We start from the raw sequence: 144,179 nt of genomic DNA on the forward strand, positions 1-144,179 counted from the left end.
GACTGTTTGCATAGTGCACATTTTAGACTGCTGGGCCTCACTTTAAGGGCAGGTCACCTCTTTGGACATAGGACTTTGAAAGGCACCAAGAGTGGGGTCCCTGTTGTGGGTTATCCTCTCAACAGGTGAAACAAATGCCACAAACAATTCATGCTGGCAACACCGACCTGAATTGCCAGCCTTGCATTAAGATGTTTTTGTTAATTCATTAGCCAATTGACATTTGTGCCCATTTAAAAATGCTGTGCACATGAGCAATGTGATATCAATGATACCATAAAAACTCACTGATACCATAAAAATAATCAAACATTGACAGTATATCGTACGTACATTATCACAATGTTCATTTTTCTGATTTTGTCGGGTTAGCGATAAAAGAGAAAAGAAGAATCTCTGAAGTGAAATGCTTAAGGTATTCTATATGTAAATGAATTGTTCACTAACCTCTTAAAATCTCATGGAACCTTCCAGACTTTCCTAGAACTACATTTTCCTCAGACCTGCTAGAATGTTCTCAGACAGGTGCTACTGGGTTGCTGTGAAAGAATACTTACTTCATTCTTAACAAATGGAGGGAGGATGCCAAAGATTGTTTTGGGCACCAACCTTATATAGTGATGGAGAATTTGTGGCTATCCAGATTGGACTGCAGCTCCTCTCCGTCCCAGCCAGCATGGCCAATAGTCAGGGATGATGGAGCTGCAGCCCAGAAACATATATAGGGCCACAACTAACCCCTTTACAACTTTTGTGACAAACTGATACATTAAATTATATGTTCAATTATCACAATTTATACGTTAAATGACCACAAATATTAATGATTCAACTGTCAATAAAGCCATATTTTGCATCATTGGTGTTTCAGTCCTCTTGCTTTAGATGGTTATTATTTGGCCATAGCTGTTTCTTAACTGTGGCTTCTGAAAACAATATCTGAAGTCCAAAGAAAACACACTTACAAAAGTGACAGATGTACTGATTTATTTTTGTTGGAGTAATTCTAGTCTGGACCATGTTTTGTCCAATCCCCAAGGAAGAGGCAGCGAGTCCTCCCCTTATTATTAGATTAATGAGAGTGTTATTGCCGGCTCAGAAAGATAAGGATTTGGGTTTATTCATTTAAATATTTGGCAGTAATTTTCGCTGTATTAGTCAGGACTATTGTTTAGCTTGTGAGGCCTCCATTTGTGTCACACTGATGCTCTTGGGAAAAGAATTTCTTAGGTTTCAAAAATAAGTTTAACTTATTTTTTTATAAATTTATAAGTTACTAGATTAAACACCTGCCTTGATAGAAAAACCTCAGTGTCCTGCATTTGCCTAGCTAGTCTTTATGCTACTTTTCCATTTTTTCTAATAAGGAGTTCTGTGTAATCTGAAAGCTGGCAGAAACAAAAGTCATTTCATTGCTTATTTCATGGAAACAGTCTAACATTCACTGCTATGCCAAAGCACTGTGGCAAATATTTGGTAGACACGCACAAATCAGTTATCTGCATTGTTGCCCATTTTTTGCTCCAAGAAAACACACTCGGCTCCCTTATCTTGCAGCTTGGAAACAAATGGATGAAACAAGCATGGAGTTCATAGAGGTCTTCACATTCATCTCTCATCTATGTGGTATGAACCATCAAATTGCCATATCAGACTGGCGTCCTTGTTACATTTCCGTAGACAAAGGTCTGTCTTTATGGCCTCAATGCACTTACCAGAAAGCACATGGACAATCATTCCATTCTGCACATGAACAGAAAACCAAACAATGTTAGGTTTGTCATCAACATTATTTCTCAGTCACCACTTTTACACATGTAATTTTGTCTCAGGATATTTCTATCCAATCCTATGTAAATTGATCTCAGAGCTGGGTGTATATTCATAAAAGAATGGTGAAGAAAATAAAACAGAATAAAATCACAATCAACAATAAAATCAACTGCTAAGCAGCTCCCACTCCAAACTATAATTACCATAACCCAAACAGCAGAGTAAACAGCCAGCTTTTTAACTTGGTGCCAAAAAGAATCCACCACCAGCACCTGCTATGGATATGCCTGAATTTTGCAAAAATTGAATTTGACACCAGATTTCTTATTTATTTACCACTTACCATGAAAACCCTATTCATAGGGTCACCATAAGTCAGAATTGACTTGAAGGCACTCCATTTCCATTTTTTTAATTTTTTTGTCTTTGAAGATCAGGTTTCTTTCTAACAGTTTTCTAAGGCCGAAGTGGATTTTTTTTTAAAAAAAAATCATTTTCAAAATATCAATATTAATATTTATATTTCCCTCAAAATATTGATATTAATACTGATATCTCCCCAAAATAGCAATATTAATATACTGATTAATATTGATATTAAGGAGGGACTTAATACTGGGAACGATCTATCGTCCCCCTGGTCAAAATGCTCAGGGAGACCTTGAGATGAGATATGAAATTGAGGAAGCATCCAAACTAGGAAATGTGGTAGTAATGGGTGACTTCAACTACCCAGACATAGACTGGCTGCATATGTGTTCCAGTCATGACAAAGAAGCAAAGTTTCTAGATATTCTAAATGACTATTCCCTAGACCAGTTGGTCATGGAACCGACCAGAGGGACGGCAACCCTGGACTTAATACTCAGTGGGGACCGGGACCTGGTGCAAGATGTAAGTGTTGTTGAACCGATTGGGAGCAGTGACCGCAGTGCTATTAAATTAAACATACATGTAACTGGCCAATTGCCAAGAAAATCCAACACGGTCACATTTGACTTCAAAAGAGGAAACTTCACAAAAATGAGATTGGTAAAAAGAAAGCTGAAAAACAAAGTCCAGAGGGTCACATCACTCGAAAATGCTTGGAAGTTGTTTAAAAACACTATATTAGAAGCTCAACTGGAGTGCATACTGCAGATCAGAAAAGGTACCGCCAGGGCCAAGAAGATGCCAGCATGGTTAACGAGCAAAGTCAAGGAAGCTCTTAGAGGCAAAAAGTCTTCCTTCAAAAAATGGAAGTCTTGTCCAAATGAAGAAAATAAAAAAGAACACAAACTCTGGCAAAAGAAATGCAAGAAGACAATAAGGGATGCTAAAAAAGAATTTGAGGAGCACATTGCTAAGAACATAAAAACCAACAACAAAAAATTCTATAAATACATTCAAAGCAGGAGACCATCTAGGGAGACAATTGGACCATTGGATGATAAGGGAGTCAAAGGTGTACTAAAGAACGATAAGGAGATTGCAGAGAAGCTAAATGAATTCTTTGCATCTGTCTTCACAGTGGAAGATATAGGGCAGATCCCTGAACCTGAACTAACATTTGCAGGAAGGGATTCTGAGGAACTGAGACAAATAGTGGTAACGAGAGAGGAAGTTCTAAGCTTAATGGACAATATAAAAACTGACAAATCACCGGGCCCGGATGGCATCCACCCGAGAGTTCTCAAAGAACTCAAAGGTGAAATTGCTGATCTGCTAACTAAAATATGTAACTTGTCCCTGAGGTCCTCCTCCGTGCCTGAGGACTGGAAAGTGGGAAATGTAACGCCAATCTTCAAAAAGGGATCCAGAGGGGATCCCGGAAATTACAGGCCAGTTAGCTTAACTTCTGTCCCTGGAAAACTGGTAGAAAGTATTATTAAAGCTAGATTAACTAAGCACATAGAAGAACAAGCCTTGCTGAAGCAGAGCCAGCATGGCTTCTGCAAGGGAAAGTCCTGTCTCAGTAACCTATTAGAATTCTTTGAGAGTGTCAACAAGCATATAGATAGAGGTGATCCAGTGGACATAGTGTACTTAGACTTTCAAAAAGCGTTTGACAAGGTACCTCACCAAAGGCTTCTGAGGAAGCTTAGCAGTCATGGAATAAGAGGAGAGGTCCTCTTGTGGATAAGAAATTGGTTAAGAAGCAGAAAGCAGAGAGTAGGAATCAACGGACAGTTCTCCCAATGGAGGGCTGTAGAAAGTGGAGTCCCTCAAGGATCGGTATTGGGACCTGTACTTTTCAACTTGTTCATTAATGACCTAGAATTAGGAGTGAGCAGTGAAGTGGCCAAGTTTGCTGATGACACTAAATTGTTCAGGGTTGTTAAAACAAAAAGGGATTGCGAAGAGCTCCAAAAAGACCTCTCCAAACTGAGTGAATGGGCAGAAAAATGGCAAATGCAATTCAATATAAACAAGTGTAAAATTATGCATATTGGAGCAAAAAATCTTAATTTCACATATATGCTCATGGGGTCTGAACTGGCGGTGACCGACCAGGAGAGAGACCTCGGGGTTGTAGTGGACAGCACGATGAAAATGTCGACCCAGTGTGCGGCAGCTGTTAAAAAGACAAATTCCATGCTAGCGATAATTAGGAAAGGTATTGAAAATAAAACAGCCAATATCATAATGCCATTGTATAAATCCATGGTGCGGCCGCGTTTGGAATACTGTGTGCAGTTCTGGTCGCCTCATCTCAAAAAGGATATTATAGAGTTGGAAAAGGTTCAGAAGAGGGCAACCAGAATGATCAAGGGGATGGAGCGACTTCCTTACGAGGAAAGGTTGCAGCATTTGGGGCTTTTTAGTTTAGAGAAAAGGCGGGTCAGAGGAGACATGATAGAAGTGTATAAAATTATGCATGGCATTGAGAAAGTGGATAGAGAAAAGTTCTCCCTCTCTCATAATACTAGAACTCGTGGACATTCAAAGAAGCTGAATGTTGGAAGATTCAGGACAGACAAAAGGAAGTACTTCTTTACTCAGCGCATAGTTAAACTATGGAATTTGCTCCCACAAGATGCAGTCATGGCCACCAGCTTGGACGGCTTTAAAAGAAGATTAGACAAATTCATGGAGGACAGGGCTATCAATGGCTACTAGCCATGATGGCTGTGCTCTGCCACCCTAGTCAGAGGCAGCATGCTTCTGAAAACCAGTTGCCGGAAGCCTCAGGAGGGGAGAGTGTTCTTGCACTCGGGTCCTGCTTGCGGGCTTCCCCCAGGCACCTGGTTGGCCACAGTGAGAACAGGATGCTGGACTAGATGGGCCACTGGCCTGATCCAGCAGGCTCTTCTTATGTTCTTATGTTCTTATGATATTTAATTTAAAATATCATTTTTTAAAAAACTATGAAAATTGAAAAAAAATAAAATATAGATATCAATATCAATATTTTTGAAAAACATGAATCAGTATTTATAGCAAATAAGGAACACTGATCCCTGACGAAGCAGTACCAGAAGGAAGTTCAACAGAGCAAAAATTGAACCAGCACCAAAATGCAGATCCCATCCCTAGCACCTGCCAAGCCTCTGAGGAAGAGGGGCTTCCCTAACAGGGGTGCTATGGTAGAAGAAGTCCTTGATTGTACACCTACGTAACATATAGCTCTCAAAGAGGGGATGTGGAAGAGTGTCTACCCCTGGCAGAACTTAATACTTGGGCACAGTGAGGGCAAAGGTACTTCCTGAAGCATTTAGGTCTCAAGTCATTTAGGGTCTTGTAAGTTATTCATCACACCTTGAAACCACACTTCAAAAGTCCTGAGCTTCTCCAACTAAAGACCAAGCAAGGTGTGTGATATTAGCAATGTTAATTGTGTGAATGCAATGGCTGTGTACTTGTTTGGGGTTGGTATTGTGTTGGCCTGACCCAACTGGGTTACCACTTGCCCTGTGGCCCCCAACTCTCCCCTAAACAGGAGACAGTCACAACCCAGCTGTGTCATTTAATACTTCACTGTTGTTCGTCCTGTCACCCCCTAGCTACTGCTGTCTGAGGCTGCTGTCTGCCTAATGGTAGAGCCAGTTCTGTTGAGGTTACAGAGAATGATTCTTGCTTAGTTTCTCCCTCACATGCTACTTTTCAATGTAATTTTTTTAATATATAAAGATTTTTTAAAATATATATAAAGGAGCATTCACAATGTGAGCCTGTATACGCAGAAACAGGTTTACCACCTCAGTAAGAACTAGGCCACAGATATCCCAAAACAGCCTGTCATAAGATGGTATGCACTGCATATATTATGGTCAGTTTTCTGAAGCTATCTTAGAAGCAGAAATATTAAGATGATTCAGTTCCAGGGCTGGACCTTGAATCTTTCAAAAAGTTTGTTCTGTTTTTAAATTTGTGTGTGTGTGTTTTAATTTGTATGCTTTATTGTGTTTTGAAGTTTTGTGAGCCACCTTGGGAATTTTATGGAATCTCTCCATTAAATAAATGAATTCTCACTTTTCTGTTGTACACCGCCCAGAGAGCTATTGCTAGTCGGGCGGTATAAAAATCTAATAAATAAATAAATAAATAATAAATCACTCCCCAAACTTTTTTTTCTTAGGGCAGCTTCTCTTATTTTTTTTTCATATTCAGAAACAGATACCTAAAGTACACTGCATCATTTCTTAAGTGCCTGCACACAAAATCTATTTTTTGCCACATTTCCTTTAAAATATTGGGAAAGGCTTGGATCTTGAATTTCAACTATTTTAAAGGAAAGAGCAATAAATAACACACGAGTATGCAATTCACACAAGACTTGAGTCACATTTCTTTTTTCTGATATTGCCAGAGTACCAAATATGTGTAAGAAATGGCTCTTAGTGGATTTGCAGCAGCTTGTAGTGGCTCAGACTGTTTCACAGCTGATTGGTTGATGTGGTCAAGCCATACACCCCATCATTCCTCTCACAGGGCATATGCTCATACCTATTCAAACATCAGATAGAAAAAGGCCATCCCAGTCTTGATCTGTTCAGCATATTTTGTCTAGTTTGGGACAGATTGCTTATGAGCAAGGTATGATTAGATTGTGGCATAAAAGCACATGTGTTTGTAAACATCCAGGCGCCTTGACCCATCACCTTTAACTCTTAAGCTATTTTTGCTAGTCTAGCCTTGGGGCACCCTTGCCACATACCTCTCTCATATCCCAGTGTTGTGAGCTGTTTTCCACCTCTTTTGTACAGTCTTGAAGGACAACTTTTTCATGTTCAACATCAAAACAAAGCTGCAGCATGGAACCAAACCAGATTTCCTTCATGCCATTGTATTCAAAGTGCTAAGGAAACAAAAGAACAAACTTAGCTGGAGAAAGCAGGGGGAGAGAGCTAAAGACTTCATTTCCTGCTTGTGCTTGCTAAATAAATACCAGAGGAAAGAAGGAAACAGGGACAGTGCCAGAGGGGGGACAAGCACACCCAAACCAAGGAGCTCACCCCCCACTTGCCTCCCCGTTACAGGACAAATGTCATTGCTTGAAACAAAGCCACTTTTCACATATGCAAGTGCATTCATATATGGTAATCTCTATAGCTCTTCTACAGTTCAGCTGCAGCTTGTGACTGAGCCAACAAAGGCTATGCATTTTGCAGCTGCTGACATACTCTTCAAGATGCCAACAGATCAGTGGCAATCCACTGAGGGGAGACGGAAGCACCTGACTTGCAGGAGAAAGAAGTCACTGAGGAGGTGTGGACAGCTGCATTGCTCGGGGTGCGGCTAGAGCCCCTGTTGTTTTTTTCTCGAGCTTCCCCCCACTCCCATGCCAGGCAGGCTAGGAATTGCTTGCTGCTTTGTTATGCAATGACAGCTCCCACTTCTTTGATCACCTGGCTCCAGGGCCGTGATTATCCATTAGGCTTAGTAGGCTGAAGCCTAGGGGCCTGGAGCTCTTGGAGGCCCACAATCTGCGGAAGCAGGACAGGAGCCGCAGATCGTGGGACAAAAGCTTCCGAACCGCCCGCCGCCACCCTGCTTCACTTACCTTTTTCTCTCCTGTTTTTTGCAGTTTGCCATCAATCAAGATGGCAAACCTGCACGCGCAGTGCGCGCAGCCACAAAGAAAGCAGAAAGGTAGGTGAAGTGGGGGGCATGGGATGGGATGGTGGGCGGCTCAAAATCAGCCTAGGGGCCCTCCTCAGCTTAATCTGGCCCTGCCTGGCTCAGAGAGTGGGATCACTCCTTTAATCCCAATTTCTCAATCTCTGTTGCCTTTATGGTGTAAACCTCCTATGCATATTTATTCTTCAGGGTTAGGAGGAATAGAATTGTAGCCTTAGATACTAGGCTGAATGTTATCTGGAGTGAGACATAGCTAATCCTATATATAAGGAAGAAACATTACATTTTAATGTTGGTTGTATTTGTCTTAGTGGAATGTGGCTTGGCTTGGGAGATGTGAATGTGACAATGGGAGGGAGGTATAAAGAGCCGTTCCTGGGCTTAAAAATTTGCTACATCACAAGGTTAGCCCTATATGCATCTTAAGGAAAGGAGCTTGGAGGTGGCAGAATGAAAAACCTGTGGTGACCCTTGGGGAGCAGACTAGAGGCCAATGGCTTGAAGCATCGCGCTCCTCAGTTGCAGAAAGATCCAGTCTAGACTAGGAGCCCTGCATCTATTCATCTGCACTGCACAACATGTACATACTGAAAGGCATCCTATTAGTAAAAGCAAGGCTTCCATAGTCACCATCTCACACACATGCACGCATGGATGTGTGCACGCACGCACACACACAGTTTTGAGGCCACTAATGTGTCCAAAATTGAGACATAAATGAAATATTGGTGCAAACAGTAATTCTATTGCTTCATTTTTAGAAGATATTAACTAGTCCACACATAAAAATAGCTGCATGAATATCTTCTAAAAACGAAGCAACAGAATTACTTTGTCCCCATATTGAAAGGGCAATATGATGTAATGGTTAGACAAGTGTTGGACTTAGTCCAGGGCTCATGTATGCTCAGTCACAAAGCTTTCAAGGTGACCTTGTCCCAGCCACCGACTCACAGCATAGCCTACCTTGGAGAATTGTTGTTGTGAGGAAGTCTCACTTAAGGAAGGGAGGGATAAAATGAAATGGGGCTCAATACCAGATCCTCTTAGAAGCTAACAACACCGCTGGATATGGGCAGTAGCATGCAGGAGTGAGAAGAGGGAGAAGAGTGCTGAAGAAGCCTCAAGGGGAAGGAGACAGGAGCAACTAACTAAGAAGTTGGAAAAAGCTAAGAGAGCTGCTGGCTTTTGAGAGATGTGGGTATAGAGGACTGCAAGAGACTCACCCAAAAAGGAAAACCTTGAGCTAGGAAAAAAGAGAAGAGGCTGCTAAAGATTGTAGAAGAGCAAAAGGTCACTCAAGGTTGCCCCAGTGAAGAAGTCTTGTCAGATTCATTTTTCCCATGTGGGGGTCCCTCCCTCAGTGTATGTTTGTTGAGACTAAGAAGTTGGTGTGTTGTCATAGGGCCTCTTAATAAAGAGGCCTGTTCAATACCAGAGAGTCTCCAGTGTGCTGCCTGGACAGCAGGATCATGAATGCAACACGAGAAGATTAGGTAACACCTCCTCCCCTACCTTTCACACTGTCAGAGACACTACAGCCGGTTTGGGTGTCCACTTAATAGGACCAGGCTATAGGAATTTGCCGTCTATCAAAGCTCTCCATGCCTCACTTGGAACCTAAGCCTAACCCAGAACCTAAACCTAACCTGGAGCCTATCCCTAACCTGGGACCAAACCCTAATCCTAGCCCAGAACCTAATCCTAAACCTAACCTGGAACCAAGTCTGAGTGTGGAACCAAACCCTAACCTGGAGCCTAACCCTAACTCTAACCTGAAACCAAACCTTAACCCTTGATTACCTGGTTGATAGTGTCACTGCAAGGTGATAACGTAACAGGGCCTCCAGCAGCATCCTGTTGAGACTTGTACTCGACACAAAGTCCAACCCCAGTATTGTACAGCTGTAAATAAATATTGATACTGGAATAAAGCAAAAACTATGAGTTAAAAAGAAATTTAATTCCCTTTTCCTTTTATCTTGTTTTTTTGCTTGTGTATCTCTTTTACAGTCCACATATATATGCACATTATAAATAAGCCTCATTGACTTCAATGCAATGCAATCCAATACATGTCTACTCAGAAGTAAGCTCCAGTGGATTCACAGGGACTTACTCCCAGGTAAGTGTGTATTGGATTGCAGCCTTAGTCTCCAATTTTACTTGGGTACTAACCCAAGAGCACCACTGAATTCAGGGGGCTTACCTTGGAAGAGACATGCATAGAATTAACTGAGCAAATTTTGCTCATTGCCTTCATTTGTTTACCCACTCTTTGATTGAAGGCACTATACCAATTCTTTGCAATACCTGTAATTTAATAATTTCTAGATAAAAGTATACACTAGGAAGGCATAGATCATATGACAACATAAAGAATTGCTCCAACATAGTATGGGAGATGCATAGTTGAGAGGACATGTGGTGGTAGGGGGCAGCAGTAACAGCAGGGCCCTTCATGCTTCTAGTTGCAAGAGGTGGAATGGTGCTCTGGGTGTGAGAGACAGAAATAGTGGGGGGTTTCAGTATATGGACAGAGTGGCTGAAACAGCAACAGTCACAAAAGGAGATGTATTTATTTAAGTATTGATAAACCACACTTTTCATATGACAGTAAACCCAGCAAGACCAACACTGGACAAGTCTCATCACTCAAGCATCAGCGAGATCCTTGTTCTCTCACTCTGTGGCTGCATACATTCCATATATTTAAAGGCCATGGCTTCCCCCCCAAAATCCTGGAGGTTGTGGTTTACCTTTCACAGAGCTACAATTCCAAGCACCCTTAATAACCTACAATTCCCAGGACTCTTGGGGAAAAGTCATGGGCTTTAAGTGTGTGATGTGTACACAGCCTACGAGTGTGAGAGGGCCCAAATGTGTCGTGTCCCCATGTGCATGTGAGTCTCTTGTGTGATATGTATAAAATGTGTTGCTTTTACAGAATATATTACACAATGTAACCTTGCATAGATCTCAGTTAATTGCCAGAAAAGGGTAAAAGAAATATAGCTAAGTAGGGCAAGAAGAGACAAACTAGAATAGATACTAATACCAGGAAACAGGTGCAGCATAGACAGTTTGTGGTTAAGTTCTGCTCTGTCTGTTGATACAGGAGGGGGATACTAGGAGGGAGGGAGATATACCATATATGGGTAATAATAAATATGAGTATGGGGGAGCTAAAATATGAGTAGTGGGAGATGTAAACAGAGGCGGGACCTCCTGTGACATGAATAGGCGGCACGGATAGGCTGTAAACCCTGAAGTACTCGACCAATGAGGAAACAGGGGAGGGAACGAAGCGTCGGGCTATAGGATAAAAGAACTGTACCAATGTCACTTAGGTGTGCCTACCTTGTGGACACCCGCTCTTGCAAGAACGTTTAATAAAGCTTAAGTTACTGCTTCACTGATGGTTTAATTGTGGGTCTCTTAAAGAACCGTTGTTTCTCACAGATGGGGGCTCGTCTGGGATGAAGTCTTTGGAGAGACCGATAGTCCCAGTTACCCTGTAGGAAGGCGCGCCCTGTTGCCTTTGTCAACAGTCTTGTGGGGTGTAAAAGGACGGTCCGGTTCTTCAACTGACAAAAAGTCCCAGGACCCAATTTAATAGATGAGATATTGTGAACCAGAGGAAGGTCCTGGGAGTTAAAGGTCTCTTGGGACGGTAGGCATGCGTGAAATTGACCAGGCAACTCCGTGTACGGACCAAGGTAAGAAAGACACAGGAATTTGTGTGAGTATTAGTTTGGTGGTCGGGATGACCGGGTGGTCGGGATAAATCAAGGTAGGAACGTTTTTGGGGTTGAGGATTCCCCCCAAAATAGGTCTGTATACCTTGGTGGATGAGAGGGGTGAAACTCCCTTCTGGAATCCCAGGGAGTGGCGCACCTGGGGAGATACATATCACTGGGTAATCAAGATAGGAAAAGAATTTACCTATCTTGGTGGATGAAGGGGGTGACCACCCCAGATACGTATGTGCTTGGTGGGAGTTTGTGTGAATTTTGTCAGATCTGAATGAGAGTGATTGAGACGTGTTGTAAACACGAAGCGAGTGTGGAGTCCGGATACACGGTTCCGTTTATTCCACGAGGAATACGGCTGGAGAAGGACGAAGCAAATGAAAAGATTGAGAGGAGGTCTGACTTAAGAATACCCTGACAAAATGGGAAATAAAAATTCAAGGAAATTTGATGTTCAAAATAAAGAAACTACAACAAAGGATATTAATATACTGTCATGCCAGCCTGTTCACCTAACTCGGGCCTACAGATAAAATGGCTATTCCCTTAACCATCTTCCTTGTTAGCCTGACAGTAAATAGTTAAATCTTATATATATATATATATATATATATATATATATATATATATATATATATATATATATATATATATTTTCCCATCCCGGTGACCTGGCAATTTTACAGCCCAGCTGTATCAGCTTCCATCAATTTTGCACCTTCTTATCAGTAGAGGGGCCTTGTTCCGTCAAGGCCGTAAAACTCCTTGTGCTTGTTATGGGAAACTGAGAAGAGGCGCCAGGTGCTGTGGGAACATCATTTTGTCATCTTTTTGATGAAAATGTTAATTGGGTAATTGTCTCCGGCTGGGGGGGGGAATTTTCCCCATAAGAGGAGGCTTCGAACTCTGGGCCGTTGTTCCACTCGTGGGCACCACCTTACTTATGGTGATGCTCTGTTGTGGGTCCATTGTAGATCCTGACTGGCAGTTCCCTGAGGGGAAGAACGCTAACTCCTAGGAGATCCTAAGCTCTTGTAAGTATAGCTAAGGCAGATAGCTTTGTTATTTTGATTTGTGCCAAGAAACCTTCTTTATTTCTTTTTGTTGCATACCTTGCCCTTTGGGTGTATGGTTTCAGGATTTGATTTGCTGCTCAAAATTATTTGTATGTACCTTTTTACTTTTTGTACCCTCTATTCCTTTCCTTATTTTCTTTTTTAATAAACTTTAATTATTTTAAATCAACGTGTGTTTATTCCAGAGAAAGGGGTCAGTTCCTAAATTCAGTCCTTGCCATTTGACCATACTACCGTGTACTAAAGGAACGTTTTCGCCTAAGACCTCAGAAGGGGCCAGGAGGATATCTAGCCTCTGGTCCTGAGAGGCTCAGGTGTTCAGTGGGCTCTGGGGATCCCTTTGCCCCAGAGTAGTTAACCAATAGAAGGGTAGTGGCAGTACTACCGTGCAGGGTTGGTGTTGGCATACACAACCTTAGCAGACCAGGATTGCTAGGATCAATTGCCCAAGGTGGGGGATTGATTCCTGGGACAGTAAAAGCAGGAGGAGTGGAACTCCCTGCTTTCACTACATGTTGGCAGTGTATGGGATCGAAAAAGGACTGAACCTATCGCTGGGTAAACATATTCTTAAAAAGGTACAATTTGGAAAAATTGAAATTGTTTAAGGTTCTGGCACAAAGGTTTATTGTTTTGGAAAGTCAGGATGGCTACAAGATCTAAGCAAAAGAAGGCATTAGATCAGATTACTGCTGAAAGTAGCGATGAGGAACAAACATACGTGTTACCGCAAAGTGATTTTGACGCAGCAGGAGGCAGCGCGGAGGGGCCGCCGGTACAAAAGGTTACTCCGGAGGGAGAGCTAACACCGTCACCCGTACAGAGTCGACGGAGTATGGAGAGTCAAGCCAGCCAGAGTGGGGGTGTGCCACCCATGGATATGTGGGCTGAAATGCATAGCTTCTTCTTGAAACAAATGGCCCTTATGACTACTCTTGTACAACAGCAACAAGCTTATGCCCCACCGATACAGGGACTGAGGTCTGGCAGAGTATGTTTGGGGGGAGCAGATCCAGCAGATTTTCCATTTTATCAAGCGGGAGAGGATATTTCAGAATTCTTTTTAATCTTTGAGCAAGCATGTTTGGACCAGTCATTAGAGAAAAAATACTGGATGAAAATCTTACGTACCCAAGGGAAAGGGGAACTAAGAAGTTTAATGTGCAAACTCCCTCGGGAGTTAGCCGACGATTATGAGAACTTTGTAAAGTTGGCAACTGCGCAATTTGCTCTATCTACTAGGGCGTGTTACCAAAAGTTTGAGACTTTACAAAAAAAGCCAAAGGAGACGTTCTCAGCATTAAGCGCTCGTACTGCTCAAGCCATGGATCTGTGGATTGCAGCTGCAAAAACTAATACTTTCGAGCAGTTAAGGACAGTGTATACTCTGGAGAAATTTTACAAGATGCTGCCGAAAGAGCTTGCAGCTGCTGTTAGAGGAAAAAAACCAAAAAGCCTTCAGGAAGCAGGACATTATGCTGACTGATTCCTTTCAGGACAAAGAGGAATTGCCTAAGGCATATGTTAAAAAGCCGGGCAATTTCAAAGATAACCAACAAGCGGGAGGAGGAAGTGATTGGAAGAAAAAGATGTGGCCGCCTGTAGCCAAGCCCGATGAGAGAGGGGAAAGTTCTGTTCCTACTGCTGCTGTTCCTTTAACAGTGCGTCCAACAGCTTACCTGATGAGTAAAGCAGTTTTGGAGAATTTATGCTTTTTGTGTAAGCAACCGGGGCACAGAAAGGACCAGTGTTCCCAATTAATTAAAAAGCAGCATTTAAGAGCCAACAAGGGAGCTAAAGTAGCTGTGGGACAGAGAGCTCGTGATTATGAAGAACTAGGAGGGCAGTCGTCTCCAGAAATTTCTCGTTGGTCTTCTTCAGATTCCAACCCAGAAAATGACTGGGGATTTTCGGCTCTTAGCGCTGAAAACAGCCCAGTCACCTTGACAAGCAGCGTTTTTGCAGTGTTATTCCATCGGGATTGGGAACAGAGAAGGGAGAAGGAAAGGTGAAGCCATCTTGTGTAGAGCCCCATGGGGAGAAGAGAGAGAAAGGACGACTCCCTGAACACAACCCTAGCTATCCATGTTTGCCTAGTCAAGTTACTTGGACCAACGAAATGTTCAAAGAAACTATTTTTGTGAATTATGTTGGGCTAACTGCATTTAGAGATTCAAGATGTAAAGTTTCCAGTGTATCTTGTCATTTAATTCCGCCTGAATTAATTGTATCGGGGTAAAAGCATCAGTGGATGTGTATGGGGTAACTAACAAACTTTGTGATGTGGCTGATGTCTGGATTTCATATAAAAACTGGTCAGGGAAACATAGAGTGTTAATTCATGATTATTCTGACCAATTTTTTGATTTCCTTCTTGGAAATGATATTGCTTATGCACACTATTTACATAATTTGGAGAATGGGGATATTAATACTAATGTCATAACCGGGAGTGCAGCTAATAAACTGGAACAAGAGCCCAGTATCGAACTAAATGATGCTGAGACGCAAGAAGTCTGTGATCTAGACCAGCCTCTGCCAACCAAGGCTGGGAATATGACTGTTGCTGAACCCCAGGGGGAGGGCCTGGAGGAGCTAAAATTGGATTCTGCTCATTCCAAGGCATTTAAAGAAGCCCTTCTACAAGATAATAGTCTACAAGTATGTAGGGAGGTAGCAGCAAATGCTCCTCCGGAACTATCTAAATCTGTGAAAGTAAGATTCTATTGGAAAAGCGGATTGCTGTACAGAGAACATGTGCCCCAAGGTGCTTCTGTGGATTGGAAGCCTGTCAGACAGCTTGTGGTGCCAGTGGCTCATAGGCTGGAAGTGTTGCAACTGGCGCATGATGCTATTAATGGGGGCCACTTAGGAATAAAGAGAACCTTGGCCCAAGTAACCCGCTGTTTCTATTGGCCTCAGACTGCCAAAAGGGTGCAAAATTTTTGTAAAGACTGTTTAACATGTCAATTAGTGGGTCATGCTCGTGATCACCCTAAAATGTCAATGCAAGTCTCTGGGAGCATAGCAGAACCATTTGCTAGGATCGCGGTGGATGTTTTTGGTCCACTGAATGTGGCCTCAAGTGGGAGAGACATTGCATGTCCTTTGTCCTTATTAAAGGCAGACTGGGAGGGGAAAATGGGATTTTCTTCTGTGCCAGTGACTATAGATCTGCAAAACTTGTGTGAGACTTTAAAAAATGTATTAGAGAAGGCTTTTTTGCCTGACAGTCTGGATTGCGAACAACGCATACAGTTACGTCAGGTTTTGTCAGATTTTCAGTCTTGGCGTTCAAGTAAGCCAGGTAAAATTTATCTGGCCAAACACTTAAGTCCAACAGATGATCACCCACTTATACAATCTCCATCTTACAGAGTAACTGGACCATATACTAAGGTGGTGAAAAGAGAAATTCTAGAGGTGTTAGATCTGGGGGATATTGAACCTTCTGTTAGTCCCTGGTCATTTCCAATTGTGTTAACAGATCAGAAGGTTATGAATGAAATTTGTTTTTGTGAGAATTATGGAAAATTAAATTTATTAACTCAAATAGATCCATATTCTTTGCCCAAGATGGACCATCTGATGGAGAGATTGGGAGTGGCTAAATACATCACCACTTTAGAAAACGGTTGATGCCTTATCTCGTATGTATAACTTAGATAACTGATGTATGGTCCTGATGACTTGTAACTGCTCCTGATTATTTCTATGCCTAAGGTTTTAATATGGTTTGTGCAACTCTGTTTTTATGGTTATTATGATTTATGTTTGTATTTGAATTACGAATTTATTAATGTATAATAAGGTTTAAGAGTTAGAGGCCTAGTTTGGACTATTGTGGGAACCTAAAATATGTTGTTGTTAATTTCTGCTGTGGGTTTTTTTTTGTTTGCTGGCCTTCTTTCCCTTGGTACTATCTAGAGGCGATGAAACCAAACGTGATCAACCTTTGATGTCATCTTCTTCGAAAAGGGGGCGTGTCATGTCAGCCTGTTCACCTAACTTGGGCCTACAGATAAAATGGCTATTCCCAAAGCTTTCTGGGGGATTTTTTCCCTTAACCATCTTCCTTGTTAGCCTGACAGTAAATAGTTAAATCTTTTTTTTAATATATATATTTTCCCATCCCGGTGACCTGGCAATTTTACAGCCCAGCTGTATCAGCTTGCAGTTGCGGTCGATGGGTGAAATAATACGCAGACAACAGCAGCTATGGTTGAAATAAAGGGCCACTTTATTAATTATAAACAAGAACGTTTAAAGCGACCTGCAGAGGTGAAACTTAAGTGTGGGAACTAACTATAGGCAAGCAGCTTGCCCTACAGCTCTCGGGCGACCAGCCCCTACTGGGGCAAATGGCAAGCCCCCTTTTGCTTACCCCTTGCCCCAGCCACACCTTGTAGGTGAGTAGGGAGGCCTTCCCACGTCACCACCCCCCGGGGCCGGAGAACCCTCAGGTGGATGAGGTAAGTTGGCCCCAAAAGCAGTCCATATCCTGCCCTTGGGCCGTATAACCCTGAGAGACAGGCCTCCGGAACCGCCAATCACCTTGAAAGGTACCTAAGGGGGCCACCTAGCTGTCATTACCTATTTCCCCTCCCGCACTTTACTGCCACAAAAGGGGGACAAATCTCTATTTAGTCCCCCTTTCCCCACTGCTTAGAAAAACTTCCAGCAGACTCCTCTGCAGGTCTTGCAAAAATATGTCGTTCCCTGTGTCTGACAGGTGAATGCCATCGGCCCTATATAGTTCAACCCTAGAATGCTGTATGAGCGGATGTGGAATGGGCAACCCACCATCCCCAAGAAGCGCCAACCGAATCTGTCGGTTGACCCTCTTACGTGCCCAGTCTATCCTCCTGGGGTCCCAAACTCCACGCCATACCCTGCGTGGCAGTATGTCTGACCAAAGCAGACAAACTGAAGGCCAACGTTGCCTTATAATGCGCATGTTGCTACATGCCTGAACAGTAAGGGCCCTGCCCTTAAGTAAACCCAGGTCATTACCTCCGAGGTGAATGACCAAAATGTGCGGAACGTCACGCACTAACCCTTGCCGGAACAGGGCGGGTAGGAGCCCATCCCAGCGCATCCCTCGCCGGCCAAGCCATTGCACAGTAGCTCGTTGACTGAGCCCCAGCTGTGAGCCCATTCGAGATGACGCAGCCCTGCGGCCCACCCAGAAAATCATGCTGTGGCCGCAGATTAGGATGCGCATCCGCTCCGTCCCCCTCTGGCAACCTGCCAAAACAAGGCAACACCATTAGGCTTCCATATTACCATGCCCACGCATGGGGCGTACATAACTCCTGTAGGCCCCAGAGGCCCACCTTCCAACCGCTTGCAGCCTGGCCCATGGGAAACCCAGCCCCGCTGCTGTGGAAGCCACTCCAATTCTAAAAGAGTGGGTCCCAAAAACTGATGGGTCTATTCCTAATTCGTGCAGAGCCTTCTTAGTAAGTGCCCAAAATTGATATTTAGTGAGAGGATCACTGTTCCTGTGAACAAATAAATATCCACTCCCTGCTCCTCTAGCTATCATAAAGGTTTGCAGGGCCTGCACTGGGCAAATGTGTGGCAAAGGGGAAGGAGCTAAAATAACAGTCCGTCCTCTGCCCCTCTGGTCAGTCTTAGACCTATGTAACGTGAGGTAAGCGCTGCCTGCTTTCATGTTGATATCTGTAATTAAAAGGGCATGCTGCGACTGGTCCAACTTAGACCCAGCCACCACTTCTCCAATTCGAAATGCCCCCAAAATTAATGTAAGGAACACTGCTTGAAATAGCTGGATTTCGTAGCTGGAAGAGCATACTGCTGACCATCGGCTCATGAGTTTCTCTAAAAGCTCTGGAGATATAGGACGGTGGTGATCGGGGCAGCTGGGCGCTCCCTAGCCCACCCAGCCAACATGCACCGGACCCTAAAATCCATGGAATGATCTCGAAAACCCTGTGCCTTAGCTAGAAGTGGAAAAACTCCAGGATCCTAATCTGCAACAGTTAAAGCATGTCCCTGTGCAGCTTGCAGCCCTGGGCCACAGAGTCAATCTTGATACCCAGAAGGTGAACACTGGCACAGAGCCAATCTTGATACCCAGAAAGGTGAACACTGGGGCAGGATCCTCCATATTCCCAGTTTTCAAGGGAACCCCCAGTTACATATCCGTACTATAAGCTGTGACCTCAGGTGCTAACATGCACCCCAAAATCTGCCCTACCGATGAACAGCCCATCATACAGATAGTGCCCCACTGTCTCTGAGTCCACTTGTCTCCTGACTGCCCCCTACCAGAAGGATCTGAAGCACTCCATGCGAGAATTATAGCAGTCCATAGGCAATGCTCTGCCACCTGTGCGCACCATGTTAAATGAAGCATAGAGCACCGTTCCTAGACTATCAGGTATGAACCCGTTACTGCCTGACCCCTTAAATAAGACTGGTTGTGAATCAGGCATAATTTGCCCACTGCCTTTTAAGGCCCTACCCAACTGGGGTGGCCAGGAAGGGGCCAAGAACTCTGCCCAACTGTACATCTTTACACTCTGTCCCTGGCAATTACCGCCATAACTAAAACAGATTGAAGATTGTAGGCCATGAAGGCCAGCTGGGAGTTGGAGGCCATGATTGCCCCCCCCGAAGGAGCTGAAGCACTCCATGTGAGAAATATAGCAGTCCATAGATAATGCTCTGCCACATAAAAATGCATAAGGCATCTCTATCATAGGCGTGCACCATGTTGAATGAAGTGCAGCCACTATCCCAGACTACCCAGTATAAACCCATCACTGCCTGACCCCTTAAACAGGACTGGTGGTGAATCAGGTGTAATATGCCCTCTGCATCCTAGGGCCATAACTACGACAGATTTAAGACTGTATGCCCTGAAGGCCAGCCAGGAGTTGGAATCTGGGATCAGGAAACCAAAAGAAAAACACCATAACACAGACAAACCTCCCTTTAAACCGGGTAGCCAGTAAGCGAAGTTCGTAGTACCTCAAGTCTAACTGGGGAGGGACACATGTCCCTGAGCAGCTTAAGCTGGGGGCTTCCTCTTACCCCCTTGAAGGCCTCCGGCCTAATATCTCACTGCTGTGCATATCCTTCTGCAAAGAAAGGAAGCAAATCATTTATGAGTAAGTACACTTTACCAACTACTATTCCATGGCTGCTAATCCAGTTCCCCTAAAGCACAGAGACTGAGGATATGCTGCTGTCACCAATATTTGGACCCACTGCAGCTTTCTCCTAGTGGGTTTCCAAACAACCATAATAATAAATGTTCAAATGCAAAATGTGCATGCTACATTGATTTCAAGTAACTGATATCAAAATAGAAGTGCCAATATAAAAGTTGCATGCTATATATGACTGCAGGTAAATGATATCAGAAATCCTAACAAAGAAGGTTTTTTGTTGTTGTTGTTGTTACAAAATCATCAGGAAAGGGTGAAGAGTCTGCCTGGAACTTAAAAGGCAGCCTCTATGTCAACAGGAATCTAAAATCCTGTCAAGGCAGCCCCTTCTTTAGTAAAGTCTAAGATCCTGGAATAAGATAAGAGCCTTATAAGCAGTCTGGCTTTCCTTTTTATTCCTATCCTCCCATCAAGCCACATTATAATCTGCTAGACCTTCAATTCCATGCAGAAGTTTGCATGTCCTTCTTTAATACAACAAATGCCATATGCTTTGTTTTTGATACGAGACTAAATTCAAATAAATGCAACTTCTGTCTCAGAGGTAACAATTAGCGTGGCACTGACACTTGAAAAAGGATCACTGTCAACTAAGTTATGGTGATTTAGACATTTTCTAGCAAAACCTTGTCATCTGTGCACACCACTAGTATCTAAATAGGACAGGCACAAAGTCCCAGAAGGCTCACCCGGCCCCACCAAGGCCACCATATAATGTAATGATAATAGAATTAATTACCTCAACCTAATATATTCCTGGGCCTAGCAAGAAGTTGGAAGCTTAGCCAAGTGCTCCATATCCCCCAACAGCCACCATGTAATAAATTAATAGAATAAAGTACCTGCAACCTAATATAGGCCCAGGTCTAGGGAAAAAAAACTGTAAGCCTAATCAGAGCCCCGCACAATTGCCAATAGAGGCTGCCAGGGCCTCACCCACATCCCTCACTGTGTTGCACCCCCTACCTAGGCTGAACTCACATCCAGCCTTGGCAGTCAAAGGGGGCAATAGGGCCTGTGTTGGCAGGCTCGAAAAGCCTGTGCAGCTGCCTTACTGGCTTGTAAAAAGTGTAAAGAATCTTGTTGTAACACAGCCTCCTCCCATAATTTGCTCTGAGCCTGCAGTAACTGGCCCAAGGTCACCCATTGCGCCTCACAGCAGTTGGGGAGACTCGAATCCTGGTCTCCTGGGTCGCAGTCCAACACCCTAACCACTAGGGTTGCCAGGTCGGAACCATCCAAAAACCTGAGAAAATGGGGGCGGGCCCTAGTGACGTCATGGGGCGGGCCCTAGTGACATCACAGGGCGGGCCCTAGTGACGTCATGGGGCGGGCCCTAGTGACATCACAGGGCGGGCCCTAGTGACATCATTAAACATGATACATTGTATCAACCACAGTTGCTTGGAGCATACCATTCAAAAAAAAATTCTCTGGAGATTAAAATAGAAATCTTACCTAAAATAGGGTGTTCCTAGGTCCATCTGAAGTGACAAGGTCATTCTTTCTCACAAGCTTAGGGTGATGCAATATGGAAATGGACTGCCTTCAAGTTGATCCCAGATAGGGTCTACATGGTAAGCAGTATTCAGACAGAGGTGGTTTACTATTGCCTTCCTCTGAGTCTGAGAGGCAGTGACTGGCCCAAGGTCACCCAATCAGCTTTATGGCTGTGTGGGGATTCGAACCCTGGTCTGCCTGGTCTGCCAGGTCACAGTTCAACAGCTTTAGGGAACATTTAATTAACTTATTTTGTAGATCCCAAACTTTCTTGTAGACCTGTAGGAGTTTCATAGGCACTAATGCAGGGGCCTAGTGGGTAATCCAGCCCTGCATACAAGTATGCCACAATGCTGCTGGAGGAGCCCTGTTGGATCAGAGTAAAGGCCCTTCATATCACAAGCTCTGTGTACCATTTGCTGGGAATCACAAGTGGGGACAGCGCTGCTGCTCTCGAGTCCTGCTTGTGGGCTTCCCACAGGCATCGAGGTGGTCACTGTGCAAACAAGACGCTGGACTAAATGGGCCTTTGGCTGATCCAGCAGGGCTGTCCTTGTGTTCTTCAAACCCAGCATCCAACCCTGGCCAGTCAAACACATCCTGTAAGCTCACAACCAGACAGCAAGGTGATAGACCAGGGATTTGCAAACTCACCACCACCACTACTTGAACATTACTGTGGGTCTTGGCAGACCACTTAATGACTTTTTTGCCTGCTGAAGCAATTGAATGGTTTTTAATTGCATCAAGGTGAAACGTCTTATAAAAGATTATACAAAATAAGAATGATCTTTTATAAAAGATAATAATGCTTGGGAAAATAGCAGGGAGTAGAAAAAGAGGAAGGCCAAACAAGACATGGATTGATTCCATAAAGGAAGCCATATGATTCCATAAAGGCATCCCTACCAAGATCCTGCTGTGCGTGCTTCTTGGATGTTCTGGACCTCGTCCCAGCTATCTACAGCAAGATAAAGGTGGAGGGACAGGCACATCAGCGCTGAGAATTGTTCAGCCCACAGCAGCCCCCCCTCTCTCTGAGGTTATGCAGCCCATTGCTCTCTCTGCCCCCCCCTCTGAGGTTATGCAGCCCTCTCCCTGAGGTCCTTCAGCCCCTCTCTGAGGTTATGCAGCCCTCTCCCTGAGGTTGCAGCCATGTTAAGGACAAGGGAGGGCATTCTAGGCAAAACAGACAAATAATTGGGTGTCAGAACAAATTAAACCAGAACTATCACTAGAAGCTAAAATGATGAAACTGAACTTATCATTCTTCAGACACATCATGAGAAGACATGACAAAGATAAATAAATAAATCACTAGAGAAGACAATAATGCTGGGAAAAACAGAAGGGAGTAGAAAAAGAGGAAGGCCAAACAAGAGATGGATTGATTCCGTGAAGGAATCCACAGACCTGAACTTACAAGATCTGAACAGATCATGACAGATGCTTTTGGAGGTCACTGATTCATAGGGTCGCCATAAGTCGTAATCGACTTGAAGGCACATAACAACAACAATTTCTCAAATGTTTTACATTTTTTTGCCCTTTATGGTCTGCTAATAGTCAACTGCTCCAAATCTATTGTTTGAATTTAATATTTAATTCAAAGGTCATTTTAGATTTACGAATCTCAGCATCTTTGAAAGTGAAAGTGTTTAGTATTACAGCAGACTAGAGCTCCCTACTGCGTAATGCTCATATTACACTTCATTATATTTCGGTTCATGAAGTCTCCACAAGGTGACTTTGCCACAGAAATGTGTGGTGTTTTGGTTTGCAGGCATCTTTGCATGGTGAAACCTGGAAGGTTTTTCTTTGACATGGCAAGGGATCAAACATATTATTCATTCAAATTTACCATTGGCATAGTAAAAATAGCAAAAGGCAACATGAAAATGAGGCCCCAGAGTCAGGGTGTGCCCTTTTTTATTTCACTCCATGTTTTCTCTCTGAGTTTAATAAATAAGCCCCAATGCAGGTAATGGGTAGTGGGCTTGCTGTGGTAGGTCCTGTAGAAATAAAATTGCAAAGGAGATAATTTTATTAAGACCTTCCAGTTCAAGAATCAAAAGCAGAAATCTCAAGCTCAAATCGGGGGTTCCTTTGGAAGTTGTTTGTTTATTTATGCTGCCCTTCCTCCCAAAGGAGGGAGCAAGAGAAAATAGTCATGATGGACTGGACTTTCCCTGAAAGGTCACCTGTTCTCTACAACAGGTCTTCACCTGCAGTGTGCCGCTATGAGGAAAGGCCGGCTGTGATTCTCAGTCTCTCACTCTCTTGATGTGAGGTTCAACAAGCCTGACCGCTCGTAAAATTGCCCGGCATCCTGAGACTTGGTTGGGACATAAGAGCTAAATAGCAGGGGCTGCAGTTTTGTACTTCTTGGTGAGAAAAAGGCTTTAACACTCTCCTTGTAGAGGTGGAGCACCTTTTCTAGCCCAAGGGCCACATTCCCTCACAAGGCAATCTTCCAGGGGGTCAGTTGTGGGCACATCCATAAGCAAAAGTGGGTAAAGCAAACAGATGTACCTCTGACCAGTAAGCTATATGCCAGCCATGCAAAATCCAGAAGTGTCTACACACACACCCCGTTCCCCATCGTCAATCCAGGCAAGTAAAAGTCATTATCCCAGTTCAAGGACACATTCCATCCAGACCAAAACACTCAAGTAGGGTGTGGAACAGGAACAGTGAGCAGAGTGAGCAGGGGACCACTGCCCCTCCAGCCAATATATATTTATAATACCTGTATTGGTGCCTGCTTCTCATTGTCTTTCAGAGAAAAGAGAGAAAGCTACTGAGATTGGGAAAACATACAGGGAAAGCAGAATGGTTTACTCTTTATATTGGTGGAGGGAGAAGGCCAAGAATGAGCCCTATGGAAAATAGTTTTCCTCTAGCTATTTGCTGAAACCCTAAGAACTCTCTCTCTCTCTCTCTCTCTCTCTCTCTGTCGCCCAGAACCAACCACGGGCCTAGCTACCAACAAGCCGCGCCGGCCTCTCACCGCCTCCTCCGACCGACAGGCCTTCTTCCTGCTGCTCGAGGAGGCCTGCAGGAGCGGCAGCAATCACCTCCTGTCTCTCCAGTAGTCCCTCCCTCAATCACAAAGGGCGGGAATGCGGCGGCCAACCACAGCCGTCACACATGCGTGTGTCAATCACGCATGTGTGCCTCAGGGTGACACTGAAAAGCCGGAGATCAGTCCTCTTCAAAGAGACTATGGCCGGAGGCCGGAGACGGCCCCCCTTTCCCTGAGACTCCGGCAGAAAACCAGAGACCTGGCAACCCTACTAACCACTACACTAAACCACCTTTTCTCCCACAATCTGCCCTGGGCTAAGGGTGTGTGTGTGGTTTTAAATGCCCAAAGGCCTAGGCAGCAAGGGGGTGCCAAATACATATATAGCATGTTTATTAACTTGATATGTTTATTGTATTTTACTTTATTTATAAATGTGTTTCTTTCTTTTACCATTATCAGCCCAGACGCTTCCTGCCCGCTAGGCTCTTTTAACGAGGCCTGCTGGCTAGGCACATGCCCCTTTTGGCCCAACTCTCTCCTTCTTAGGAGGCATTGGGCTCATATCTATTTATCATTAATTATTTAATATTTAATGTAAATGTTCAATATATCTAAGTGGTACTCTTATATTACCTTCACCCCCTTCCCTTTTTATGGGGGGGGGAGAAATCAGCAACCCACAGGGATGCGTCTCTCTCTCTCTCTCTCTCTCACTCCATCTATCTATCTATCCCTTTAACTGCCTAAATATACTTGCGTAATATTTAAATGTATGTGGTTGTAATCCTTGTAATCCCCCCTGTATAGGGGGGAGGATGTTTGTGTAATCTTGCTTAACTTGGCCAGGCCTCACCACCAGGCCACCTGCAGACACGCAGCAGCATTAACAGTCGTTGCCCTCATGGCTGCAACCTTAAATGGGCTGATCAGGCCCAAGCATCGACCATGCGGCCAGAAAATGGCCACCGCTCTCTGTCCCTCGCTGTTCAGTAGCTCCGTCTGTCCCACGCCGTCATTCTTCCTCTCTTCGTTGTTGCGAGCCAAGAGGAAGTTGGAGGGGGCCGAGCGGGCTTACATAGCCCCTTAGCTCCGCCCCCTCCGTACGGAACGCCGCACGTCATCCCAGTGTGACGCGTGACATTCCCGTCCTCTACATGGCTACTGCGGCTTAACCCTCGGCCGCAACTGTGCTACCGCTCCCCAGAGCTTCATTCAGGTAAGTGAAGCTGCATCAATTTTGCACCTTCTTATCAGTAGAGGGGCCTTGTTCCGTCAAGGCCGTAAAACTCCTTGTGCTTGTTATGGGAAACTGAGAAGAGGCGCCAGGTGCTGTGGGAACATCATTTCGTCATCTTTTTGATGAAAATGTTAATTGGGTAATTGTCTCCGGCTGGGGGGGGGAATTTTCCCCATAAGAGGAGGCTTCGAACTCTGGGCCGTTGTTCCACTCATGGGCACCACCTTGCTTATGGTGATGCTCTGTTGTGGGTCCATTGTAGATCCTGACTGGCAGTTCCCTGAGGGGAAGAACGCTAACTCCTAGGAGATCCTAAGCTCTTGTAAGTATAGCTAAGGCAGATAGCTTTGTTATTTTGATTTGTGCCAAGAAACCTTCTTTATTTCTTTTTGTTGCATACCTTGCCCTTTGGGTGTATGGTTTCAGGATTTGATTTGCTGCTCAAAATTATTTGTATGTACCTTTTTACTTTTTGTACCCTCTATTCCTTTCCTTATTTTCTTTTTTAATAAACTTTAATTATTTTAAATCAACGTGTGTTTATTCCAGAGAAAGGGGTCAGTTCCTAAATTCAGTCCTTGCCATTTGACCATACTACCGTGTACTAAAGGAACGTTTTCGCCTAAGACCTCAGAAGGGGCCAGGAGGATATCTAGCCTCTGGTCCTGAGAGGCTCAGGTGTTCAGTGGGCTCTGGGGATCCCTTTGCCCCAGAGTAGTTAACCAATAGAAGGGTGGTGGCAGTACTACCGTGCAGGGTTGGTGTTGGCATACACAACCTTAGCAGACCAGGATTGCTAGGATCAATTGCCCAAGGTGGGGGATTGATTCCTGGGACAGTAAAAGCAGGAGGAGTAGAACTTCCTGCTTTCACTACATATACCACCTGAAAGCCCATTAGGAATAATGTTGAGAGTATGGGAAGACTTGCCTTGTACAAAAGACAAAGGACCCAGAAAAATATGAGTGTCCAGTTTGGGACCCTGTAAAATGTTGTTCTAACACCCTAATAGGTGAACTCGGTTTGAACTCAGTACTTATCAAGTTTGCATAGTGACGCAAATGACTTGCCTTGAATGAGGAGTTCATAGACCCCTCTGTGGTCAAACAACCCTGCAAGTCTGATAATTGTTTGTTTGTCCTCCCAGTACTTTTCCTCTGTTTGTTTAAACTGAAATTTGTGCGTGGCCACTAAGGGTGACTCTGGTTAAAGTGGTGCCAGAGGGAAAGCCTTGATGGAGACACACAATATTGATTGAATGACCTCTCTCATAAATCCAGGTTTAAATAATCATTTGGTGCTTTTGGCATATGGAATTAAGGATGTGACCAGAGGTATGGACAATGTTGTGAAGTTAAATCAAGGCCATTAATTTAAGGATCCAATAAGGGTGAGAATTGTGGTCTGGACATTGTACATGTGTCCCCTCGGAGGTTAAAATTTGTCCAGGAGTTAGATCTCTTTAGAGTAGGACTAGGATAAGTTTCCATCGAAGAAATAGGTGTGGGATTCAGCTGGCTTGAATCCCCGGGTAATGTCCACAACCACAGAAAAAGAATTAAATAAGCAAAAAGAAGAAGTAAAATGTGTACAAAGGTGGTCAGTTTTACCCACTTGTCTGTGGGTTTCATATCAGACTTTTGCAGCAGAAAATAAGGAAGTAAATTCTGCAGTGCCTCCGAAAAAGGGCATACCAGCGTCCAAAATGTATAAGAAATATGGCATACTTCCAGTAGAATTCTTGTCTTTGTGGCATGCTCATATAAGAAATTTAGGCAAAAAGCAGCAGTTCCCAGAAGAAAGAATCTTCGATTTAGAATTAAAATCATTAAAATGGCTTTGGAAGGTAGGAGTTGGTTCTCCAGTTTTGACAACTACGCCCCCCTAAAATAAGAGGAGGGTCTATTAAACTTCTGATAAGTTACAGGGTGAGTATAAATTTTATTTGGGTTATTAGTGTAGGGCCAATTGCTTTAAGATTTGGAGCTGCCATATGATTTTGCATGTATATGAGGTGTCTTTGTTTATCCCTTTTGGGGGGGTTACCCTATCCTACCCCTTTGTTGTCTAATGAGTAAGGAGGATTTTGAGCTTTAAGCCAGCAGAAACTGTGAGACATGGGAGGCGAATAGTCCTGAAAAGCCATCAGAGCCCTGCTGTATAATTGAAATTTATGTATAGACATTCAGGTTCTTAGGAAAACTTGGAATGTTTCTCAAGTGTAGTTATGAAGTAGTGCCCGAGTGGGGACGCTCACTCAAGATTAAAAATAATTGGGATAGGCAGCATTTGGTTGCATAAGTAGCTGCTCCCACGAAAGAGGTGAACAAGGGCATGGAAGGAGAAAGGGGGAGTCATGACTATAGTAGTTACATATAAGAAGGAAAATGAGATATATATGTAAATATAAAATGAATTTGCCTGATTTAATTAGGGGGTGGTGTCATGAGTGTTGTTAAATCAACCATGATTTTAAGGCAAATTGTTAGTTGAAAATCACTGATTGAGGAATTCTGTATACAGAATTGGCGCATGTGTATACTTTAATCATTTGATAGGATCATATTAATATTAGTTTATAATAAGTAGGGAGTGATATTTAAGAAACTAAAAGGTATTCCTACTGTTTTATATTAGTTGGTTTGGATTATTGGTGTTGCCACTCCTCTGGTGGAGACTTACTTTATTTCAACACTATAAAATCAGAAGGGCGTTGAGATGGGGGGAATGTCACTTTGTCATCAGCTTTTTATAGTTAATATGGGGAGACTCGTAGTTTGATAAGTTGTTCCACCATAGGCTGAAAAGAGCAACTTTTCGCCAGAAACTGCCCACAAAGGAACTGTTTCTGTGCTAACACAGACGGATTCCTATTTATGGAACGGGAGGAAGTGCTTTCTCTAGTGCCTGTTTCTTTGTGACAACGCTATAAGATAAGGGGCAATATAATCATAAAACCAGTGTGGGTCTTAAGTTTGATAATAATAAGTGTTGAGTATTGGGGTCTTCTGTAGAGGGAAAGTCATTGTGTCTGGCCCGATGGTTGTGGCAGGTGGCCAACTGCCGTGACCAGTGGACCTAGACTGATGTTACCCATTCAATGGATTCTTATGCTTATATTGTTTTGCCAGGAAAAGGGGGGTATATGTGAGGACATGTAAATTTCATGGCAAAACAGTGTCTGGTTATTTATGTGAGAAATTCACTCTAAGGGAATTCTCTGCTTTGCTTAGGGATAAGGTAAAATGGAGTACTTGGATATTGGTTTCTGTCCACGTATAGGCTGCGCAATAAGAATATGTATATTTAAAGGGTATTTTAGGATAATATCAGAAATAATTGTATTAAAATTATTTGTATTTTTATGTTAAGAATAGCACACATTCATTGCCTCAATATATGATAAACAACAGGTATTGGGCAAAAGAACATTTCAGTTTTGTTTTGGGTCATGACAAGGAGGGTGCACATTCACTTCATGGCCCAGTGTTTCAGGGCTTATTGCAGTTTGACCCTCTTTTTGCGTGTTCGTATATTATGGCTATTATACATTTTGTAACTGTTACAATATGTGTAGTGGTTGAGAATTATGGACTACCATATTTGGGGTTGTGGGAAACGCACTAACCTTTGAAACCAAGGATCAGTTTCTGAAGAATTATATACTGGCACTATCTTCTTCTATATCCTCTCTAAGGGAAAAGGGGCCTCTGGCCCAAACCCCGCCGTTGGAGTTTGCTGTTCATAAGACAAAGCCAGGAGACTGGGTGTTCATAAAAAGCTGGAAGGAATCTAAGCTGCAGCCTGACTGGGACAGTCCTACCTTGTGTTATTATAAAGGAAGGATTCCCTCCCGACACATGGACAAGCACGGTGCAGAAATAACTCCCTGGACAAGCACTATGGCTGCTTCTTCGGAAGAGAACCACAGACTTGAATTAGAGGACCAGAATTGGACAGATAAGGAAAGATTTGATAATAAATAATACTCTTTTTGGGATGGGAATCTCATTATCCGGAACAAATCGCGTGGAGTGTTGTTTCAGGATGGTGACGCTCCCATCACCAACCCCAAAAACTGAAAACACAGACTCAAAAATGCCCCAGGTAAAACAATTTAGTCCACCCCAGATTGACCCTCATAGGATAAAAGTCATAGAAGTTCAGGATTTGACACAAACATTTGAAGTAGAAACAGGATATGGAGAAGTAAATGCTTGGGTAGAATGGATTAAATATACAGTGAAAAGCTTGAACAAAAGCAATTGTTATGCTTGTGCGGCCAGAAGGCCAATAGCACAGATAACCCCCCCTTCCCATGGGATGGGATAGTCATCCCACCGAAATGAGTTGCTTTAATGGCATTATATCAAGGTGAGGATGCTTGGAAGAATGAGACATGTCAGAAACTGTCTCTCTTATTTCCAGCTTTAAAGGCTGACATAAAGACACCACCAGCATTTCTCAGAGTTGTAATGAACTACTCTTCTTGTCTCTCAAGGCAGGATGAAGGGTTTACTGGACCTGTAGGAATGCTGAGTACTTGTGTCCAGACTTTGAATGTCACAGGAAATACTTCAGGCAATTACTCCCATTTGACAGTGGCCAGAGCAGACTTGTGGTGGTACTGTGGAGGAAGAACTACCCTCCCAAGAAATTGGAGGGGAGTATGTGCTATTGTACAATTGGCCATACCATTCACCCTTGCATTCGAACAGAAAAAGACTCTAAATAGGAGAACTAAAAGGGATATAATAGGCTCCTCATTTGATGACAGAATTTATATAGATTCTATCGGAGTTCCACGAGGAGTACCTAACGAATTTAAAGCTAGGGATCAGATTGCAGCAGGTTTTGAATCAGCTCTATTCTGGTGGGCAACCATAAATAAAAATGTGGATTGGATTAATTATATATTACAACCAACAGCAGTTCATTAATTATACTAGAGATGCTGTAAAAGGAGTTGCAGAACAATTAGATGTAACAAGTAGAATGGCCTGGGAAAACAGGATGATATTGAATATGATCTTAGCCGAAAAGGGAGGAATATGTGTAATGCTTGGGGGAAGTTGTTGTACATTTATCCCAAATAACACCGCCCCAGATGGAACCATCACCAAGGCATTACAGGGTCTTACTACTTTAGCAGAGGAACTAGCCGAAAACTCGGGAATAGATGACTCACTCACCGGGTGGTTGGATTCCTGGTTTGGGAAATGGAAAGGGATGGTAATATCAATACTCACCTCCCTAATAGTAGTAGCAGGAGTATTAACTGCAGTAGGATGTTGTAAGAGGTTTAACACAGAGATTAATAGAAAAAGCTGTATCCAAACAAATGCTTTTAAAACCACCTCCTTATAATGAAAATATGTTGCTCTTAGGAGAACACGAAGAAGATCACTTATCCCTCCAGGAAATACAATGCGAAACCATGCTATCCAGATTGGAAGAATCACACAGAAATATGAGAACTTCATGAAAAAGCAACAGAAAAGTATAAAATAAAAAGAGGAGAGATTGTGATATGTATAAAATGTGTTGCTTTTACAGAATATATTACACAATGTAACCTTGCATAGATCTCAGTTAATTGCTAGAAAAGGGTAAAAGAAATATAGCTAAGTAGGGCAAGAAGAGACAAACTAGAATAGATACTAATACCAGGAAACAGGTGCAGCATAGACAGTTTGTGGTTAAGTTCTGCTCTGTCTGTTGATACAGGAGGGGGATACTAGGAGGGAGGAAGATATACCATATATGGGTAATAATAAATATGAGTATGGGGGAGCTAAAATATGAGTAGTGGGAGATGTAAACAGAGGCGGGACTTCCTGTGACATGAATAGGCGGCATGGATAGGCTGTAAACCCTGAAGTACTCGACCAATGAGGAAACAGGGGAGGGAATGAAGCGTCGGGCTATAGGATAAAAGAACTGTACCAATGTCACTTGGGTGTGCCTACCTTGTGGACACCCGCTCTTGCAAGAACGTTTAATAAAGTTTAAGTTACTGCTTCACTGATGGTCTCATTGTGGGTCTCTTAAAGAACCGTTGTTTCTCACACTTGTGTGCCCTGTCTCTAAAGTCCTCTTGCCCCTGACTCCTCTGTATATCTCATGCTACCCTCTGCTCCATGCCCTCTCTTGTGAGTTATTTAAATAATAATTATAGAATGGAAGAATTTTAGTTACTACAGAGTTTATTTACACACGATCATGCTTGTGATCATTTATGTAAAGCAGGGCTTGCAAGCCTTTTTGGGCCAGTAGGCATATTTTAGAATTTTGAGAAAGTGCCATGTGCGCTAATCACAAAATGGCTGGCATGGAAGCATGGCATAACACAAAATGGCTGCCGGGGGGGTGTACCAATGCAGAATGGCTACCACATCTAAAAGAGCAGAAAAAGTGTCAGGAGCACAAAATGAGGCAGGCATTCTCCTAATCAGCCCCCTCCAATAAATGAAAAAGGGTATCTGCATCAGCCACTGCCATTGTCAGTCACAGAGAGCTCTTTATACCTCTTCTCTCTTCAGAACAGAAGGGAGGGAGAATGTCCCAACATCTAAAAGGACTTTTTCCGAGGACATGATTGTTCAGTGTAGGAGAAACTGAGCCAGTGCAGACAGGAACTGAGTAGGAAGGGCAATTTTTTTTTCATGCATTCTCGATTTCTGAGGAAATATTTATTGAGACGTTTTGCAGGTGCCCCTTGAGGTGCCATGTTGGCAACCCTGAAAGAAACACTTTCAATGAAAAGTTTCTATAGTATATTTTGTGTTATTATTGTTTGAAAATGGAAAAAAAGATTTTTAAAAAGAAAGAAACACTAGGGCATAGACTAGGGCAAGTCAATGGGAATGCTATTCAAGTTGCTGAAAAGTTAAATTTAACAATGAGTATCAACAAGAGCATATCTTTCACTTGCCTTGCCTGAATATCTTGGTCTGGGTTGCAGTGGGTGTAGCTCAGGATACACATTTGAGAGAAACCACTGAAAACGTTTGCATCCTAGTCTCTTTTGCAGCAGAACACGCTCTGTGCAGTTTAGCTTCTCAGTCTGTGGGAGTACATGAAACAGGTGAGATGTTATTAAACACCTTTACATTTATCTGAATATCTGTATCAGTAATTCATACTTCACTGAAGTCTATTTTTACAATTCAATGAGTATTGCAATTATTACTGTTTTTTCATACAATTGTGAAAACAATTTTTGTTATCAATTTAAACACATGCAAATATTTGCTCTGAAAACAGGGTCTTAATATGAACATTGTGGATAATATGACTGCCACATCAATATAAATATTTTATATTATATATTAATTCTTACGTGCAAAACCTGAAGACATTTGTGTTTGTCCACAGATTTTTATTGGAGCAGTATTATACATTTTAATTATGGGTTTTATTATGGTATTTCATGTTTTACATAACTGATGTTGTTAACCATGCAATGCGCTCAGTTCAAGAAAGGGTGGGATATAAAAAGAATGAATAAATAAAATAAAATAATTTATTTATTAGATTTATATCCCGCCCTTTCCTCCAGCAGGAGCCCAGGGCAGCAAACAAAAGCAATAAAAACACTTTAACGCATAATAAAAGCAGACTGTAAAATATATTAAAACAAAACAACCATTAAAAACATATTAAAATAAACATCTTTAAAAACATTTTTAAAGCTTTAAAACATCTATTTTTTAAAAAATAAAGGTTTAAAAACATATTAAAAAGCAATTCCAACACAGATACAGACTGGGATAAGGGCTCTACTTAAAAGGCTTGTTGAAAGAGGAAGGTCTTCAGTAGGCGCCAAAAAGATAACAGAGATGGTGCCTGTCTAATATTTAAGGGGAGGGAATTCCACAGGGTAGGTGCCACTACACCAAAGGTCCATTTCCTATGTTGTGCAGAACGTACCTCCTGATAAGACGGTATCTGCAGGAGGCCCTCACCTGCAGAGCACAGTGATCGACTTGGTATATTAGGGATAAAATGGGCTTTCAGGTATCCTGGTCCCAAGCCTTGTACACCAAAACTAGAACCTTGACCTTAGCCCAGTAGCTAACAGGTAGCCAGTGCAATTCTTTCAGCAGTGGGGTGACATGTTGGCAATACCCTGCCCCAGTGAGCAGTCTCACCACCGCATTTTGTATTGGGTCACCTGGGCCTCTAGCAACAAAGATGGATCTAGGAGCACCTCCAGACTACAGACTTGCTCTTTCAGAGGGAGTACGACCCATCCAAAGCAGGCAACTGACCAATTATCTGATCTCGGGAATCAGCAACCCACAGCGTCTCTGCCTTGCTAGGATTCAGTTTATTGGCCCTCATCCAGCCCACCACCAAGTCCAGGCAGTGGTCCAGGGTTTGCATGGCTTCTCCCGATTCAGATGTTACAGAGAAATAGAGCTGGGTATCATCAGCGTACTGCTGACATCTCACCCCAAATATCCTGATGACCACTCTCAAGGGCTTCATATAGATGTTAAACAGCACAACTGCCAGGGGGCCGAAATACAATCACCCAATGCTATTCTCTGAAAATGACCTTGAAGATAGGATCAAAACCACTGTAAAACAGTGCCTCCAGTACCCATCTCACCAAGTCCTCCCAGAAGGATATCATGGTCAATGGTATCAAAAGCCGCTGAGAAATCAAGTAAGAATAACAGGGTCACACTCCCTCTGTCCACCTCCTGATAAAGGTCATCCATCAGGTCAACCAAGGATGATTCAGTCCCATAACCAGACCTGAACCCAGACTGGAATGGGTCAAGATAATCTGTTTCATCCAAGAGTACTTGCAATTGGAAAAAATGGTTGGAAAGAGTGTCCACTATCAAAATAAAAGTAGTAGGTTTTTTTAATTAATTTGAAAATATTCTAATTACAAAACTTTTCCAAATGGTTTGTCGTTGTGAATGTTTCAAAAAATGCTACATGAAAAATATAGGGATGGAAAACATTGGTTAGAGTTGCTTTAGCTATCTTACAAAAAACAAAGGTAAAGGGAGATTTTCTGTATCCTAGTATAGCCAGTTGCAATCATCCAGCTAAAGTGAATGACTGCTTGCTGAGGCACTTGGAAAGGAATGGGGCTTAAATTTGTTATGACAAATGTATTTATTTATTCAATTTGCACCCCACCTTTCCTCCCAAAGGAGCCCAAGATGGCAAACATCAAATTGGTAAAACAATACATTTAAAATAAAACAAACCCTATTTAAAACAATTAAAACCATCTAAAATGGTTTAAAACAATTAAAAACATCTAAGAAACCATATAAAAACATTTAAAACATTTAATACATAGAGCGTCCAGGATATCTACCCTGGGTGTAGAATCTCAAAATGTGCTATGAAAACATATCTGTAAAAGAGCAGAAATATCCTGACATGGATAGTGCTGTAACCTTCCTGAAACCATATAGTAAGAGCATTTAGTTATGTTTTGTTTCTTGTTATAAATAAATAAAATATATAAAATATAAATAAAATTGTCATGCCTAATTGATTTTAAATTGATTTTACTGGGACTTAGTCACATATGACTTTGGCTGGATTGGGGAAAGGTATGATTGTCCCATGAGCCTGAAAATGATACATTTATATTTTATACTCAATGAAGGATGCCTATTCTTTTTATTTAAAAGATTCAAACCCATCCTTCATCATATAATTTCTAGCCTGCCTGTCATTTACTAATGGAAACTTACAATAGGTAGTAAAACAGTAAGTACTACAATTAATCCAGTTCAGCAGATAAAAGCAGATAAAAATACCCAGGAAACCACAATTGGGCGTCTCACTTGCAGTAGTGGCAATGTGGTCCAAACAGTCCAAAAATAATTCCTAATAGACCCCCCAAAATAATATTGCAGTGCATAACCGGGAAATGAAGAGGCAAGACAAGTGGGTAAGGGCCATGTTTATTGAATGAAGCCAATTACATGCTTTATTGCACGGTAGAATGATCTGCAGAGCCATTGTGGAACTTATCTCTCCATTGGGCGAGGGCATCCTCCCATGGGAAAAGGGGGGTGAGCCAAGCCCAAGCCCTTCTTCTGGGCCCCATCCCTGCAGGGTGGTTAGGGAGGCCTTCCTGATCCACCCCCCCTCAGGGCCGCACACTGCAAGCATTCTTTGTGATATGTACAGCGCATAGTTTGAATTTGTTACTAGGAGACATGGCCATGAAATTCTTTGGAATAATACAAAGATTATGCATGATATTTTCTGGATCTGTTAAAAGTGGAACATTTTGATGCAACACATTTCAAAATTGACCTTAAAACCACCCTCAGATACATGATGGGAATGCTGACTGAATGCTGTTAAAGCAGTTAGATTTAATATGGATAAGATTTGCGACGCACTGGAGGAGTTAAGCGAAACAGCAGAAGATCCTCAAATAAAGAGTGAATCTTAGTCTTTGGCAGAAAATAAAATTAATTTTGAATTTATTCTCTCCACCATTATTTGGTATGAACTGTTGCTTGCTGTCAATACTGTTAGCAAAATCTTACAAAAAACAGAAACTGATCTAAGTATGACAGTTTCGCTTTTAAAAGGATTACAAAATATTTTTAAAAAGTTTAGAGAAGATGGTTTTTCCATATCGAAAGAAATTGCTCGTGAAATTTGCAACAAAAGTGATACTCCAGTAAAATATAAGGAAGTCAGAATGAGAAAATGTAAAATTTTAAGTCAGGCCCAAATAATCCTGAAACAAATCCTGAAACAAATTATTATTGGGATTATTTTCTGGCCATTATCAACCAAGGGTAGTTTCTATTGAAGAAAGATTTCGACAAATTGACAAACATACTTCTATTTTCGGTTTTCTGTACAATATACCAGCATTGAAAAGTTGTAAAGAAGGAGAACTTAGGAAATACTGTATGGAATTGGATTTTACACTACAAGATGGTGAAAATCGGGATATAAGTGGTAGCGATTTGTATGATGAAATTACAATGTTTTGTAGTATTTTCTGCAATGAGGAAAACTTATCATATGCAACACCATTGCAATGTTTAAACCTGATTTCTAAGGTTCATGATTCATTTCCAAATCTCACTATTGTTTTAAGAATTTTATTAACAATTCCTGTTACCACTGCATCAGCAGAGCGACGTTTCTCTAAACTGAAATCATTGAAAAATTATTTAAGAACTACGATGTCTCAAGAAAGGTTGTCTAATTTGACTTTATTATCAAGTGAAAATCTAGATTTTGACAAGTTGATTAATGATTTTGCAGAAGTGAAAGCAAGGAAAATTATTTTTGAGAATATATAGTTTCTTATATTTGTATTATTTTTATTTTAATCCGAACGTAATTGCCCGTCAACAAAGCAGCCAGACATTTACAGAAATGATTAAATTCTGTCATCCTCGATATTTAAAACAATGGTTCTGCACAAAGTGTTTTCAGTTGTTTAGTTAGGAAGATAAAGATGGGAAAATATGGCTAGAAATAGACTGCCATATCTAGCAGATATCGACAAAGGGAAGACAGATGTCAAGAGACCAGTGGTCAAATGGATATGGAACAGGTTGACTAGAGGCCTATTCCCTGAAGTGAAGGTAATCATTTTTGTATTTAATAGGTTGTTAGACTCATATGTAAATTAAATATTATAATTACATATATTTGTGAATAAAATTTCTCTCTCTCTCTCTCCCTCTCTCTCTCTCTAAATATATATATAATATAGAGAGAGAAAGAATGTGCCCCTCCCAATTATGCTTTTGCCCTGGGCCCTGCATATGCTAAGGGTGGGCCTGTCCTTAAGAAGGGAATATTTCTGACCAGGAGGTAGTTGCCACAAACCAATGGGTCCAGGGTGGGTTTTTTCAGGAGTGGTCAGATCACCGTCTCCTTCAGGGCCAGTGGAACCACTCCCTCTTGCAATGATACATTGACCACACCCTTGATCCATTCTGTCAAACCCCCTCTGCAAGCTTTAATAAGCCAAGGAGGGCAAGGGTCGAGAGGACACGTGAATTGCAGCATCGTCACAAGCATCTTGTCCATGTCATCAGGCTGCATCAACTGAAACTGTTCCCAAAAAGTTGCAGCCAACATTGCACTGGACACCTCAATGGGGACTACAGTAGATGTGGATGAGGCATACAATTGCTACTCTTACGAGTGCTTGGCTAACCCCACTCTGGTTCATGTGGAGTCGAAGGGGTGGCAAGGCCCTGGAGCATTCTGGACTATAATTCCCACCCCACACCCCCTGTTTTCTGACTTGTTGTGCATTCCTGCAGTACTGTGATATGAGGCTAGAAGCAAGGCCGTTCTGTGGGCAACTAAAATAACCAAAAGAAACTGAAATAAATGTTATCTTCTTCCTTGGGAGGCTTCAAGCTCAGCAGAAGAATCTCATGGTTCAAAGAAAGCATTAGAAAGTAGCCTGAGTTTTTCTGAGTGTCAGCAACACACACACACACACACGAGATCACCTCATACCCACACCCCTCTTTTTCACATTGATTTGTAAGAGGGAAAATGTAGTTAAGAGGGGGGCTGGAGACCTAGGGCGATGATGGCAATCTGAGCTCCAACATATGTAACTACGCTCTCAAGGAACACAGCGCAGGACTGCAGGCCACAGATCAGGAAGGGAGTTTGTGTCTTGGTGCAAACCTTGAAGCAAACAGATTCCTTCCTGCTTTTTGGTCAGAGCTCCTTCACATCACTTCCGCTGTATTCCATTGCCCACTCCTGGGCCTAGGATAGGTAATCTCTGCTACCTGTCATTCATTATAGCAATAGGGACCTTTGATCTCTTTAATTTAAAGTTATGAATAGGTTAGGATATTAATGATTAATGCTGCCACACACCCAGTAATTTTGTAATGCTATTCTTCTCTTTTCTCTCAATAAAAGAAAGTTTTGCTTTAGTCTGGTTTGGACCTGCATTTTTGGGGTTATACGCACACTATTTAGGCACACTTCAGGGCAAAATGCTTGTTTTATCCCTAGCAAAAGATCCCCCTCCTCTCATGGAGGTGTGCTTAATGGGACATGTGGGTGGTAGATTCACACGCACTCAGACCCCATAGACATGTGTCGTAACACTACGGAGGTGAGCAACTTTACCCTCAAAGTGCGTTGCAAACAATTCACAGTGGGCCTCCGAAGGGTCTAAAACTCCATTTCCTGGAGCTGATGTCAACAGACCTCTGCCAATATGGAAAAGCTCCACTGGATGGCTACTTGAGGATGCAATGGTGGCAGAGGTGGGCCTTCATCACCACCCTCACTGCCACAGAGTAGGCATGGTTATGATGTTTTATTCATGCCGAATTAGTCTCACAATATGTCTTTCTCCACTTGTGCTCTAGCTGTTGTCCAGCCTGTTTCATTGCCCTTAGCTCATTGGTGTACCAAGGTGCAAAGTGGGCTTCACAATGCCAGAGAGGGCGCTCAGAGGCAATCGTGTCAAAAATAATAAGAGATGAGCCATTGTTAAAAGGGTTGAACCACATCATTCTGGTGCTCTGATCCTGAAGCTATATTGGGACAATGTATCTCTTTTATAGGTCTTTCCAGCCATTTACAAAGTCATCTTACAAAGATAATCCCCATTACCTCTTCCTGGTTTAAACCAATATTTAGCTCAATCAAAGATGATTAGATCTATGAAGATTCCATTGAGTTGTGACAGTGGAAACCACTTTAGGAGCTCCCTTTATGTAAACATTTGATACCTGGGCTATATGGGAGGAGTCCACACCAGTGTTGCTCCTGTTTGTGATAGGGCAAAAGTGCTGGGTTCTCTTCCCACATTCTTTGGATCTTCAAACATTACTGGAATAGCACAAGAAGGGGTGGTTCCCTGAGCCTCAAGGTCAAAAGGGACCTAAGTGCTCATAGGTAATTATGATCTTTGCAGTTTTAAAGAACTGAACCTAATCCCTGCTTATTATCTATACTGAATTACAGTAGTTATTAGGTAGGATTCATTTGAGGAACTACTTTTGTAAAAGTTTGATTGAAGTGAATGGGAAAAGAAAGAAAAAAAGAAAGAAGTTACCAAAATGTAAATGGTGCAATGCTTGCAGAATCTTTAAAACTCTATTTAGTTCTCTCTCAAAGCAACTACTTCTGAGGGATTTACCTTCCTAATTAAGCATGCCATCTTGTTCTGTTGGTAAAAGAATTCTTTAAATGAATCCAGCCAAGTCTCAGCTATTCGTATCTTGTTTCTTTCCACTGCTTCTTCATCAGGAAAGCGGGAGGGTATGCTTGTTCGGTAGACATGTCCCACCCGTGAACATGGAAGGATTTCCACAGCTCCACCACAAAGCCAGGCCTGCAGCAGAAGTGACAGTTTTAATAAATAAATAAATCAAATACCTCTCCTGAGACATGGATATAAATAAGGCTGGGGGAGAAATTTGATTTAGTTCTCATTTAAAGGTGAATCTATCAAATTTGTACTTTCCAAAACAATATGCAAACCAAAACAACGCTCTCCTTCGAAATATACGCATATCCGAATTTTGCTGTGCAGTTCTCTAACCAGTGTTTACAAAAATGCATGTGTTAGGGGAAAGTATGCATAAAAATGAATATATTAGTAAAAATAACACACAAAATGCATTATATTATGGAAAATTGCTAGCAAAAAGTTTTGTATTAATCAAAACTGCATACAAAAATACGTTTATTAGGACACGTGCACTAAAATGCTGATGAGTTTTTTGAGGATTTTTTAAACACACGTACACACACACACACACATTCCTGCATAAATATGGGGAACTATATAAAATGAGAAATTGAGAAAACCAAAATTGACAGTTCCTTCTATCTAGTTCATCCTTAACAATGCCCTTTAGCTTAGTTGAAAGAAGATGGTGACAGGAAGCCAGTGATCCCAGGGAACTTTACCCTCAATTCATTCATTCAGTAAACAGCCATATGTTTCCCTATAGTATTTGATTCAAACCACACACAAGAACTTGCCACTATCTGAAGGGAACGTTTACCAACCAGTAGATTTCTGTGAAAGGGGTGTTCTTGAGACTACAAAGTGTTTAAAAAGCAGATATGGGGATCAACATTAGAGTTGCTGTGGAGGAATACATCTTTGGAATGCACATTGGGAATATTTCCCCAGTGAGTTTTCCACTGACAGCTTATGGGGCTCTAGACCTTCAAAATACGTATAACATTTTAGAAAATCGGCATGAGGTGAGACTGAGGGTGAAGGCGGTGAAATAATAAGACTGATAAGGGAACAACAAGGGCCACAACACTGTATTGATTCAGAAACTGGAAGGTTTGGCTTGGCATAGGGAAGGTCCTTCACATAGCCCGCATACTGACAGATGTATGAGCCTCGCTCCCTGAGCTCTGAGTGCTGGGGTGGGTGGGAATCTGCTTCTCCCCCTTACAGGAAGGAAAAGGGGAGGGGTTGGAGCCTTCTTCATGGTGGACTAGTGTTGGAAGTACCTGACAACTGGGGGGTGCCTCCACCCATTGTGTCCCCTCTCAAGCTAGGGCCCTGAGTATTAAGGTTGCACCTCACATCTCTTAAGGGAATCCACTTAACAGGGAAGCTGGGGACCATGCCTCCCACTTTCCTGGATCAACATCCTGTCTAATGCCAACTTTCTACCAAGGATGTTGTGACAAGTAAAAGTAGAATAAACCAGATCTCTCTCTCTCTCTCTCTCTCTCTCTCTCTCTCTCTCTCTCTCTCTCTCTCCCTCTCTCGCACACACACACACACACAAACAAGGTGCTGTGAGGAAGGCAAAAATCTACAGGAATGGCGGATCACCCTGTGAGCAAAAGGATGGGGTGGGCCTCTTTAAATAATCCACAAGTGGACATGAGGAGAGCTAGTTCTCTCTCAAGTCCACTTGCGTGCCTTGCACTAGCGAGAGCCAAGCAAATAACCAATTAGCTGCTGTGGAGACACCCTGCCCCCTCCTCCCCAGCACTGATGCAGCATTGCCCTTTAGAACGCAACACCATCCTCCTTGCCCCGCATAGGTGCCTGCTGGGCCACAATTCAGGTTCCCTGGAAAGTCGGGAACCATGACTTCCTGCTAGGTCTTTCTTCAGAGCTCTAAATGTCTACAACAGGAGTTGTCAACATGGTGCTGTGGGCACTAGAATGCCCACCGGCACCTCCTTTGGCATGCTTCCTGTGAAAGGTCTCAGTAAATATTCCCTCAAACAACCATAGTATGAGAGTTTGCTCTCCCTGTTCAGTTCCTGTTTGCACTTGCTCATCCTCTCCTACAATAAATATGCTCTCTTAACCTGGCTGTATTTCAATGGATGCCAGGAATGGACCCCTACCCTCCCATCTGTTCTGATCAGAGGAGAGCGCAAAGTGTTTCTCTCTGAGCAAGTGTGGCAGTAGTTGATAGATGTATTTTTCCCTATTGATGAAGCAGCTGATGGGACATGACCACACCATGTTGTGTCCTGTCTCTTGTTCTACTCTTTTAGATGTGGGAGCCATTATCCAAGCCCCCACAGGAGCCATTTTGTGTTATGCCATGACCTCTTTGCAGCCATTTTGTGTTATGTTATGCACTCGTGGCAGTCTTTTTGTAATTGGCACCCACAACACTTTCTCAAAATTCCAAATGTACCCACTGGCCTAAAAAAATTTGGGACCCCTAGCCTAGAAAGCTTTTGTCAAAATAAAAATGAATGATCTTGATTTAAAGATAATTTGCATGGCAAAGACTGTAAACAAACATACCAACATATTTTTGGAAACATAATTTTATCGTAAGTACTGGAAGTGTTATTTTGAAATGTGATTATCAAAAGTGATGAGATGTTACATTTCAAAGTGCTTACCTTTATAGATAACTCCAGATTTTCAGCCCCCCCTAGAGTCATGTCAGAATCATAACCCCCTGTATTTTGGAAATAATGTCGGTCCACTGCTACTATTACTCCGGGTACTGCAGGACTCCTAGAGGATATTTAAATATCTTAATTATTTCATTTTATTGTTGTGAACTGCCTGAAGTATAGGGAGGAAGCATCGAAGAAAGGAAGGAGACACTACAACAGGACTGAGGAACTTGTGACCGCTCAAATGTTGCTGGATTACAACTCCCATTATATCCAATCATTAGCCATGCTGGCTGGGCTGATGGGAGTTGTAGTCCAACAACATCTGGAGGGACACTGGTTCCCCATCCCTGACATTGGGGAGAAACGTTTTCAGACTTTGGTAACATTTTTTGGTCTTTAATGAATGTGAGATATCTGAACTGCTTGGCAGCAGTTGTTGGTATAACTGCTTACAACTCCATTCTGGCCTTCCATTTGTGCATGGAAGTGTGGGGGTTGGACAGGTTCATTACACATAAGTTTCTCAAATGTTGTCCAGCAACATCTAGAGAGCCACAGGTTCCTACACACACACACCCATGAAGCTTTTAGGAAACAAGTCTATCTCTGCCTTATTTCACCATATGTAAAATGGCAATAAGAGTGATGCATCTCTCAATATTATTGGTAAAATCAGCAAGATACAATATTGTTTATAACAAATCTATGCATTCTGTCACATGGCATCCCCTATGGTCTTTAAGGCTTTCTGAGTAACCTTAATATGTGTATTTACGCCTCACAACAATCATGTAAGGTAGGTTAGGTTATGAGATAGTGCCTGGCCCAAAGTCACTAAGTGAACTCCAGGGTGAGTGGAGATTTGACCCTAGATCTCCCCAATCTAAAAATTGCAATGTCAAAAATGAAATGATAGATAATAAAAACTAAATAATTTACTACTGAAAGGTCTTCAGTTCTCTTCAGGTACTTTTCTCAGTCTATGACTTGAATGGGAAAAAATGCTATTGATAGGATGTGAGTCAAGTTGTATCCTTTAGTTGCAACCTATCAAACATTTAAGCCCACACACATGCCAGTTAGTTAAGTTTTTAATCAACAAGTATAACTGTGCTAAGCAATTTGTGGCTGAGATCTGGAAAACATCTAGTGTGCTAGAATGCAGACACTGCTTCAATCCAAATGAAATAGCATTGAAGAATAGATGCCCTGAAAACACCAAGATATTAGCAAAAAGTAGATATATGATCTCATCCACAGCAGCTAAGTGGAAGATTTGCTAGCAGATTCTTAGAGGCAACAAATGAACCATTACCTGATGGGGCTGATGGGAGACTGTCGTACCTTCTTTTCATGTTCTGGCAGTGGCTTCCAGTGGAAATCTAATTTCCAATCAAAAACACCTCTTTGCAGGCCCACAGAATGATAATACTGAAAGGTCTTCCAGTCAATGACATCAATGACAGGAGACACAATCCGTCTTCTGGAAAGAGACAAATGTATTGTTCTTTTTAGAGGTAATTTGTGAAACTTGCTAAAAGTGCACAAGAGGAAGCATCAGCTAGTTCAGGGGAACCTCTAGGTTTCCAGAAGTACTAAATATCTTTTGGGGGGGAGCACAGAAGGAAAAAAACCTAACAAGGACTGAGCATGCTCAGTGATTGTAGAATGCTGACATAACTGTTGGGGAGGGGAGTGGAAAACCTGGTGGAGGGGGAATGAAATGGAGTATCATGGAGGAGAGCATGGATGACTGACTGGGACACTGAAGAGGAGCACTGTACACTGGAGCATTTTATTGCAAGTCTGAATTGTCATCACCATAATTCTGTCCATATTCATATCTATATGAATTCTAACTACTGTATTTCAAGTTGCATGGTTCATACCCAATATGACGCTGACAATTCTCTACAAGGTCTTGCACACTGAAGTGTATTGCTTTAAAATGAGCATGTAAACGTCCAGGTGCTTTAGCCACCCTCCCTAGGACAAGAGACTATTAGTTGGCCCCATCCCTCTCCAGCAGTTACAATATGTGACAAGTGGAGGGAAATGGTACCATTAGGCAATTGCTTCTACTTTCAACTTGATCCTGAATCCCTACATTCAGCTGATGCAGTGTCATGCAAAGTCTCCATAGTGAGATGAAAGCACCCTGCACAAGATAACAACAGGGGTGGGAGTTATGGTCATTATCATTGGATGTGGTGAAGGAAGAGAAGGAGGCACCATGGTGGAGATGCTATGAAATGGTATCTAGACCAGAGCTTGGAAAAGTTACTTTTTTGAACTACAACTCCCATCAGCCCTAGGCAACATGGCCACTGGATTAGGCTGATGGGAGCTGTAGTTCAAAAAAGTAACTTTTCCAAGCTCTGATCTAGACAATGGCCATCAGCAACCTACATGGATGCAAATCAATTATGAATAAGCCTACACTGGTCAATGTTAGCCTTTGCCCAAGCACGATGTGGTACATGCAGATGCGACTCATGTCTACCAGAAAGACGGCACCATCATCAGGGTTAGACAGACCATCGACTTATTAACCAAGAGAACTGCTAGTGCTGGCAATGAAATGACATGTAGGGCAGTGGATTTTAGACTTGAATGGGAGTCAACCAAATTAAACTTACTAGGTGTTTTCAGAGAAGTCGCACACTCTCTCTGATTACCTCACAGGGTCGCTGCAAAAATGCACCTCCAGTGTGATACACGTGCCAAAAATGTCAGATATCCATAAAAAAGATTTGTTTGGATGCCTTGACAGGTCCATGAAGTGCAACATTCCCAGCACAGTTCTGCAGTTCATCAAGTCCACTTGGAAAGGCAATTATATGTTTATTGACAGGTGTATCCAGGCATGGGATGAACACTACAGAATTACTTAGGGTCTGGAAAATGTAATGTGCAAAGCAACCATAAATAGATGTATTCATTCACACAGCAGGAAAAATAGCAGAATGCTGTAGTTCAGGGATAGCCAATGTGGTATTCTCCAGATATTGTTGGACGACAGCTCCCATCAAACCAATGGTTAATGGTCGGGGATGATGGATTTCTAGTAAAACAACATCTAGAGAGCACCTCATTGGCTATCCCTGCTCTAACTTCAATTTGACATCTCTTTCCATTGTCATTTATACTTAATAAAGAGCGTTGAAGTCTATTTTGGCATTGTTGTTATTGTTATGTGCCTTCAAGTCAATTACGATTTATGGCAACCCTATGAATCAGCGATCTCCAACAGCATCTGTCATGAACCACCCTGTTCAGATCTTGTAAGTTCAGGTCTGTGGCTTCCTTTATGGAATCAATCCATCTCTTGTTGGCCTTCCTCTTTTTCTACTCCCTTCTGTTTTTCCCAGCATTATTGTCTTTTCTAGTGAATCATGTCTTCTCATGATGTGTTCAAAGTATGATGACCTCAGTTTCATCATTTTAGCTTCTGGTGGCAGTTCTGGTTTAATTTGTTCTAACACCCAATTATTGGTCTTTTTCACAGTCCATGGTATCTGCAAAGCTCTCCTCCAACACCACATTTCAAATGAGTTGATTTTTCTCTTATCCGCTTTTTTCACTGTCCAACTTTCACATCCATACATAGTGATCGGGAATACCATGGTCTGAATGATCCTGACTTTGGTGTTCAGTGATACATCTTTGCATTTGAGGACCTTTTCTAGTTCTCTCATAGCTGCCCTCCCCAGTCCTAGCCTTCTTCTCATTTCTTGACTATTGTCTCCAGTTGGTTAATAACTGTGCTGAGGTATTGATAATCCTTGATAAGTTCAATGTCCTCATTGTCAACTTTAATATTACATAAATCTTCTGTTGTCATTACTTTAGTCTTCTTGATGTTCAGCTGTAGTCCTGCTTTTGTGCTTTCCTCTTTAACTTTCATCAGCATTCATTTCAAACCATTACTGCTTTCTGCTAAGAGTATGGTATCGTCTGCATATCTTAAATTATTGATATTTCTCCCTTCAATTTTCACTCCTCCTTCATCTTGGTCCAATCCTGCTTTCCATATTATATGTTCTGCGTACAGATTAAAAAAATAGAGTGATAAAATACAGCCCTGTCTCACACCCTTTCCGATGGGGAAACAATTGTTTTCTCCGTATTCTGTCCTTACAGTAGCCTCTTGTCCAGAGTCTAGGTTGCACATCAGGACAATCAGATGCTGTGGCACCCTCATTTCTTTTAAAGTATTCCATAGTTTTTCATGATCTACACAGTCAAAGGCTTTGGTGTAATCTATTTGCAGTTGAAGGGTGAAATAAGACACTGACACTTCAGCTTGGGTTGAACAAGGGCCACTTTATTAAATTATAACACACAAACCCAATTTAAAGTGACCTGCAGAGGGAAAATCTAGGTGCGGGACTATCTCTAAGCAAGTAGCTTGCCATACAGCTCTTGGGCAACCAGTCCCTGCTGAGGCAAGGGCAAGCCAATCTGTTTACCCCTTACCCCTGCCACACCTTGTAGGTGAGTAGGGGGGCCTTCCCACGTCATCCCCACCCGGGGTTGCATAACCCTTGGGTAGATGAGATAAGTTAGCCCCAGAGGCAGCCCATATCCTGTCCTCGAGCCGCAAATCCTTGCTGGACAGGCCTCCGGAACCGCCAATCACCTCCAAAGGTGCCTAAGGAAGCCACCTAGCTGTCCTTAACTATTTCCCTTCCCGCACCTTCCCGCACCAGTGCTATAACGAACGTGCTTCATAGGGCATTAACTTTCAATATAGAAATTGCCAAATCAGCCAAAACAACCTATTAACAACAACACCCCCTAACCCAATTCCCTCCCACTCCTATAGTGTGGAGCAGGCAAAAAACCTGCCCGCCAACAAGGGTGGGCAGGATAAAAATTCCTACTCGGCCCCGAAGCGACCCCTAGGCACACCATAAAAGAGGGAGGGTGGGGTGGGCGTCACAACGAAAAGAGGAAGGTAGGAGGGGCTGCCGGGCTTAAATAAGCTCTCCAGCCTCCACCCCCTCCCCTCACCAAGTCGCGCTCGCGTCACAGGCGCGACGCGCGACTCCGCCCTCTTTCGAGATGGGGGCAACCGCTTCACCCCCATCTGCAACTATGCCCCGCTCGTCAGCTGTGCGACGAGCGGGGCATCATAAAGCACAGGGTGATTGTCTTCTGAAACTCCTTGCTCCGTTCCATTATCCAGTGTATGTTCGTGATATGATCTCTGGTGCGTCTTCCCTTTTTAAATGCAGCTTGGACGTCTGGCATTTCTTGCTCCATATATGGTAAGAGCCTTTGTTGTAGAATCTTGAGCATTACTTTACTTGCATGGGATATTAAGGCAATAGTTCGATAATTACTGGATTCCCTGAGATCCTCTTTCTCTGGAATTGGGGTATATATTGAACGCTTCCAGTCTGCGGGCCATAGTTTAGTTTTCCATGTTTGTTCACAAATGTTTGTCAAAATTTGGACAGATTCAGTCTCAGTAGCTTGTAGCAACTCTATTGGTATGCCATCTGTTCCTGGTGATTTGTTTCTTCCAAGTATTTTAAGAGCAGCTTTCACCTCACATTTTAAAATTTCTGGTTCTTCATCATACAGTTCCTCCATGAATGACTCTGTCATCCTGTCATCTCTTTTATAGAGTACTTCAGTGTATTGCTTCCATCTTCCTTTTGTTTCACCTTGGTCAATTAGTGTGTTCCCCTGTTGATTATTCAAATCCCTACTCATGGTTTAAATTTCCCTTTCATTTCTCTAATCTTTTGGAACATGGCTCTTGTTCTTCCCTTTTTGTTTTCCTCTTCTATTTCTATACAATAACGGTTGTAACAGTTCTCTTTGTCCCTACGTACTAGTCGCTGTATTGTTGCATTTAGGGCTCTGACCGTGTTTCTATCTCCTTTTGGTTTTGCTTTCCTTCTCTCTTTAACCGTTTTAAGAGTTTCTTCAGTCATCCATTGAGGTCTTTCTCTCTTTTTAACTAGAGGTATTGTCTTTTTGCATTCTTCCCTGATAATGTCTCTGACTTTACTCCATAGTTCTTCTGGCTCTCTGTCAACTAAGTTTAAAGCCTCAAATCTGTTCCTTATTTGATCTTTATATTCTTCCGCGATGTTATTTAAATTGTATTTTGGCATTATGGTTGCTTTGTTCTTCTTCTTTAGCTTTACTCTGATTTCTGATATGACCAGTTCATGATCTGTACTGCAGTCTGCTCCTGGTCTTGTTTTTGCAGAAAGTATGGAACTTCTCCATCTTCTGTTACCAATTATATAATCAATTTGATTCCTATATTGACCATTTGGTGTTGTCCACATGTACAGTCTTTTTGGTTGTTCAAAAAATGTATTTGCAAGAAACAAATTATTGGCTTCACAGAATTCAATAAGTCTTTCTCCTGCTTCATTTCTGTCTCCTAAGCCCCATTTCCCCACAATTCCTAGTTCTTCTCTGTTCCCTACTTTCACATTCCAGTCCCCCATGATTATCAGAACATCTTGTTTTGGTGTGTGATCAATTTCCTCCTGTACTTCTGCGTAAAATCTCTCCAATTCTTCTTCTGCATTTGTCGTTGGAGCATAGACTTGGATGATGGTTATGTTAATAGGTTTCCCATTTAATCTCATTGGTATCACTTGCTTAGACCTTGCGTTGTAGCTCCTAATTGCTTTTGCTACATCACTTCTCACTATTAAAGCAACCTCGTTTCTTCTTGATTTCTCATTTCCTGCATAAAATATTTTGTAGTTGCCTGACTGAAAGTGTTCCATTCTCGTCCATTTTAATTCACTCGTGCCAAGTATTGTAATGTTGATACATTCCATTTCTTGCTTGACAATTTCTAAGTTTCCCTGGTTCATGCTTCTCACATTCCATGTTCCTATTGTGTGCGTCATACAACTCCGGACTCTCTGTGTGCATCAGCCTCTGGGCTTCCTTTTGGTTTGACTCAGCTGTGTCATTAGTCACAGGGCTACTCATACTTGTCCTTTGTTCTTCCCCAGTAGCTCTGTGAGTGCCTTCTGACCTGGGGGTCTCATCTTCCAGCACTATCTCGTGTTGCATTTTGGATACTCTGTTCATAGGGTTTTCGTGGTAAGAGGTATTCAGAGGTGGTTTACCATTGCCTTCCTCCGAGTTTGGATGCATCTTAGTCTGGTGTCTCAGCTTTGACCATTCCGCCGTGGGTGCCCCTGCTAGGAGTCTAGCCTCTTGGTCTAGACTCCTGAAGGCATTGCTCTCAGCTTCTTCAGCACTCTCAAACCCCCTCACCACGTTAAGGTGTGCATCCTAAAGGGGCATTTTGGCATTAAACAGTATATATATAAATACATGATGATAATAATAATAATAATAATAATAATAATAATAATAATAATAATAGTGAGAGCATATACTTTTATTTTGTTATCAAAATTGACTCACATTTATTGGAAGCAACAAAAGACAAGGTTAGGAAGGAACATACTTTTTTAGTTAAGGACTAATTACAGTAAGCATGTCTTTGGCAAAAGTGTGGCGAACAGATGTTTTACCAACTTCTGGCCAATGGAAAAGAAAAATATGGAATTTCATGAATAAGATTACTGAATATAAACATTTATGAGAAGGAACAAGCAACACAGCAGAGTTTTCCAAAGAACTGGACTCTTTTTACACAATCCTGAAACATACATAGGCCAAATGACTTGACACTTATAGATACTTTGACAAAGGATGTAATCATATTTGTATAGTTACTTTCTTAAGCCAATGGTTGTGTATAAAATGTAATTATGGTTTATGAATGAAAAAGAAAAAAATGACTAACATGAGTAATTGTGGTAAAAGAAACCAGTAATCTAACTTTATGCTATAACTTAATGATTCACCATTGGGCAAGAATACAAACTGCATTTGAAAAACAATGAAGGTTGTACCAAAGTTAGAGTAGACCCAGTGAAATTAATAAATGCTTAACTTAGATTCATTATTTCCAATGGGTGTACTCTGAGTAGAACTTAGATGTTTACAAGTGGATATCATGCCTTATTTGCTTTAGAATCATTCACCAAGGAAAATGGATTCATTCACTTTTCAAAATAAATTACATATTAAAAATGGTCTTAGGAAGATATTGCTACAAAAATGGCAACAGTGCCAGATCCCCATGGTTTATAGGTAAGGAAGGATTGCAACTTTAAGGATAATTTGTCAAGAAAAGAATGGAAAATGAATGTATTTTAATCTTTTTCTTAGTGTGTCATTTGTCACAGTCTCAAAAAGTCAATGTGATAGTGTAGCTGAAAATATTGAAGAAGACAAAGAAGAAGAGGAGGAGGAGGAGGAGGAGGGATCCAAATCAAATCCTCTGCTGGTTGTAAATCAGCATGGTCCTATAGAAATAAAATCAACAGATAACACATTTACACCACTTAAGATTGAAACTTCAGTCTGCGTGCAAATTGTTATGGATTTTTAAAAGCAAAAACCAAAGAGAGGTGTGTTCGTGTGTGTGTGTGAGAGAGAGAGGGGGGGGGAAGGCAGCGGATGATATTCAAAGTAGCTGTGTTACAAAGCTTTACCTTTCTGTGAGTTTGTACTAAAGTGCTTCTTTGGAAAGTATCTGTTTTTGTCATATTCATGGTAGAATATAATCTTTTCAGAGTGAATTTACTACAAAGTAATAATAATAAAGTTGGAAGGTGCTTCTGTCATTCCTTTCATTTTTAGTTTTAAAACTGGCAGACAATCAACAGATCCTCAGCTGTTTGAAATGGATCATACAGTACTGGCAAATAATGGCTAATGTTACTCTGTGGAATCAGGCAGTGTGAGATCCACAGCCACCCCTAAAAATGCACATCTCAAAATGCCATTGGCAACGCTTGTTCCAGGCAACTGAGGGGGGAGTCTAGATCATCTGGAATCATTTCAAATGTTTGCTTTCAAAGATGTCGGGATGGGAAATGGTCGGGGATGATGGGAGTTGTAGTCCAGGAACATCTGGAGGGCCACAGGGTTCTCCACTCCTGGAATATATGAAAGTAATGGAAGGTCAAGTGTTGTGGGTTTTTTTTTTAAAAAAAGAACCTTTACTTCTTGTTTTTTGGGAGGGAGGAGGGAGCAGACCAATAATAATTGCCGATGAAATGACTTCCCATGTTATTACATAAACATGAAAGTGTGTACTATTCTTAGATATTTTAAATAAATATTGAAGTTAATTAATCCATCTATTTTTAAGCATAAATAGACTTTAAAAACCATTGTTGTTGATTTATATAACAGCCTGGAAGGGACAAGGAACATGCTATGAGAAAACATAGCTGTTGTCATCAAATAGTTTTGCAAAGCAGATCTTTTCACACAGAAATTAGATGGCTTTGGGTTGTAGATTGCCAAATCCAGAGGCAGCTCACATTGCAGACAGACTGACCACATCCTGGAGAAGCACATGAAGCTGGAGTTTCGCAGAATATTTTCACATGGAGACATATTCCAAAGAAATGTCAACCATGTGAAAATAAAAACACAAACAATGGAAGGGCAGCAGTAAAAATTGCCAAAGAAAAGAAAAAAACAAGCAAGGAGAGGTCCTGAACCTCAACAGATGCCAAAAGATATTTTATGAATATTCTTACTCATAAAATGAATTCATAAAGTGAATTCTTAATGATTGCCTGTCTTTAAGTCCTGTGCAGCAGGAGACATGCCTAAGCCTATTTGCAAAGTTTTCATATTTTCCGTTTGCCATTTGGTGAAGGAGTTCCTTAACATCCACTTACACTTATTGTGTATTAGTATTTGCAGAAAATAACTTCTAGGGAGTACTTGATCTCAGACAAACCCACCACAGGAAAGTTCCATCTTGGTTGCTAAGAAAAAAGAAAGGCAAACAAGAAAGAATCCAGGGACTACTAAAAATAAGACAGAAGCAGGAAAAATGGAATACAAGGAAGGTAGAAACAGCAGCTCCTTAGGACTCCAGGGATTCCTATTGCCTGGTATCCAAACAATTCATTTAACAATCACAGCTCTGAGTTTACTCATTGGCCAAAAGCATTGACAGATGGGAGCAGCCAGGTTGGCTCATTTCACAGAAATCACTTAGAAGGGATCTGCAATTTTGACTTCATAACTGTCTTTCTAGGAGGGCTAGAGACTTCTTTTTTTAAAAAAAAGGAATCTGAGAGCCTTTACTTGTGCTATGGTTCCCGTGGGTGCCAGGCTGGTCACCATTGGATAGAGCATGGATTTTCAGGAATGATTATAGTAGCTGTATTTAGATATCTAGTACTTTCTGTTTCCATACCACAGGGTTGGAGAAGCAATAGCCCTCCAGATATTGCTGGACTATAGCTACTGTCAGTCCCAGCCAGCATGGCCAATGGTTAGGCATGACAGGAGTTGTAGTCCAGGAACATCGGGAGGGCCACAGCTTCCCCATCCTTGGTTTATCAGACTGGAAATACAACCTGGCCTTAACACTCCACTAGGAGGTTTTCATCATTCCAGGAAGGTTAGTGGGAAATGGCTAGGCACCCTTCAGCCTCTCTAAAGATAAGAGGCAGCTGGGAGACTTGTGCACTTCCAAACCTAGCAAGCAGTAGGAGGCAGACTGAAAAGGTCAGCTTATGTGACTCTTTGTTAACCTCCCAAGCTCAACACATAAACTAGGACGCATAAAGGCTTCCCAGCTAAGCATCATACTCAGAAATGTAGTGGGTGTCAACAGGATGTCTTCCATCCTTCTTGAGCCTAATCCTCCTCGGAGAGGCTCCTGTATCATCAAGCTGAGCATCAGGCTTGGGCAAAGGGAAAGAGAGGGAGCAATTCAGCTCTTCACCAGTCTGACACTCAGCTGGTAGATGTGTCACCTTCCAAGCTGGACCAAAAAAGACTTAAAAACAGATCAGGCAAAGTAGGTAGTTCATCTGTACATCCTGAACTGTCTGTTGGAGCACTGTAAGGAATTGGCAGCGTGAACAAATTGTGTATAACAATTTTGTCTTTTCTGCTTCAGCAGTAACTCATGTGTGAATCAATGCCTTCTTTCAGAAATTCTGAAGCTTACTTACAAATAATAATAATAATAATAATAATAAATTTAATTTCTTCGTCGCCTATCTGGCTAATGGCCACTCTAGGCGACTTACAAAATTGTTAAAATACAATTGATAAAATACAGTAATACAATATAAAAACAACACATCTGCAGCAACAATATTAAAACTGGGAAGGAGGCATTTCAGTTATAACAATTAACCCTCCCCAGATACCCCGAAGGCCTGCTGAAAGAGCCAGGTCTTTAAGGCTTTCCAAAACACATTTAAAGAAGAGGCGTGCCGGAGATCTTGTGGGAGGGAGTTCCAAAGAGTGGGGGCCGCCACTGAGAATGCCCTCTCTCTTGTACCCGCCAATCTGGCTGTTTTTGTTGGCGGGATTGAGAGAAGGCCCTGTGTGGCCGATCTTGTCGGGCGGCATAATTGCTGGCGTTGAAGGCGCTCCGTGAGATAAACTGGGCCGGAACCGTGTAGGGATTTAAAGGTCAATACCAACACCTTGAATTGGGCTCGGAAAACAACTGGTAGCCAGTGTAGGTCGAACAACACTGGTGTGATGTGATCTCGGCGGCGACTATTCGTAAGTAGTCGAGCCGCCGCATTTTGTATCAGTTGTAATTTCTGGACCGTTTTCAAGGGTATCCCCACGTAGAGCGCATTACAGTAGTCCAAACGAGAGGTGACCAGGGCGTGTACCACTAGTGGGAGCTGGTGAACAGGAAGGTAGGGTTGCAGCCTTCGTATGAGGTGTAGTTGGTACCAGGCTGCCCGGCTCACTGCCGAAATCTGAGCCTCCATGGACAGCCTGGAATCAAGCACAACCCCAAGGCTGCGGACCTGGTCCTTTAGGGGTAGACTCACCCCGTTGAACTTCAGGTCAATGTCGCCCAACCTTCTCTTGTCCCCCACAAGTAGTACCTTGGTCTTATCAGGGTCAACTTCAGCTTGTTCCTTCCCATCCATCCACTCACGGATTCCAGGCACTTGGACAAGGTCTCCACAGCCAACTCTGGTGAAGATTTAAATGAGAGATAGAGCTGAGTGTCATCCGCATATTGATGACACTGCAGCCCAAATCTCCTGATGATTGCCCCCAGCGGCTTCATATAGATGTTAAACAGCATGGGAGAGAGGATAGAGCCCTGTGGCACACCACAATTGAGAGGCCAAGGGTCTGATACCTCCTCCCCCAACGCTACCTGTTGGTACCTATCGGAGAGAAAGGAATGGAACCACTGTAATACAGTGCCTCCAATTCCCAATCCCTCCAGGCGAAGCAGAAGGATACTGTGGTCGACAGTATCAAAAGCCGCTGAGAGATCGAGGAGGACAAGAAAGGTGGATTCTCCCCTATCTAATGCCCTCCTCAAATCATCTACCAGAGCGACCAAGGCTGTTTCAGTTCCGTGACCAGTCCTGAAACCCGATTGGTATGGATCCAAATAATCCGTTTCATCCAAGTGTGCTGACAACTGGTTGGCCACCACTCGCTCAATGACCTTGCCCAGAAATGGCAGATTCGAAATTGGGCGGAAGTTATCGAATACTTGGGGATCCAAGGAGGGCTTCTTTAAGATGGGCTTTACAATTGCCTCCTTGAAGGCTGATGGCATCACACCCTCTTTCAAGGATGCGTTTACCACCGCTTTGATCCCCTCGCCCAATTTCTCTCTGCAGCTCACAAGGAGCCACGAAGGGCAAGGATCAATAAGACAAGTGGTTGGCTTCACAGATGAAAGCACCTTGTCCACTTCCTCAGAAGGGAGAAGCCGAAACCGAAGGGAGAAGCCGAAATGTTTCACAAGCCTCAGAAATATGAGATATAAAGTATGATGATGTAACAAGTCTGCAATTTTGTTTTCCCCAAAATGCTAATGAACCAAAAATCGAAGTTCCTGCTGTATTTATGTTTTGCATTAATGCCATTGCAGACTTGATATCTTCTAGTATCATTGATGATGCTAATTAATTTTATATATGATTTTATTTCCCATTCTATTATGTGCATGGTACAATGTGGAATTATGAATGGAGGTAATATGGGGTTATTTGGGGCTTGTTAAGAAGTACCCCCGTGGCCTTTACAATTTTATCAGTCCTCTGAACACCAAAAGTATTCAAGTGCCTCTCATCTTCAGGCACCATAATTTGAAATGAGTGAACATTTCAAATGAGTGAACATTTCCACAAAATGTTGTAGCATGAAGCACTCCTGTGCAGTGCTCCAGCCAGCCAGCCAGCCATGCCCTCCACCTTCATATTCCATTCCATTTTTTCTTCTAGCTGGTTTTCTGTTTGTCCCCACAACAGTCAGCCAGCATGTCATGGCCAATTAAAATACACTGGGCCTTCATAGGGCTATTATGGGGATTTCCTCTTTTAGGTTTTTTTCCTCCTTAAGATTTTTTGTACTTATTCAAACCTCAGGGCTCACCCTAGTTTGCGGATCTTTGTCTCTTGAGAATGGGTGGTACTGTTTTGGCTCCATAAGCAACACCACTCAGGCCTGAATATCAGAAATAGAGGGAATGATTGTTAGGGAAGAGAATGGAATCTAAGGCATTGATAGAAGCCCCAGTGCAAAGTTATAAAGGAAACATGGGTTTACTAACTCTAGGGTTTCTCTTGTAAGGCTAATGTGGAGCTAAGGACACTTAACCAGGGGAGAATCACTGGTATTTTTTCTCTCAACTGAGTTTTGCCATTGGAAGGAAACCCAGCTAAAGAGAAAACAGCCAGAGAGGCATTTGCAAGAGAGAACCAGCAGGCACAGAAGGGTTTAAGCAAATCTATGTGTCCTCCTCACCCTCGTCCTGTTCCATGGATCATGGAGGCAGTATACCTCTGAATACCAATTGTTGGGAAGTGCAAGTGGGGGGAGTGCTGCATCTGGTTGGCCACTGTGAGAACAGGATGCTGGACTCGATGGGGCTTTGGCCTGATCTAGCAGGGCTTTTCTTATATCCCTATGTTCACATCCCAGGTTTCTGCATTCCTGTTATCTCACCAAAGTTGGTTTGGGAACACATATTCACCAAGAAGCCTAGTTCCGCCCATAGACATAAGGTCAACCACAGTCAATATTGATCTGAGTACTAATCAAGAATTTATGAAAATGTGAGCTTCATGACCAGTATCAGTTATTCAGCCACTGCAGTGCTTTAGGCTAGAGCCATTGTCCTGTAATAATGAACCAACACAATAGGATGAAATAAATAGTTATGTACCTGTTGCTCGCTAGTCTGTCCAAGAGAGGTTCTAGCCAGCCTCTGTGACACTCACAGTGGGAGTCCATGAAGATCACAACGTCCCCCGTGGCTCGCGCAGCACCAAGCATGCGGCCTTGGATGACTCCCAGTCTTTTGTTGCTCCTAATCAATTTCACACCTGCCAGCTTAGAGATGTATTCACTCAGGGATGACTTCAAATATCCTGCCATTAAAATATCAATGATTTGAATGTTAGTTTAGAGTCTGACGATGTCTGTCTAAAAACTTGTCTCAGAAACTGATGCAAACGATAGTGGAGCTAGTTTGTATGTTTGTCCCAGAAATCTACAGTGGTAAATAAGAAAGTAAAGAAAACAAAGCACAGAAGAGTTTTATTTAATGTCTATGTCTAGCTACCTACCTGTCTTTTTTTCTATCAATATATCCATATCATTTCCTTGATTGTGGGGCTAATTCACACATGCATGTACATCACTATCAGTGACAAACCACTGTATGAAATACAACTGTTTGAATTGCCTTCATTGAACAGTTGTTGAAGTAAAATGCTCTGGCTCCAGAGAGTGGGAAGATTGGGCAGCTGCCAGGGTGCCAAGAATAGTAGGGGGCCCATGACCCTAGCAAGGCACAGAATATCCAAGCAGCTCAGATGCATCCAAACAGAGTTCTCATTTTGTATGGCCAGCCTCTTCGGGGGAGGGGGGTTCACTGAGAGTGCTGTACTAAAATGAAATAAGTAAAGGAAGCCAATATGAATTTTGCAGGGCTGAGCACAGCACACAATTCTTTTGTTTATTCAAGGAGTCCTTGTTAATGCTGTGTTTTGTAGACATCTGTTAGGAGCAGGCTAGCTATGGGAGCAAAAAAGAAGCTACCTTGCTCACTCAGGTCATCCACAAGGATAATTTCTTTGAGAAAGTCCTTCGGAGCTGTATCCAAGATGCTATGTACTGTTCTCAAGAGAGTAGACCAGGCTTCATCATGGAAGCAGATGATGACACTTGCTGTAAGTAAACTGGGGCTCGCTTCTTGCTGCAGGCACCTGTGTAAAGAACACAATGTACACACTGAAAATTATTACTATTGTTATGGTTTTGGGAAACGAGATAGATGATTCCTATGACTCCCAGCTTCTGATTTGGAACCCTGCACTTGAAGGTGAGAAACCAGCTCCGCTGGTCAGATGAGTCTCTTTTGTTAATCAAGTAGAGTGGCCAGGTGGACAAATGGGTCTGCCAAGTGCCCATTAACTGTAAATGGGCCAGGGAGACCCTATTGATATTGAAACTCTTCAGGAAAGACCCCCCCCCGGGGGGGGGCAAAAGAGAGGCTTGTCTTGTTAAATTCACTTGTTCAAAATTTTTCTTGGACATTTGTTTTTCTTAATAATGTTATTTGTTATTTAGTTTAAGTTTTGTAAATTGTATTGCTTTTATTGATGTATTTTTATACTTGTGTTTATTTCTCTTTGTAAGCCTCCATGAGGGCCTTTGGTCAAAAGGTGGAGTATAAATAAATTTAACAACAACAACAACAATAGTTGGGTCTGAGGGAAAGGCTGGAAACTGGAGACACACAGAGAGGCTGGCTCCCGGCACCATGGCTTTAGGGTGCCTCCTGTAAGCCTGATGGAAAAGCAAGATCTATTGGACTGCTAATGGTTTGAACCCCTCCATCTTAAGCTCAGGTTGGAATGTGCGTAAATAAACCATATTTCATAAGGACACCACAGACTCTGCTGACCTTCTTTCCAAGGAACAAAACCCTGGGCAAGTGCAGGGACCCCTGGAAATCTCTCACCGCTGGGAGATTGGGGTGGCATGCAACACTATTTTAAATTTACTGTTAAGCACAACCCTACATCATTACAGGGTTCAAATTACATGGGATCAGGCTCCTACCTGGCTCTCTTACCTTTAGCTCCTGTCCCTCTCCCTGGAAATAAAAAATGCAACCATAATAAATTAAATTACTAACAGTTTGCTGCCCTTTCATGACACTCCATTACCAAGTAGTTCAGTTCAGCTGTAACTCTGTATATGCCCCAGAACAGCGGGTAATCAGGGAGGAAGAGAGACTTTGTTACAGCCAGTGCTGATCCCAAGATGTGCCAACCAAGCAGAAATTGGATGGATCTGCATAATTAAATTCTCAGAACCAAATGCCGCATACAATGGAAAGATACCTATAATTTGGCCATTATTCACCCCTTGTGAGTAAATGGATGCTGGCCAACAAGTATATCTTGTCTTGATTAAAGCAAACACTTGTCTTCCATTATCTTCTTTCATTGACAAGATCACTTTATTAAAAATAAGATTTGATGGGCGGAGACACCCCTGTAACTTTGCTTTAGCTCTGTGATGGGAAAATGATCTTATGTGACTCAGGATGACCTCTGAGAACTCATTACCTGTGTCTTATGTTTTGTAATTTTATTCCTGGGTAGTTTGGATCTCTGTGAAAGTCCTTTTTAATATTCACATTGAGAGTCACTAATAAAGTTTCCATAGAATTGAATGCATGTCACTTCCCAAATTGTTCAGTCTTCTGTCCAGGAGACTGCTCCACAGGTTCAGTCTTCCACAACTAATATGGTTCCCTGCTGTTCTTTTCCAAAAGCTCCAAACTTGCAGATCACTGTGGGAGCTCAGCTTTTTCTTTTACTTTAGAAAGATCCCTTCCTTCCTTCCTCTCTTCCCATTCACTCAGACTCTGATGTTGAACCATGTTTGTTATCGTCTTCAGGATTAGATTTATTTATTTCAGTCAGCACATATAAAATACAAAAACGAGAGCAAAACAAAACACAATACATAGTGTAGTATGTACATAGTATGGAACACTCAGACTCTGTATACAAATCCTAATAAAATATCAATATTATTTTATCAACAATCTGTTGCAGGTGATTGCAATGGTGCAAAAATGAGCTGTAATCTTGGAATTCTGATCTCACAAAAGATGATTGTCAGATCTGCCAGGGATTTTCTGTAAAATCAGGGTAATAAAGATGAACTGGATATCACAATAAAAGGAACAGTATAATAAAACACGTCCAACTGGTTCCACTCCCTGCCCCCCACTCACAAGGGCATAATCACTTTTGATAAAGAACCCTCCTGAATCCTTCCTCCAGGAGTGCAGAGGCAAGACATCGAATCTAGCTAATATAAACACTTTTCTGAATTTAGGGATAGTCAAGTTTGCCAAGTCATTTGGGGGCATATACGTCCACTCATTGCCCCTGAAACCAGGATATATTGGAGCCACACTTAAATGAGTTTGCAATTCTATATCCCAAATTTGCTGTTGAATAGGATTGGTTAGGACTCCTCTGCAGACTATCCCATGTCTCTAAGGACTTTCCCCCCAGTTTTTTAAACCAGTCTAAGACAATCCAACAATAGAACCCAAATTAAAATGGAAAAGGGAGAAACTCAAGGGGTGGTGGTGAAGTACCTGACCTTTTGATGGTTGTGGTACATGAGGGAATCCTATAGTTTTTGGAGATGATTGATTATTGTTTCCTTCAAGTAAGGGGATTATTACCCTGATCTCTTCTGACAACCCAAGAGAATTGTGCTATACTCTTTGACATAGACTATAGCTCACCCATAGCAGATCATCTCTCAGTAAAACTCCTCTTGTTTTTGCCTCTCCAAACCATTTTCTTCATATTACAGGACAGGTAAATATTAGCCTCTCAACTTGCTTACTTCTCTCTGCTCTCCTTATTTTTCTAGTCTCGCTCGGTTTTGGCTCTCATGAGATTGGAGTATCTAGTGTTTCAACCTTTCCCCTTCCTGGTTCTTGCCCATCTCTCTGTAGCTAAGGAAAGTCTTCAAGGCTCCATCTCACATCTTTGTATAAAGCAAAATCTCCACCACCAGCCTCGTGTCCGCCATCTCTGCAATAGTTAATACTCTCCTGGCAACATGGGATAAGTAGCCTGTGTCACATATAGTCATTAACTCTTTTTATACTCTTTATAACTTGTACTCTGTGTAACTTGAAAGTCTGCATATTCTTACATGAATTGGTCTAAGAAATATGCTAGTTTATCTGTTTGTTTTCCTGACTTGCATATTTTCTGATGGTTTCACTATTAATTATTAATTATTAATATTAATTAATCCTTAATTATGGCATTACAGAATTTAGTAAGGTTTATATATAATGTATGTAATCCTACTACTGTTTGCATAATACTGTATTAAGTAACTGTATTGCTTATAAACCAAGGATTCCTGGGGGGAATTAAGTATATAATAAAAGACTGGATATGTGATGATGCACTTATACACCAGGAAAAAATGTAACACAAGCTATTATTTTGGATAAGTGGAATACTTTTTAAAAGATGAAACATGACATATTTACAATTACTCATACAATCCTAATTTTTGTGCCTATTCACTTATAATTGAAAATACTTTTTATATGCATCAGAAAATACACAAGAAAGCAGGACTAAGGTAATACGCTATTTTCAGACTAAAATGATTGTCTGTGTTTCCACTATATATTATCATGCAGATCATGTCACACAATACCAAATGTGGAATATATTGGGCGACAGCCAATGTTAATCATACTCAGAGCAGACTCATTGAAATCAATGCACTTAAGCTTACTTAGGTTCATTGATTTCAATGGGTTTACTCTGGGTATGACTTAATTGGATATCACCCATAAAGCTGGCCAAAGAACCAGACATGTAGATCCACACAGCCAAGGAGATTTTGGACATGTTTCACAAACAGGCCTCTGTGCCACCTATCAAGCAACTTTTAAACCTAAGGGATATTCAAAAACCATTTGGGATATAGTGCAATCTTTAACTACGGGGGGGGGAGCCAAAATATCTTTAGGCATGGTCAGGCTTTGGTGGATACCTAAAATAGCTCTTTGGATCTTAATCAATGTGTACACTCAGAGAATCGCATGTACATTCATGCATCTATACACCCAATTCCCATAATCCTTCCACTTCATAAACAGCACCACATTATGCTACATGTGAATAGGGGGACATTTCAGTCTCCAGTATCTGTGGGTTTTCCACCTTTCAAACTGTCAACTGGACTCCAAAGGCCTAAACTAATACTGATGACACTGTGACCCACATTTCCTGATGTCTGTTCCCAGTGGCTTCATATAGATGTTAAATAGCACTGAGGATAAGTAGTGCCTTGCATCACCCTGCAACTGAACTGCTAGGATGAGCATGAGTCATGGATCTTGGACTGGCCCTACCATTAGGCAAAGTAAGGTAGCTGCCTCAGATGTCAGAAGCTGAGGACTGGAGAGTGAACAGAACTATGAGCACCACACAGCCTGTCTTGCAGCCCCCAAAGCTAGCCAGCTGCCCTCAGGTGCAATGGAGGACTCTGCCCATAATTAGTGTTTAAGTGTCAACTGCTAGTCTGATTGGTTCCTGGAACAGGAGAGGTGCCATCTTGCCCTTTTCCTCAGATAGCAAAATGTCTTGGGCCAGTCCTGCATGGATCTGTAAGGCCTTTAAAAACTTTTAGAACTTTTGCATGTGTGTATTACCAAGTATGCAAATATTTGCCTCCAGAATTTACCAGATGAATGCCAAGAGTTAAAACAGCAGCAACAGATATGGAGAAGAAGTCATTCCTATCCAATCATTGTGGCTTTTCTCCTGAGCATGCAAATAGTAGTCAGGTAATCCCAAGGGCAAAGATTTTGTATCGCACGTAACTCACATCTTGAGTTAGATGAAACAGTAGTAATGCCCCAACTGCACTATACATTCAAAGCAGTATCATACTACTTGAAACAGTCATGGCTTCCCCCAAAGAATCCTGGGAATTGTAGTTTGTTAATGGTGCTGAGAGTTATTAGGAGACCCCTATTCCTCTCACAGAGCTGTAATTCTCAGTGTTTAACAATCAATCCCTCTTTCCAGGGAACTCTGGGAATTGTAGCTCTCTGACAGGAATAGAGTCTCCTAGCAACTCTCAGCACCTTTCACAAATTACCATTCCCAAGATGCTCTGGGGGAAGCCATGATTGTTTTAAAGTGACATGATACTGCTTTAATAAATGTATAGCACAAGTGGGGGCCTTACTACTGTTCCATCTAAATCAGGACTGTCTGCTGACAGCAGCTCCCCAGGGTTTCAAATGGAAGAGTTTCCCTGCCCTCTTTGGAGAGACCAGAATAAAACCTGGGATTTGATCGTATGTCCCTTCTTTATTTGCTTTTACAGTTTCCCTTTGAATTTATCTTTACTGTCTCTTTTTAACCTTACTGTACACTGCTTTAGAGACTACATATATAGCCTCTATAAATATATGTAGATATATAAATTCTGGAAATAAATAAATAATACACCACATGCACTGCTGTCACAGCACTTGTTTGGATACACAATAAGCAACTGATCATCAGTGCACTTCCTGCACGGTGTAAGTTAGTACTAGAGTGAACTCATTTTGTCTTATTTATGATGAAGATATCATGAGTAGATGCCTTGGTCACTCACATCTATAGGTGCTAGGTTATGATCAGACAGATGAAAGAGCTTCTAAAATACTATGCACCTGCTTAAAAAAGTGTTTTGCTTTAAATCTTGTGTTATTTCCACTTTTGCCAGTAGAGGCCACCACACATCGTATTAAGCGGCAAAACTCCACACTTGTTCTCCACCTGGTTTAAGAGTACTATTGCTTCGAGTGCTAAATAAAGTGGACAGAGCAGCTATAGCGAAATTCTTAGCTTTCCCCAACTGGGTTGCTCACTCCTTTGTGTTTGAATGGGGACACCCAACTTATCATATCAGAAGCTATATGATTTGCCAAACCACCTCAGTGTTACGTAAGGATTTTTTTTTTAATGTAATAAATAAGACCCTCTCCATATGGAACTACCTTACAATGCATCCGTGAGTTACATATTCATAGTGTCTCTTAATGAAATATTTGTCTCTTATGGATGATGTGATAAATATAAGTATATAATATTCCTTTCAATCTTGTGCATTGTTCATTCTGCATGACACTTGGTGCCTCAACTTCCAGTAGAAAGAAAGAAAGAAAGAAAGAAAGAAAGAAAGAAAGAAAGAAAGAAAGAAAGAAAGAAAGAAAGAAAGATTCAGGGCCCTGCTCTGTAGGATGCATATTGTGAAAGAGATCCTACTGCTTTGGGGATAGGAAGACGTCTCATATGGACATAAAAGGGAGCTAGAGGACACTTTTCAGAAAGCAGGAAAGAAGTTTGTTTCTCAAGGTCTGCAAAGATCAGTGTGAATTAGGAAGTTTTACTTACAAAGGATGCCGTACCTCAGGCAGCTCCCTGTGCAGAGAGATCTGTTGGCTGAGTGCTTCATTAAACCCATACGTTTCCAGGCCACCTATTGTCATCTCACTTGCCTCAGTCTTCTCTCCATCCTGCCAAGGAAAGGGCTTCAGCAGGAACTTGGATGCTGGGACCTGCTTGCCCTCCTCTTGCCTTCTGTTTTGCTGCCCGATCATCCGGTATTCTTTCCTAGCTTTGCTATGGTTTCTCTTGGCTGTGGGTGACTCGACAGCCACCAAGAGCTCATCTTCTCTTAGGGAGATGAAAGGCAACAGCTCCTCCATGGACAAATGCTGTTGGTTGTCCTCCTGAGCATCTAAGATCTCTTGAGTTTCACCAAAATCCAGCTGGTTCCCTTCTTCAGGGACAGACTTTGCTGGCTCGGATATCCATTCCTTGTTCAGGTCTTTGGCTGATGGATTCAGCATGGTTACTGTCAACAGTACAAAGGCCAGTACCAGCATCAGGAAGAGAAACTGCTGTTTTCGTGGCCCGTACCTGCATCTTTTCCTTGGGAACATAGTTTCAGTATCAAAATAACACAGATTTTCATGTTAAAAGCCAGTCCATTTGCCTTGTGGTTGTGCCCCAGTCTGGTTTTGTTGTCAAAGAGGATGAGCTAAGGGGGATTCATCATGTTTGAATACTGCCACCGATGCTTTGTTCCTTTCCTTGAATCCAGAGAGCACAAAATCCCAGTTCTTAAAACTGCTATACTTACTTGTGAAGGAGATAAAAAAAAATGAAATGAATCCACTTAGCAAAAGAATGCTATTTTATTATTGTACAACATTCCAAATTTGTTTGTTTGTGTGTGTGTGAGTTTAGTTGGCCAACAAGTCCATTAAAAGTATCTTATAGCTGAAGCGGTTGTCCTTTTAATTCTGAAAGACGGGAAAAAACAACTCCAAATGTCTTGATGGTTTCCCCCCACCATACTGCCTGCAGCAGCAAAAATAAATTCCAAACGTTGTCAGAGATACAGTAAAGAATACTTTCTGTTGAAAGCAGAGCTGACCTTTTTCTTGTCTGACGCTTCAAGTTCAGTAAGATCAATTGATGCAAACTACTCAGCCTCTGACTCTGTTTCACACATAAGTGCGTACACTTTGCCAGACATAATAGAGCAGTGTGTGTGTGCATGTATGTGTCTTTTTCTCGGTCCTAATGCCCTCACGGTTCTTCCCCTATCAAACCAGAACCTTGCAAGCAATAGAATGGGGGGAGGGATCTTGAAGCTGAAAACAAATCAGGATGCATAACTCATTATGCTCATTGACAATTTCCTTCCTAAACAAGAGAGTGTCTGTTGTAAAAAGTATGTCTTGTTCCAGAAGTTAGGAATGTTTTTAATGCATCAAACAATCATGAAAGCAAAAAAGGCTGTTGGAAGAATTTATTCTGGATTTGTTTGGTATTGCATTCCTATCCTGCCCTCCCCCCAAAGAAGGCCAGTGCAGCAACCATAGTTCTCCCTCCCTTTATCCTCACACAACACCCCTCCAAGGTAGGTTAGACTGAGAGCTAGTGACTGACTATATCACTCAATGAGTTTACAAGCTGCATGGAAATTTAAACCAAGGACTCCCCCTGCCCCAATCTAATTGCTGTACCACTCTGCTTATTGAAGAAAGTTGCACAAGAGCAATTGATTCTGCTTGCAGAGTAAATATTTGTTTTTAAAGATGTTTTTGGTGCTTTATCATTTGTTTGCCATCCTGGGCTCCCTTTGGGAGGAAGGCAGGATATAAATTCCATTAATTAAATAATGTGCATAATGGGATTGAAAAATCATAAAAATGCTATTGCAAATCTCCATTCCACAAACTATGACAAAAAATTAATGTTGCTTCTCAAACTGTGACCTCTCCACTCAGGTAATATTATTTGGGCCTGAAAGGGGCTGCTAGAGGAGGGAGTTTATGATAGTGGCAATGCTGTTGTTGCTAATAATACTAATAGTCAAACCCAGCTACCACTGGAATATTTATGTCACAGAGATCAACAGTGCAATCCAATAAACATCTCCTCAGAGGCAAGTCCAATTGCATTCAATGGGATTTATTCCCCATAAGCACAGAGATGGGTGAATATGCCAATTTCAATTTCTCTCATTTCTCCAGTCTTAAATTCAGTTCTCCAGATTTTCACATCAGTTGGTGATTTTTTTAAGTGCTCGTGAAATTTCATCAGCCTTTTAGTGCATATTTCTCCTAATATACCCATTTTTGTATGCCATTCTGCCTAATATACACATTTTTGCAATGCCATTTTTCTAATGTAATGCCTTTTTGGTATGTTATTTTCACTGATATATACATTTATATGCATCGTTTACCCTAGTATATACATTTTTGTATGCATTGCTTGGCTGGAGAACTGCACTGAAAATTTCAGACAAATGCAAATGTTGAAGGATGTCTGTCTGTCAGTGTGCACATTGTTTCAAAAAGAGCAAATTAGGTAGCTTTGCCTTTCAATGAGCGCTGAATCACATTTCTCCCCCATCTCTAAGTAAGCAAGTATAGGACTGCAGCCTAAATGTGGTCTGACTCCAGCTTACTGTATTCTGAATCTATGTTTGCATGTTTAGGACAAAGCCATTGAAAGGCAAAGCAGCTGCAGAGGGTTTATGTACTATCCTGAGGCTCCTTTTTATACAGGTTACTAGGAAGGAAGCTCCCTAAGAGCAGAAATGACAGCAGGGACTGTGCATATCTAACACAGAGAATAATATATCCAAAATAGTCAAAGTAGACCCATTGATTTCAGTTGGATATCAATCATAATACAGAATGTTATCATCTAAATGTTGTATCCAGCTAAGTTATACTGACAGTAGACCAAATGACATGAATGGGCCTAAGTTAGTCATGTGCATGACTTTCAATGATCTGCTCTGTCATTGGATACCACCCTTTATATGTAAAATTTGGATTTTTTTAGTTCACCTGTGGATATATATTTGCATTTAATAATAAAAAAACACCTCTAATCAAATAAGGGCCAACATATCTTTGTTCTTGTTTTTGCTCTGGTATATTATTTTGTGACATTAAAGAATCACTCTTCTCCAGGATCAATAATGTAAAATGCCATCACCTTTAAAAGTGTGGTGAATGTCCCCAGATTTCCTCATTCTCACAAACATATTCATATAAATATATTCTGGGATTTTATTTATTTATTTATTTATTGCAAATAATGACTGCAACTTATGGAGAACTTTCTTTGTGCAAGTTCCATTAAGATGAAGGGACTGCACACACTGGTTTTTATGAGCTTAGATGAGAAGAAAACAAATCTATACAAACCATGTGGCTGATTATATGTCTTCCAAGGGTTTCGGGTGGCTCTATAATGTAATTATTTCCTCATTCTTCCCATGGCACCGGGACGAATGTTTTGGAACGTTGAAAGTGTAATTTATTTGCTGTTGCAGCTATTTTGTGTACTTGGCATGATTTAGCGCTTCAGAGCTTCAAAGGCATTTTCTAGTAGCGTGTTCATAATAAATTAGAACAGAATTGCTCAGAACACAACGTTTGAGGTTATTGGAGCTCAGTGTTCAGAACTCTTGATGACTCTTGATGATTCACAAGGATTTTAGCACTGAATGTATGATTAAAAGGACATTTGCAGTTTTCATGGAAAAGGGAGAGCCTTATTATGCTTGACTGGAATTTTCCTTAGCAATGTTTCACCTAATAACACAGGCAGACTATGTTAACACCTAAAAATGATGTAATTAGGTGGATTTGATTACATTACAATTGCTTATATTCTTCACTGTAGGTTTCTGTGTTATGCTTACACACAAAATGGAAAGGAGAAGCCTAGATGGGTTAACATGCTCTTGTACCAAGAGGTAGCCTTTGATCACAGGCTTTGATTCACATCACTACCTGGCAGTTTGGTAGCTGCAAAGAGTGCCTGTGCATGGCAGATCCCAGGCCAAAATGAGTCGGTGATGCACAGCTATCACTAAGATTCAGTTTGGGGCATATCAGTGCTTATATCACTTTTCATATGCTTGTAGTGGTGTGCCAAAAGGTGATATGGTGCACTTTAAGAGTCAGCCAGGTAGCTTTAACAGGGAGGAAGCTACCACCCTGGGCTCCTGCTGGGAGGAAGGGCAGGATACAAATTAATTACATAAATAAATAAATAATACCACAGACAGGCTTTTAAAACACTGGCCCTATAGCAGGGATGGGGAACCCATGGCCCTTCAGATGTTGTTGGACTACAGCTCTCATCATCCCTGACCATTGGCCATGCTGGCTGGGCTCATGGGAGTTGGAGTCCAACAAAATCTGGAAGGCCACAGGTTCCCCATTAGTGCCCTACGAACAGGTTTGGAGTCAGCATCTAGCTTCTTAGAGTAGCTGTCAAGGCTCCAGTAGCCCAACAGGGCCCACCAGAACTGACTGCTGCCCAGGACCCCTGATGTCAGGTAGCTGAGTCTGAGAGCTGACATTTTTTATTTCCCTCAGTGAAAATGCATTAGGTCAGCACTCTGGAGCATTGTGGGAAATTAAAATGGCAGCTTCCAGCCACCCTTGGCATGCTGCCGCTGCCACTACCAAATGAACCAGGGGGTCCACCAGAGGGGAATTTGCCTCTCAACCCTTGAAGCAGCCCTGCCAATGAGTGTGTGAATGATCTTCTAAAACTAATGTTCTTTTTGCTTCCTCAGTTAGTGTGCCCATACAGGAATTCCACACACTTCTGGTCTTAAAGCTCTAATTAAACATGCAGTTGGGGGGGAGTCTCCTTCTCCCCTCTCCTTGCCACCGACCAGCACCCTTTTGACAGCCCCAGATTGCTCCAGGTGGACCTGATTCAACCCACGGTGATCCAAGGTTGCCTCAGGGATGGATTAGAATTTCGATTCAGTTCGCATTTCAAGCAGAATTTATCAAATCTGCAATTTATCAATTGCAGTTTCTGAAACAATATGAGAACTAAAACACAGCCATGCTTTGAAATTTGCATTTATTAGAATTTTGGGATGCAGTTTGCCAACTAAACAACATTTACAAAAATGCATATATTAAGGGAAAGTGCGCATAAAAATGAATACATGAGTGAAAATAACATGCAAAAAGGCATGAAATGATGAGAAATGGCTTGTAAAAAGGTGTACCTTTGCCTACAAAATTGGGTTTATTTGGAGAAATTTGCACTAAAATGGTGGAGAATTTTCATGAGGATTTTAAAAAAATTCACAGATCACTGTAGAAAGGTAGAGAACTGAATTTAACAGTGGAAAAATGAGAAACTGAGAGGATTGAAACAGACAGTTCCTTCCATCCCCCCTCAACACACTCTGGCTGAATCCTGATTTGACCCAAATTGGCCCAATTCTGTTCAAGAGCTGGGATATGACAGGAGGTGGTGCCCTCTTAAAATTAAATACAATTGCCCTAGATAGCAGTCTTGTAGCTGTTAAAATGTGGTTAAGAAAAAATAGCAGCCTTTGTAAAAAAAAAGGGGGAGGGAAGTGTCTAGGAATGTGCTTTTCAAAGAGTTTAGGAAGAGAGAAGTGAGGAGTTTAAGCACTGGCAGTGATTGTTCATCTGACAGCCACTCTTTGATCCTTGCATCAATCAATCTCTGTAATATCATATCTTGTAAGACTTAAAGATGTTTAATTAGCAACAGTGGTCCCCTGAAGTCCTGTACTGTACAGGGCAAATTACTGCCCTATATTAATAGATCTATGATAAGGGTCATTGAATTAATTGAGAGAAACTTGTATTTATATGTTGTGTTGCCCCATTTCCCTGGTATCCTTCTTATGATTTTATTCTAAAACTAGGATATACATTGATTTAGAGGAGGATGAGATCTTATCTCGAGAACAGACCCAGTTACTGACCTGGAAGAATGGTAGTAGAGAACTCATCTAGCCCTGCTGAACCTGCAGCCCAATCAACAGAGAAGCTGACTATGAACTAAGTCACCTTACTGGGCACAGACTAGGGATGGAAATATCTGTCAATTTTGGTTCCCTTAGTTTCTCATTTTTCCAATCTTAAGCTCAGTTCTCCACATTTCTGCAGCAATTTACAAATTTTTATTTTAAAAATCCTCATGAAAATTCTCCAGCATTTTAGTGTGACTTTCTCCCAATAAACACATTTTTGTAAGCAGTCTTGACTAATGTACACATTTTACTGCAAGCCCTTTCTCATTACCTAATGCATTTTTACACATTATTTTCACTTATATATTCATTTTTATGGACACTTTCCCCTTATATATGCCTTTTGTAAACATTGGTTGGTTGGTGAACTTCATCACAAGATTGGAGTAAGTGCAAATGTCAAAGAATGGCTGTGTTTCAGTTCTCATATTGTTCAAGAAAGTGCAAATTTGATATATTTTGGCTTGAATGCAAACTGGATTGAAATCCTCCCCCATCCCTAGCACAGACTACCCAAGCTGTGTACATTAGTCAAAAATGTGCCTACAAAAATGTGTTTGTTAGGAGAAATTCGCACTATAATGCTGGAGAATTTTCATGAGGATTTCTTTAAAAGCAACAACAACTTGCTGCACAAATTTGGAGAACTGAATTTAAGATTGGAAAAATGAGAAATGGAGAGAACCAGAATTGACAGATCTTTCCTTCACTAGAAGCTGGCAGCTGGAACCCCCTGCAGAACCACCCTACTAACTTCTTAGTACTCCACATTCATACATTTCTTCTCACCTAGGATCCTGAGATGCCTTCCAAGAATGACAGCATGCCAGAAGCCAACATTTAAGTAGTCCCTCTTTAACAAACAACATTCGACTTTGCTGACCTGTGCTCATCTCTGTTCTGGCAATTGCTGGAGCAAGTTGTCTGCCTTGAATTTATTTGTGGTCCTGCAGAGTGTGTCTTGCTATCTCTTTGTTCTGACACCTGTCCATTCCAGCTGGCATTCATTGACTCCCTTCGGGTATGAAAGCTCCTGCTTCTGTGGCTTGTCATCATCTGTCTGCCCAGTCTGTGCACAGCAGACTTTTCTCACCAGCCACAGATCTCAAGGCACAAAGACAGGGCAAAGAAACGGACAAGCTTGCTTCCAATTAAAACAGGCTGAGTTTAGTAACAACGCTTATGTCTGATAGGGAGATCCCATTTCAGAATTCTTAGTCTTCCACAATATCTGGTTTAATAGGGCTCTAGTTACTGGATTGTGGCTCCAACCAGCCATTTAGGACTTCTGGCATTTTTTGAATAGTTGATGATGATTGATGGGCTGGATGATGAATTGTAGGTAGCATACTTGGGAGATGAACTGATCCATAAGGCATATGCAGAAGTAGGGTTAGGGAACTCTGAATGTCTCCACATGACTTTAAGTAGGGATGCTTGAGGAATTTGGTCTTTGTGAACTAACCTGAACTGCACCTCCTTAATGTGCAGGTTGGAACTAAATATGCAGATTGGAACATACCTATCCATCAGATTCTGTACTTTTCGGAATGATGTGACATAGTTCTTGGCTCAATCAAGTATCAAAATGCATTTAGAAAAGTGAATTTTGAGATTAAATATTTTTAGAGATGTGAATTTTTAGAGATGACATGTCCAAAAATACATATGTAAATGTGATTTATTTGTACAGTTTTTCCCCAACAAAAATGTAGATGAATGAAGAACAGGGACAGAACACACTTATGAGTGGTCACATGCAAAAGTGACATGGATCACAAATAGATGGATCTGTGTATCCCCACCCTTACTTAGGGATGGGCAAATATATCAATTTCAGTTTCTCTCAAGTCCTAAATTTGTTTCTCCACATTTCCACATCAGTTTGCAATTAAAAAAAAGTCCTCATGAAAATTCATCAGCATTTTATTTTATTTATTTATTACATTTATACCCTGCCTTTCTTTTCATGATTGAAACCCAAGGCGGGTTTCATATGGTTCCCAGGAGGTCTCCCTTCCAGGCACTGACCAAAGCTAGCTTTATATGCCTTCAGACCATAGCCTGGGACCAGTATGTATTTAGTGTGTATTTCCCTAACATACACAGTTCTGTATGCAATTTTGTCTAATTGCAACATTTTTGCAAAGCAGTCTCCCCTAATATAATGCATTTGTGTATGTTATTGACACTAATATATAGAATCATAGAATAGTAGAGTTGGAAGGGGCCTATAAGGCCATCAAGTCCAACTCCTTGCATGTTTTTGTATGTTTTGTCCTAGGCTATGCAGTTTTGTCTGTATTATTTGGCTGGATAACTACATTGTAAAATTCAGAGAAGTGTGAATTTCAAAGAATGGCTCTGTTTCAGTTTGTGTACTGTTTTGGAAAGTGCACATTAGGGAGGTTCACCTTTAAATGCAAACTGAATTAAATTTCTCCCACATCCTTAGTATAGGTTCTATAAACTGCCATTAGTGGCTCTTTATAAATTTAATGCTAGCACACATTTGCCATATTGTAGGCTCATTTTTATTATCTAAAAAGTTTGTTACATTTTTAGAAAAGAGGTATTGATGTAAACCTTTGAACATGTAACTAGAAGGTTTCATATTTCCAAAATAATGTGGGCTGTAAAATCTTTATTTAGAAATTCTGAAACTATTACAGGGTTGTATTTCAAAAATCTCACCCTCCCACACATTGCAATATGCCTGGATTTACTCATCTGTTGTAGTGATTTCTGTTCTTGCTATGCAAGGTAAGAGTAACTGTGCACAATGTTCCACTCAATAGCAGAGAGAAGTGTTGCTATCCTCAATTGTTTCCAAAGATTGCATGGTCAGTTACAGAGGCTCTGGTCAATGTAAAAAATGTTATTTATTTTATTTTATTTTTAAAAAACATTTATATCCCAATAGCGTGATCTTCCCCCAAGGAAGTGAACAACGTTACTGTAAACCGCCCAGAGAGCTTCGGCTATGGGGCGGCATACAAATACAATAAATAAATAAATAAATAGTTTTAAAGAAATGTAAAACAATATTGTCTCTGTTGCCTTTTTGGCACCTACTGAAGACCTCCATTTTTCAACAAGCATTTTAAGCAGATACCTTATGCCAGTTTAGTGTCTTTTCACTTGTTTGCGAGCCTGGGAGGAAGGGTGGGATATAAATGTAATAAAATAAATAAATAAAACCAAAACTAAAAACCAAATGACAACATGAAAAACAAACAAAGAGAAAAACATCACACCAACCCACTCCATAACCAGCTGTATCTATGGTTCTTCATGGAATCATATAGTTCTAAGGGACACAAAGATCATCTAGCCTAACCTGTTATTGATGCAGGAAATCCCCTGCTACAGTATCCATTATAGGTCTTATCCAGAGCTTGGAAAAGTTACTTTTTTGAACTATAACTCCCATCAGCCCAAACCAGTGGCCATGCTGGCTGGGGCTGATGGGAGTTGTAGTTCAAAAAAGTAACTTTTCCAAGCTCTGGATTACTCTACAGCAGGGATTACCAGCTTCAACTCAGCTAGTAGGGAAAGCATACAGTCTGGCTAGAAAGCAGCACAATCCTATGCATGTGTCCTGAGAAGTACACCAGCAGCATAAGTACACCCATTCATGTCAATGTACACAGGTTTGCAATCCCAAGAATCAGTAACTACCAGGTCTTTTGTCCATCTTCACAATGGTTGGTAAGCATATATGGAAAAACTGGAGAGGGGCTGGTGAAGCCTAGACAACCTTATATAGATATTTATTTGTTTGTTTGTTTATCATTTAACAGAATTTATATGCCACTTAATTGTGAAAACCTTTAAAAGCAGTTTACATAAAAGTTCAGCTGTTAGAGCTTTGTTAATTTTGTTAGTCTATCTAAGGGCTTACAATGAAATTGTTATATGGCTTGCTTCAGTCTCAACAAGTCTTCAATGTTATTTATTTAATTATTTTCTTTAATTTGTATCCCACACCTTCCTCCAAAAGAGCCCACAGGAAGGCTAAAGAACTACTATTTCATTTTAGTAGTAGTATAGTAGTACTATACTAGTACTATTTAGTACTATTTCATTTCATTTCAGCTGGCAGTATTTAAGAAATAGTACTCTATATAGTGCAAAATCTTTGCTTGTAAAAGAGAATTAGTTGAATCCCATTAACTGCAAAAGTCCATTTTATTATGCTGTCCATTTTTGTGTATATTTGCATTAAAAACACTTGACTAGATGCACTGTTAAAAATTAGACTATTCAAGCAAAGCTTTTATTGTAGTGTGGACTGGAAGGAGCGCTTTGGGTCAGATTATGAAAGGTAAGCCTGAGTGCACCCATTGTGAGCTTTGGAGCACAGAGTGGAAATACATGGCAATGCTACATGGAGCTAATGGATGGTTTCATAAAGGCCCCAAGACCATTAATGGGTCTATGAGATGAGCATCTGTGTTTGCCAAAGCATAAAACTCCTGTGGTCCTCTTGCGCATTTGTTTTGCTCTTTTTGCATGAGAGCCAACAGACTGCAAACATTCCCATGCTACTGTTTGGCACATCATAAATGTGGTGGCCACAAGTCCAAGAAGTATACCATTTTCTTTGCCACTTTCTTTGCTTTCACCAAAGACCAGGCAGGCTGCCATTTCAAGTATTATAAACCGGACAGATGAGGATACATGGATCATGTGATCAAATACCACCGTCTCCTTATGCTCTCAGTTTTGAAGATATTATTTCCCTGTACCCATCACCATTCTAGATGAGAGTCAGGACAATAATGTTTGTTCTTCAGTAAGGTTTATGTTTCCTTTTTGCAGTCGTCAGGTGCATTGCAGAATGAGTCAGGCACACTTAAAGTCCCATTGATTTCAGCAGGTGAAAGCATGATTAACTGTGTTTGGTCTGTACCTATTTTTGTCCTTGCTACCAAAATTATGCTAATTCAGCTGTCTGAACAGACACACTCATACAAAATCTAAGTGGTGTGTTCATGTGAACGAGCACAATGACTTTGACATTTACACCTAAAAGATATATATATGCATTTACACCTAAAAGATATATATTACACCTAAAAGCATATATATATGCTCTCAGGAAGTGGTCCTTCGTCAGAGTGAAGCATTGTGGGTGAGGTCATGCAAACATCATCCATGCCACTGCCACTTTGCTGCAATGGCAACTTTTTACTCTGTGGCAAAGTGGTGGCAGCACAGGCATTCTTTCTGGATGATCTTATCCAAAGTGCCTCACTCTAAGGAATTATCACAGCCTCAGAGCAAATCAGGGAGTACCTCCCTCCACTGCTTTGTTAGTGGGAGGCCAGCCAGGCAAGAGGAGGAGAGGAGCAAAGAGCCCCACAATGGCAATGACTTGTCATGGTGGGTAGGCGAGTGGTGGAGGGAGTCAGGGGGAAGAAGAGATATGTCAGAGGCTCATGGGGCACCATCTGTGTAATATTTTTGATATGAGGAGAAGATCTTTCTGTTCACCCATGCCTTTTAAATCACTTAGGTAGTCTGGACCTCTCACTTTTCAAATCTGCAATTTAACTTTGGGGTGCAGTGAATTTTGTTTGGTATTTTTCCAGCTTTTGATTTTATGTTTTATTTTGGATTTAATTTTTTTTCATTTATTGTATGCTACTCAGAGAACTTCATGTTAATAAATAATATTAATTAATATTAATAAATAATTTCAGACTTGGCCCCATTTTTTATTTGTTTTTCCTGATAAAGGAGATTAGACAGGTTTGATCAGGGCAGATTATCAAACATGCTGACAAGCCCTGGGTCCTGATTTTCATAATACAGTGCTGGTGATGTACAAAATAACCCATTCAAAGATTCGTTCTCAGCAGTGTGGCCTGATGCCTGTGATTGTCATAATACAGCAGTGTATTAAATGGTCTGCTGAGGCCTGCAGCAATTTTCAAGTGGTCCATGGGAAAAATGGTTGCTGTACCCAGTTCGAGCATTTGGATCTCTTGAGTCAACCAGTAAGTAAAACTAGCAAATTATATCTGTTTAAACTTCAAAGTCATGGTTTGAAAAACAATGAACTCTAGAATGAGTAGGGGATGGGGATCTATAATGCTCAAGCCAGAACAAATCCAGTCTAACTGAGGTAAGACTTGACAGACAATCTATACCTGCTATGCAGATGCATTATGTATATCTCATAAATAATTTATATAATCTATGTTGAACTTACTGTATACTTTTAAAGAGCCTTAACTTTTCAATAAAATAAATAAATCTACTCAACAGAAGAAGAGTTGCACAAACTTTCATATGTATAGTAGAAACTTTTTTTTTAATTGTTAGGCGAGGTGTGAACAATGTATTTTTCCCCCTTGAGAGACTGAAATTTATGTTCTGCCAATAGTGAAAAGCTGATATTGGACAGGAAGAAAGAAAGATCAAAGAAGTAAGAGGATCTGTGATACATGCAGCCTGATAATTATATACGTTTAGAAGTAAGTCCTGTTAAATTCAGTGGGGCTTATTCCCAAGTAGCTATGCATAGTATAGCAGCAGTAACATGGTGTACCTTCACTAATTTGGACGGGGGATGTCTACTTCTACTCCATTACTGGTTCACAGAACTCAATAGACTTTTCTTGCTTCATAACTGTATTTGTATATTTTATTTAGTTGGATTTCTAGTCCTCCTAATCCTAGCCCAAAGTGAGTTACATGATATCTACAACAAAATAATTACTAAAATGTAACCTACTAGCAGCCTTGCACCGACATTGCTCTGGAATTCCAAGAAACTGAAAAACAAGTGCAGTTCTGAAATCAGTAGTTAAAATCAGTGAAGTTTTGAAAGGTTCAGTCTGTCATCCTGATTCAAATGGCATGCAATTGTATGCCTACTAGTGTGAATGGAAAACAGTGGATTTGAAGTTACCAGGTGTGGACCTTGCAAATCTATCATGACAGTAAAAGCAGCATCTTTAGTACAAAGATATATTCCCGTGTGGATAAGCTCTCAGAGACAGAATGGAGAGGTCTTTCTTGTTATCCACTCTAGACATATAAACTTCATGCTAGAGCTCAGTGTGGAATAATCAAAGAGGCTCCATGTTAAAATGGTACCATAAGCTCTACTGGGTATAACAAGGGCTCTGTAGCTGGGTGATTGAAACAAGTATATGATGCAGTGGTTCATGTTTACACCATATTCTATGGTGAAGAAAAAGGAAAATATATGAGCTGATAAAAATAAATAGGAGAAAACAGTGAAAAGGAAAAGGCAGTAGAGATATTTGGCAAGCTGTAAATCAGACACATTTATCAACAGCTGGACATTGTTTATGGACAGCATTATTGAAGAGCTCATAGATTTGATGAGATAGAATAGGAGCTGGCTAGGGGAAATGGAGGGAAATGAATTGCACTTGAAGACAGCAAACACTTCTGTATAGAGCAAGGCTGTGTTAATGACTTGAAGACTGTTAATAATACTAAGTAAGGGGGCAAAGTATAATCCGTGCTTAAAAATGATAAATGGAGACAAACTTACCCAGTTCTTCTGAAGAGTGTGAGATCATGTTGCTCAGCACTCACTAAAATGAAATGCTGAATAATAGTATTAATTAGCAGTGTGCCTTGTGGGGATAAAAACACTCAGCCATGTTTAATTATTCCTTAGAGATGGAAATTTTAGTTCCGCTGTATCCACAACTGATAATAGAAAGCATGTAGCTTTAAAAGAAACATTTAAAAGCAATTAAATGGAGCAAGAGCAACATTATTAGAAGTTTGACAGTGTGGACCTATATCCCCCCCTGCTGCTTCTGTTTATCTTTACTTGGCAGTTGGAAGGATATTGGGAAAGCTAAGCCCCCCCTTTTGTGCAGGTGTATTCTGCAACATGTAATTGATACAATAGCAGTGCATTAGTGGTAGATTTATACTGGACTATCCACACATCATTCTGCTTTATTAGTTGTTCTGGGATGCTTCCCCAATTTTACCACATTATTGCCATCTGGAGGGGCACTGTTGCACTATAGTAAGACAAAAGCAGGGCAAAAACCAAACAAACCCTGGAACATTTGTGATATAAAAAGCTACAGGATTTCAGCAGGAAGCTACAGGACATGTACTGATTGGAAACAAAGCAGTATATCCATCCAAAAAACCTTTGCAGGTGCAAAACCTATTGCAACATTATTGAAAAAGGGATTGCGTATGTTCCAATACCATCTTGAGCACATATCATCGTGAATGCACAATAAAATGAATGTCTGGAGGGGTTCTAAGACTGAACTGCAGTTCTATACTCACTTACCTGAAGTCAGCGGGATTTACTTCTGAAGAGAAACACACTGGATTACAGTCCCCCATAGGTGCAGCAAGTGTGAGAGGAGGGATCTCTATAGGGCATAACAGAATTGTGTTCTCTCTTCCCAGTAGCATGTAAGCAGACCCACACCATCAAAGGAAATGAGAAGCATGGATGTTCTTTCCATATCCCCATCCATCTTGTCTGCTTAGTCAAGAAACATGAGTTCAAAGATCATATTTTTTTGACCTAGCATGCAGGGGAGGAGAGGGACCATCCATTCCTGATAGTCACCTGCCTGTTGGCACATGCATACCATAGAGTAAAAGGAAAACTGGATTCTGTTATGCCTTATAGGGACCACAGGGGTGTGCTGCGCCTCCAGTTAACTAAATCAAGCCCTAGGTGTGTGGTGTGAAGCTTTGATAATCTCTTTCTAGTTGTATCACAAAATACAGGAATCTGCATATATGATTTTGCACATCAGTGTCTACACAAATTATTTCAAACCATGTATTCAATAAAGTATTTTAAATATATCAAATATAACTATATTAAATGTTACAAATAAATAATACACAGAGGCATTGTCAAGAATGCCTGATTTCTAAAATGACTCAAAGAAAAAGAATTATGGAGATTTCATCATGTCTGAGATGGGGCCTCTGAGAGGCATGACTTTGCAGTTTCCACAGCTGAAGCTAGGTAATTAGGCCCAAGCAAGAACACCTGCTTATCAGTGGAGACTGGTACATCAAGGCAACAGGCCTGGGAAGGTTTGGGGAGTACATGACCGTTAGGCGCAAAAACTCCAGAAAGCATTTCATCATCTGAAAGCCCCCTGATAGGCTAATTAATTCCTGGCTGTTGCTGGGCATTTCCCCATAAGCAGAGCTTGGAAAAGTTACTTTTTTGAACTACAACTCCCATCAGCCCAATCCAGTGGCCATACTGGCTGGGGCTGTTGGGAGTTGTAGTTCAAAAAAGTAACTTTTCCAAGCTCTGCCCATAAGTATAGGATTCAAATCTTAGCCTTTGTTCTCCTGGGTTACATAATACCTATTGGTGTTACCTGTGTGGGAGTTTGTTTTCATCTGCTATCCAGACTAAGCATTTCTGGGGAGATATGGAACCGTGAAGTTATTCTACTGTTTACCTCTTTGTATTTATAGAATAGACTAGAAATTGTTGTTTGGTCTGTGACTTTAATTATCTGTATTTTACCTGGCCCTCCAGGGTATGGGTTTTAAGGAACAATCTTGCTGGTATTTTTGTGCACTTATATTTTATTTAATAAAGCTACTTCTTATTTACCCGTGTGTGTTCATTGCAGAAGTAGTGTGGCCCTGAATCCAGTACCTTGGCCAATTGACCACAGACTACTGTATATTTGGTTATTTTGCCTAAGGCTCCAAGACAAGGAGTGCACCTTTGGCTCTTGTCTGTTGGAATCCTTGGCAGATCTATTTCTGGCACTTTGGGTTTCCCCTTGGTCTAAGGTGAGTGGTGGCAGTCTACTTACCTTGCAGGGTGGGAGTTGGTTTACACAGCCTTGGTAAGGGAGGCACAGGTCTGTGCGTTGCCAGGATCAATTACCCTGGGTTTGGGGATTGAGTCCTGGGACTGAACTGGGGAGTAGGTTCATGACAAGCATAATCCTTGGACATCCTGTATAAAATGGAGAATATCTTCGGCCCTGCTTATCTTATAAACCACCTCCTTTCCTGAGCCCCATTTTTTGTATTAAGTTCAGCCAAGAATGTCTTTTAATCAGGAAACCAGGTATGAGTTACTATGGCATCAAGAGATAGAATCTAGATCTTTGATTTCTAATTTAATAGAAAAATGCTTACACCCAATTTTTTTGAATGCATCAAAATGTTTATTGGAAATGCTATAGTAGCTCTCTGGATACAATTTTTAGACATTATATACTTTTACCTTGTTATAATGTTGTGCTGGGCTTATCAAGTACATGGAAGACCTTTTAAACTAAAGTTGCAGGTGCATGTCATGTTGTATTTATTTGGGGAGGGAAAAGGACCCTCCTGAATTCAATAAATATCTACTGAAAAATCTGCTGCCAATGTTGAGGAGCAATAAGTCTCTATTCTCTTTACATTGCATATCCCATATCTCCAGGAAGAGTTGTACCCCCATGTGAGAAAGCTATGACTTTCCAGATGTACTTGGATCACAATCCCATAATCTCTGACCATTGGCTATGCTGGCTGTGGCTGATGTGAGTTGGAGTCCAACAAGCTGAAGGGCCATAGCTGTCACATCCCTGTCTTAGGTAGATAGTCAAGGAATTAGAAGTATACAATAGCAAGGTTCCACAGAAATGGAAAATTCAGTTTTACAGTGATCCAGGCTGCTGTGTATGATCCTGAAATTAAAATGTGCAAGCAGAAAACAAAATAGCAAATAAAACCCCATTCCCCATAGAGCTAGACCCATACTGTAGTCTACTGTGCATCTGGTGTGATACCTTTTAAATAAAATCCAGTGCACAGATCTCTTGATCACAAGCACCACATCACAAAGAAAAGAGGCTAGCCAGACTAATATTTCTCTCAAGATCATAGATAACTCTCAATGAATGCCTTTCAGTTTGTTTATTCTGTGGTCATTCCAGTAATAGTTTTTCTACAAATCTCAAGTACTCAGCAAATGTCTTTCTATTTGTTCATTCTGTGGTCATACCAGTAAGTAAAAGGACAACATGGTCCAGGAAAATGTCCTAATGTATTTGTTTGAAGTGATGTGATACTAGATGAGGACTTTAAAGTTACATAGATCATCTGTTGTCATTACTTTAGTCTTCTTGACATTCAGCTGTAGTCCTGCTTTTGTGCTTTCCTCTTTAACTTTCATCAGCATTCGTTTCAAGTCATTACTGGTTTCTGCTATCATAATAGTATGGTATCGTCTGCATATCTTAAATTATTGATATTTCTCCCTCCAATTTTCACACCTCCTTCATCTTATGCAATCCCGCTTTCCGTATGATATGTTCTGCGTACAGATTAAACAAATAGGGTGATAAAATACATCCCTGTCTCACACCTTTTCGGATGGGGAACCAATCGGTTTCTCCATATTCTGTCCTTACAGTAGCCTCTTGTGCAGAGTATAGGTTGCGCATCAGGACAATCAGATGCTGTGACATCCCCATTTCTTTTAAAGCATTCCATAGTTTTTCATGATCTACAAAGTCAAAGGCTTTGCTGTAATCTATAAAGCACAGGGTGATTTTCTTCTGAAATTCCTTGGTCTGTGCCATTATCCAACGTATGTTTGCGATATGATCTCTGGTGCGTCTTCCCTTTCTAAATCCAGCTTGGAAGTCTGGCATTTCTTGCTCCATGTATGGTAAGAGCCTTTGTTGTAGAATTTTGAGCATTACTTTACTTGCATGGGATATTAAGGCAATAGTTCAATAATTACTGGATTCCCTGAGATCCCCTTTCTTTGGAATTGGGATATATATTGAACGCTTCCAGTCTGTGGGCCATTGTTTAGTTTTCCATATTTCTTGACAAATTTTTGTCAAAAATTTTTTTGTCAAAAAAGCAGTACCATACCACTTTAACGGTCATAGCTTTCCCCAAAGAATCCTGGGAACTGAAGTTTGCTAAGGGTGCTGAGAGTTGTTAGAAGGCCCCTGTTCCCCTCAAAGAGCTACAATTCAATGGTTTAACAATCCATCCCTCTTCCTGTGGAACTCTGAGTATTGTAGCTCTGTGAGGGAAATAAGGGATCTCCTAACCAGTGGTGGCCAGTGCTCATTGGTACTGGTGGTGCAGAAAACAGTAGGTGGAGCCAGAGCCAAGGATAGGCAGAACCAACTAATTCTAGTATTGCCCCCATCCTTCTCCCTACAGAATTCAACAACGGCAACACCAAGCCAGAGGAGGAGGAGGAAAATGACAACCAAGGTCGCTCCCTGGACAGGATGTAAGCTATTATTTATTTATTTGATTTATATCGCACCCTTCCTCCCAGCAGGAGCCCAGGGCGGCAAACAAAAGCACTAAAAACACTTTAAAACATCATAAAAACAGACTTTAAAATACATTAAAACAAAACTTTAAAAATATATTTTTTAAAAAGCTTTGAAGACATCTTTTTTTAAAAAAGGTTAAAAACATATTTTTTTTAAAAAAAGGTTTAAAAACATATTAAAAAGCAATCCCGACACCAAAGCAGACTGGGATAAGGTCTCAACTTAAAAGGCTTGTTGAAAGAGGAAGGTCTTCAATAGGCACTGAAAAGATAACAGAGATGGCGCCTGTCTAATATTTAAGGGTAGGGAGTTCCACAGGGTAGGTTCTGCCACACTAAAGGTCCGTTTTCTGTATTGTGCGGAACAGACGTCCTGATAAGGTGGTATCTGCAGGAGGCCCTCACCAGCAGAGTGCAAGTTAGAAGATGGGCAGGTGGGGGCTAGCTGAGGGGAGACTGAGCTTGGTAGGGCAGTGCCCCACTAGCCCCAGTGGACCAGTCTCCACTGCTCTAACAAATCTCAGCACCCTTAACAAACTACAGTTCCCAGGATTCTTTGGAGGAAGCCATGACTATTTAAGTGGTATGATACTGTTTTAAATGTATAGTTTTCAGGTCCCAGCCAGAGGACTCCTCATTAGAGGAAGACCAGGAGGCTCTGGTCTTGAACCCAGCCCTGGCTCAGGCTCCACCTAAGAGTGAGGGGGCAGGATCCTGTGATGAGGCCCAGGATGGGCCATCTGTACCTGGGGCACTCTGACATCAAGGCTGAACAGCCCCCGAGCCCAAGGGAGAAGCATTGCCTTTGACGCCAGATGGACACCCGGCCCATCCAGAGCAGTGTCTGACTACAGGCCTGGGAGTAAAGGACTCTTCAGGAGTAAAGGTCTGTCTGCAGGTGATCAATGGAAGTCAGCTGAGATTTGAGTGTGATTCAGCAGCTCCAGCATAAAACCCCAGTGCTAGGCTGGAAGGGCTACTAGAACAATGCTTATATATCAGCTGTGTGCCTGCCCTGTCTAAAGATTACCTGTGGACCCTGGACCTGTCTCTCGCCTCGCCTCTTACCTGCATGGCTTACACACTGCTTGACTTCTGATCCCTGGACTTGCTCTCACCCTGATTCTCACCCCCTTGGCTTTGAGGTAGACTCTGATTTTGGACTGATCCTGGATACTGTCCTGGTGCTGCGCTCAGTTGTTTCTGTTGGGGAGTCTCTTGCCTCCAAAAGGAACTCTGAAGTTCACAATGTGTCTCTTTATTTTTAAAAGATCTGATGGTATTCTGAGGGATCAAATGCGAAAGCATCAATCATCTGCCTCAAAAAGCTGGGCGTGGATCTGCTGTTACTTATAGCAGATATGCTCCTACAGAGGTGAGCAAGCTGGTGACTTCTAGAAGTTGTGGACTATAACTTCCATCAGGGCCAGGCAACATGGCCAATGGTCAGGGGTGATGGGATTTGTAGTTATAGTTGAAAATATCTAGAGGGCACCAGGTTGCCTACCAGTGCACTCCCAGATTCATGAGTCACATGCCTCAAAAGAAGTCTACTGTAGTGAGATGGGGCTGAAAGTACCTTGGAGAGCTCCTTGAAAGTCCAGACTAAAACCTGAAGCGGATTCTACTGCTCCACTGACATGGAGACACCAGCTGCCACTGTCTCATTCTTTCTATGCTGTTTGTCAGGGGTGGGGAAACTTTTTCAGCCCAAGGGCCACATTGTTTTCTAGGTGCTTTCCAGGGGCCCTGCAGTATGTGGTGGGTGGGGCCAGAGGCTCTGCAGAACAACAAATGTGATTTTTTCCATTCTACACTAAGCTAGTTTCCAGACACACTACCCTCCGTCCAGGCAATCAAGAGGCATTAACAGAATATAAGAACACATTCCACCCAGGCAAAAGCATCCCAGGAGGGTACAAAGCAGGGCTGCTGAGGGGTGTGGCCTGAGGAGAGTCCCGAGGGCCAGCTAGAGAAGCCTGGAGGGCTACATTTGGCCCTCAGCCCTGAGGATCCCCATAACCTCCCCTGCCCAGATGGTGGATGTTCACCCTGTTCTCGATGGGGTCACACTCCCCTTGAAGGAACAGGTTCGTAGTCTGGGAGTTCTTTTCGATCCTTCCTTGTCTCTTGAGGCGCAAGTGGCCTCGGTGGCAAGGAATGCGTTCTACCACCTTCGGTTGGTAGCCCAGCTACGCCCCTATCTGGACAGGAATGACCTCGCCTCAGTTGTTCATGCTCTGGTAACTTTTAGGCTGGATTACTGTAATGCGCTCTACGTAGGGCTGCCCTTGAAGACAGTTCGGAAGCTTCAGCTAGTGCAAAACGCAGCAGCCAGACTGCTGACGAGGACCAGCCGGTCAGCACATATAACACCTGTTCTGGCCCGTTTGCACTGGCTACCTATTTGTTTCCGAGCCAGATTCAAGGTGCTGGTTTTGACCTATAAAGCCTTACATGGCGTGGGACTGCAGTATCTTGTGGAACGCCTCTCCCGCTATGAACCGACCCGGTCACTTCGCTCAGCATCTAAGGCCCTCCTCCCCAACGAGTTGCCAAGCTTCCTTCTCTCCTCCCCTTTAGACCTTCTCCTGCAAGAAAGACGGGGGTGGCAGGCTGAGGCAAGTAACACAGGAACAGTGGGGAATGGGCACCACCTCAGTAAATGTCCTGCTGTCCCGCTGCTTCCCTCCCCCTTGCCTTCTGCCACTAAGGCTGTCTGTGAGGTGTGTGGGCAAGGACAGCAGAGCAGAACAGTTGATGAGGACTACCCAGTGCTGTCTTGACTGTTCCTCCGTGGGTCACCCAGGTGCCCTCACTCTCCCACCTTGCCTGCTTGGCCACCTGCCTGCTTGGCCACCTGCCTGCTGTCCTGGCTTGCTTCATGCCCTTGCCACACTTGCCTCACTACTGGCCCTCCCCCTCCCCTATGGAATGCTACCATCATGCTGCGTGATAACATGACAGCTTACAAAAAATTGTATGTTCATAACATACAAAAAACATTTTATGGTACAGGGGGTGCCGCCCCTGTTCACTTCGCTCGCTAACCCCATCTACTGTCACCAAAGCTGCCGCTTCTCCCCCATGGATCTTCAAAGCTCTCTCCTCCCTCCATGGGTCACCAAAGCTGCCACCTTCCATCCTTGGGTCACCAGAGCTCCCACTGCCCCTGGTGTGTCACCAATATCTCTCCATCCCCACACAGATCACCAAAGCTCCGCCTTTTATAACTGGGATACTTACAAATATATATACAGGATGATAGAAATGAAATATTATTCCTTTTTTTAGGCTGTAATAGTCTGATCCTAAGAACAGGTGCATGGTGACACCTGACTCTAGTGCCAATATTTTATTGATAAAGATAGTTATTAAAATAATGTATATCCCACTTTTCAACTAAACACATATCACTCAAGGCAGGTAATATCATGTTTATTAAAAAAATAATCATAGCACAATGAACATTAATAATAAAATAAAAAGAGAGACAGGGCAACTGCTAATTAAAACATCAAAATCAGCTTAAAATAAAAAAAAGCTTTAATCAGCCAATGGAAGCTGCAAAGTGACGGGATCAAGCAAACCTCTAGTGGAAGAGGGTTAAACAACTGGGTTATACCGACAGAAAAAGCCCTCCTGTTGCAGCCAGGTTACTTCTCATCCTGTGACTCTTTCTTCATTTTGTGGCAGAAAACCAGTTGTTATAATAATGTAGTAGAGGATTTGTTGTGTCCACTCTTCTGATAATGGTCTCCACTCAGGGTCATCTGTCCAGGAGGTCTCCTAATACCATTGCACCTAGTCTTGAGATGAAACTTCACAAACACCTCTCTGATGAACAGAATAAAGTTACCACTCTCCCAAAAATGGAAATGGCAGCTCAGCTGAGGAATCTGAACTAGCTCATCTATCACTGGGGCTCTTCACTGTGCCTTCATGAACAGATTTACCTGCTGAAAAAAATTTCAGATGTAATATGTCTCCATTGGAGAAGACTTAAGGTAAAAACCCAAACCATTCAGTGGTGACACAAGACAGAGCTCTAAACAAGAGTGCCACCACTTTAAATTCCCTGTAATTTTACTTGAAGGGCACGGCACTAGTAGTCATCATGCTCTGCTTAAGAGTATAAGGATTGAGCTCAGTTTTTGACCTTGTTGGACCAACATCTGCCTTCCTTCTCTTGAACCTACAGGTCTCTGCAATCCCTGACCTAGACCTTGACCTCTGCTACTTTTACTTGCTGCCTGTTTCCACTTTGGAAGGACTTCAACTGCAAGTCAGTCTCCTCTGGACTATGCTTCACACTCCACAGGCTTACACTCTGGCTAGAACAAGGTGTTTGTCTGAGGTATTATTTTTCCAGCAAGTAAATCTGCGCATGATGTTGCACAGATATGACTGTAATGACTAGTTTAGAATGAATAGAAGAGAAGGAAAGGCTTCAAGTGTCCCAAAGAGTCAGGGTAAGAAAGGTTATTTCCCACCATATAAGGCATTTACTTTAGGAGGAAAGAACTAGAGAAAACATGTGGTTTCACTGTGATTTTAACATTTTAGTGGGCTTTCAAGAACACCAGCCTTCAGCAAAGCAATTCTTTCCCTGCCTTAAAAAAAACAACTCAGCAGAATGAGTTGACTCGCAGTGTTTTCAGAGTTTCTTCTGCTGTGGTTTCCTTGGCTAATTCCCCTTGTTGATGTGAATCTGAACTTGCTGGCAGATTTGTTAGTTTCCATTATGTAAAGAGGAAGGCGTTGGGAGGGCAACGGGTATACGTTTCCATTCAGAAGAATTTCTGATGGCTTTTAAGTCATGTGCTAGGTCCCTAAAGGACTTCTTTTTTCCAATTAGTTTCTCCCTCACCACCACCTTTGCTCAATGCAATACGCCCTGACACTTTTAACTTGATAATTTATTTGCTTTTAAGTAATGAAAGGAGTCCAAGGGGTTACAGCATTATGTAATCTCATGATCTTGGCAAGAAACTAAGAAAACATTGAGAAAGAGTGCAATAGTAAAGGTATCCACCGCAGTGTAGCACACTCAATAAAGAATGGATGTGAATTAAAACTATCATTATTATGAATTATATTTGTTTTCACTGGCTTGGATCCAGATGGGCAAAGTAATCCTAACTCCCAATCTGCACTGTTGACAGTGGTTAGGATTTGGCAGAAGTGTCCCTCTGCTGGGTTCCATTTTCATTCATTGGTGATCACTCATGGCCGAGTAAGATTGTCTTCCAAGATTGTCTTTAACAGTGGGTCTGTAAGTGACTGTGGAGGCCAACTCTAGATCCACACAGCCTCCCACAGTTTGGACATAGGTTTCCAGATGGAAGATGGTCGTGATGAGGATTTGTTTGATGTGCCTTCCGCTTAGCTCATTTGTCCCATTCACCCTGTATTCGTGCTTCTTCAAAGTCCACAGCACCTTTGATAATAGCCAACCTCCATTTGGGACATTCATGGGCCAAGACTTCCCAGTTGTCGATGTTCATGTTACATTTTTTTAGATTTGCCTTAAGAACATCTTTAAACCTCTTTTGCTGTCCACCGATATTCCGTTTTCCATCCTTAAGTCGGGAGTAAAATAGCTGCTTTGGAAGACGGTGATCAGGCATTCGTACAACATGGCTGGTCCAGCAAAGTTGATATTGAAGGATCATTGTTTCAACACTGGTAGTCTTTGCTTCTTCCAAAACACTAACATTAGTCCATCTGTCTTCCCAAGTAATTTGCAGAATTTTCCGGAGGCAGCGCTGGTGGAATCTTTCAAGAAGTTGAGAGTGGCGTTTATAAATGGTCCATGTTTCACAGGCATACAGTAAGGTCAGTAGTACAATGGCTTTGTAAATAAGCATTTTGGTCTCCCTGTGAATACCCTAATCCTTGAACACCCTATGCTTCATTCGGGGGAATGCGGCACTCGCAGAACTCAGATGATGTTGAATTTCAGCATCGATGGCAGCTTTTACCATGAGATGGCTGCCGAGATAGGAGAAGTGATCAACATTCTCCAACGTCACACCATTAAGCTGGATAGATGGTGCTACAAAGGGACTAGTTCGCACCTGTTGATGAAGCACTTTGGTTTTTTTAATATTAAGTGGAAGCCCAAGCTTTCCGTATGTTTCTGCAAAGACATTTAGGATAGTTTGAAGATCTTTCTCTGAATGTGCAGAGACTACATTATCATCAGCATATTGAAGTTCTACGACAGAGGTTGACATTACCTTACTTTTTCCTTTCAGCCTACTGAGATTAAAAAGCTTTTCATCTGTTCAATATATGATTTCCACACCAGTAGGAAGTTTCCCCCCAATAAGGTATAGAATCATAGCAATGAAGATAGCAAATAAGGTAGGAGCAATGAGGCATCCCTGTTTTAAGCCTGAACCAACTCTGAATGGATCGCTGTGAAAGCCATTGTTGTCCAAAATTGTTGCTGTCATGTTGTCATGAAGGAGTCGCAAAATATTCACAAATTTATCAGGGCATCCAGTTTTCAGAAGGATGGTCCAGAGAGCGTTTCAATTCACAGTGTCAAAGGCCTTAGTCAGATAAATAAATGCCATATATAAAGGTTGATTCTGCTCCCGGCATTTTTCTTGAAGCTGTAGTGCAGTGAAGATCATGTCCACTGTTCCCCTGGAAGGGTGGAAACCATTTTGAGATTTGGGGAGGACATCCTCTGAGATCAGCAGGAGGAGATTTGCGAGGATCCTTGCAAGGATTTTACCTGCAGTAGCAAGAAGAGAGATACCTTGATAGTTCCCACAATCTGTTCTATCACCCTTCTTAAAAAGGGTGATAATTATGGTGTCCCTAAAGTCTTCTGGGATCTCTTCCCTCATCCAGATTTTTTCGTTGAGTTTATGAAGTTGTTGTGTAAATTCAGGCCCACCTTCTTTAAAGACTTTAGCAGGAATCCCATCAGGTCCACTAGCTTTGTTGTTCTTCATTTGATTGATGGCATTTGATTGATGGCTTTACTGACTTCATCCAAATTAGGGGATACTGCAAGCTCATCTCTAGTTTGTTGTGGAATTTGTGAGCCACAACAGAGTTACAATTGAGGAGGTTGTGGTAATGCTCTTTCCATCGCAGTGCAATAGACTCTTTATCCTTAAGAAGTTTGCTACCATCCATTGAACGTACGGGATTTGTACCGTAATTTGTTGGTCCATAGATGGCCTTTGTGGCATTAAAAAAGCCCCGTGCATCATGAGCATCTCCAAAGTGCTGGATTTCTTCAGCTTTCTTTATCCATCAGGCGTTCTTAAGTTCTCCAGTTCTTCTTTGGACCTCAGCCTTTGTACTGGTATAGATTTTTTCCTTAGCAGCACAGTTAATGTCTTTCTGCCATATCTGGAAGGCTTTCCTTTTCTTGTCAATGATATCTTCAATCTCACTATCATTCTCATCAAACCAATCCTGACGTTTCTTAGTTTGGTATCCAATCGTTTGTTCACATTCTACAATAATGGATGTCTTCAGTTTAATCCAGTGTTCCTTGACATTTTCAGGGAGTTCCGTTGGTAGATGTTTCTTGAGAGTTGTTTGAAAGCAGACTCGCTTAATAGGATCTTGAAGGGCATGGATGTTCATTTTACGCCTTGGTTTTCTTCCTTGGAGTCTACGTTGAGGAACAATATTAATGGCCATAATGGATCGAATTAATCGGTGATCTGTCCAGCAGTCATCCGCACTCATCATGGCCCTAGTGAGGAGTACATCACAACAATCTCTGGCACGGACAATTACGTAATCCAGAGATGCCAGGAGATCCACTGGTGAGGGGTATTGCAGAGGCCCTTAGTAACCCACTGAAAGTGTGCTAGCTCACACACTACCACCAGCAGTACTTCCCCTGTGGTAGCTGGTGTATGGCCCCAAAATGGGATGTTTCAGTGGTAGGACAGGGACAGAACAGGCCTGGTGAGGGATCCAAAGTCAAAATGTCATGGCTTTCCCCCAAAGAATCCTGAGATTGGATTATTGCTGCCCTTGAAGATGACTTGGAAACTTCAGCTAGTCCAAAATGCAGCAGCCAGACTACTGGCTTGGTTTCCCTTTATAACTCATATAACTCCTGTTTTAAAATAGCTGCATTGATTGCTAGTTCATTTCTGGACCTTATTTAAGGTGCTCATGCTAGTGTTTAAAGCCCTAAATAACTTAGGTCCCAAACATCTGAAAGACCGCATCCCTCCCTACAGACTCTCTCAGGTGTTGAGATCAGCAGAGGGGGGCCTTTTGGTAGTTCTGCCACCCTCATAAGCTTGGAAGTGGTGGCCCAGGAGAGGGCATTCTCTATGGTGGCCCTAAATTTGGAACCCCCTCCCCACTGAGGTGCATCTAGCAACTTTATTATACAGTTCTAGGCGAATGCTGAAGATGCACCTCTTTACCCTAGCCTTTGATGCTTGAGATGTATATTTTTATGACCCACCATATGTTGGTGTTTGCTCTGGCAGACATACACTGGCGTACCCGACCATAGTCAAACCCCTTGCTTTGCACCTTGCCAAGAATAACGCAACTCACGTGTAGAAATATACTGTCCTTTATCAGCAGAATAACATAAAGCAGTTCCAGCATCGAATACACAAGTTACACAGTCCGTCTTTCTCCTCTTTACTTCCCCACACCACAAACACATCCTTTTCTTTTCCTGTCTTTATAGCCCATCACGATCATTTAGTCATTAGGTGATTTAGGGTCTGCACCTGTATCGCCTGAGGGTTTTGATTTACTCTTTACTGTCAGTTAACCCTTTCATGGCTGGTTTTCCTCCATGGCTGGTTTTCCTACTTAGGATGGAAGTAGTTTCTTCATACCCAATGCATTACATACATATTCAGTTTAATACAAGGAAAGAGAATCTCATAGGGGAAGGACAGTAGCTCAGTAGTAGAGCAACTGCTTTACAAGCAAAAGACCCCAGGTTCAATCCCCAGCATCTCCAGGTAGGGCTAGGACAGACACCTGTCTGAAATTTTGGAGAGCCACTGTCAGTCAGTGTAGACAATACTGCTCTAGAGTGACAAATGGTCAGATTTGGTGATGGAGAACAATGGATTGATATACATATGAATATATATATATATATATATATATATATATTCACACAGATTATTATATTAGAAGGTATAGGTTTATATAATAAAATCACAAGCAGCTAAGGAATCATACAAAGAAGGCCACAGGCTCTCTGATCACAGAAAAGGAATTCAGCTTGCACTGCCCAACCCATGACAAGTAGGCCTGTGCATATGATTAATGACATATTGTTGATGAGCAAGCATGGATGTAAGAAGTAACTAGTGTTGGGGGGGGGGCTGGTTAGATCTTCCCATGGTAAAAATGAGGAGTTTAGTTAAGATTATGGAGAATTCACATATCCTTTTTCTTTATATGTTTACCTCTATATAGATATATAAATTTAGAAATATATACAGAGAATCCTATATATATATATATATCCTAGAATCCTGTGAATAAAGCCTGGTTAGCAGGCAAGGGTCTTGTTCACCTCACTGTGAGTGATTAATGAGCATTTTGTCCTAAGCAAAATGCATACAATATTTTGATTAATATATTTTTTACTATTTGATCTTGGAAAAGAGATTTCTGGTGTCGTATGCTGCAGAGCAATGGCCTCATCTAAGGGAAGTCTTCATAACAGAATCAAAGTGGAAAAGAGATAAAACTTGAGTTTGATATTGATTTTATAATAGCATGATGTGTATAATTTTACTTCATAAAATAATAAGTGTGCTCTCAAGGTGAGAGGTATTCTGAGGTGGGCTGCCTTCTTTTCCTCTGTGATTGATGGAAGGTGACTGCCTCAGAATTACCGTTTTTCCTTTACTGTGTTCCCTAACCACTCTTTATATTGTGTGGCCTTCAGCTATAATATGGTGATTTTAAAATAACCTTTTCTCTATAGCAGGGTAGTTATAAGTGGAATTTCATATAGAAACTTCCAGTCACTCTAAGGAGAACCAAACTTGGCCTTGCATCATGGTATCACTTAAAAGAACATGTTGTAATGTCCTAGAGATGTCCCTGGCCAGCTTGGCCATGATGGAATGGAATGTATGGTACAAAATCATCAGTAACAAATGACAGGAGAATAGTAGTAATATCAGTCAAGGAGACAGATTGCCATCAATCTGAGAAGACAACAAGACAATAGGATGGGAGGTATCTGCAAAATTATGAATATGCATGTATTCATTTAAATAAAGTTATCTGGTTGGTTGGAAATATTGCAAGAGGGAGGAACTGTGAGGTTATGTGGGAAGGAACTTATGTGATTGGTAAACTAATGTCACATGTGTATTCAATACTGTATAAAAGATATGTGCAGACTGTACCTCATTGCAGTCCTCTCCAGAATTTTCTGGAGAACTGACCCTGCATATGCTTGTAAAGAATAAAGGCCTACCTTTTTGCTCCTGGCCTGTCTCTTAGAATTATTTTTTTAAGGACCCCCAGCAAAAGATCCCATAGGAGAAAAGAAAAATTCTCCATCATTGGTGGTATAAGGCAGCTTCCTATGCTCCTAGATTAAATGCAGGCAAAAGGTCCCAGTATCTATCCTTGCCATCCTGTGTAAAGAGATGTAAGGTAGCAGAGTTGGGAAAGACCCAAGTTGCATCCTTGGAGAGTTGGAGCCAGTCAGAGGTGACAATACTGGGCCAAATGGACTAATGGCCTGACTATGTATAAGACAGCTTCATGGGTCTGTGCAATATGATCAACCACAGCACAAGAATATAAGCCAGGTGTGTCCCTAAGATCCCAAAGGTGGCAAGGACTGAAAGTTTGGTTCTGCAATGCATGTGTACCTCTATATCAGGAGTGCAGCCCTTGGCCTGATTTTGTTCAGATGGCAAGGAGGTGGAAAGAGGCAGCAGGAACAGAGAATAGGGGATGGAAAAGGGAGTGACAGAAAGAGAGAGAGAGAGAAAACGGGTGCCCACTCACTTCTGGCTCCGGGTCCCATCCACTATGGTTTCAACCCTGCCAATCACTGGCTCTGCCCCTGTCAGCTGCTGGCTCCAACCACACCTGCCACATGTGGTCCCTGACAGAATTCCCCTAAGACAGTTTGGTCCTCGACATAAAAATGGTTGTCCAGCCCTCTCTGTATGTTATGTCAGATGGTCCATAAAGCAGTGCTGGAAATTCTAGGCTTCTGGATGTACACAAAATGTTTCATTGCATAAAATACATAATGTTCTCCAAGATGCCATTAAGATTTGCATTGCAGAGCATGTATGATAAAATAGCAGCTACTCATTTGGAGGCATCTTTAAAGCAAATGGAAAGACAGATGGGAGCTGTCACAGCCCAGAGCACCCAGGGACCTCCAAAGTAGGAGCCAGCATGCTGGCATGTTATGAGCCACTCCTGTTTACTTTGGACGCTTCTGGCATCTAGCTTTTATGCACATGGAAGTCTTCAAATGCAAGACGACGTGCTCTCAGCACTGTTAGGATTGTCATGGAAGTTCTTAGAAAATGAATTACTAAGTGATTTCCTATCAGTATGCTTTCTAATATGAGAATTCAATGAAATTTTTTGTTTCTGCTCATGCTATGTTTTCCTAACTTTATTAGAAAATAAGAAGACAACTTGATAGTAACTGAGTCTGACTTACAGATTAGTCTTGTCTTGTAACTCTGTTCCAAAATGCTTGCATAATGGAAAACATATACACACAAAGTGCAGATATATAAAAGTTTTTTTTCCTTTTCTCTTATTAGTTGCTCAGATGTGAAGGGTTTTGTTTTGTTTTGCTATTCTGCACTGGTTTCAGGCATAGATTATGGCTTTTCCACCATTTAGGATGGGGTAAGCATTGTAAAGCCTATCAAGCCTTTCCCAGAGGCACAAGCATTTCTTCTTGACCACTACGCAGAAACTCACCTGCTGGATGATTAGACAACTAAATATGGCCTGTGGCTATACATGATCTCCTGTAGCATGTGGATCCTGCCAGATCACCTACTGTTCTTGGCATTCCCTTTTGAAACTGTTGTATGCCACCTAGCACCTTAGTAACAGGATGAGATAGAAATATAAATAACCAACTGCTGTTACCCCATTCTCTTATCCCTGTCCTGTGCAAGAGCAGCAGCCTGGGGGCAAAGAGGTGCACAGCCACCATACCAATACAGAAGTGTAAGTAGTGCTTTTGAGCAGTTGGATTTGCCTTTTGTGATCCATAGACAGGTTACCTGGCTGGGAGGAAATGAGGAGACTGAAGTCCGTTTCCTCAAAGTTCATATAGTCTTGTATTAATCACATTTCCTAACAGTGGAATGTACAAGATGATCTACTGCCCTGTAAGCCCATGAATGGAAAATGTCTGCATTAATAACTGGATTGATGTTCCGTTTTCTCTAATATGAGGAGCCTGTGTAAGCAGCAGACAAGAGAGCTGGTTCTTGCAAGCAAGTAATGCTTATTTTCTTCATGCAATCGTGTGCTTTGGTGCCTAACCAGACAGATCAACAGTAGTGCAAACTGACTGCTTATGCATAGGAACAAGCACAATTCCCATGATTGTGGCTATCCTTTTATAAGCCAGTGACAAAAGAAATGGTTGTCCTGCCTTAGCTGGTTCACACCAGAGTTTGTCAATGGGGCCATATAGTTGTCTTGTGCATACAGTCACATGGAGAAAATAAGCACCAATGGCTTGAGTGACCTGGCCTTCAGTCATTGTTGTCTATGATTAACTGCTGGTATTTTTCATCTACAGTACTATTATCCAATACTGCAGGGATGGGAAACTTTCAGGCTCTTCTATCTGGCCCTCTAGATTTTCCCTTCTCCTTAGGCCACACTGGCCCTACCCCATGCTTGGCTGCAATACGTCCTTCAACTATTATATACTTCTTGCTAGCCTGGTTGGAGGAAGGAAAGATGCGTATTTAGAAAACTTGGACATCTGTGTACCTGAAGAAAGATAAGAGTCACATGCATTGCTCCACCCACTTCTTGCTTCTGGCCCCACCCACCATTGGCATGTGTCCCTTGGAAGGAGACTAATGGGGGAATACCGCCCTCTGGCTGAAAAAGCCCCCCCCTGCAATACTGTAGGCCCCAAACACAACCAATGATCTGCTTTCCTGGTTATGGGTTCTTTTACCTTTCCTCCTGTAGCTTTAGGAAGGACTGTAGCTTAGTGGTAGAGCATCTGTCTAGCATGCACAAGGTCCCAGGTTCAATCTCCAGGCAGGACTGGGAAAGACTACCTGCCTGAAACCTTGGAGAGCTGCTGCCAGTCAGTGTAGACAATACTGAGCTAGATGGACCAATAGTCTGACTCAGTATAAGGCAGCTTCCTATGTTCCTCCTCTCCCTCTTCTCCATATCTTCCTACAACCATGGAACAGTTACCTCCTAGCCATGCAAGACCCTCAATCCATTAAAATAACAAGGGTGCAGAGAAGAGGCTGAAGCCACCTTCAGAACCTCGGAGTGATTCCATAAAGCAGATAGACCAAACAGGCTCTGTCTGGGGTTAGTTGGTCATAGTGACAGACACTTGGAGGGTAGGCATCCAGAGCGGGTATTTTAGTTGCCCAGTATTTATTCAAAAAGCCTTGCTAATCCAACAGACTCATAATTTCAGGGAAGTTCTAGCACCAGCATTTATTTTTATCAAAGTTTAAGGGGACAGGAGTGCAGAGAAAGTTCAGAGACTTCAGAATAACAGCATTTTCCAGGAAAGTGTTCTCTTTCATAACTCTTGCTGTAACCAGGTTCCAAAATTCATGAAGAGAACAGTCTAATCCAGTGCAATTTTAAACTCTCCCTGGTTTTCCAACAGGTGTAACACATTTAGCATTCCCTGGCACAAATAGTGCAAGGCTGAGTACAAAAGGCCTTTAATGGGCAGTGAAATAAGCTCTCTTTCATGTGGCAAGCTATAACTCAGGGAAGAGGAACCTCAGGGCTGGGGGATGAATGCGGCCCTCAAGGCATCTCTATCTGCCCAGGTCACCCAACCCTCTCTCCAGGCCTCACCCCTTACTGGTCCCGCTTCACACCCCGAGGGTTTTTGGCTAGCTCGAATACATCCTTGAACTCTGAATACCACTTGGTTGCCTAGGACGAAGATAGAGAGGGGTGTATATAGGAACTAGCATATTGTACAATAGTAAAATTGATCATTGTTTCTCCATGCACTGTAGTATCTGGACCTGCCCATCACTGGCATGTGGCCCTCAGAAGATTTCCCAGAAGGGAATGCGGCCCTTGGGCTGAAAAAGATCCCCTACCCCTGCTATAACAGGTCTTAAAGTATTTTATATCCTCAGCATGTTTGTCTTGAGATTTTTTTAAAGCACAAAAGTTAGATAGGATCATGAGCCAGCAAGGCATTTCTAAAGTGCCCCAATACATTCAGAATGGTAAGATAGTTTTGTGTTTAAAGGTTTGGGGAAGGGGCAATTTCTGGCAGAAGAAATGGCACAGGGGAACCTCCCATGTCACAGCCCTAATCCAGATTCCCACAACCTCTCCCCGCTCCTGCCACCGCCCCAAACAGCTTTTTCTAAAGAGAGAGAGAGACATGGCCAGTTCTAAGCATGTGTTATTTTAAAAAGGCAAGTCGTAGGTAAATAGGAATTGTTCATGAGAAATAATTGAGAAATTGGAAATGTTAATAAGTAAAAAGCAGGGATTGTTTAAGACACAAAGCAGGTGAATAATGAATTCTGCAGATGATACAAAATTGGGGTGGGGTGGGGATAGCTAATACCCTGGAAGACAGAAACAAAATTCAAAGGGATCTTGATAGGCTGGAACATTGGTCTGAAAATAATAGAAAGAAATGTAAAAGGGAGAAGTGCAAAGTTCTACACCTAGGGAAAAAAAACCAGTTATAAGATGGGAGATACTTGGTTCAGCAATACTACTAGCGAGAAGGATCTTGGGATTGTTGTTGATCACAAGCTGAATATGAGCAAACAGTGAGATGTGGCTGTAAAAAAGGCATATGCTATTTTAGGCTTCATTAACAGAAGTATAGTTTCCAAATTGTGTGAAGTACTAGTTCCCCTTTATTTGGCACTGGTTAGGCCTCATCTTGAGTACTGGGTCCAGTTCTGGACACCGCACTTTAAGAAGGATGCATACAAACTGGAACAGTTCAGAGGAGGGCAACGAGGATGATCAGGTGATCATCAATAACATTGGATTTAAAGGTTCTCCCTTACTGATTCCTTGTTAATCCAAAACCACAACAGCCCATCAAGACAATTTTAGGTGTATGTTTTGCTGAAGTGTATTAATCAGCTATAGATGACAAACTGTTGGTCAAGAGCTTCCTAAATAAATAATGGAACTATAAACGGATTACACCAGCAAAGTATAAATCCGTAACAACAAAACCTCAAGACTTAGAGGAAACTGCAGAGCTGAACTCAAACATGCTGCAGCCAGGATTTCTGGCACCTTGTTCCTGCTCAGGGAGTCCTCTTTGTTGTTCTTTTGCTTTGTTTCCAGCAAATTCAATAATGGAGCTAGGAGGGACTACAGTCTTTCCTTTCTCTCAACAAACCTATACAAGGAGAGCCAAAACACAGCACTAAATCAGGAGCATGAATTGTACCAGTTGTAATGCTGTCACCGTCTGCCTGCTACAGCTAGCTAAATTCTGAGTCTCTGACCCACCAAAATCTTGTGGAATTCTCCTCCTCAATGAACAATGCCAGCCAGTCAATGTTCAATCAATTGTAATTCACTCAGAATAATATAGCATGTTTGTGCTTTACTAAATCTTTATACAATAGCAGAGCACATAATGTAATTAATAATTCCTTCCCAAGGCTTCTCGTGCTGAATTATATCCTACAACAAAACCCTCACGTCCTGCATTATGCTTAGCAGTGAAGAAGTTTGTAAGAATACATTGTTCCTTTCCCATTTCTGTACTAGTCTAGAGGGATAGCAGCAAAACCAACAAAGAGTCTTGTGGGCAATATATAAAAATGAAATGCTTTAGCCTTTAAGGTGCCATAAAGCTCTTTGTTATTGCTTTTTTTTACTTCTGCTCTAGACCTATTGTTGAAAAAGCTGATATTCAGATTTGTTTCTCTAGTTTTAACATAACTAACAGGGCTAAGAAATAAGTTCCTCTAGCAAGTATCTGTCCTAAGTAGGGGTGTAAGAATGGTTTTCCGTACCGCCCTGTAGTTGTCGGATGCAGCACTGTTTCCATTCAGCTACACTTTGTCCTCCACCAGAAATATGTCATTCGTCTCATTGTCTGCTGTGGTGAAATTACATAATATGTTAATTGAGTAATTAACTATGTACAATATCTAAAGTATGTTGTCATTACATTATGTCACCCCATTCATTTCAATGCAAAGGAAACAATGTAAATGGGAAAAATGACAGCCAGTTATGTATTGTTTGTGGACTGAAAGCAATGACAACAGCGAATACTGATCATATTCTCTGGATTAAATAAGCGAACATCAGCCATTTCTGATCCCATTTCCATTTCTGTCAAAAATTCTCTGACATCCCTAGTCCTAAGAAGTCATGTGTTTAGAACCTTATCAGTGCATGCACAGGTGACCAATAAAATGACAAAGGCAGTCTGGCAAGTCAAAGAGCATGGATCTTCTAGCCTGGAGAATTGTGAGGTATTTCCCATCTATCCCATTCTTCAGAGTGAGGACAACTGGAGGCCTTCATTTGACATCCGTGATATGCAGACATGCTTGGTAGACTTCAAAGTCTTCATACAGGAAGGCAAATATGATTTAATAGGTATTACAGAAACCTGGCAAGATGACACTCATGACTGGAATGTAGAAGATGAAGGGAAACTATTGTGCTTAACCTGGCACAAACAGATCAGAAGATGAAGGGAAAGAATGGCAGTCATAGATAGGGTAGAGAGATGGTACATAGGGATGTCAGATAATTCCTGTGGGCAGGAATGGAAATCAGTTAAGTGAATATGATTGGTATTCATTCACATCATTTGTATGGGTTTTACATCCTCAAACAATAAGTAATTAATGACTTTTTAAACATTTTGATGCTTACATTGAAATGAATGTAAGTTACATTATTATGTAACTTATGTTAAAAAGCAGACAGCAAGCAAATGACATTGTATTTGACAGAAAGTGAACAGCAGCAGGAGCGCTGAATGTGATGAATACAGGTCAGAATGGAAATAGTTGCCTTCTTACAGGAAAACCTTGCCACTCTAAATGAGTTTATTTCTGTTCCAACTCATGTTTGTCTCATACAGTGCAATTTCCATTCTGTTGCAGTTCGTCTTCTGACAATACACTGTCCACTGTGGCAGAATTTTACATAATAAAATTGTTACTATTACATTATTCCACACCATTCACTTCTATGCAAAGGCCATTCATTTCAATGCAAGGGAAACAGTGCAAATGGGGGGAAAGTCATAAATCACATATCGTTTTTGGACTGACTACACAACAACCGGTGTGCAACCCAGTGTGCAGCAGTGGTGAAAAGGGCAAATTTGATGCCAGGGATCATTAAGAAAAGTATTGAAAATAAAACTGCAAATATCATAATGCCATTTTACAAATCTATGATGCGGCCACATTTGGAGTACTGTGTACAGTTGTGGTCAGCTCACATCAAAAAGGATATTGTAGAGTTGGGAAAGTTTCAAAAAAAGGGCAGCTAGAATGATCAAGGGGGTGGAGTGACTCCCCTATGAGGAAAGGTTGCAACATTTGATGCTTTTTAGTTTAGAGGAGGCAAATAAGAGGTGGCATGATAGGAGTGCATAAAATTATGCATGGCATCAAGAGAGTGGTTAGAAAGAAGTTTTTCTCCCTCTCTCATAACACTAGAACTCATGGACATTGAATGAAGCTGAATGTTGGAAGATTCAGGACAAATAAAAGAAAGTCCTTCACACAGCACATACTTCAGCTATGGAACTCGCTCCCAGAGGAAGCAGTGATGGCCACTAACTTGGACGGCTTTAAAAGTGAATTAGACAAATTCATGGAGGATACCAGTATCAAAGGCTACTAGCCACGATGGCTATGCTCTGCCTCCAAGTTGGAGGCAGTATGCTTCTGAATACCAATTGCTAGAAACCACAGCTGGGGAGAGTGCTCTTGTGCTCAGGTCCTGCTTGTGGGCTTCCATGGGCATCTGGCTGGCCACTGTGAGAACAGGATGCTGGACTAGATGTGCCATTGGCCTGATTCAGCCGGCTCTTCTTATGTTCTTATGTTTAACAACAGTGAATACTGATCATATTCACTGGACTGATTTCTGTTCCAGACATTGGACAAAAAAGTGAACATTGGTAATTTCTACTTCTGTTTCCATTGGAATTCTCCAACATCCCTAATTGGTTAGTATAGATAAAAACATGCCACACAGTACAGAAAAGGTCTGGCTGTGATTGTCCTTTAATGACTCACAGGCACAAGGGTGAGTGAGTTGTTCCATGGCTGCTACAAACCAACTGTTTGAGTACCAGCAGTCCATGCTAAAGCTTTAGGCATTCTTTCAATGTTGTGTAATAGATAATATTGCTGTTACAGCTCCAAATTCTTAGATTTAATCTCTTAAATTTTCATTTGTAAAGATAGATAACAAACATCAATGAAACATCCATCAGATGCTTCAGATGTGTTATAAAGACATGTCTTTTTGTCCAGGCTTTACATAATATTATGGGATTAGATCCTGTTATTATTGAATTCCTGTTTTATTTGTTTTTAATATTCCATTTTACTGATTTTTATGTTGTATTTTTGTTTTTATGACATTGTTTTATTGTTTTTAGTTGTAATTTTGTATACCATTTAGAGATTTTTAAATGTTAGGTGGATTAAAAATGCTTTTAAATAAATAAATTGTGGATCTTTTATAACTGCACATTTTGTTACCCTGGGCTCCTACTGTGAGGAAGGGCGGGAGAGAAATCTAATAAATAAATAAATTTTAAGATATGGATCATTTTGTCAAGTGCTGGCACCCAACAAGTATCTATGCAAGGACAGCTCCGCCAAAGATGCCTTCTGGCCACAACCTCTCCAGTAAACATTGATCTTTGTCCAGGCACTTAGGTGAACCAGAGTGTAGAACCAGGGCTGGCACTAGACCTCTGTGTGCCCTTGGGTACCAGACCACTGCTCACATGCATGTTTGAATACACCTAGTTGCGATACCTCTTGTGTTGCTGCATCAGTGAGCATGCCTGCCATCACCTAAGATGGGGTGTGTGTATGTGTGATGGCATGCATGCACGCTGATCTTAGTTGATGGCAGCCATGCAACGACACAAAAGGTGGCACGACTAGGCTTAGTTAAGCATGTGCCAGCTGTGTGCGTGTGCTGGGGCGGTGTTGCCTGGGAGAGTGGAGCTCCTGTTCTGCAATCCACACCACTATCGGGTTGGCCCCATGAGCTCCATCCTCCCAGCCACAGGGGCCATCAGCCAGTGCCCAACCTGGCCACCTGCTAGCCCCAGGCCTGTGTAGAACCATTTATGTTAAAGCTCCAAAGAATCCTCACAAAAGTTGTCTGAAACAGATTTGAAGAGTTTGTCAGACCAAACTGCATCACAGGTTCAGTCCCTGGCATTTCCAGGTAAGGCTGGGAAAGGCTTCTGTCTAAAAACCCTGGAGAGCCATTGTTGTCAATGTATGTTTAGCCTAGAAAAAAGATGATTAAGAGGCAATATGATAGCCAACACCAATTTTTTTGAAGGACTGGTCCATAGATAATGCACCAGGTTTATTTTCTGTTGCTCCAGAGGGTAGACCCAAGTCAGTAGATTCAAATTGCAAGAAAAAATATTTAAACTAAACATTAGGAAGAACTTCCTGATGGTACAAGCTGTTCAACAGTGGAACTGATTGTCTGAGAAGGTGGTGGACTCTCCTTCATTAGAGAGAGATGGCCACCTGTCAGGAATACAGTAGTAGTGGGTTTCCTGCAATTGCACAAGATTGGACTAGATGACCTTTGAGTACTCTTCCAACTCTGTTATTCAATGAAACCTCACAGCCATTAGGCACAGCACTAATTAAAAGCCCATCATTCTGTTTCTAATGTGCAGAAAACAAATACAATGACACAGTGGTAGAATTTAGAGTATGAAATAAACAAACTTTGTTAGTTTGCCAAAGAATTTTCAATAACTGGTGTATACCGTGTTGTTCAGCCTGATGAAATGTGGAAGTAATTTATCCAGTTGAAATAATGATTATTTTGCCAAGGAATTCTGTCCACATTGATTAAGCTTTTTATGGCAAGCTGTACATCTTTACTGGGTTTGATTGTATCTTCCCCATTCATCGCCCTCATGACTTACTCCTCTCCTCTTGAATCATCAAGCCCCTGTTTTCTGTCTTCTCCTAATCAGGCATGGAATGTGCATAATATATGTTCCAATGTAGTAGAAATATCCATGACCCACTTCTTTTCATTCTGCTTGTGCTTACTGTGGGATGCCAGGGTTCCACCCTGACTTGGCTGAACTTGAATTTGGTGATGGTTTGTGGTGGGGTTACACTGTCAGGAAGTGCTGGCAGCTCCTGGACTCAATTCTAGAAAATGATAGGAGGAATGAAAGAGGTAAGGTCAGACAGGAGGAGGAAGTGTCAGAGGCCACAACATCCAGGGCCATCTCCAGCTGCACCCACAGTGCACTGCTCTGCAGCTTGTCCACATCAGCTGTCACCAGCTGCATCTCTCATGAACATGATAGCCCTTGTGGCAAAGACAGTCTATGCAGCAGTAGAAGCAAGAAATGAGGGAAGAGCAAGCCTTTGGTTCCACATAGTCAACCTATCTTTCTTCCCTGTGTCCCAAAGGCACAGCCAGCTATCTAAAGTGGGACATTTCTGTTATCTACCTTGAGGAGAACTGTTGAGCTGGTGACTCTGCTAAGAGTCTAGCCTCCTGGTCTAGACTCCTGATGGCATTGCTGTCAGCTTCAACGACACTCTCAAAACCGCTCACCACGTTAAGGTGTGCATCCTACAGGAGGATCCACATGATGTTCTTGCCTTTAGATAAGTTGCTTTTCCACTGTATGGGTCTTTAAACGCTTTTTAACATTTCCGCAAAATGCTTCCCCCCCCCTTCAAATCACCAAGTTGGGGTATCTACAGCCGGTTTAATTGTCCGTATGTGGAGTGGAGTTTCTATGCAGTTTCAGCATGAACAATATGTGCTGGTTTTCACCTGCAGTAGAACATATTTACAGTGTGACCCTAATTTTGGTTCTCAAAAGGGCTGACAAGAATGGAATGTGAGAAATTCCCAGGCCTTGATAGACAAATACAGTGTTCTTGATGTATTTCTGATCATTGTTCAGAGCCTGAATAGCTGTAGAATTGTCTGTAGCAACCTAGACATTCACAAGCCAATGCCATTCTCTAAGTATTCATGGTTGGTTTTGTATTCGCTGCAAAGCCCTGTGAATTTATTCAAAGGCTTTTCAAGTCTTATCAACAGGCTTAACCTTCAGTATTACACATTGCCTATATTTCTGTCATAAAGTGTTCCCTTGGAAGTAAAAATCCAAATCTAATACTAGAAGATAAAGTCAAATGGAGAATATAATTCCCAGATCAAGGATTTTTTTTTAAAAAATAAGCATATCCGTATCCTTAAAAAAAATTATTTACAGTACTGAATAGCCATGAATTTCTCCATCTCAGTTCTTGAAAAAATTAACTGATCCCAGTGATATGTAAATCACCAAGTAGATGCTGAATTGGATTCCTCTGTAATGTTTTCTGCTGATGTTGCTTTGGGATCAAGCTTAATCTTCAAATGCATAGACTTGGAAAGGCTAAAATATAGATAGATGGTTCAGATTTCTTTGGGTTTTAGTTTATTTGAGCTCCTTGTTTCTGGGAGCTCTGATTATGCAAGTTATTGGTTAACCACTTTTTAACAGTGGGTTTTTATCCTTTGGGAGGAACTTTGGGATAAAAAATTAATAAATAATTGTATCAAAAGAGATAACTTCTTCATACAAGACATGCTTAATTTATGGGATTCATTGCTACTAGATGTGGTGTACTAGTAGCCACCATTTTAGATGTCTTTAAAAAGAAATTGGACACATTAATTTAGGTCTCCCAAGGGCCATTAACCCAGTAGGGATCCTACATTTTCAGTGGCATGATGTCATTGCTCACCAGCAGCATTATGTCATTGAATGCTTGGGGAGCAACAGTGGGGGAGTGCTGTTGCCTTCATGCTGTACTTATGGGCTTCCCAGAAGTATTAAGTGGACCACTCTTGGAAATAGGATCTGGAGATGGACCTCTGGTCTGATCCAATATGACTCTTATGTTCTTAACCACACCTTATACACTCCTGCTCTGTCCTTGTGCCATAGTATGGTTGGTTTATTTTATATGTTAGTCTATAGGGGAGGTAACATGTGCAAGATCCATACTTGGTGCAGGGAATTAGAACTGATGAGTACCTAGTTCTTTTCAGCCTTTTGCTTCTGTGAAATAGGGCTTCTAGTACCTACCCTTGAAGGCTGCTCCTGCAATGGCCAATAGCCTGGAGCCCAGAGCCGGTTCTAAAGGGCGGCCAGGTGGGGCACTGGCCCGATGGCCTCTGGAGCTACAGGGGGCCCCTCAGCCACCCCTCTGCTCCCCTTCCGCGATCTGCACCCCCCATGCCCCTCACATACCTGTCTGCTGTCTTTTACCATTGCCCTTAATGAAAATGGCAGCTGTGGTTTCCCTAAGGTACTGAAGCCCCTGCCGCCATCTTAGTTGATGGCAGAGATGCGTAGCAGGCACGAGTGCCATCAACAAAGGTGACGGTGGAAGCGTCATCCCCTTAGGGAAACCGCGGCCGCCATCTTCATTAAGGGCAATGGTAAAAGACAGCAGACAGGTAGGTGGGGGCGTGTGGGGTTGCATGTGTGCGCGCACATGCACACACACACACACACACACACCGGGGGCCAGGGCAAGCTGATGCCCAAGGGCCCCGGTATTCCTGGAGCCAGCCCTGCTGGAGCCAGTGAGCTTTGGCACATAAATTCAGCTCTGGGACTGAAGAAATGCCACCTGCCACTTGGCTGAGACCATGTGTAATTCCAAGGATAAATTTGTGACTGAAAGACAAGGGAGGTGTCATCAGAGCCAGTGAACACCTTAACCACTACCCTTTTAAATATTAAAATCTGAGTGTGTTATTGGCGTAATGTAACAAAGGAAACAGAAATTCTGAATGCTTTCCTTTACTTTCCCAGGATCGGGGAAGTGGAGGTCACATCAGCAAAAAGCAACAGATATATGACCAAATTCCACCTATATTGCAGTTTGCATCATGTCTAAAATGTTTCTACTTTAGAGGCTACAAGGACTGCCACCTGATTTGTCGCATAATTGCATGAATTTTAATTTATTAATTAATCAATTAAAAGTACATAGGGGTAAAAACAGTTCTGAAGCAAAATACATCTCTCAATTAAAGATTCCCCTCTCCACGAGCTAGAGGGAGCTCCATCTGATGAAGTATCAAGGGGAGTTTAGCAGCAGGACAAGAGGGTAACACCCATTTATATAATTAGTTAATTAAAGCAACAGCTCTGACTAATAAGGGCACAGTAAGGGCACTGTGTGCTAGGAGCCAGTTCCTGTTAGAACCCAGGAGCTAAACTTTAGGGCAAGGAAACCTGTAGAAATCCCAGTTTGCAGCCCCACCTAGCAGAGAAGATTGAGGGGTCACATTAAATTAGACCACACTCAAATTTTGGAAATGGAAATGGACTGCCTTCAAGTCGATCCCAACTTATGGCTACCCTATGCATAGGGATTTAATGGTAAGCAGTATTCAGAGGGGGTTTACCATTGCCTCCCTCTGAGGCCAGTCCTCCCCAGCTGGCTAGGGCCTGCTCAGCTTGCCACAGCTGCACAAGCCAGCCCCTTCCTTGTCTGTAACTGCCAGCTGGGGGGCAACTGGGACTATGCAGCTTGCCCACAGCTGCAAAGGTGGCAGGGCACGTAACCCCTGAGCCACTCACTGTGGGGGTGATCTTTAGCTGGCCCTTGACACCCAGGAGACACAAGAGGTGATTTGAACTCACAGACTCTGGACTCCTAGCCAGGCTTTCCTCCCCACTGTGCTATTATCAGTGGAGGGGTAAAAAGGAGACCTCCCACAAACACATATACTCCCACATAATACTGATCTAGCTGGTGAGAGAGTCAGTCTAGATCAGCCTTTCCCAACTAGTGGGCCACCAGATGCTGTTGGACCACAATTCCCATATTTCCTGACCATTGGCAATGCTGGCTGAGGCTGATGGGAGTTGTGGTCCAACAACATCTGGTGGCCCCCTAGTTGGGAAAGGCTGGTCTAGATTATAAGGAGGTAGCCTTAGCCTTTAAAAGCAAACCCAGTGTAGACTTTTCTAGACTCAAAAAGGTTGGGCAGTTTTCACAGGTGAAAAAAGACTGAGCTAGAAGTTTAGCTCTCACATCCGTTTAAAACTAGCCAAGAACAAATCCAGCTAATCCAGCTAGAGTACAGGTTACCATTTAAAACTACAGGGCATCTTGCACTTTAAAAAGTATGTTCTGCTCAGTAAAATAAGGGGGGAAATTAGGTAAAAGCAAGATTTTATGAATTAAAAGTTTTTAAATAGAAATCTTTCTTAACAAAGAAAGGAAAGAAGGAAAAAATCTCCAGGAAGTTAATCCCCGTCAACTCACCACCCATTGTCCACTTAATCAACACTTGTTGTTTACTCCCCATTACCAGGGACCAAACTGCCCTGACTCCAGCCCCTTTTCAAATTGCTGTAGTAACAGCTGGAAGGAACCAGCCTGGCATATTAATTTAGGATAGCCTAGTGAGGGAGCCCGCTCCATGAACTACAGGGAGTCCCATCTGACAAAGCATCCCTGTCAAGGCAAATTTAGCAGCAGGGCAAGGAGGCTAGGGCACACCACTCTGCCCATCTGTTCCTTGACTGAAACAAAACCCAAGCTCAATAAGTAGCTCATTAAAGTATAAAAACAATTATGCAGGTACAAAGCCAGCAGGGGTGTGGGGCTTTCCAGTGTTTTGCACTGTCTGTCACATGTATGATTATCTGCCTGTTGGACAGAAGTTGTGGGTATACCCTCAGTGCAGTAAACTCCTGGCTGTCTGGGTACAAGTTTGTTTCCTTAAGGCGAAGGTGGTCAACCCTGAGAAACTCAAGAGAGGCAGAGAGATTGGTGGATGAGGCCTTTGGAGACATTATAGCTGTGTCTGACTCTCAGGCAGAGCTCGGAAACGTTACTTTTTTGAACTACAACTCCCATCAGACCAATACAGTGGCCATGCTGGCTGGGGCTGATGGGAGTTGTTCAAAAAAGTAACTTTTCCAAGCTCTGCTCTCAGGATGATAGCTCTCCTACTTTCATGGAAAATGAGGGCCTCAGGGAAGGGAGCACCGCTCAGAGAAAGAGGGAAACGATCCCTTAGAAGAGACCCATTCTTTGGGGGATGAGCAGCTATCTTGTGTTGAGGATACTTCTCCAGGGGATGGAGGGATCCTGGTATTGGGTGATTTGATCCTTAGGAACGTAGATGTTGGGGTATGTGATGAGAGTGCAGACCACAGGGTGATTTGCCTGGTGCAAAAGTTGCAGATGTCACCCATTGTCTAGATAGCATGGTAGACAGTGCTGCAGAGGAGTCAATGATTGTGGTACACGCTGGCACCAATGACATGGGGAAATGCAGTCATGGAGCAGTAGCTTTGTCTGAGATGCTACCAGTTCAATGCGCAGGGCCAGGTAGACAGACGTAGCTCTGTAGTCTCAATGCACGGATGAGACAATGGGGTCAGGAGGAGGGGTTTGGATTTGTTAGACTCCGGGGAACATTTTGGGACAAGTGGGGCCTGTACAAAAGGAACAAACTCCACTTGAACCAGGATGGAATCAGACTGCTGGCGCTTACAATCAAAAGGTTGGCAGAGCAGCTTTTAAACTGATTGAGGGGGGAAAGCTGACAGGAGTTGAGGAGGGTCTGGTTTTAAAACAAATGGGTAATGGGTGACTTCAACTATTCTGACATAGACTGCTGACAATATATTTGTTTCAGTCACACAAAGAGGTAACATTTTTACATACCCATAATGACTGTGCCCTGGAACAGTTGGTCATGGAGCCAACCATAGGGGCAGCAATTCTAGACTTAATCTTAAGTGATGTCCAGGACCTGGTGCAAAATGTAAGTGTTGTTGAACCGATTGGGAGCAGTACCATAGTGCTATTAAATTAAACATACTTGTAAATGGCCAATTGCCAAGAAAATCCAATGTGGTCACATTTGAATTCAAAAGAGGAAACCTCCCGAAAACAAGGGGATTGGTAAAAAGGAAGTTGAAAGGCACTCAGATCAAAATGCTTCAAAGTTGTTTAAAAACACAATGTTAGAAGGTCAACTGAAGTGTACATCACAGATCAGGAAAGATATATCTAGCATGGTTAATGAGGAGAGTCAAAGAAGCTGTTAGAGGCAAGAAGGCTTCCTTCCAAAAATTGATGTCTTGAGAAATCGCCGGGTCCAGATGGCATCCACCCAAGAATTCTCAAAGAACTCAAATGTGAGTTTGGTGATCTTCTAACAAAAATATGTATCTTGTTCCTCAGACCTACCTGTAACACCAATCTGTAGAAAGAGATCCATGGAGAATCCCGGAAATTACAGCCAGTTAGCTTAACATCCGTCCCAAGAAAAATGGTGGAAAGTATTGTTAAATAACCAAGCACATAGAAGAACAAGCCTTGATGAAGCAGAACCAGCATGGCTTCTGCAAGTGTAGGCCCTGTTTCACTAACCTATTAGAGAGCTTTGAGAGTGTCAACAAGCATATAGAGGTGATCCAGTGTACACAGTATACTTGGACTTTCAAAAAGCTTTCAACAAGGTACCTCACCAAAGACTCCTGAGTAAGCTTAGCAGCCATGGAATAAGAGGAGAGGTCCTCTTGTGGATTAGGAACTGGCTAGGAAACAGAAAGCAGAGAGCTGGAATGAATTAGTTCTCTCAGTGGAGGAATTATTATGAATGACCTTGGACTTCCTCATGAGCATAGCTCACTAGAAATGCAAGTTCCCCTATTGTGAAGGTAGTGAGACCTTTTGGTGGAGTTAGCCACATGTCATCCTTAAAGTGTGTATATTTCTACCCTTAACCCAATGTCACACAGAGAAAGTAAAATAAAGAGTGGTTTTATTAAAAGAAGAAACAAGGAAAAATATTGCCGTTTACAATAACAATTAATAGTGAGCAACATTCTATTATTCATTCATTCAGCAGTGCTTGATAGACTAAGCAAAGAGACTAACCTTATGCACAGTTTCAGAGTTCAGTTCACCTACACAGAGAAAGAAAAAAAGAAAAGAGCCCAGAAGTTGTGTATACCTTTCCTGGAGAGTTGCTGCAAATCTAAGGCTAAGAGAGAGACTTTCGTATCTAGCCCAATGATCCAGAGCTTCACCCATGTGTAACAAGCACTAGATTTGAAAGATCTCACCCAAATCCTTAGCTCTGAAGCTCAGTGTTTGTCCTGATGATGCTGGAGCGCGTTGGTAAGTAAGGCAGGCATTGGAACCCTCCAGAAAGAGGAACTGCTGACCCCTTCAAACCCCTCATGTTTTATACCTTTTCTAACTGAACTAACTAAAAGGCAATTTCCATGCTAGGTATCATTAGGAAAGGTATTGAAAATAAAACTATTGATATCATAATGCTGTTATACAAATCTATGGTGCAGCTGCATTTGGAATGTTGTGCACAGTTCTGGTCACTTCATCTCACAAAGGATATTGTAGAGTTAGAAAAGGTTCAGAAAAAAGGCAACCAGATGGAACGCCTCTCCCGATACAAATCCACCCGTACACTACGTTCAAGATCAAAGGCCCTCCTCCGGGTGCCTACTCCAAGGGAAGCTTGGAGGATGGCAACAAGGGAGAGGGCCTTCTCAGTGGTGGCCCCCAAATTATGGAATGATGTCTCTGACGAGGTGCGCCTGGCGCCAACACTGTTATCTTTTCAGCGCCAGGTCAAGACTTTCCTCTTCTCCCAGGCATTTTAGCATGTGTTTTATACTGTTTAAATTTTTAAATTGTGTTTTAAATTGTTTTTACAAGATCTGTTTTAAATTGTATTTGTTTTAATGTTTTTAGTTATTGTAAACCGCCCAGAGAGCTTCAGCTATGGGGCGGTATACAAGTATAATAAATAAATAAATAATTTTTAAAAAAATGATCAAGGGGGTGGAGCAACTCATCTGTGAGGACAGGTTGAAGCATTTGGGGCTTTTTAGTTTAGACAAAAGTGTAAGAGGTGACATGACAGAAGTGTATAAAAGCATGCATGGCATGGAGAAAATAGATAAAGAAAAGTTTTTCTCCCTCTCTCATAACACAAGAACTCATGGACATCCAATGAAAATGAATGTTGGAAGATTCAAGACAGACAAAAGAAAGTTTTTAAAAAGGATTAGACAAATTCATGGAGGATATCAAAGGCTCCTAGCCACAATGTGCTATGCTCTGCCTTCACAATCAGAGTCAGTATGCTTCTGAATACCAGTTGCTGGAAACCACAGGAAGGGAAAGCTCTCTTGCACTCAGGTCTTGCATGGGGACTTTGCATGGGCATATAGTAAGCAACATCCCAGAACCGGCACTTTTTGCTGTGTGTGGGAGAAGGGGGAATGTCTCTTTTAAGATGGTGTAGGTCTGTCCATTACATATTCACCACAAAATTTTAAAAAACAAATTTTCTGCTAGCTTACATGAATGAATAACTTTATTATGGTCATAGACCAGCATACAAATACACATCTTCAAAACAGACAATTTTCAATAAAAATCCACGGAGGGCACTTAAAAGAAAATTCATGTTAAAACCAGATCTAAGTCTTAAACTAATTATGCTATTATCAAAGTCCTTCTGCAGAGCATGGCAGCAGCACAAAAGCTGGCTACCTTAGCTGGTATTTGAGGAGTTAGATCAGATAAAAGGAATTCAACATAAAAGGCCTCATATCTGCCAGGTATATTTTGTAGAATAGGAGTGATTAAAACAGATCGAAAGTCACGATAAAAGGTGCAATGTAATAAAACATGACCCACGGACTCAACCACCCCTTCATCACAGGGACACAGCCGCTCATCATATGGAATTTTTTTAAACCTGCCATCCAAGAGTGCCGAGGGTAAAATGTTAAACTTAACTCATGTGAATGCTTTTCTGAGCTTAGGGATGGTCAGGGTAATTATTAACGAGAGGGAACAAATGGCCTTGAATTAAATCTAAAATCAGAATAAGGTGCAGCCAGTGATAAATGGTTTTGAAATTCAATATCAAGAATTTGTTGAAGAATATATGCTTTTGCTTTGGAATAGCCTAGTGCAAGAATCATGGAAGTAGAAAACCCTAAACTTAGTAGTTTAGCATTTAAGGACTGTTTCCATTTAGACTGAAAAATGTCAATTAGCGTAGATGGAGCCAGGCCCGCAGGTGCAAATATCATTTTTAGCCAAAATTTTATTTTGCAAGTCCATATATGAGATTCTGTCATGGTGAGCCTGGCTTCTAGACGTAGAACGGGGTTAGGTACACAACGTGGGATGCCAAATATAGATCGTAAAATTTTAGTTTGGACAGTTTCAAAGGGGACATAGTTATCGTACACACATATTTGTGACCCATAGAGCAACTGGGCAATGACTTCAGCTGCAAAAACCTGTATAGCTGTTGGAACGTATTGGCCCCCTTTAGAGTAATAAAAAGAGAGGAGGGCCTTTGCACTTCTCTGAGCATTGGCAATGGCGCTCTTTGCTTGGAGTTGCCACATTCCAGATGAATGTAGTGTTATCCCTAGATATCTGAAGGAAGTTACCTGCTCTATTGGATGCTCATGTATCTGCCAACGATACGTGACCCTTTTTCTAGAAAAAACTAAAACTTTCGATTTATCATAGTTAATTGTCAAAAGTTATTTTTTGCAGTAACAGGCAAGAGCACTCAACAAGCGTCTTAGCCCAATGCATGTTAGCGATAACAGGACTATGTCATCAGCATAGAGAAGGATGAACAAAGGCTTCTTAGACAATCTAGGCTGATGTGAACAGATTGGTATCAGGCTTTCAACCAGGGAGTTGTTATAAATATTAAACAATATGGGGGCTAAAATGCACCCCTGCTTAACTCCCTTAAAGGTAGGAATAGGCTTAGATAAGTGGCCAGTGCTATTGCATCTTACTCATAAGTAGGTGTTATCATATAAACATCGTATAAGTGACAGGAGACGCCTGTCAATATTGGTGGACTTGAGTTTCTCCCAAAGTCTATCTCTAGGGACCAGATCGAAGGCTGATTTAGAGTCAATAAAAGCCGAATAAAGGGCTCCCCCGGGATTAGCCATATATTTTTCCACCAGATGTTGTAGGATGAGACCATGATCCATGGTGGAGTGTTCCGCTCTAAAACCAGCCTGCTCATCTGCCAGAATATGTTCTTCTTCCAGCCAGGCTTGCAATTTCTCATGTAGATGGCTGGCGTATAACTTGCTGACAATATTTAGAAGGCTGATGGGTCTGTAGCTGGTAGGGCCAGATCTTGAGCCTTTTTTATAGATAGGAATGATTATAGCAAGACCCCAATCCTCTGGGATACAGGCCGAGTGGTCTATGTTTGTAAATAGAGCAGCCAGTATTGGTGCCCACCACTCAGCGTTGGATTTAAATACCTTGGAGAGGATGTTATCGGCCCCAGGAGCTTTGCCCGGTTTCAGTTTGACAATAAGATTGGAGACTTCTGTGGCGGTGACTGGTGGCCATTCAGGGTAGTCATTTATATCAAATTTAGGCGTTTGATGTCGTATCTGTTCACTTGCATATATTTTACTAAAATGTGATTCCCAGGTGTTCACTGAGATATAATAGTCCAAATTAATAGAAGATTTAGGCCATCCCTTTGCAACCAGCTTCCAAAAAGTACTTGAGTCCTTTAGTCTGGAGGCTTTCAGCAAGCACTGCCAGTTTTCTTTTTGGGCTAGTCTCTTTTTTTGTATGATTAGGTGCTTATATCGTTTCTTCAGCTCCAGGCATTCTGCAAGTAATGGCGGAGAATTCTTATCTCCGTATAGTTTGTATATTGCAATTAGCCATTTTTTCAGAGCTACGCATTCATGGTCAAACCAAGATTTAGATTTACCTACAGAGCTGAGGGTCTTGCTTGTGGGTTTAGGAGCTAAGCTATTTTGTAAAGTCAAGATCAATTGCTGGAATGACTCATGGGCAGTTTTCACAGAAGTCGCTGTAGTTACAGCCTCACGGAGACAAATACACCTGTAAGGGTTTAATGTCCCTTTTAAGTCCTTATCTAGCTTGGTCGACCACTTAATACGAGTTGGACGTACTTCAAACTCTTCATCCAGAGTTGGCTCCTGTTTGGCGTGAATAGGTTGATTGCCACAAAACAGAGAAAGGGCTAAAGGTAGATGGTCACTTTCGGAGCGGTTGTCTACTACACACGAGGAATCATAGGAATCATAGGAAACGATGAAAAAATCAATGGTAGATGTTCCAAGAAAGGTGAATTCACCATTACTATCTCCTTTCACACGTCCATTTACCAGTACTAAATTCAGGTTGTTCAGCATCTGCATAAGGCATAGCCCGGGGTAATTGTATCCTTTGTCTTTCAATTGTCTAGCCGGCACATCTAAGAGCCCATCTATTATGGCGCTGTCTCTTGGAAGCATGAGAAAAGTACCTAGTTGCTCGGGCCTATTCTGGCATTGAAATCCCCCGCAACAATCACCAGGACTTCAGAGTATATAGCAGTTCGACAATATATTCTTCTAGTCTTAGCATAACAGCCTTCACTAGGTTTTTTTTGGCGGCGGGGGGGAATAGACATTAATAAGCAATAGCCACGCCCAATTAAATTTGATGACTAAGGATATTGCAAGCCCCACCAGGGGGTCTGGTTTGATGATGGAGGTTTGTAAGTTTGTAGAAACAAGCGTACTCAGACCTCCCTTGGGAGGCCCCCCTTAGAACTTGGAGTAGCTTCCAGTGAATAAGTTGTAATGTCAACAGCGGGCCCTGCCCTTCCCAGCAGGTGGTTGATTTACCACAGTGGCCCCCAGTCACCCCTGCGCAAATTGGGGTCCTTATTTCCACATTAAAGCTGTGAAAGGCACCGGGGGAAGACATGCTACCCCCAGAACTTTTTAAAAACTTCCCGGAATGGTGGGAGCCTATTTTGGCCAAGATGTTTACCCTTTTTAATTCTACAGGGATACTACCAGAGGGATGGAAACAAAGCATTGTAATTCCCATCTTTAAACAGGGAGAGAGGCAAGATCCAAGAAATTATCATCCCATTAGTCTACTAGATATTGGCGCTAAATTATACAGCAAGTATTTGCTGAATAAATTAGAAGAGTGGGAAGCAGCTAACCAGATTATTAGCCCGGAACAAGCAGGCTTCCGAAAAGGACAAAGCACAATAGATCACTGCTTTACCCTTTATTATCTAGCGAGGAAGAGTATACTTGACCCCACGAAACACCTTTTGTGGACTTGGCAGCTGCCTTCGACTCGATAAACAGATCTATGATGTGGTCCAAACTCGCCAAAACTAATATTGACAAGCGGCTTCTGTTTCTAATTAAAGAACTCTACTCCAACACCACTGCTAGAATCAGAGTAGGCCCCTCTGGCTCTCTAACTGACCCTATAGCAGTTAACAAAGGGGTTAAACAAGGCTGTCTTCTGGCTCCAGCCTTGTTTAACCTCTACCTTAATGATATAATCTCAGAATTATCGGGCCCGGCCTTCTTCCCCCCTTCAGCAGGGAATAGGAAAGTCTCACTATTGTTATATGCGGACGATATGATCTTACTATCTATCTCCCGTATAGGCCTAAGGAGGCTTTTGACAAGTTTGAACGAATACTGCAAAAGGGAACAACTTCAGATCAAAGGTAATGGTTTTTGGGAAAAGACAGCAGAATCTCAAATGGTCTGTTGGGGGCCACCCAATCGAACAATGCCACACCTTTAAATATCTGGGTATCCAGTTCCAGGATACTCTTACCTGGAAAAATCAGCTTGCCGCTATGAAAGTCACAGCTCTAAGAACATCCGGAGCTATCCTCAGATTCTATAGGACTGCTGGGGGTAATCTGGTGGCCCCGGCATTGAAAGTTTTCCAGAGCAAGGTCCTGGTGCAAGTTCTTTATGGGGCAGCAGTATGGGGAAGGGAGGACTCTCTCCTCCCTTCCCTCGAGGCCATCCAAAATAATTTTCTTAGAAGGCTCCTGCGATTACCCACCGGTACACCAGCCGCGTTTCTCCGTGCAGAGTCCAGTCTAATGCCCCTTAGTGCACGCGTACATAGTGCCCTGCTTACCTTTTGGGGGGTCACAACAAAGGCACCAGCTAAGATTTTATTGAATGCCTGTTACACAACCACCTCCACCGAGTTTTTGGCTCAATAAATTTACGAACAAAGCTCACAGGTACCATATCCCGATACAGACTTTAAATATACTCAGTAGAACGAAGTTACGGGAATCCATTGCCGAGCACTGTGAGTGGATGGATAGATTAGCAATCACCAATGCCAAATTTTCAAGGTGGTATGGTCTATTTCAGCAGGACCATTTGAGGGCAAGCTATTTGACTTACCCTCTATCTGCCCAATTTAGACATGCCTTTACAGCGTTAAGGTTTCAGACAATGCCCAGTGCGACCCTCTCCGGCCGCTATGCACAGGTACCCTGGGAGCAACGAATATGCATCTGTGGGTCCGGGGAGGTGGAAGACCTCCCCCACTATCTACTGGTCTGCCCTCTCTATAAACAGCCCAGGTCCAAATTCTTAGGTGACTTGATTCTATGGCAAGGAGTTCCACAGGGTATTAATGTTATCCCTTTTCTCCTAGCAGACAGTGACTATACGATCATGTATAGGGTAGCCCAATTTGCCCTGGCAGCCCAAAAACTACGGATTAAACATCTCGATGGCCTGGGTCAATGGTAGGCATGTGCCTACCCAGGGGATCCTGTAGAACTGTTTTATTTAGTTTTATGTGGTGTATTTTTGCTGTACATCTGGTTTTAATATGAGATTTGTGTTTGACTGTTGTTGCGATGGCCTATGGCTTTGCAATAAAATTATACCTACCAGAAGTTGTGAAGCCGTTTAAGTCAGGAGCCAGGTCTCTTGGAGGAGAATAATATCATGTTTTTTAAGGTACTCCAAAAAAGATGGATCTAAAGCTTTATTCTTCCAACCTGAAATATTCCACGAAAGGATCAATAGATGCGAAGTAGAATGGCCTGCTATTTGTCAGACTGGGGCAGGATTGATGGAAGATGAATTTTGCCTTACAGTTGACAGACATAATGGCCCAGAATCTGTATCGCAGGGAACGATTGCCTCTAAAATTGGGTCAAGTCTACTGACATTCGATGTTATTGGCTTGGGGGGGCTAACTGAGTGGCTCATATAGGCACCTGACTTCTGCGGGGACCCCTCTTCATTTGGCTCAAGCCATCTCATGTCCATCCAAGATGGGAGTATACGATTAGCAGCTTTTACGTTGTAAGAGGAAGATGTTAGTTCCTTCCTGGTGTAACGTCGTATCATACTTGGAGCTATTAAATTCATTTCGACTGTGGTCTGAATTGAACGGGCATTGTTTTTGGCATCGAGCAGTCTTTGAGGTGCTCTCTTTAGGTCCTTAGGATAGTCATTATGTGGTATCTCAACATCCTCCATCCTTCTATGCTCTTTCTCATTGCAGTCCTCGGGCCTTGGGGACGTCAGCCTCTTTTCTAGGTGGATCTTTAGGGTATGGAGTCTTGACAGAATTTCAGTTTGGGCTGCAGGGGATAGGACAGAAACATTGTTCCATACATTAGATGGTGTTTTCTTTCTTTAGTTTTTGTAAGTAGTTGTGTTTATTTTATTTTATTTTTAACTGCTGCCTGGGTAACTCGGGGGGTACTATGTTAATCAATTAACAGTACAAAATGGTGCTGTGTGGAATGCTCTAGTTCAAGGTTCCAGCCAGCTAGCCATGCCCTTTTCCAGGATACTCCATTCCATTCTCTACACCCCCAGTTTTCTGTTGCCCACCTCCCAAGAGTCAACCAGACAGAATTCATTGATCACTGAGCATATTCAAACCTCATTTGACTATCTGAGGGCTCCTCCCTTCCCACGTCTGCATACATGTGTATATTTCTGCAAAGGTTGCAATCCCAGAGTCTGCTGATACCTCCCTGTTGCGCATGGGGGGTACTGTTTGGACTTCATAAGGATACATACTCAGTGAATGAGTTTGCTAGTATATAGGATTTAATCAACCAATCTAACTGTTTAAAGGTCTACTACCAAAAATTAGGAAATGCTGGTCTGTATACTAAGTTTCCAAAAGAGAAACATCTGTACAAAGTTGAGAAACTATTTTATCCTTGGAATGGTATACATAATTGGAGTTAAAATATATATAGAGGCATTGGTCTGTTCCTAGGACACTGACATTTTGCTTAATTTTCTGGCTGAAGAGATACTTTAACATAAGAACATAAGAACATAAGAAGAGCCTGCTGGATCAGGCCAGTGGCCCATCTAGTCCAGCATCCTGTTCTCACAGTGGCCAACCAGGTGCCTGGGGGAAGCCCGCAAGCAGGACCCGGGTGCAAGAACACTCTCCCCTCCTGAGGCTTCCGGCAACTGGTTTTCAGAAGCATGCTGCCTCTGACTAGGGTGGCACAGCACAGCCATCATGGCTAGTAGCCATTGATAGCCTTGTCCTCCATGAATTTGTCTAATCTTCTTTTAAAGCCATCCAAGCTGGTGGCCATTACTGCATCTTGTGGGAGCAAATTCCATAGTTTAACTATGCGCTGAGTAAAGAAGTACTTCCTTTTGTCTGTCCTGAATCTTCCAACATTCAGCTTCTTTGAATGTCCACGAGTTCTAGTATTATGAGAGAGGGAGAAGAACTTTTCTCTATCCACTTTCTCAATGCCATGCATAATTTTATACACTTCTATCATGTCTCCTCTGACCCGCCTTTTCTCTAAACTAAAAAGCCCCAAATGCTGCAACCTTTCCTCGTAAGGGAGTCACTCCATCCCCTTGATCATTCTGGTTGCCCTCTTCTGAACCTTTTCCAACTCTATAATATCCTTTTTGAGATGAGGCGACCAGAACTGTACACAGTATTCCAAATGCGGCCGCACCATAGATTTATACAACGGCATTATGATATCGGCTGTTTTATTTTCAATACCTTTCCTAATTATTGCTAGCATGGAATTTGCCTTTTTCACAGCTGCCGCACACTGGGTCAACATTTTCATCATGCTGTCCACTACAACCCCGAGGTCTCTCTCCTGGTCGGTCACCGCCAGTTCAGAACCCATGAGCGTATATGTGAAATTCAGATTTTTTGCTCCAATATACATAATTTTACACTTGTTTATATTGAATTGCATTTGCCATTTTTCCGCCCATTCACTCAGTTTGGAGAGGTCTTTTTGGAGCTCTTCGCAATCCCTTTTTGTTTTAACAAACCTGAACAATTTAGTGTCGTCAGCAAACTTGGCCACTTCACTGCTCACTCCTAATTCTAGGTCATTAATGAACAAGTTGAAAAGTACATATTGAAGCCATATTAAACTGTTCTCCTTGCAATCTTTACAGTGTACACCTGCCAAGTAGGGTTTTTTTAAGTGTAAAAAAATAACATAATATCAACATGACAGAAAAGTTCATGACTTTAAGTGAAATGTCATCTTGAATTTCAGGCTGGCTCAGCCTCACCCAAGTGTTATGTTGGGGTTATTGGTTTTGCATGTTCTTTCCACTGAGATCTCTGAAGCCAACACACACCCATCCGGCAAAATATTTGTGAAGGGAAGGGGAAAAAAAAACAATTTCATACTAGAGCAAATGCACAAAATGCAAAGGAGACACAAGCCTGCCTTTGGCCCAGTTTTGCAGTTTCTGTCTTCAGTTTTCTTTGTGAGAAAAGTCGAGGCACTTGTGCCATTGCAACTAGAGCTAAGATGATCCATAACATACAATTAATAAAACAAATTAATATTGTTCAACCAACAATAAGGATGATGCCAAGGGGCCCTCCCTCGAGAAGGCAAATCTGACCTCAGTTATGCATGTATAATCCAGACTGGGTTGCTGCAATGCTGTCTTCAGACTGCTGCCCATAGTCCAGCCATAATGTGTTGCAAGAATTAGAAGAGTGCTCACATAGGCAAATTCTGTGACCAGACTATGCCATCTTCAATTCTGGCCAAACCCCTCCTCTGCCATATACTCCTGCCCTAAGGGAGGCACCACATACTTCAGCCCTGGGGGCAAGTGCAGTTGTGCATACTCCCCGTCCCTGGCACAGCGTCTTTTCCCACCAGGGACTAGGATTACAAATCCCCAAATGCCCGACAGGAATCTGACGCTCTGCATATCACCACCAGGAAGAATGCATTAGAGATAAATTTAAAACAGACATTCTGGCAACTCACCATCATTAAAGATCTTACAGTTATAGTCCTTTCTCTACAAGACATAGACAATGCCAAATTCCAGCACTGGCAATACGATTTTGCCTGTACTTTCAGAAAATATTAGATTTCTTATCTATACAAGTGTATCAAATTAGTATTCATACATTACTGTGTGATATCATTTTAAATTTGTTTCCCTTGGGAAATTTGTGTCATCCTTTTCTTAAAAACATGTGATGTCCAAGTCATTATTTTCAATCCATTTTCTTCACTGATCTTTCCTTTTTGCAATTGCTCAAGACTCTGTTCTTCTGACCCCCTCTGGTGTTCATAAGGTAAAATAGCAGAGCTGGGATGCTCACTGTTCCATCATCACAACCTTTTTCTTTTTCTTTGTTTTGGGTCTCCTCTTTGCTTGAATACTACTCACACCAATGATGTTTGTTTGGGCTGGCAGTCTGCCCTGAAGAAAAAGCAAAAAACACATTTCTAGGGTTCCTAGTAAATCTTCCAGTATAAAATATGGGGGGGGGAGTGGTAAAAAAAACTCATGAAAATTTGGCAGCATTTTACTATGAATTTCTCCAAACACATTTTTTGTATATAGTTTTGACCAATGTACACATATTTGCAAGCAATTTTCCCTAATAGAATGCATTTTTGTATGATATTTTCACAAATATATGTGTGTGTTTACACACATTTCCCTCAGTGTATGAATTTTTGTACATATTGTTTGGTTGGAGACCTGTATTGCAACATTTTGAGAAGTGTGAATTTTGTAGTATAGTTTTGTATTGTAGGATAGTTGTGCATATTGTTTTGAGAGGTGTGAAATAGGTAGTTTCTTATTAAAATGCAAAATGTCCTCTCCATGTATAAAGTGGGTGGTGGTATGTGTGATTTATATATTGAACGTGCTGTGCAGGTAAAACGTTCAGAATGGGGCTGGGAGAAAAGTGCCTGGGACAACAGGGCAGCAAGGCGATCCACATGCCTCTCTTCCAGAGCTTGGAAAGTTACTTTTTTGAGCTACAATTCCCATCAGGCCCAGCCAGCATGGCCACTGGTTTGGGCTGATGGGAGTTGTAGTTCAAAAAAGTAACTTTTCCAAGCTCTTCTCTCTTGATATAAAAATCAGACCCTCCCCCCACCCCCCACTTTATATATGAATGGAGCAGCATGAAAACAATAAAAACATGGATTCCTTCATTGCATCTAATTTAGCAAGCAGGGCAATACAGGCTTCAATGCCATGGAAGTTTTGCTCTCCCTCTCAGATGTACAGCAACATGCCTGTTTCCCAAAGAACAAAGCAGAGTGCCTACATGCTATTTTTAACTCCTTGGAGTGGGTGCTATTTGGTCTAAACTACTGACTGTAATATAGTTTGTTACCAAGAAGAGAGAGAAACAAAAGCATCACATTTCATGGAACTGTTGGAAAGCCCTCTACACTTATTAAATAACTTATTACAGTAGGGCCCCGCTTACCGACACTTTGCTTCCTGGCATTCCGCTAATGCAGAGGCTTTCATTCCCCGTTTTAAAGCCGCTTTTGCGCTTTTGCACTTTTGCGGCATTTTGCGGCATTTTCACGGCATTTTCGCACAACTCGCCCCATTATACTCAATGGGGTTCCGCTTTACAGCAATTTCCGCTTTATGGTGGGAGTCCGGAACGGAACCTGCTGTATAAGCGGGGCCCGCCTGTATTCTGGTTTGAGATTTTAAATGTTTTAATGGATTTGGTTGTTTTATTTTGTACGTTGCCCAGAGTGGCTGGATAACCAGCCAGATGGGAGCTTATAAATTCAATAAATAAATAAATAAATAAATAAATAAATAAAATGATGCAACCTATGCACTGTGCACAGCCCACCTTCTGTGCCTGTGGATGCATGCTGCACATGTGGAAAAGTTGTTGTTGTTGTTACCCGCCTTTCCCTAGCAGGTCCCACTGCGAGTTACAACAATTTCAAATCCAGTATTAAAAACAGTTGAAACAGTCACAGGAAGAGGGTGGGTGCTGAACACACACATCTTAGATGTTAAAGGTCAGGGTGAAGAGGTGCATCTTCAGCATTCACTGAAAACTGTATAGGGAAGGTGCCAGATAGGGAAGCAGTTCCACAACTTAGGCTGCAATCCAACACACAATTACCTGGAAGTAAGTTCCATTGAACCAAGTGGAGCTTACTTCTGAGCAGATATGTATTGGATTGCAGCCTTAGAGGCTGCCACAGAGGATGCCTTCTCCCGAGCCATCACCCTCTGAAATTCTGAGAGCAGTGGAACTAACAAGAGCCCTCCCTTTGCTGATCTAACACCTGAGAGGGTCTGTGAGGAGCTGGCTGCAAATAGGCATTCCACGTGACTAGACCCCCGGTCATGCAGGGGTTCCAAGTGCATGCAATTTTAATGTGTGATCACATTAAGGGGGAGGGCATCATAGCTCTCAGAGGACCCCACTGGCACAGGCCAGTGTCCGTTGCTATTGACCATAGAAAGATAACCATATACACACTCTTGTTGTGCATGTCTATGGGCCAACACAGGCAGCTGTCATAAAGTTAGCCCATTGGTCCATGAGCTCAGAATCAGGGCTGGTGCTAGGCATGACCGGGCCCTTGGCCACCAGCCTGCCCAGGCCTGTGGTGCCTGCCTCTACACCCTGCCTGCATCTCCCTTCGCTTCATGTGAATGCCGTACATGCTGTGCGCACATGCCTGCCATCAACCAATATGGTGGTGGGGGCTTCCCTAAGGGGCTGATGCCCCTGCTGCCATCTTAGTTGATGGCATGCATGCACACTATGCTATGCGCAATCATCTACCAATATGGTGGTAGAGGCATCAGCACCATAGGTAAGCTTCCACTGCCATCTTGGTTGATGGTAGGCATGCATGTGCAGCACACACAGCATTCACAGCAATGGGAGAGGAAAGTGGGGCTTATGTGTAGGCATACTGAAGTCTGAGCAGTCTGTATGGGTGTGTGTGCCTGGGAGCACTCTCTCTGCGATCTGCGGCAGGGTTGTGAGTCGACACTGCCATCGATTGCTCAACCTGGCCACCCTCTGGTGCCGGCCCTGCTCAAAATTGTCCACACAGATTAGCAGCATCACTCCAGGGTTTTAGAGAGGGGCCTTTCCCAGCCCTAGCTAAATATGCCAAGGATTGAAGCTGGAACTTATGATATGTAGTCAGTGGTGGCTGATACCCTTTGAGACTGGTGGGGTAGAAGGCAGGTAGTCCAACAGTAGGTGGAGCCACAGCCAATGATAGCCAGAGTCAACTAATTCTCATTTGAGCCACATACACACCAGACATTTATTCCACATTAAACAGTCATATCTTCCCCCAAAGAATCCTGGTAACCTTTGTGAAGGGTGCTGAAAGTTGTTAGGAGACCGTTATTCCCTTCACAGAGCTCCATTCTCTGGAAAGAGGATCCGGCTGTTAAACCACTTTGGCTATTGGAGCTCTGTGAGGGGAAAATCTGCATTTTCTTTCCCAGAACTATAAATATGCCAGAACTATAAATATGTGTTAGGTAAATAGCTGCATTATCCTTTCCTCATGAGCCTGTGGGGAATTTTTATAATGCAAGATTTTCCTCATAGGAGCAGACCAGATCAGCTCTTATCAGAATGTGCAAAAAATGAATTTCTCAAGATTACTAAATAAAATACATAATAATAATAACTTTAACAAGTGGAGCAATAGTCACACAATCCATAACACTATGAGAGAAGAAAACTAAAACAATAAAGAGAGACCAAACATATGCCAAAATACAAAGCTCTTCACAATTCCCCTGAAAACTAGAAAAGAGGGAGTCATCTGGGTTTCCCAAGGGAGGCAATTCTCCAATCTTGAGGCCATATCGTATGTTCCAGACAACTAAGCCTCTGAAATCAAAGAGAACAAGACCCCGTTGATTAACATAGTGGCTGGAGACTCATGAGGGGAAGGCAGTCCATACTGTAATCCTTGAAAAATTATCTACTTGAAGAAAAGCATTAATTCTGTATGATGGAAATTAAGGTAAAAAGGAGAAATATAAATTAAGTAAATTTCCTATAAATGGAAATTAAAGTAAAAAGGAGAACTACAACTGACTGTTTCTTTATGCAGCAGCTCTATGAACAGTGTAATTAAGGCAAAACAGCATACACTAAGTTCTGCACTAGTTAAAACATGAAAGAAAATCACAGAGTTCGCTTAGGGGGACATGCAAGATTCAATTATAAGGGGACAAATTCAGAGTAATTGAGAACTTGTAGCAAGTGAGCAAGTTAATCCTGCCTTGAAAGTGTCATAACTGCAATGCAACTCAGGCTAACAAAGTTGCCTTTGCAGTGGCACTTTGCACTAGTACATCAAGCCTGTTACTGTTTATAGGAAAAACCCGCTCAGCTATGAAGTTCATGGAGTAGCCTTGGGCGGGCTATTATTTCTGGGTCTAACTTACCTCAGAGAAACTAAAAGACTCCTCTAAGCTCTTACAAGAAGCTTGAGATAGAAGCACAATCATACTTATAAAGAAGTATCTACATCTGTCTCTATAAAATGGCCAGTTTCCAGAGTTCTGTCATACTCTAGCATCATGGTCATCAAAGGGCCACTTTGAGAAGCGGATGAAAGGTAGGTGGCCAAAGTGAACCTTCAGAAAGTGCCACTGCTATACCCCAGGGCTGGGGGATGTTTCCCCCTCCAGATGTTGTTGGACTACAGCTCCCATTATCCCTAACTATTGGCCACACTGGATGGTGATGATGGGACTTGTAATGTAAAAGGTTTCTGAGCTCTGCTCTAGCCCTTACTACCTCAACAGAGCCTGCAGAGCCCTCTTACCTTTTGGGTGAATACAGGGGAGGGGTTGGCTGATAGTATTCAGGGGACCAGATTTTGCCCTTGGGTCTCTAGTTACTGATTCATACTTTGGCCTGACACAGAAGGAGGGTTCAATGACTCCACCCCATTTCTTAAAAGAACATATAGGAGGGTTGTGGGGCCACATGGGCTAGCCCCACCATCCTCCATGGTGACCGTGTCCCCCACCATCTGCACATTCGGAATGTGTCAGAAAGGGTTCTACATGTGTACCTATTGCACATGGATAGAGTCCACTGTGACATGGTCTGAAATGCAGGCAGTAGGGGCCATGGCTGCTAGGTGCAGTGTTGGAGGGTGGGGCCTGGTGCCCCCTCCATGTTCTTTTGGGGGGGGGCATATGAATCTCTGTGAAGAAATGGAACACAGGGTGCAGAGGCATGGGATTGTGTAGATATGGACTCCTTTGCAAGGAACAGCAAGATAGAAATTTAGTAAAGAAGGAAAGAAATAATTGATGGCTTCAGAAGCTGAGTTCAATGTGACAAGGAAAATAGGTTGTACACAGGGTCGTTGGAGTGAAGGGGGGGAAATCCTTCACTCCAGATCTAGGGATACCGCTAGCAGAGAGCAGGTTTATCCCCCATCCTAGTTATTATATATTTCAGTAATGTTTACCCTTCTTGAGGTAGTCAGCATGGATTTTTTGCATTCTGCAATGTTAAATCGAAAATACCCCCATGCCATTCTGATGCTTCCCATAAGCTCATTTCAAAACAAAACATTACAAAACTTATAATCCTGAACATAGAAATGCGTGCTTCACAACCCTTTAAATTTTCATGGTGATACACAAAACAGAGAGAATCGAGAGTTCAAAGGGTAAAAAGAGAGAGAAAAACCAGACCCCTTTAGGACTTTTTCGGTCAGAGTTCTCATAATCTGTAGAAATTAATTAAAAATCAGCCATGTTCACAGAGTACATGTCATCCTATTACTGACCTTGTCACACACTCTGACCTTCATCTTCTGCAGTTTAAAAGTTAAAAAAAATGCCTGGCTGATTTTTAATTAATTTAAAAAAATTAGCTTGCCTAATCAGGGGGCCACACCCACACCAGACCTTTATTTCACTTTAGACAGTTATGGCTTCCCCCCAAAAATCCTGGGAAGTGTAGTTTTTGAAGGGTGCTGAGAGGAGACTCCTGTTCCCCTGACAGAACCCCAGTGGCCAGAGTGGTTTAACAGTCAGGTGCTCTGATTGAAGCTCTGTAAGGGAAACAGGGCTTCTCCTAGCAACTCTCAGCACCCTTCACTAACTACACTTCCCAGGATTCTTTGAGAGAAGCCATGACTGTCCAAAGTGAAATAAAGGTCTGGTGTGGATGTGGCCAGGGACAGCTTTGGTTTAAATTTGGGTGGGAGGCTACATGTGCCTGCTGTAGAATAAAACAGTGGGGAAAACCCTGAAAAAGAATGATGTTCACAATGTCTTGCTTCTGGAAAGGAAACAGGCTTCCCCTCTGCCCAGTGCCCACTCATCTAATCTCCTCCCCTCCCTCTTCCTCCATCCCTCTCCCCTCCCTGCCCTCCTCCTCCCCTCCCTGCCCCTCCCCCAGGTCAGTTTCACCTTTCCTAAGCATCATTGTACAGGAGTATGGAAAAAGCCCTCCCCTCCTCTTCCCTCTCCCTCTCCCTCTTGCCCCTTCCCTTCCCCTTCCTTCACTCCTCCCTTCCCTTCCTCATCCCCTTCCAATCCCCTCCTTCCCCCTCCTCATCCTCCCCCTCCCCTCTGCCTTCCCCCTCCTCCCCCCCATGGTCAGTTTTACCTGTCCTAGGACTATGACATGGGAGACCAGGGTTCAAATCCCCACACAACCATGAAGCTCATGACCAAGGGTGGCCTTGGACCAATCCCTGCCCCTCAGCCCCAGAGGAAGTCAATGGTAAACCACCTCTGAATACTGCTTACCATGAAACCCCTATTCATAGGGTCTCCATAAGTCAGAATTGACTTGAAGGCAGTCCATTTCATTTTCAAGCATGATTGCATGGGAGTAAATCCCACCAAAACCAATAAGCATGCAAATGATCAAACCTGCCCTCCCATAACCTCCCTTTTGCCCCTTCCCTCCCACTTCCTTCATCCCTCTCCCTCTTTCTGCTCCGCTTCCCCCTTCCCCCTTCCTCTTTCTATCTACTCTCCCCTCCCCCATGGTCAGTTTTATCTATCCCAGCCATGACTGCATGGGACTAAATCCCACTGAACTCAGTAAGCATTCAAATGATCAGACCTGCTTTCCCCTCCTTCCCCTCTCCTCTCCCTTCCTCCTCCCCTGCCCACTCCAGGCCTCCTTTCCCATGGTCAGTTTTACCTATCTTAAGCATGATTGCATGGGAGTAACTCCCACTGAACTCAATAAACATGCAAATTATCGAACCTGCCCCCCTCCCCTCCCCTCTCCTCCCCCTCCTCCTCCTGCTTGCTTCCCTCCCCCTCATCCCCTCCTCATCCCCTGTGGTCAGTTTCACCTATCCTAAGCATGATTGCAGGGGAGTAAATCCCACTGAACTCAATTAGCATGCAAATTATCAATCCATTCTCAGCAAACTTGCACAGGATCCCATTTCTTACCTCCCAGATTAAAAAGCATGAAATTCACTAACAAGCACAAAACCTTGTGGTTTAAGAATGTACCTATAGCCAACAGATATTTCTATCAAACTTTAAAAAGCAGGGAAATTGAACAGCTCTAATGAATGCACCAGGGGAGCAGGAGACCTGACCTCCTCTCAGATATTGCACTTCCATGTGTAGCTTGGAAGAATTTGGTAACATGTGCCTCTGAGCATATGATGAGTGGTGGCAACACCTGCAATCAGTCCAAATAACAGAAACAAGACATGTGCTGTGCTGATCCTGTTTTAACAGGGGGGAAGCAACAATATTAAAACAGTTGATATAGATCAGATAGTCACTTTAAATATGTTTGATTTACTTTGCAATTTTAGTGAAGTTTCCTATAGTAAATCATTCTCTTTTACTTCTGTTTCTGTGAATATGTGAAGTACAGCAACACTTTGCAACACTAAAAAAAAGCTCCAAACACAATTGTGGAATAATAGCACTGACTATTCTGCAGAATAGTTTCCAATGGACATGAGGAGTATCTCAGTTTGCCCAAGAGAAAACAGTGGGAGGTGAAATATATGCTAGCAAAATTCTAGGTGTGCTCTGTGTTTTAAATTGACCATGTCTGCCTTTCCTTAAGTGGAGTAGTTTAAGCATAGCAGGCTGAACACATGCATCTTGGGCAGGCCAAGTTTTTTTTTCCCAACAGCTAGAGTCATTCCTGAAGTAGCAACACATTGTAATCAGTCTGATTTTACATCAAACTGCAGTTTCAGATTCAACTGTTAATGTGCCCAATATAGAAATAGAGCATAACCTCCAGTTTGAAACACAAAAGGCTGTCTTCATCATCATATGACATTGACCAATAAAAAGGCTTTGAAATTAATAAAAATAAATTTGACACAGATTTCTAGGATGAATAATGAGAGAACAATAATTTTCTAGGTTAGATTCTCTGTAGAAACAGTAGTAACACACAAAAGAAGCAAAGTAAGAAGAGCACCAAAAAACATACAAAAATATAATTCTCCATCTTTGGAGATGGCAGGTGTTGCCACCACTCACCATATGCTCAGAGGCACATCTTACCATATTCTTCCATGCTACACAGGAAGTGAATTGGACTGTGAAAGACCAACTCAAATTGTGTTGGCATTTTTACAAATTTGTAGGGCAGTACACTATCTCAGAGAGGAGGTCAGGTCTCCTGCTCCCTTGGTGCATTCACTAGAGTTGCCCAATTTCCCTGCTTTTTAAAGTTTAATAGAAATATCTGTTGGCTATAGGTATGTTCTTAAACCGCAAGGTGGGTTTTTTTTGCCTATTAGTGAATATCAGTAATAAGAAATTCCCTGCCCTCAGGCTTACAATCTAAACGACATGACACAAAAGGAAAAAGGATTAGGAGGGAGGAAATAAAAAGCAAGCTCAGACACTAGTTCTTAGTTACAAAGTTCAGCAGGTAGCAATTTGGCAGGTCATAGAGATGGATTTAAGTAGAATGGAAGGGCTGCTGCTTCCTCTCCTTCAGGTGGCCTCAGTGATCGCAACTGGAAGTTGGAGGAGAGGGCTTTCACCTAGAGCAATCCTTTCTGCTGTACAAGCGGCGCATATAGGGAAAAAATAAAGCACTAAGCTTAGCGATGATGGCTTATTATCAAAGCTTGGAAAAGTTACTTTTTTTAATTACAATTCCCATCAGCCCCAGCCAGCATGGTCACTGGATCAGGCTGATGGGAGTTGTAGTTCAAAAAAGTAACTTTTCCAAGCTCTGCTTATTATTCCCCACCAACAGGGACCTTGTGAATGTGCTATGCTTTTTGGTGAATAGTGTAGGAAGTGAGCCATTGAATTCACTCTTCCCACCCACAAAAGCTCTTGGAATATACAGAACTTTCCTCTGTGCACACCCTGCTTGTCAAAATGACAGACTTTTTGGTCACAGGCACATAACGCAAGATTTCAGCGAGACTGTCTTCCATGCTAAGAAATGTAAATGAGGTTAAAAAATTAGATATCAATGATTACAAGGGAATAGAAACATGTTGAAGATCCCCGTGTAGTGTCAGGCATCAATGCCATAGTACAACTAAAGTCCAAACTGTGGTCATGTTGTGTCAAAGCTTGGAAAAGTTACTTTTTTGAACTACAACTCCCATCAGCCCAATCCAGTTGCTATGCTGGCTGGGGCTGATGGGAGCTGTAGTTTAAAAAAGTGTGGTACATAATATATACCATATTGTTTTCCCCTCGCTGATGGATGGCAGAAAGCATAGGATGCCCATTTATATCATGCAACATCCTATTTTTAGAGGGCAAGTGGTATCGTTACTGAAAAGGAATTTGGCGAATAAGGGCAACCTACATGACTGATGCAATTGATCAGATGCCAGGCTTTAAAGTTTAAATATGTTGGTAATAAGTTACTCTGTCCAATAGCACAAGTGCCAAAATGCCCTTTGACAACCTTCAAGGTCAGGGAGTCAGCTGATTACCATGCCTTACACAGGATGTTTTCAAGCACAGAGGTGAATAAAATATTTGTACACTGTCACTTTTGAACTGTGAGAATATTTGTCACAGTGACTTTCTTACTTGTGTATTTGTAGCAAAATAAATGCTTACACAAAGGAGAGGGGTGTGTGCTTGCAATCTGTTTCTCTTTATTTCTAAAGACTTATTACTGTCACTATGGTAGCATGCTAAGAAGAGCCACTTAAATCAGTAGAGACAACTTTTAAAACTTGCTTTTACATTATTTTCCAAGGAAGTCCAAGGTGAATGTGTGAAGAAAGAAGTGAAAATACTGTAGCCAAGAAGGTTAGATTTTTTGAAGTCCAGTGTCATGCCCCCCTCAGAGGACTCATCCGAGGAGGAAAAGGAATGGAAAACCGCAGACCCAGGAGAGGGGACAAGCAGGGAGACAGCCCAGGACCCTTCCCCAGACCAGAGATAAGCTCCTGAGGGAGGCTGCCTGCCAGAATCACGAAGTGACCAGCTGGCTGCCCCTTCCCCAGCAGAGCGAAGACACCAACAGGTGTTGCAGCAACAAAGGCAATCAGCGTGGTTAAGGAGCAGGAGAGTTCGCAAAAACACAGGTCGATTGGAAGCACCTGGGCCAGCATGCAGAGTACAAAAGGCTGGAAGGAAAGGGAGACTCCTTGCTAGAGTCAATGTCAAGCCTTGCTGCAGACATTACTCCAGCTTTCCTGTTAAACCCGTGCCTTGAACCCTGCCCTGTCTGATCGGATCTCTTCGTTTCTGGACATTTGGACTCCTTTAAGGACTTCTCTGCCTCCTCCTTTGGCTCTTCCCAAATGGTAAAATAAGCTGGCTGACCCCCTGGTTCCTCCTGCCTGGCAGAGTTATGGTCTGGCCTTATCTGTTCATTAGCTGCATGTCTCTGCGAACCCCCGCGTTTGACATCCTGTTTGAGTTGTGCAAAGATACTGGACAACTAGAGGGTCCGTGTAACATAATGGTTAAGACGGGGGCAGCCCTCCAGATGTTGGGACTACAACTTCCATCATCCATGACCTTTGGCTGATGGGAGTAGAAGTCCAACAGAAACTGGAGGGTACCACATTGGCTACCCTTGGTTAAAGGAGTTGGACTAGGGCTGGGGAGACTCATGAAACTCACTGCGGAACCTTGGGCCTGTCACTTTTTCTCATTCTAACATACCTCGCAGGGCTATTGTAAGGATATAAAACGGGGGCAGTTGGTGCTGCCCTGAGCTTATCAGAGATAAGGTGTGATAAAAAACTAATAAATAAATTGACAAGCACCTGAAGCAACACATTTCAGGTTGGTGTTTTTCAATCTATTAAGCTTTGAAACAGAAAATGAGAGACATCACAGCACAAAAAACATTAACCTAGGAGGCCCAAGGCAAAAGCCAGAGTGAGACCTGTGGGGGTGTTGTCCAGCCTAGAGCACTATTTTGCCCCACCTAGGTTTTATTTATTTTTTGAAGGTGAGAGGAAATGGGCATATAAAGTAAACTGCAGTTTAACTGTTGATTGTAGTTTTATTTATTTATTTGTTTGTTTATGACTGTGATACAAATAATGAACTGGTAATATTGAAAATCAGAGTAAAGCTAAAGAACAACAAAGCAATCATAATGCCAAAATACAATTTAAATAACACCCCAGAAGAATATAAAGATCAAATAAGGAACATATTTGAGGCTTTAAACTTAGTTGACAGAGAACCAGAAGAACTATGGAGTGAAGTCAGAGACATTATCAGGGAAGGATGCAAAAAGACAATACCTCTCATTGTTTTTGTTGTTATGTGCCTCCAAGTCGACTACGACTTATGGCGACCCTATGAATCAGTGACCTCCAAGAGCTTCTGTCATGAACAACCCTGTTCAGATCTTGTAAGTTCAGGTCTGTGGCTTCCTTTATGGAATCAATCCATCTCTTGTTTGGCCTTCCTCTTTTTCTACTTCCTTCTGTTTTTCCAAGCATTATTATCTTTTCTAGTGAATCATGTCTTCTCATGATGTGTCCAAAGTATAACCTTAGTTTCATCATTTTAGCTGCTAGTGATAGTTCTAGTTTAATTTGTTCTAACACCCAATTATTTCTCTTTTTCGTAGTCCATGGTATGCGCAAAGCTCTTCTCCAACACCACATTTCAAATGAGTTGATTTTTCTCTTATCAGCTTTTTTCACTGTCCAACTTTCACATCCATACATAGAGATTGGAAATACCATGGTCTGAATTATCCTGACTTTAGTGTTCAGTGATACATCTTTACATATGAGGACCTTTTTTAGTTCTCTCACAGCTGCCCTCCCCAGAACTAGCCTTCTTCTGATTTCTTGACTATTGTCTCCATTTTGGTTAATGATTGTGCCAAGGTATTGATAATCCTTGACAAATTCAATGTCCTCATTGTCAACTGTAAAGTTGCATAAATTGTCTGTTGTCATTACTTTAGTCTTTTTGACGCTCTCCATATTCTGTCCTTACAATAGCCTCTTGTGCAGAGTATAGGTTGCGCATCAGGACAATCAGATGCTGTGGCACCCCTATTTCTTGTAAAGCATTCCATAATTTTTCATGATCTACACAGTCAAAGGCTTTGCTGTAATCTATAAAGCACAGGGTGTTTGCCTCTCAGTTGAATTTCTCTGTAACAGAAGTGCTTAAAGACAGCAGTGGAAGGTGTATTTTTGTAGAGTCAGCTTGAAGGGGATAAATTAGTGACGTTTGGCTCTATATATGCACCAAATATAAGATAATTACATTTTGTAGACAAGATCCTACAAAAGGAAAGGGCATTTACTCAAGGGTATCTTTTGTTAGGGGGAGATTTAAATTGGAACGTAAGAGGAGTCTCGACCAAGGATTTAATTAGCCCACCCCCTAGTGGCCAAAGAAGAAAACAAGAAATATCATTCAGAGAACAACTCCAGATGATTTATTTATTTATTTATTTATTTATTGCACTTTTAAACCGCCCTTTAGCAACAGGCTCTCAGGGTGGTGTACAACAGAATAAAACCACATTAAAAACCAGCGAATGTGGATTACAACATATAGGTATAAAAACACTTTAAAAACAGATTAAGACAAAATTAATAGAGATTACAATTAATTAACTATAAAAATTGTTCACAAATGGTAATTTTGGGATCTCTGACGGGAAAAGAATACAGGGCACAAAAGTTTCACTTTCTCCTCCCAGAGACACTTAACACAATCTCAGGTAGATTTCCTTTCAGCCACATCAAATTTGTTTAACTAAGTTAAACAGACCAATATTGGGCTCATAAAAATAGCAGACCATGCACCAGAAGAGGCAATCTTTGACCCTACTTCATTTAGTTAGTCCTTTAGCCCAACACTGGTAACTGACAGGTTAATTAAAGATCAGCTTCAAGATGCCCTTACACATTATTTTAAAGATTATTTTAAATCTTACGAGAGGCTATGAGGGCAGTGATACATGGAGAACATATAAAGGAAGGAAGTCTGCGAAGGAAGAGAATAAGGGAGGAATCCAGAAAATTAGATGGAGACATTGAGGCACTTCTACTTACCTATAAGCAAACAGGCACAAATAGGATATATAAAGAATTAGAATCCAAAAGGTGAACATTGGAGCTGCTTGAAATAAATAAAACTATGGTCAGCCTCTTATATCCAAAATAGAACTTCTATGAATTTTGTGGGAAGAACTCAAGCGTCAGGGCCGGCACCAAAGGGCCCCTTGTTAGGGTGGTAGAGTAGCGCACCCCTTCCACGATCCTTTGCAGATCACAGGGAGGGAGCTTCCAGGCTGCCCACCCATTTGCTCACTCCACCTACCTGTCTGTCCTGTTTCCTGATGCTGTGCGTGCAGGGCTGCCATCAACCAAGATGGCGGTAGAAGCTTCTTTAAGGGGCTGAAGCCTTTACCACCATCTTGGTTGATGGCAGGCATGGGTGTGCATGCCATCAACCAAGATGGTGGCAGAGGCATCAGGCCCTTAGGGAAACATCAGCTGCCTCTTTGGTTGATGGCAGGCTTGCACCCACAGAGCAACAGGCCCTGGCATGCCCGGTGCCAGCCCTGACAACCAGCATTTACCTCAAGGGAGAGGTAGGCAGAGCATGTTGCAGGCAGCTGTTGCGGGCCTACACGGCAGTGGGGGACTGCCTAGGAGCTCCCTCTTGCAATCCATACTGCACATTGTGGAAGGGAGTGCTCCCTACCTACCCTAAGTAGGGCCCCTTCAGGGAGAGGTAAGTGGTGCATGTGTGCATGTGCTAGGGCCCGGGGCAGGCTGTTGCCCAAGGGCCCCAGCATGCCTTGTACCAGCCCTGTCAAGGGTTCTGGCAAACAAACTGAGAAAGAAAAGAAACAAGGGCCAGGGTGACAAGTTTACAGAAGGATGGATGAGGGATGGTATTTGGTGCATCCTCAATATATCAGCAATTTGCAGAGTCAGTTAAATCAAGCCACTGGTCCCTCAGGCGAGCATATATATCAAATCTTGATTTCCTGTCTGATCCTCTCTTTGCAGTCAGATGATGCACAATACCCCAGTATGCCAATAGCAATGCAGGAGATTGGAGAGGCAATAAAGAATCTTAAGGCTAATAAATCTCCAGGGCCAGATGGTTTTACTGCAAGTTTCTACAAACAATCCAAATAAACGCTCATCCCAGTCCTAACTGGCCTATACAATGATTTTATGAATATATATTTATAACAACAACAACAACAACAACAATAATAATATGAACCCCAAACTGGAGTTTTACTATGCTGTCAGTCAATTGGTGGCTCACCTCATTCCCTGTATGGAAAGAGATCCCCTAAAAAGCTGAGTGTCCATAGAATCAGTAGAAGTGGAGGGAGTTCCTATTAATGTATATCTCTACTGGAAGCATAAATCCTGGGGTGGGTTAAAAACCCCTTTACCTTAACTATGTTTAAAACTTGGAATGTATGGGCAGGCACTCTGGCTTCAGCACTTTCAACAGCAATCTCCATTGCCTATCATTCCCTCCTGCTTAGAAAATACACCCTGGAGGAGGCATAGATTTGGAAATGTAAAGGCCTATACCGACTATGTGATTTTTACAAACCTAATAGACTGATAATACATGAGGACATGAAGGGAAGATTGGTTCCGCATCGCCCTAAGTGGATGCTGTGGATGCAACTCCGCTCAGTACTAATGAAGCGGCAGACAGCTGAAGCTGCTTCTAGGCAATTAACCGGGTTTGAAAGGGCAATTATACGCTACAATGGGGCAACAAAAGGGATGGTGTCCACAATATATGGGTGGCTGCAGGATTCAGGAACTAATCCCACAGCCACTTTAAAAATGCTATGGGAAAATGTCCTAGAAATAGAAACAGAACAGGAGGACTGGGACTCAATGTGGTCAAACCCCCATATAAATCCATCTCAGCGGGGATTAGGGAACAATCCTTAAAACTTCTTCACAAATGGTACCTCACTCTAAGGAGACTTTCATGCATAAATCCCCAGATTTCCCCACTCTGTTGGAGAGGATGTGGAGCGATTGGGACATATGAACACATGTGGTGATCCTGCCCTCGAGTGCGAGAGTTCTGGGCAAAGGTCTTTCAGGAGGCCAGCACAATCATGAGCCAATGGCCTTCCTTGGACTGTTCATAGATTCAGACTTGGATTTGAATCATAAAGAGCTCTTGAACCATCCTTTCTCCACAGCTAGGTCAGTGATTGCCCGGAATTGGAAAGAAAGAGCCGCCCTAGATTCTTGGTACCAGAGGATCTGGCAGATAGCCTTATTAGAAAAACTTACACAGAAGGTAAAAGAATCAAGACATGAAAAAAAGACACTTTCCTTGCAGTTTGGAATAAATTTATTGATTATGCTAACGGAGCAGAGAGATAGTTCCCCTCCTGCATGTTGTACCCATTTGTGGTTGTCATAGAGTGCTTAGGGTAGTGGAGACTTCTGCCTCTAAAGAAAAGAGAAAGGAGAACATTTGAAATATTATCCATAGAATGTGGATGAAAAATGGAAATGGACTGCCTTTAGGTCGATTCCGACTTATGGCGACCCTATGAATAGGGTTTTCATGCTAAGATGTATTCAGAGGGGGTTTACCATTGCCTTCCTCTGAGGCTGAGAGGCAGTGACTGGCTCAAGGTCACCCAGTGAGCTTCATGGTTGTGTGGGGATTCGAACCCTGGTTTCCCAGGTCCTAGTCCAACACTTTAACCACTACACCACACTGGCTCTAGAAAGTGGATAGTCTGCCTTAAATAGTTATACTTACCTCGATTTGTCCTATCACCATCCTTTCTTGAAGTTGAAGATGAAATTCTGACACGCCATTTATAAAAACTGACTCTTGTGATTTATTTATTTATTGATTGATTTGATTTGATTTGATTTGATTTATATCCCGCTCTTCCTCCCAGCAGGAGCCCAGGGCAGCAAAGAAAAGCACTAAAAACAATTAAAACATCATAAAAACAGACCTTTAAATGCATTAAAACAAAACAAATGTAAAAACATTTTTTTTTAAAAAAGCTTTAAACACATTATTTATTTTATTTATTTATTATTTGATTTATATCCCGCCCTTCCTCCAAGCAGGAGCCCAGGGCGGCAAACAGAAATGCTAAAACCACTTTAAAACATCATAAAAAAAACCTTAAAATACATTAAAACAAAAGAACGTTAAAATATTTTTTTTAAAACATCTTTAAAAAAAAGAGTTTAAAACATATTATTAATGAAAACATATTAAAAGCAATTCTAACACAGACACAGACTGGGATAGGTCTCAACTTAAAAGGCTTCTTGAAGGAGGAAAGTCTTCAAAAGGCGCCGAAAAGATAGCAGAGATGGCGCCTGCCTAATATTTAAGGAGAGGGAATTCCACAGGGTAGGTGCCGCCACACTAAAGGTCCGTTTCCTATATTGTGCAGAATGAACCTCCTGATAAGATGGTATCTGCAGGAGGCCCTCACCTGCAGAGCGCAGTGATCGACTGGGTATATAAGGGGTAAGATGGTCTTTCAGGTATCCTGGTACCAAGCTGTACAGGGCTTTGTACACCAAAACTAGAATCTTGAACTTGGCCTGGTAGCAAATGGACAACATCTTTTAAAAAGGGTTAAAAAACATATTGTTAAAAAAAACATATTAAAAGCAATTCCAACATAGATGCAGACTAGGATAGGTCTCAACTTAAAAGCCTTGTTGAAAGAGGAAAGTCTTCAAAAGGCACCGAAAAGATAACAGAGATGGCGCCTGCCTAATATTTATGGGGAGGGAATTCCACAGGGTAGGTGCTGCCACACTAAAGGTCCGTTTCCTATGTTGTGCAGAACAGACCTCCTGATAAGATGGTATCTGCAAGAGACCCTCACCTGCAGAGCGCAGTGATCAACTGGGTATATAAGGTATAAGACAGTCTTTCCAGTATCCTGGTTCCAAGCTGTATAGGACTTTGTATACCAAAACTAGAACCTTGAACTTGGCCTGGTAGCAAATGGGCAGCCAGTGCAATTCTTTCAGCAGTGGGGTGACATGTTGGCGATACCCTGCCCAAGTGAGCAGTCTCGCCATTGCATTTTGCACCAGCTGCAGCTTCTGGAGCAACCTCAAGGGCAGCCCCACATAGAGTGCATTACAGTAATCCAGCCTGGAGGTTACCAGTGCGTGGACAACAGCAGTCAGGCTATCCTGGTCCAGAAACATCCACAGCTGTCTTACCAGCCGAAGCTGGTAAAAGACACTCCTAGCCACGGAGGTCATCTGGGCCTCTAGCGACAAAGATGGATCCAGGAGCACCCCCAGACTACGGACCGGCTCTTTCAGAGGGAGTACAACCCCGTCCATAGCAGGAAACTGACCAATTATCCAAACTCGGGAACCACTATCCCACAGTGCCTCCGTCTTGCTAGGATTCAGACTCAGTTTAGTGGCCCTCATCCAGCCCACCAACGGGTCCAGGCAGCAGCCAAGGGCTTGCACGGCCTCTCCCGATTCAGATGTTAGGGAGAAATAGAGCTGGGTATCATCAGCATACTGCTGACACCTCACCCCAAAGCTCCTGATGACTGCTCACAAGGGCTTCATATAGATGTTAAACAGCATGGGGGACATGATGGTATCCAGTGGCACCCCACAGCACAACTGCCAGGGGACCAAAAGACAGTCACCCAATGCTATTCTCTGAGAGCAACCCTGGAGATAGGATTGGAACCACTGTAAAACAGCGCCTCCAATACCCATCTCACCAAGTCGGCCCAGAAGGATACCATGGTCAATGGTATCAAAAGCTGCTGAGAGATCAAGTAAGAGTAACAGGGTTGCACTCCCCCTGTCCTTCTTCCGATAAAGGTCATCCATGAGGGCAACCAAGGCCGATTCAGTCCTATAACCAGGCCTGAACCCAGACTGGAATGGGTCAACATAATCTGTTTCATCCAAGAGTACTTGCAACTGCTGCACCACAACCCTCTCAATCACCTTCCCTAAAAGGGGGGTATTTGCAACTGGTTGGTAGTTGTCACAAACCAATGGGTCCAGGGTGGGCTTTTTCAGAAGTGGTTGGATCCCCGCCTCTTTCAAGGTGGCTGGAACCACTCCCTCCTGCAATGATGCTTTGACCACACCCTGGATCTACTCGGTCTAACCCCCATGGCAAGCTTTAATAAGCCAAGAAGGGCAAGGGTTGAGAGGACACGTTGCTGGCTGCATCAATGCAAGCACCTTGTCTACGTCATCAGGCTGTGTCAACTGAAACCGTTCCCAAGAAGTTGCAGCAGACGTTGCACTGGACAACTCATTGGGGACTACAGTAGATGTGGATGGGACATCACGACTGCTACAGAGGCGAGCAACTTTACCCTTAAAGTGCCTTACAAACAATTCACAGTGGGCCTCTGAAGGATCTAAAACTCCATTTCCTGGAGTTGATGTCAACAGACCCCTGACAATACGGAAAAGCTCCACTGGACGGATACTTGAGGATGCGATGGAGGCAGAGAAGTGGGCCTTCTTCACCACCCTCACTGCTGCACAGTAGGCACAGTTATGATGTTTTATTCTTGCCCAATCAGCCTCACAGCACATCTTTCGCCACTTGTGCTCTAGCCGTCGTCCAGCCTGTTTCATTGCCCTTAGCTCACTGGTGTACCAAGGTGCAAACTGGGCTCCACAATGCCGGAGAGGGTGCTCAGGGACAACTGCGTCAAGAGCCCGACGCATCTCACTGTTCCACAGCATGACAAGGACTTCAACAGGGTCACCTGCTCTATCTACTAGGAATTCCCCCAGGGCATTCAGGAATCCTGTGGATTCCATTAGTCTCTGGGGTGGACCATCTTAATCTGTCCACCACCCCTGCAGGGAAGGATCGGAGCCATAAGTTTAAACTTCACCAGGAAGTGATCTGACCATGACAATGGGCTGACATCCGCCCATCCTATCTCCAGACCACCCCTTCCTCCATCTGGAGCAAAAACCAAGTCGAGGGTGTGCCCTTGCCCTATGTGTCAGGCCAGTGACAACCTGGGACAATCCCATAGTCATCATGGAGGCCATGAAGTCCTGGACCAGAACTCTAGAGGCAGCTTCTGCATGGACATTGAAATCACTCAGCACTATTGTTCTGGGCTCCTCGAACACCACAGCCGAGATAGCCTCCGCCAGCTCGGCCAGAGAAGCTTCCAGGCAGCAGGGTGGATGGTACACCAGCAGCAACCCTAGTTTATTGTCTCCTTGGCCCAACACCAGGTGCAGGCCCTCACAGCCAGCCCCAAGACAGAGTGGTTTCCTGGTGACAGAGATGGAAGTTCTGTAGACCACAGCAACTCCTCCCCCCCCCCATCACTGCAGCCTATGCTGGTGTTGCACCGAGTATCCAGATGGGCAAATCTTGGTCAGGTCAACTTCTCCCAGCTCACCCACCCAGGTCTCGGTAATGCACACCAAAGCGGCACCTTCATCCATGATCACATCATGGATGAGTGTGGTCTTATTGTGTACCAATCTGGCATTAAACAACAACACACACAGGCCAGTGGGCACAGCAGATGAGCAACAAGGAACCCATCCATGAGAGGAGTGGCAGCAAGGAACAAGGCGCAGATAGCCTTGCCCTCGTCTTCTATGGTAATTCACCACATCTCCATGGCTATATTTCCCTCTACCCGTGATCACTGAAATTGGGGCAGCATCACCCATGTTCCTTCGCGCTAAGACTCTTCCTAAACACCTAATATGGACCCATCATGAGCCCACTAACAAAACCTGCTGGAGTCAATTATTCTAGTAGGCCTCTGCAAGAATTGGGAACAGTCATATCCATTCAAACTTTTTTCACACAGGGCCCATCTACTCCCCCTCCTGTCTCACACCCAGTTACAGACTCTCACTCTGAAGGCATCTGGCTCTCACCCCGTGCAGGAACTACACATGCACCACACACTCTCTCCACCACCAATTTCCTCTAGATTGGTTTAACAGAAAACAAATAAAAAATAAAAAAATAAAAGGGGGGTAGTGCCCTCGCCCTCAGAACTCCCTAAGGAGCCCCTTTGGAGTTACCCCTTTGGTGGCGACCCCGCCAGCGGCAGACCCACCATCCAAGGGTAGCTGGGCTTTTATGCCTCCTGTCCCAGCCAGCAGCTGATGCAAGAGGCTGCAAGGTTGACTGCAGCCACTCTCTGGTGCCAGGGTCAGGCAGGGGGTCCCTGTCCTTGCAGCACTTACCAGGGACTCGAGGGACAGCAACCCAAAGGAGTGAGCAGCAAGCACCCAGATGCTCAGATACTAACTCCCAGGGCAGGTCTTCTTCAGTCCTCTAGTGCTGCAGCTGTTCCCCTTTTGATGAAGAGTTTTATTTATTTATTATATTTATATACCATCCCATAGCCGAAGCTCTCTGGGCGGTTGAAATGTATATAATTACTGTGAATCTCAATCCATGGGGGAGGGGGAGGGGAGGGAGGGGGTTACGTAAAGTTGGTTAAGTAAAGTGGTTTCCTTTATGTATAGCATGAAAAGTTTAATAAAAAAGTTAAAGTTAAAAAACCTTGATAAACAGCAGCAAAAATACACTGAGCATATGCAATTTCACATTTTTAAAAGGTACTTTACCCAACATTCCCCCCCCCTCATTTACTGCCTTGGGTCAGCCACTAACCCTCAACCTAATGTACCTCATATGGCTGTTGCTCCATTGAATTCTATAGGACTTACTTCTGAGTAGACCTGGTTAGGACTGCAGCCTGTCCTTGTACTGTAGACATAAAGTTTTACTTCTTTTAACAAGAATGATGCATGTTTGTATTAAAAAGCCCCATGCTGCCTCCCAAGTAGTAGAGTTTCAAAGCTTCAACAGAATCTTAGTCTGGTATAATTACTGCAATTTGATTTACCTGGGAATAAGCCCTATTAAATATGAAGACACTTACTTCTGAGTAGACATGTATACATTGTACTATAAATTAACAACACAGTGAATTTTAATGAGTGCCCGGGTATGTATTTGTGGAGGGACACTCCAGGACTCCATCCTGTTACTTTTTAGGCAGGCACCCTCCTCCTGGGATCCCTCTGTTTCTATAGCCAGAGCCAATCATCTTGATCAATCTACTCCCACTGCCGCTAACAAAAGAGGGTGAGGGAGAGGCACTGGAGTTTTAAAAAGCTCAGCTGGCCCCTTCTCTTAATGCACTCGCTCAAGTGCTGTGCTGCTCAGCTCTCTGTGTGGTGGGAACGAAGAGGAGGCGGCTGCACGTGCATGCAGTGCAGGGTCGCAAGTTGGTGGTGTGCAGACCAGCCATTAATTAATTTTAAATTAACAAATAATTCTTCTCTTGGCTCTTTCCAACCCCCCGGATGATTTCCAGACCCCCAGGTTGGGAACCACTGGTCTATACATTGTTCTTGCTTGGATGTATCTACAAATTAGAACCCTGATGGCATTCATTTAATTAAAAAAAAAAAATATCTCCAGTGTCTTTAAGGAAACTCATGGCAGCCAACAACCTGTATTAAAAACAGAATAAAACAAACTTCATCCCTAAAACTCCCTAACATACAATATTATCAAATTAATAGGTTAACAGTATCCAGCCCATTTAACCAATTCCAGGAGCGCAAAAATAACATAGAAGGGAGCCAGCAAATATTACATAATTAATCAAAAGCCTTTTTAAAAAGCCAGGTTTTCAACAGCCACTGAATACAGTATAGTGATGGGGCTTGATAGACTTCTCAGGAAAGCATACCAACAGGTAAAGGCCCTTCCCCTAGCTGAGTCCAGCCTTATCTTCTGATCTGGATTTGGAAGGGTTTGGAACAGGAATCCAGATGGAATGTGCAAGGAGGAACATATTGAAAAAGGCAGTTTCTAGGGTATACAAGCCCCAAACATTAAGTCATCTAGTCCTGTTTTTTGTAAGATGTATAGCAGGGATGGGGAACCTGTGCCCGTCCAGGTGTTCAACAACAATGCCCTCCAGGTCTTATCAGTCCTGGGTATCATGGTCAGTAGTCATATCCAACAACATCTGGAGGACCACTGGTTCCCCATCCGTAATGTGTACTGTCAAAGTGGTATACATGATATGTAATCATACCTGGTATGTATAACCATCTAGAACCTTGGGCATGCTATATAATCATACCTGGTGTGTATAATCATCTGGAACCTTCAGCATGCTTACCCGCGTCCTTATACAAATTAAAATTTATTATTCCAGGAGAGGGTTTTTATTTATTGATCAAATCCTGTTGTTGTCATTCCCTCCCTGCAATGCAGTTAAAAATATTTTACCAACCAGCAAAATCCAGACTTGTAGGCTTCCACAGATCCTAAGAGCATTTGACTGCATAAGGACTCCCTGCTGTACCAAACCTGGAATGCTTTAATGTTTTCTGATTTCCATGATACAGTCATTGTGTTCTCACTATGTTTATCAATGCATGTACAAAATATTAAATGTCAGTATTTTACTGCACTGGCACTCAGTGGCTTGTAAATAAGTACTATAATGGTGGTGCACTTCAGCTTTAATTATACCCTTTCAGCATCAACAAATGCATATGTGATTTTATCCATATTGGCCTGCGGCAATGTTGAAACCTCTGCTTTCTATCATGGAGTGAAATATTTTGTGTTCATAAATGAGGGCCAACCTAGGTGGGTAACTTGAAGGACAAATAGCCATCAGGGGAGTAATTTACTAGCCTACTAACAGGCCACTAGCTTTTGTTTCCATGCTAGCTGCGGAGGATGGGGCTTTCTTCCATGGCTAGCATGGAAATGTAGGCTACTAGTCACTTAGCAGGCCAGTAAAAACAAAAATGGGCTAGTAACTTTTAACACTTTATTTACAATACATATTTTCTTATGTTAAGAACATATGAAAAGCCCTGGCAGATCAGGCCAAAAGCCCATCTAATTCAGCATCCTGTTCTCATAGTGGTTAATAAGTTGCGTATGGGAATCCTGCAAACAAGACTAGAGTACAACAGCATTGCCCCCACTTGCAATTCTCAGCATCTGGCATTCAGAGGCATACTGCATCCGACAGTGGAGACAGAACATAGGCTAGTAGTCTTATTCTCCATTAATTTGTCTAATCCTTTTTAGAGCTATCCAAGCTACTGGCCACCACCACATCTTGCAGGAGTGAATTCCATTGTTTAACTATGCACTAGGGTTACATCCTGTTCTTATGCATCGGTTAAAAAGTTAAAAGCAGCCAAAACAACTCTGTGACTGCTTTTAACTTTTTTTTTTTAAAGGAGGAGATCCTAATCATGGATCTGCCACATCTTACCTACTTGTGCCCTGAGTTTGACTTTCTTCCACCTCACATTCTGTGATCCTTCATTAGATATTATTTTTATGAAAATTATTTTAAATAAAATGTTTAAAAATATAGCCAAGGCTCATGGCTGCTTTTCACTTAGCATTTTGCCCACTTTCAATGATTTAAACGTGTGTAAGATTGCAACACATCATAACAATTTCAGAATGAAAAGTGGCTAAATTCCATTTTGGAATTTAATAGCACAAGTTAGGCCTGCGGTACAGTGTTTATTATTTATTTTATTTATACAGTCTACTTCTTAGCATTAAAAACCCCCTCTAACCAGCTTACAATGTGCAGTGTATCCCCTTATCTTAAAAGGAGTGATCCTGTTAAGGGTTCCAGATGACATTGAGCAGGAGTTTTGTAGTGCTGCTCCTGGATTGGGAGGGACATGGTGCACCTTTTTTCTCCTCC

At 42.2% G+C, this 144,179-nt stretch overlaps 1 protein-coding gene and 1 long non-coding RNA gene across 7 annotated transcripts; one reads left to right on the forward strand and one right to left on the reverse strand.

The window, feature by feature from the left end:
* Positions 1-840: 840 nt before the first annotated feature.
* Positions 841-65,116, reverse strand: GALNT15 (polypeptide N-acetylgalactosaminyltransferase 15). The gene is made up of 10 exons (XM_061586172.1): positions 64,058-65,116; positions 57,633-57,799; positions 56,755-56,959; positions 43,804-43,971; positions 42,486-42,603; positions 39,775-39,969; positions 32,560-32,691; positions 9,637-9,738; positions 6,911-7,051; positions 841-1,743 (listed from the first exon to the last, which is right to left on the reverse strand). The coding sequence occupies exons 1-10, from the start codon at positions 64,606-64,608 to the stop codon at positions 1,609-1,611; spliced, it is 1,914 nt and encodes a 637-aa protein (XP_061442156.1). The 5' UTR covers positions 64,609-65,116; the 3' UTR covers positions 841-1,608.
* LOC133365367 (uncharacterized) lies at positions 25,301-31,649 on the forward strand. Of its 6 annotated transcripts, XR_009758187.1 has the most exons (3): positions 25,342-25,604; positions 25,888-25,947; positions 29,323-31,649. It is a non-coding gene; the product is annotated as an uncharacterized LOC133365367 (long non-coding RNA). The 6 variants fall into 6 exon arrangements; XR_009758186.1 differs by lacking the exon at positions 25,888-25,947 and having other exon boundaries at positions 25,301-25,604; XR_009758185.1 differs by lacking the exon at positions 25,342-25,604 and having other exon boundaries at positions 25,613-25,947.
* Positions 65,117-144,179: the final 79,063 nt, after the last annotated feature.

Source organism: Rhineura floridana, chromosome 10 (genome assembly GCF_030035675.1).
Source record: "Rhineura floridana isolate rRhiFlo1 chromosome 10, rRhiFlo1.hap2, whole genome shotgun sequence".
NCBI lineage: Eukaryota > Metazoa > Chordata > Lepidosauria > Squamata > Rhineuridae > Rhineura > Rhineura floridana.

Bases quoted from the DNA above. Each gene is read 5' to 3' on its own strand.
- GALNT15 (XM_061586172.1), bottom strand. From the start codon at position 64,608: ATGTTCCCAAGGAAAAGATGCAGGTACGGGCCACGAAAACAGCAGTTT. The intron at 9,739-32,559 runs GCAAGTGAAAGA...ATTTATTTACAG, and splicing joins GACCAAGATATTCAGGCAAG to CTGTACAATACTGGGGTTGG. The intron at 1,744-6,910 runs GTATGTGGCAAG...GTTCATGTGCAG, and splicing joins AACACTGGGATATGAGAGAG to AATGGAATGATTGTCCATGT.